General features: G+C 41.1%; 1 protein-coding gene across 5 annotated transcripts; it reads right to left on the bottom strand.

The window, feature by feature from the left end:
• Positions 1–33,990: 33,990 nt before the first annotated feature.
• On the bottom strand, positions 33,991–120,564 carry zmat4a (zinc finger, matrin-type 4a). Of its 5 annotated transcripts, XM_018744043.2 has the most exons (8): positions 119,958–119,997; positions 119,753–119,807; positions 99,297–99,398; positions 83,418–83,507; positions 66,434–66,590; positions 51,740–51,961; positions 45,293–45,389; positions 33,991–34,672 (listed from the first exon to the last, which is right to left on the bottom strand). In XM_018744043.2, exons 3-8 carry the CDS (start codon positions 99,396–99,398, stop codon positions 34,645–34,647), a joined length of 696 nt encoding a protein of 231 aa, XP_018599559.1. In that variant the 5' UTR covers positions 119,753–119,807; positions 119,958–119,997; the 3' UTR covers positions 33,991–34,644. The 5 variants fall into 5 exon arrangements, with proteins under 5 accessions (XP_018599559.1, XP_018599558.1, XP_029112784.1 ...); XM_018744042.2 differs by lacking the exons at positions 119,753–119,807; positions 119,958–119,997 and adding an exon at positions 120,455–120,564; XM_029256951.1 differs by lacking the exons at positions 33,991–34,672; positions 119,753–119,807; positions 119,958–119,997 and adding an exon at positions 120,455–120,564 and having other exon boundaries at positions 45,289–45,389.
• Between the last annotated feature and the right edge of the window lie 23,615 nt (positions 120,565–144,179).

Below are 144,179 nucleotides of genomic sequence, written 5' to 3'. Positions count from 1 at the left end.
CCCAAACCCAGTAATTTGTATGTGCTCATGTCAATAATGTGTCTCATTGATACATCTATCTTGCTGCCCCTGTGGTGACAATCTCCCCTGTTTACTTGTCATTACAGCTCTGCTGCTACATTTGACACGAGTTCCACTGCACTCCGGAGCCTTTCTCCTGTTTTCTAATTGAGGGCATCGATCTTTCTGGGTCAGGCCTGCCTCTCGAATCCTCTCTGGGGGGTTTAAGAGCCCTGCTTCACAGTGGACAATGAGGTCAGTGGGAATGGAGGTCAGCGGAGCCCTGCTGTCAACTCCCGTTCCCTCCAAGGGCTGCTGGGGGCACCTGGAAGCAGGTAGGTTCACGGTGGATAACCATGTGGGCAGCACACAGCCATCCATGTGGGGATGAACTGCTGAGATGTAAAAAAAATGTACTGATCTCAAACAACGGTGACCTTATTTCCCTTCGACATGCAGCTGTTAGCAAGGGTATGAGGAAGCCGGAGGAGTTTACATGACCTGCCTTTCTTCGAACGCCCGAGAGCACTTCGCAGTCATCTGCAGCTCCAGATGTCAGGATTAAAATGGCTTAGCTGCCAAGAAAACGTTTTCAGAAAAATCTGGATTTTTTTTTTTTTTTTTTTACTTGGGAAGTTCTGTAGCATTATAAATGTTTTAGTTACCACATTTAACTTCAATTTAATAAACTCACAACCATTCTAAGTCAGCAAAGGCCAGGCTGCCAGAATAGGTATGCTGATCCACTGCCGGTTTGTTTCCCACCTTGAGCTTCAAGTTCTACACACTCCACCCGGACATGCACGTTCCAAGATGTGGTGCCTTGTAACACGGGCATTTTGGGTGATGTACGAGTGATCAAAACCCCCTCTGAGTCTCACCTCATCACAAGCCCCATGCTGTAGACTGACTTGGAGCCACAGCTCAGCCACTTGCTTTTCAATGCCTGTGTCACCAAACGCAGAGGAATAAATATACAGTATATGTAAATGGTAAAAATAATTGTAGGGTTTTTTGGAGCAATGATGGGACAGCATACTGCAAGCTTCCACGAAGACGTTTGATGTTTCGAGCACCCAAGTCCTTTACTCTTTATTTTACTGAAAGTTGAGCTCATCTTTTGTTGTTTTCAAAAATAAATGTAAAAATAAAGAAATGAAATGAGGAATGTTTTCCTGGAGCACTTCCTTTGAGAGGGAGTGACAATAGAGTGGTCACGGTGACCGGTTTGGTAGCTGTTAAAAAGAGAAAGCTTACTGTTAGCCCCACAGATTAGTCCCACCATCTGCTTAGGAAATTTTGTGTGTGTGTGTGTGTGTGTGTGTGTGTGTGTGTGTGTGTGTGTGTGTGTGTGTGTGTGTGTGTGGCCAACCTCAGATCCACACCAATCCTCATCCACGCAGATTTATAAGCAGAACACACGTGAGGCTGTGTGACTCAGTCTTGCTGGAAGGAGACACAAACGTCAGTTACGCACTCATGAGCCAGTTGCCCTGTGCCTCTCGGACCCTCAGGCAAGTGGCAGCGTAGTGTTTAGCACTACTGCCTTCGCCTCCAAGTGTTGTAGGTTTGAAACCCACCTCCTACTGCAGTACCCTTGAGCAAAGTATTTGCCTGAACTGCTCCGGTAAAAATTACTCAGATGCATCAATAAGTGGAGGTAGCTTAACATTATAAGTTGCTTTGCAGAAAAGCATCAGCTATATGAATAAATGAAAATGAACTTGGGGCTCGTCAGTTACAATAGTGTTTAAAAATGTACACCAATGAGCAAAGAGTTATAGGCCCGAGGTGGGATAAACTATTCCTATCTAACAGCAATTGCTTCAGAAAAATACTCCTAAAAGAGTGTCATAAATAATAATGTCTTGAATGTGACTCACAGGGTTCCTATCTGCATAAGGCGTTGTGGCCCTTGCAAAGGATCATAGTGAGATGTAGTTCGAGAGATCAGTGGCAGCTGGAGAGCGAGCGGTGCTGTGGCCAGAGCAGTATTCAGAGCACCGCTGAACCATTGTCTTCCAAGCACAGTCGAGCCGGACAGCACGGGCACCTGAGCCTCACCTCCCAGGAGTTTTACACCCACCTGGGTTTGGAAGTCTGCACCGGAACCTGGAGCCTTCCCAGTGACTGCCCCTGTGACACGCGCTCTTCCGTACCCGAGGCTGGAGGCGCCACGTTGGATGGAAGAGTCAGGCGAGATCAGGCTGGAATCGGTATGTCCTGAACTGGTGTGTGGGAACACACTGCTCTGTGCAGTGGGGGTTGTGACTGAAACACAAAGATCTCATTTAATTTTCCTCATACCGATATTTCCTCTACCTCGGCTCAGTAAACATTTTTCTTTGTATGGAGAATTCCCCAGGCAGCATTCTTGGGGTAATTTAATAATTATGTTTTATTTCACTTTACTTGACGGGCTTTGGCTCTTGGCCCTGAAATAAGTCAGAAGAGGAAAGGAAATTCATTTATCATTTAAAAAGGTTTCCTCTATTCACTGGCACAGTGTATATTTACCTACCCTTTTCTTCCAAAGATGTCCCTGCACCACACTGCACAGCCACAGTCTGAGAGAGCTGAAATAATAACTACCCCCACCTTTAACTTTAGCCAAAAATCAGTGCTTTTCTGTTATACAAAATTTAAAGTTAAACAGATAATTCTTTGGTTTAAAGATTTAAGACTTATATTTTTAGACGTAAGCTTTATTTTGGACTGGCCTCCCACCCAGGGTGTATCCCAGAGGTCCCTTGCCCATTGTTTCTGGGATGGGCTCTGGACTGCTGAGTCTTTAACTAGGACAAGAAGTTAACAAAAGTGAGTCAGTGATTTTATATGTAAATATACGCACAAAGGTCCTAAAGCAAAGCACGAAGGTTCTTGGTTCTAGCTCCGATGTGGTGGACCCCGATCCCCTCCAACTCAGAACTGCTGAATCTCTCTCCACATTTAAAAAGGGTCTTAAAACTCACCTCTTCTGGAGTCACTTCACCCATGATCTTTTAAGTTCACGTAATGTGTAAATGTTCATGAGCTATAACTTTGAGATCATATATGTTAAACAATGCATAAACCTTAAAAAATTATTAGTAATTTGATTAAAAATTGTCAATATTGAGACAAACTTCTTTGCAGCTACTCGTGATGAACATTGGTTCATATGGTGGAAAGTAACTAACTGTACTTTATAATCACGCATCTGAATCTAAGTGTCTCTTCCTGCTAATGTAATGAACACATTGTATTTTCTATGAGACGTATGATGTATATGATGTCGCTTTGGAGATGATAAGCATCTATTAAATGAATAAATGTTAATGTAAATGTAAATATGTGTGCCATAAAATTTGTATGTTAAAAGTAAACATAAGACACGTTTTGCACTATGTGTAGTGTTCTGATTGAAGCATCTGGGAAAAAAAAAAGGAAATTTTGCTTTACACATTTACTTAAAAATAAAGTGTTTATATTTTTAAACTGTTCATTACTTTCTTCTATGATTTTTAATTTCATGCGATGTTCCAGTACACATAGCTTGCCTCGTGGGAATACTGAGAACATGTAGGAAGCATGAAGGATTTTGGTTTATCAGATGAGATGTTTTCTTAAGATTCTTACCTGATATCATCTGACGTCCAGCAGCGGTTTTTGTGTACAACGGCACGCAGACCTACAGAAAAATGAAAGAAAATCTAACGACTGGCAGACTGAATGGAATTTAGAGCCACAAGTAAAATATACGGTATACAGGACCACTAAAAATTACTTTCTCTTTTTCTAATTCTCTATTTTTGCAGCTTTCTAACATTAAATCTGATCATGTCTTTTTGTTAGTTCTGGTAGTATGTGAAGGTTTCCTGGAAGAGAAAAAATGACACCAACATCAAATAACAGAGGGCTTACCAGAAAGAAATTGAAAAGTCATCTCCAGGCTGCAAAAAATGCACCTGAATGACTCTTAAGACACCTGGAGGAAAGTTCTGCGGACTGAGCAATCAAAAGTGAACTTTATGGACAAAATCAGGGAATTTAGCAGTTAGAGATGCCAACTTAGACTCAAAGTACGTGAGAATGAATCTTACCTCCTGCTGTAGTGCCATTAATCAAGGTACTTACTTACCCTGAATTGCACCAGCTGTGTGAATGGGGAAAACTGGAAGTAGCATAACACTGTAAGTTTCTTTGGAGAGAAGTGTTTACCGAATAAATTAGTACAAACATAGGCCCTGTTATATCTAGCAAAAATGATACCATACAGTATGAAATTCCTACCAGAGGTCAAATCTGCTTGTGGTACTGTGATGGTCTGTGACGCCTCGGTGTCTCCGAACATGGATGCATCCCTGAACGCTGACATTCAGAACACTGATATCATAGTACAAACAATAAATTTTGCTCCAGAAAAAAAAATTTATGAAGGGCAATGTTAGGCCATGTGTCTCTCTGTGAGCTGATGCTCAAGTGCAGCAAGAACATCATCTCAAACATACAAGAAAGGTGAGATCGTATCTTTTTGATATAAGCCGGGTGGCACAGCGGGTAGCACTGCTGTCTCACAGCGCCTGGGTGGTGCAAGAGGATGTGGGCTTGATCCCTACTCAGTCTGTGTGAAGTTTGCATGTTCTCCCCGTGTCTGTGTGACTCTCTTCTGGGTGCTCTGGTTTCCTCCCACAGTCCCAAGACATGCTGTTCAGGTTCACCCATAGTGTGTGAGTGACAGAGAGAGTGTGTATGTTCCACTGATGTATGGATGAGTGACCCAGTGTAAGTAGTGTATCTAGCAGTGTAAGTCACCACGGTGAATAAGGTGTGTGGGCTGATAACACTACATAGAGTTCATTGGAAGTCACTTTGGAGGATAGCATGTGCTAAATAAACAAATGTAAACCCAGAGAAGATATTGTGGCAAGGCTTGAAAAGAGCCAATAATTCTCGAAAATGTTGTCTGAGTGGGTGAAAATTCCTCCGCAGCAATGTGAGACCCGGGTCAACAGCTACAGGAAGGGTTTCGTTGCTGTAAAGGTGGCGCAACCACATACTGGGGGCAATTACTTATTCACACAATCAGTATCTGATACTGCATTGCTCTCACCCTTACTCATGCATTCTTTGAGAGACTGACTATAATTTAATAATTTCATTTGTTGAATCTGATTTTGATCTTTTCATCCCTGTAAATCTCCTTGGATAAATGTGTTAAATAGACAATAACAATACAATCTTCCCTCGTGTAACAAAGGCTTCCTTTACAAGAGTGCCAAGCTGTGAGCAAATGTAATTTGTACAAAGAAAATCGAAAACAAAAAATTATTTTGTATTATCAGTGCTTGGTGGTGGGGGACATGCACAATGCATGGTATACCAAAGAGGAGAAGTAATTTCAACTGTCCGCAGCAGCTACATAATGAATTTGTTCCAGCAAGGAAATGTAGATAGCAGGGGGCTGCCGTACTGCAGAATGCAAAGCAGTCATGTGGTGTTTCGATTTTATGTGGCAACCATTTCTCTTGACCCCCAGCTTCTTGTTCTGTCGCTCTCTGTTTGCTGGAATCTTCCGTCATATTTCAAAGTTGTCTCAAATATGAGTATTGGTGGCATCAGGCACCACACAGGTGAGCAGGTTACCCCAGGCCTACACAGGGTGTGCCTTCTTCTGTGCATGTCAGCTGTCAGATAGCTGTATTGGCTGGCAAACATCTCTCAGAGATCCGGTGATGGTGCATCATCTAAAATACTAATGAATCCTAGGGCTAGGAGTTTTAAATTTTAAATTGAAAATGCAAAGGAAATCCTTTGACAACTTAGAAATAAAATGCGTACAATTCTCTTGAAATGCATTATTATTACGATCCACTTGTGATTTAATTTACTTCTTTTTACAGCTATTGATGTTTTGCAAATACCTTGTCAGAGCGATTACAGTAATTGCATTAAGAGAATTGTCCAGAGCAGTCTAATCCAATACAATCTAATATTCAGTCTAATAGATTGAACATGGTGGGTCTGGGGTTCAAGTCCTGCTTGGGGCACCCCATCTGGGATGTGTCCCCTCCCCCTCCAGCCTTGCATCCTGTGTTGCCGGGTGAGAGTCCAGTTCACTGTGACCCTGCTTGGGACATGCAGTTGTAGACATTTTGTGTGTGTGTAGATTGAACATTCTCCAGTGCAGGTTCCTCATGGTCCCAAATCTAATCTTCAAATGCAGAGTGTGAGATGGGCTACACTCTGGATGGAACACCAGTCCATGGCAGATACGCGCACGCACACTTTCTGAACTGCTCGTCCCAGACGGGGTCGTGGGGAGCCGGAGCCTAACCCGGCAACACAGGACGTAAGGCTGGAGGGGGAGGGGACACACCCAGGACGGGACACCAGTCTGTCGCAAGGTACCCTAAGCGGGACTCAAACCCCAGACCCACCGGAGAGCAGGATCCAGTTCAACCCACTGCGCCACTGCGCCACCACACCCCCCCTCACCTGAAACTCACCTGAAACTCACCTGGTGGAAACCCACGCAAATACAATGAGAACTCCTTGCACCATGCCATACCCGGAGTAGTTCTGATATTTTGCATTTGGTTTTGAATTAGACTTTTTGTGTGTTTAACAGATAAGGCAGGAATTATGTGTGTTTTATGAAAAAATGGGTGAACCTTTTTTTGGTTCAGGGACACATCATTTTCCCATTAAATTAATGGAAGTGAAATGAGGGAAGCCTGTAATGATAATACAGTTAAATGCAAATGTCTGTTCCTGGGATGTTTGTTCCTTTTTTAAGTTGATGGACAAGTATACATTTTTATAAAATATACCCTTATAAATATACGTTGAACAAAACAGATATACAAGTGTACTGTCCTTCATTGGTCTCAGCTTCTGCAACAATTTACCTCCTTTCACAGCTTCTGATTAATTCAATGTGAAATATGTTGTCCAGTCAGGACTTGTTGTAAATTATATCATTTTATACAAGTTTCCTGTCATATGAAACAACTGTCCTGTCGCTATCCATAAAAAGAATGAAAGATTTTGCATTGCAGATTCCTGCAGCTTTTGACACAAATGCTGCTCAAATATTTCTAAGGCAGAAATGCCCTATAGCACTTACTGTAGTGTTCTTAACTTTTCACTTATTCGCATTAACCGGGGCTTCCTGGGAATACCTCTGAAGTATTGTCAGCCTGGATCATTGTCAAGTTTGACGCCTTAACAGCTGCATCGGAAGAAAGCCAAGGGAAGTGTTCAGTTTCTACGAACACATCATCCTACAACCACTGTCACTGTCACTCAAAAAAAAAATAATAAAAAAATATATATGTATAGCAGCAGAAGTACATTTATATTTATTAATTTATTTAAATGCAGGTAAAGTGCACCTTGCAGACATTAAAATATTCACACAGTGGTACCCACCCAAGTGGTCCCCACAAATTCAGTTTTCTATGACAATTTGCCATGGCATTGAATAATTGTGAAAAATATGTCCATTTCAAATAGGCAACAGAAGACCCGCGTTAATGTTTAAATGCATTTCAAGTTGACATTTTCAGAAATTGATGTTGTAACTGCGAGAAATTCCTGGCGCAGAAAACACAAGCCTTTTATCAAAGCAGAGAGGAAAAGAAAATATTAGAGTGTAATGGAGAGCAAATGTCAACAGTGCCATTCACTGCTGGGTTTCCATCTCATTTCCCAGGACGCCACGTTGTGCTGAGTCTTCAGAAGCCTGATTAATCCCACACACTGAGCCTTTTCTCCAGATCCCGGCTCTCACCATCTCGCCGCGTTTCCTCCCTCCTCATTCCGAATAATTAAATTTGGTGCCCTCCGTCAAACTCTTCATGATCCCTCTTTCCCCCCACAAGCCCGCAATGAACGTTCGCCTTGAATCCACAAGGCCGGAGTGTGTTAGGAGTGTGTTTTTTCTCTCTAAGCAATTTCTACATTTCCGTCCTCTTCATGCTTTACAACACTTCACGTTACGCTTAGGTACGCCTCTTTTGTGTTGCGCACAATGCATCGAAAGATTCACAGAACACGGAATTTTAATAATTCTACAGAATAATTGTAATAATTTTTAATAATTTGAATTTGCTTGCCTAGAGAAAGCAGTCATATTTTCCCAGTAATATCATTGAACCAGCCATGTCTATGCAGCATTTTACACTGACAGCATTTCCTTTATCATATCTGTCTGGAGGCTATTGATCTTTGCCGACACATCAAGCGACCCTACTTTGCCGATCTTGTAAATGTGAGTGGAAGACAGAAATCTACTCTTTTTCCATGACTTATCTCTACCAATTTGCTTGCCTTTTGTTACTGTAAGCTCACAAAAACCAAAGGGATGTTTTTAATACATGTTTTCTCAGCAATTTCTTTATGTAGTTTTGACAATATTGTTGTAGTTGTGTGCCGGTGGCACAGTGGGTAGTGCTGGTGCCTCAGTACCCAGACTATGGGTTTGGACATAGTTGCCTGTGTGGGGTCTGCATGTTCTTTATATTTTTGTGTTATTTTGTTTCAGTTTCAGTTTCAGTTTCAGTTGTTTCAGTTTCCTCCCACATTTCACAGTTTCAGGAAAACTGTGAACTGCTCCATGCTTCTACAATAGATTCTGGACTGCTATGGCCCAGAATTAGAGAAGCAGTTGATTAAAATGAAAAAAAAAAAAAAAATGGAATGGACAGATTACTGTTATTGCTGTGTTTGAACTGAAAATAGACTAAATCCGTATGAAGACCAGTAAACCAAAGAGTCTGAAGAGAGAGTGTAGACATATGCCTTAGTGCTCACTTTTGTTATAATAAACTTTTGTCTTCACTCAGCATATCACATTTTAAAGTGTCTATTATAAAGGAAGATTAAATTTATTACTTTGGACACAGAATTTAAATTAAGAAGGGCTGTCATCTCCTTTTCTCATGGGCTGCTTTAATCAAAATGTAAGTACAATAGAATAACACAGCAGGGCAGTTTTAGTTCAGCAGTCAATTTAAAATTTCCCAAGAGGTTCTGTGGGTAACATGTTGGCATCACAGATGTATTTCAGAAAAAAATGCCTTTACTTTTCTTCCTGATATTATACAAATTGATCTGCTGATCAGCAAACACCATTCTTCCTTTTCTACCTTCTCAACAAAAGCCTTTTTTGTGGATTTGAAAGAAGTGTTTTGTGTTGAATCCACAGTTTATGTTCAGTATCTTGTAAAGGCTTTTAAAGGCTTCCTTTTCATTTTCTTTGCGCTGTGTGCTGGCGAAGACCTCTGATTCCAAAGCACAATGTGCATTTAATACACCTAGTTGATTTACCAAGTGTGTTGTGTTTGGGGTAGGCTCGAACCTTACTGACACCACAGCCTAAATTGATAATCTCTGGGGCAGCTGTATTAACTGGAGAACAGCTACAGGCACATCAACATGTAGGGAGCGATGAAATGTGCACGTTGGACCAAAGTGTAACCATAAGAGCTTCCATAACACTAGTGAGATTGAATAATTACCCAGTATTATCCCGAAAGTAAAAAAAAAATACTTCTTTGCAGTAAGTACAGTACTGTTATGATTATTATTATTATTATTATAATAAGATAGATTTTAAGTATTACTCTATTCTTAACAGTATTACCACATTGGGCTTCTTAAAGATAGAGGAAGAAACTATGAAAATTAAAGGCTATTGCAAATAATGCTGCAAAGGTGACTTGTGTCTATAATGTAAGAAAGTATGTTTTACACCTATACATAATCTGGAAGGTTGATATTAAGCACAAGTACTAAACGACGACATTAGAACTCATTAAATGAACATGGACTAGAAGCACTGCTTTGAATACACATGAATACAAACTGCAGTTTGACCCAACTGGCCCGTGTTTCTGTTACAAGGGAGAAGGTGGCTAGAAAACTAAACTTATGCTGAATCCTCAGGATAACCCAAACCCGAACCCTAAGCATAGATACCAACTTTTAATTACCTTGTCATAGGACTGGAGGTCTGTCTGTGTTGTGGTTAATCACTGGCCTGCATTAGTTTACTTACTAACTAGTTATTTGTACCATTTAATCCTCAGCGCATTCCCATATATTTAAATACAATATATTCTGAACAAAAAAAAGCAATTAGCTTTTGATCTTACTTAAGGTTTATAGGTTCCTGGAAGGTCTCTAAAACACAGTTCAGGGGGCATTAAAATAGACACACACAGACACACACTGAAACCGCTTATCCCAAGTGGGGGCGCGGCAAGCTGGAGCTTAATCCGGCAACGCAGGGCGCAAGACCGGAGAGGGAGGGGACACACCCAGGATGGGATGCCAGTCCATCACAAGGCACCCCAAGTGGGACTTGAACCCCAGACCCACCAAAGAGCGGGACCCGGCATTAAAATAATTTATTCGTAATTGATTGCTTATACAACCCATAATTTTTTACAAGTTATCCTTCAGATTTGAATTTTTCACAAGGTAAATAGCCGAAAGCCAGATCAAATGTTTCTTCTGTTATGGGTGTCACACTGTGTATCTGTCACACTGGCACAAGCTGGATGTTTACAAGCCATTTTTTCAAAGACTGCAGTCACACCATGTAATGAGATGGTGGAGGCACTCTTTTTTTTTTCCTGGCGACTGTGAAAATGAAAAAGAAAAAAAAAAACTAATTTCCAGGCAAATGTTCAATGCCTATAGAAGAGATGGCTGCTCCATCATACCTGAGCGCAAGCTCTTGTGCTCAAGTGCATATGTTATCACAGAAAAGAAACAGCACAGAGTATATAGCTTATGGCTACAATACATAAAATAAAACGTATATTTGGTGCATTCTTGATATTTTGCACTATTTGTGGGGAAGGATGCAAAAGACCGCTGATTCGTTGAATGATTTGAATTATTTCTATTTTATATTAAGTCCAATCTAAATTCCTGTGTAAACCTGAACTTTAAGACTATTAAACAGTATATTAGTTAAAAAGAAAAGTATATTAAGTCTTCTTATATCATTGTTTCAGGCATTTGAACAAAATACATCATAAAGAGTATACACTTGGACACCTTCAATGCAGAAATATAAAATCTGTGTCATGCAAAGAAACTTCTATCAACAATATATGCAGTAATTAACAATCTTCATTTGTATTTTTAAAGAACGCTATATACTGTATGATTTCCTCCTTAAACTGAAGGTGTTAGTGGATGAACAACTTCAAAACCCTATGAAATTGAAGGCTTCACAAGGTCTGTGCTGGATAACCATATTATTAGGGCATATTGAACAGTTCCTTTAATTTCATCTTTCTTTTCATGAGATATTGCAGATGAAGTTTTAGTGTAGAAATTGGATTTTACTTAACATGATGTGTTGACTTTTAGACACAAATTGTGTTGAAGCAAGTTTTTGAAATAACACAGTTGCCAGTTATTTGGATAAAGACAATATCTTATAATTTTTTATCAGAAATATTGTTTATAATTTGATAATTTATTCCAGTAAAGTATTATCTTCATTCATTCATTCATTCATTCATTCATTCATCTTCCTCCGCTATCCGGGTCCGGGTCGCAGGGGCAGCAGTCCGAGCAGAGTCCTCCAGACTTCCCTCTCCCTGCACACCTCCTCCAGTTCCTCTGGGGAAACCCCAAGGCGTTCCCAGGCCAGCCGGGAGACATAGTCTCTCCAACGTGTCCTGGGTCTGCCCTGAGGCCTCCTCTCAGTGGGACAAGCCCGGAACACCTCCCCAGGGAGGCGTCCAGGAGGCATCTGGAACAGATGCCCAAGCCACCTCAACTGGCTCCTCTCGATGCGGAGGAGCAGCGGCTCTACTCCGAGCTCCTCCCAGGTGACTGAGCTCCTCACCCTATCCCTAAGGGTGTGCCCTGCCACTCTGCGGAGGAAATTCATTTCTGCCGCTTGTATCCACGATCTCATTCTTTCGGTCATGATCCAGAGTTCATGACCATAGGTGAGGGTAGGAACGTAGATCGACCGGTAAATTGAGAGCTTCGCCTTACGACTCAGCTCCCTCTTCACTACAACAGACCGGTACAATGACCGCATTACTGCGGACGCCACACCGATCCGTCTGTCAACCTGCCGCTCCATTTTTCCCTCACTTGTGAACAAGACCCCGAGATACTTAAACTCCTCCACTTGAGGGAGCAACTCCCCCCTAACCCGGAGGGGGCAATCCACCTTTTTCCGACTGAGAACCATGGCCTCGGATTTGGAGGTGCTGATTCTCATCCCCGCCGCTTCACACTCGGCTGCAAACCTCCCCAGTGCACGCTGCAAGTCTTGACTTGATGAAGCCAGCAGGACCACATCGTCTGCAAAAAGCAGAGACGAGATCTCGCGGCCACCAAAACAGACACCCTCCGTTCCCTGGCTGCGCCTAGAAATTCTATCCATGAAGATAATGAACAGAATCGGTGACAAAGGGCAGCCCTGGCGGAGTCCAACATGCACCGGGAACAGGTCTGACTTACTGCCGGCAATGCGAACCAAGCTCCTGCTCCGATCATACAGGGAATGAACAACCCGTAACAGCGAGCCCTGAACCCCATAATCCTGAAGCACCTCCCACAGGATGCCACGACGGACACGGTCGAATGCCTTCTCCAGGTCCACAAAACACATTTGGACTGGTTGGGCAAACTCCCACGAACCCTCCAGCACCCTAGTGAGGGTATAGAGCTGGTCCAGTGTTCCACGGCCAGGGCGAAAACCGCATTGCTCCTCCTGAATCCGAGGTTCGACTATCGGTCGGATTCTGCTTTCCAGTACCCTGGCATAGACTTTCCCAGGGAGGCTAAGGAGTGTGATCCCCCTGTAGTTGGAACACAATCTCCGGTCCCCCTTCTTAAAAAGAGGGACCACCACCCCGGTCTGCCAGTCCAGAGGCACCATTCCCGAACTCCACGCGATGCTGCAGAGCCGTGTCAGCCAAGACAGCCCCACAACATCCAGAGACTTGAGAAACTCGGGGCGGATCTCATCCACCCCCGGAGCCTTGCCACCGAGGAGTTTTTTGACTACCTCAGCAACTTCAGCCAGGGTAATGGACGAGTCCCCCTCCAAGTCCCCAGCCTCAGCTTCCTCTACGGAAGGCGTGTCGGAGGGATTAAGGAGATCCTCAAAGTATTCCTTCCACCGCCCGAGGACATCCTCAGCTGAGGTCAGCAGCGCACCACTTCCACTGTAAACAGTGTTTGTGGAACACCGCTTCCCCCCTCTGAGTCGCCGGACGGTTTGCCAGAATCTCTTTGAGGCCGACCGAAAGTCTTCCTCCATGGCCTCACGGAACTCCTCCCAAACCCGAGTTTTTGCCGCGGTGACTCCCAGAGCCGCGCTCCGTTTGGCCCGTCGGTACCCGTCAGCTGCTTCAGGAGTCCCATGAGTCAGCCAGGCCCGATAGAACTCCTTCTTCAGCTTGACGGCATCCTTTACCTCCGGTGTCCACCACCGTGTTCGGGGATTGCCGCCGCGACAGGCGCCGGAGACCTTATGGCCGTAGCTCTGAACTGCCGCCCCGACAATGGAGGCGCAGAACATAGTCCATTCAGACTCGATGTCCCCCACCTCCCTCGGGACTGGTTGAAGCTCTGTCGGAAGTGGGAGTTGAAGACCTCTCTGACAGGGGCCTCCGCCACACGTTCCCAACAGACCCTCACTATGCGTTTGGGCCTGCCAGGTCTGTCCAGCTTTCCCCCCGCCATCGAATCCAACTCACCACCAGGTGGTGATCAGTTGACAGCTCAGCCCCTCTCTTCACCCGAGTGTCCAAGACATATGGCCGAAGGTCAGAAGAAACGACTACAAAGTCGATCATCGACCTACGACCTCGGGTGTCCTGGTGCCGAGTGCACTGATGGACACCCTTATGCATGAACATGGTGTTCGTTATGGATAAACCATGACTAGCACAGAAATCCAATAACAACTCACCGCTCGGGTTCAGATCAGGGAGGCCGTTCCTCCCAATCACGCCCCTCCAGGTGTCACTGTTGCTACCCACGTGGGCGTTAAAGTCCCCCAGTAGAACGACAGAGTCCCCAGTAGGAGCGCTTTCCAGCACGCCCTCCAGGGACTACAAGAAGGCTGGGTACTCTACACTGCCGCTAGGCGCATAAGCACAAACGACAGTGAGAGACCGTTCCCTGACCCGAAGGCACAGGGAGATGACCCTCTCATTCACCGGGGTAGACTCCAACACATGGCGGCTAAACTGGGGGGCTATTAATAAGCCCACACCCGCCGCCGCCTCTCACCCTGGGCAACGCCAGAATAGTGGAGAGTCCACCCTTGGTCGAGAAGAGTGGTTCCAGAACCCAAGCTGTGAGTGGAAGTGAGCCCGACTATATCTAGACGGTATCTCTCAACTTCCTGCACCAGCTCAGGCTCCTTCCCCGCCAGTGAGGTGACATTCCAAGTCCCAAAAACCAGAGTTGGCGCCTGAGGTTTGGGTCAGCCGGGCACTCGGCCCCGACCACCGCCCAAATCACAATTCACCGGCCCCTTACGGTCTCTCCGGCAGGTGGTGAGCCCACCGAAGAGCGGCTCCACGTCATGGCTTTGGGCTGAGTCCGGCCAGGCCCCGTGGGCATAGACCTGGCCACCAGGCGCTCGCATGCGAGCCCCCCCCAGGCCTGGCTCCAGGGTGGGGCCCCGGTGACCCCATACCGGACAGGGTAAACGAAAGCCTCGATTTTATTTTCTTCATAAGGGGTTTTTCAACCGCACTTTGTCTCGTCTGTCATCCAGGACCTGTTTGCCATGGGAGACCCTACCAGGGGCATATAGCCCCAGGCAACATAGCTCCTGGACTCATTCAGGCACTCAAACCCCTCCACCACGGTAAGGTGGCGGTTCACGGAGGGGATTATCTTCATATGAATAGCATATTTAAAACCCAGAAGTAAGGACATAAGTCACAATTCTTTACACCTTGTTTTTTACCCTTTTACTTAATGATTGACAGAAGCTGATTTTTCAATACCCTTCGAAACAGAGGACACTCTTACTTTTTCAAAGATGTCTGATAACTGACACAATAGCATTAACATGAGAAAACATAAGAAAAAAAATTCTCCCTCAACTCTGAAATGATTAGCAGGATGTTTGCAGCGTAGATCTCACATCTGATTTTGTCTTTTACACGAGTGACAGTGAGGTACAGTGTCATTCTTTTCTGGACAAAGTCAGAATGACAGTCAATGTTCCACAAGCAGCAATCTATCCATGCAGGATTTATTATTCTGAAGGTGTTACAAGAGCTTTACGATTCAAAACAGCGCCTTCAGTCTATTACTTCTGTCTTCTCTTGGTGGCCTTTCACCGCGCAGGTATTCAGTGCTTTGGTTCCGACAAACCCGGTTTGGCCCAGTGTGCATGCACAAGTGGGACATGACAGGAGTCAACGATTTCCATCAGATGCCATGGTTCCATGAGCCGGTCAGGCCACAGATATGGCGATTTGAGATGCTTGAATAATACTCTCTGACCCAGGGACCGCCAGCTGCTTCTCTCCTTGTGTCTGTACATGCAAGCCTAAGCAAGAGAAATCAATTATGACATTTGCTAAATTACCTCATATGCATGTTAACCAGGCCGCAAATCAATGCTGGCAGCTGAAACCCGTCAGCATGTGCTCTTGCATGAATGGGAATTGACCTACAGAAAACACGGTGCGACAATGCTGTGCAACTCGTCAAGTTTAAATTAAGAGGTAAGCGGTAGCTCTACTACTGATATCTCATACTCTGCTATGAGGTGCCTGAGTTGCAACCAAATATAAACCAAAGGAGATGGTTTGCAGTTCATTTTTTTTCAGATTTTGTTTGCTTATTGTCTTTCTGCCATCCTTTGTCTCATTTCCCTGTAGTAGATCCTTGTATAAAGTGTACTTGTCAGCTCGCAAAGTCCTTATCTTAACCTTTTTTTTTTTTAAAAAAAGACTATATGTATTTTTACTGAGGCTGTGAGAGGTTCCTGCACCTTTAAAGCTTTAATCTAAAATCCTACTTTATTAACTGACACAAACCAAAGCATAAAGAGTGGAATTTGTCTTTAGAAGACAAGAGTAGTGAGTTGTGAGCAGGGCACCTTCTGATGAGCTTGAGCTAGGCGACAAATTCCTGTTATTAGTATGTAGAGAAATTTTCTCAAGAGTCCAAGCATCTCTTTTTGCTGCTATCTAATATTTTCCGAAGCAAAATAAGGAATATAAGGAGCTGTGCACGTTAAGATCTCAGTGGAGGGTCCTTGTGCAACATACGTCACCTGGTTTGCTTCAGCAAATTATCAGTGTGCATTGCATAAATTTACCCAAGTGTTAAATTCCAAGGTAGGGAAGTTACTTTTTGTAAAAACTGTCTACTAAACAAAGAAAATGTGTTTTCTGAATTTGTTTTAGATGTAAAATGCCTAACAAGAGCAAGACCAAAAAGCAAACAAAAAAATCACAATATTCTGAAAAGAAAAAAAGAAATGGAATAATTGTAGTCACATACAAAAAGTACTGTTTGCGATGGACTGGCGTCCCGTCCAGGGTGTACCCCTCCGGCCAGTGTTTCCAGGATAGGCTCCGGCTCCTCATGACCCCGCTCGGGACAAGAGGTTGTTGACATTGGGCTGGATTGGATGGAAAAATACTGTATGCCTTGGGCTCATTGGATGTAACACATGCCATGTGCTAAGTATGAAATGCCATAAATGCAATACCAAAGGAAGAATCTCACTTCATTGAAGGTTCCACTATCTAATGGAAACCTACCAAAATACCCTAATTGAATGGCTCACAGCTGGAAATACAGTATTAAGAACACTGCCCTTCATGAATGTTTCACAATAGTCTCTCACCATGAGGACACGCCTATTGTTCAGGTTGAAAAAGCCAAATGATACGTGTGAGAAATCGATATGATACGATAATCGATACATGTGCCAGACCTATCCACCACATCAGGAGAAAAAGGTAAAGAGTGGAATATCTCCACCAAAGCCAGTCTGCACAGTCTACTCAAAGGCATAAACATTTTTAGTATAAAATCAATTTGCCGTTTCTCACAGCTGAAATAATTGAGAATTGTTTTTTTTTGCAAGACATTAAAAACTTTATTGATAGGGGCTCTCACCAATTCATTAATACCACCAAAGACCTCCTGATAATGAGGAGATCATCAAAATGTAACCCTCGTAAAAAATACAGAGAAGAAATCAACGATGTCTGCTATAAACAATAAATGATGCAGCTTCTGGTTGACGTGTGCTTTGCATAGCACACCAATTGATCACAGATACGAATAATGCAGCCATATGACAAACCAATAAAGTGTAAACACAGCCAGGGACATCCATTACTCCAGAAGGTGAACCGGCAATGCAACACATCAGAAGGTCATTAAGGGTAATATATCAACTACTGTTTACTCTGACTAGTAAAGCCATCACAAATAACTGGATGTTCACATGAGCATCAATTTATATTACATCCCCTTGGTCTCAAGATGAGTTGAGCACATTCTAGTTTTAGTAAATTTATACATTTAGCTGATGCTTTTCTCCAAAGCAACTTACAGTGTTAAGTTACTTACAATGTTTTACCCATTTATAAAGCTGGGTAATTTTTACTGGAGCAGTTTAGGGTAAGTACCTTAGTCAAGGATGCTATGGAGGTGGGAATTGAACCTGCAACCTTTGGGTCCCAACCACTGCTCTACCAGCTGTCTCTTATGCATTTCATGTCATCAGCATATTGATGGACATCAACACATTTATGGACTGCACTAAACAAGCTTTTTATACAAGTAAAAAGCTTGTTTAGTGCAGTCCATAAAAGTGTTGATGACATGAAATGCATAAAATATGTGATGTAAACCCACTGGACAAACATATTCTGTCTCACACTCTGACTTCCCACAGTTCCAGCTCAACTACATGATATCTGAAGGCTGCACGGTGAAAATTTTCTTGCATTTGGTCTTAAGGCACTAACAGTTATAACTGTATTTGATCATTACAATGCAAAATTTACACACAAATGTGAAACTGAGAGATGAATGCATTTCAGCCACATGCCTTCATCAGCGTTTGCAGGCTTTTGAAGATGTAAATATATAGCAAACGAAGTACAGTAATGCGATACACAATAACATGTAAGTGACGAAAACCACCGTACGTTAAAAAACTGATCGGACAAAGGGTGACCATTACATTTATAATAACCAAAGACAGTTACATCTGTTACTACTGTCCTAGACATACCATGTTTCAGTTTTTTTCAGAAGGTTCTAACCCAGTACAGCAATTTTTCCTTGACATTTGTCTTATGCTCATATTGTTTCGTAAATGGTCTAGAGTGAAGTTATGGTAATGTGTCCTTCTGCTCTCCCACACTTTGTTTTTATCTTTCCTTGTCATCATTCCCATTTGTTACTCTAGGCAGGAATATCAGATGAAGATGGTTTATTGCAGACTAGGCTTGAGTTGTATTGTGAGCTTTCTGCATTCAGGTTAAACCTATACCTCACACTCCTGCTCCCTTCACATCAGGTATACGGAATATAAGCAGAACTGTGACACAGTGAGTAGCCAGTGAGAGGATGTTGGTTTGATCCAAGCTCAGTCTGTGTGGAGTTTGTATGTTCTCCCTTGTCTGTGTGGGTTTCCTCTGGGTGCTCTGGTTTCCTCCCACAGTCCAAAGACATGCTGTTCAGGTTCACCCACAGTGTGTGAGTGACAGAGAGAGTGTGTTCTACTGATGTATGGATGAGTGACCCATTGTAAGTAGTGTATCTAGCAGTGTAAGTCACTGCGGTGAATAAGGTGTGTGGGCTCATAACACTACATAGAGTTCATTGGGAGTCGCTTTGGAGAAAAGCATCTGCAAAATAAATAAATGTACTGTATAGGCAAGGTATACAGACAGCACAGATTTTAACTTGTTTTTGCAGCTCATATTTTCTGTTCATCTAACAGACTTGGAGTATTGTGTGAAACTCATCACCTCGAAATATTTCTGCGGAAGTGATCAATTTGTGTCATGAAGACATCTGTTTGGAAGACAAAGTGTTGCTGACTAGAGGAGCTAAAAAAACATATGATATACTATCATTCTGCACATTGCATATCCCGTTCTCACAACTTCATGATCTGCTGAACGCTTCCCATCTTTCCATTAGTCATTCTCACACATTCCACAATATGAGGTGCTCTATCTTGGCTCGGCAACGGAGAGAAAATGCAGGTCTTTTTCATGGAAAGGAGAAAATAGGTGCACACTCCTTGCCCAAGGATGTGCAAGCTGGCCAGCAAGTTGCTGTTTTGAAAAGATGCCATCTGTAGAAAAGAGCGTTTATATCTTTGCAGAATTTTCCCTTCATCCATGGTGATGTGACTGCTGTCTGATCTGTTGGTGGCAGAGCTTTCTGGGGTAACAGTCTTGCCAGTAATGAGGGAAGAGGTGTTCCTGTTCTTGCCTTGCCTTGCCAGCGATGCCTGCGCTTGAGTCAACAGATGCTCCGTTTAATAAAGTTTATGACTGACAGGTAGTTCTCCTGTCTGTCTGCAAGACAGACACTGCATTTAACAACATGTTATACCTGTGTGAGATCAATGGTTTTTACAGCACATAAGGCAGAGGATGACGAAAACAACAACAATAATAATAATAATAATAATAATAATAATAATAATAATAATTCAGTAATACAAAGACTGTGCTACCTGTTCCCAGTCTGCAGTAGATTAAACAGATGATGAAGTCCAAGGCAAAACACGGCAAACGAAGTGTTACACATAACAGTAACCGCCGAGCAGAAGGTCACTCTTTTGTGATAAGACATTTAAACATAAATCAGTTCAATAAAAAAAGGTAAAACAATCTCAAAACTGTATGTTTATGAACTCTTTCCCCCCATATGTTTCATTGATTTTTCTGTACGGCTGAATACCATCAACTCCTTATCAGGTTTGCTCACCTTGTGACCTCGGGTGATACTGACACTCATTCCCACAGTCTCCTTTGTCCATTACTTTAATGAAGTGCAAAAAAGGCAACTTTCAGACACTTCTCAGACTGACACTTTCCTTGAGCGCTGGGAAAAAGAAAAACCCAGCTCGCTCAGGGTATGAGACCATGTGTCACTCTGCACAATTTTAATTCACTGCCTCGCTCTCTGCCACAGAACACTGCTTATTCGCACACTGCAAATGTCACAGTCAGACACGTGCCATGTGACACACACACACACACACACACACACACACACACACACACACACACACACACACACACACACACAAATCTACCTGTCAAGATTCCTGGAGAGGAGTGGGCTGCAGGTCAGCATTGGAGACAAGTGAGTGTCTGAAAATCCAAACTCGTGATTATCGCTTTATTTTTGCAGCAGGTACTATCTTTGTTCAGTACTGGGAGATGGACCGGAACACTTTCTGGAGAAAATGCAGTGCTTTTTAATTTCTTGGTATTTGGCAGGAGAGTCAAAAATTGCATGGAAAATCACCATAATACTGTCATGACTGCAATTTTGCAAAGTGGATGCAATTATAAACCATAATTCAGATAAACACAGCCTTGGAGTGGGAGTATATAATATAAAAAATATTATATGTAATAAATTATATATAACTCATCCTACATATAAACATTCATATACCATAGCAAATGAATGAATAACTTTACTCTCTCTCTACTGTAGATGAAAAAACTTCAGTAAATAAATTATGGCAAACAAGAAATGTTGAAGGAGCTCGTATTATTTAAATGCCAGGGGCGCACCTTGGGCTCCTTATGAATTACACTTTCATATCAAAGGCTTTCAAATGGACACAGTCAGACTGGTATCCAGTTCGAATTCCTGCAAAGGTGGCCTGTTTGAGCCTGGATTTAATCCAGACATGAGACGTGGGCTAAAGCAGACCAGAAAACTCTCTTGCATTGTCTCATTTCAGCTGACTGGAAGAACTGATAGCAGAACCTGCAGGACCTGAGGGCTGAAACCAGATGACCAAACTCTGGCAGCGCTAGGGAGCCAGTGGAGTACATGGTAATATCGGTAACAGGCGTCTCTCGCAACACTGAAGACTCTTTGACTGCAGCCATCACGGAATCCAAAGTTCTGCACTTGTTCTTCACTACATTTTGCAGAAATATCCCCCTTTACCTAGAACCACATAATTTCAGGAAGCATGTATGATCAGTGGTTGACAAGAAGATTTGGTGCAACACTTATCTTTTGTCCCTGCAAAGCCCTTCATTCAACATCAACTTGGTCAATGGTATTATAAATACACTTTGGACTATGTATGCTTCCTTAAAGCAAAACATGGTTGATATGATGGCAAACATGTCAAACCAGCTCCAAATGTATAATTCATTAATGGAGGAGTGCAATTAAAAGCTTGAAAACTTTTAAAAGAATTGCATTCTGTGTTCAGTGCTTTTGATGAGGTCGTACAAGTTTGATCCATTTTGTGCCATGCCGTATTGTCCCTGACCTGTATCCTTCTGGGCGGATAGAAAACTGTCCCTCAAGCTTGCATTTGAGTAAATGAGCCTTCCAGGATGAGCGAAGAAACCCAGGACAGCACTGTTCAGGTTTCTGGGTGAGCTGCCACCATACAAGGGATCGTGGGGAAGATCTCACTTCTCTGCTGAAGGCATCCTAGGAGGCAAACAATTAATATGCTGTTCTTCAGTAATGCCAAGAAGGCTGAAGATCTTGCATTCTTTGGGTAATTTGACAGCAAATAACACAGCAAGCCAGAAAAAAAAAGAAAAAACAAAAGCCACTTCAGTTACCCAAAGGCACACATATTAATCTTCCACATAAGAGAAGTCATGAAGGTCTGAGTCCTCCAGACAGACAGCTCTCCGACTGCACCACATCATTCTAGTCATTCTTCAGTCACCCCCCCTGCATTTTACACCACTGATCTTTAAACAATAGCAGCCTGACAGTTTATCTGGAAAATAATCATTTTTTGACATTCTGTGAGGATATTAATGCTTGTGTACAGAGCACACTTCCTTTAACACAATCCAGAGCGATTCTGTTTCACAGACACTTTCAGTCACAAAATCCGACACCACATTTCACACAAATTAAAAAAAAAAAGAATTGGTAGGAGGGTATCAGGATCTGTCTATCCTCTGTTTTATGCACCTACTTGAACGATGAACCTCGGTGCAGCAAGTGGTGGGGAACAAACTAGGTTTGCTTGAGACTTTCATATCTGCAGCTATGTCTCCTTCTCTTAATGTAATGCATAAATTGTACTTTTGCTGAGATGTACGTCGCTTTGGACAAAAGCATCTGCTAAATGAATGAATGTAAATGTAAATGTAAATGTAAATACCAGGGTTAGTATGTATATTGTTCTAAAATATTCCATACGGGTCAGCATCTTATGAATTCTTCCAAGGAAATTCTATAGAAAGACCTGCTTTATGTGGACAAGTGAGGTGGTGTGTGAGGTCTGGAACCGCACTGGTACACGCTAATAACAACACTGCACAGTGATCGTCTGTGCTCCGCAATACACAACAATAGAAGTATTACAGCTCTAACAATGGGTCTCCTGGGAGAGATCCAGTCCTCTTCAGCGGCACGGCAGAAGCAATGAATTAAAACTTCCACACCGCCAATTCACTCGCTCCTGCAAAGTATATTTATTGCAGTACTCGGTCTGTTAGTAGAATTATGGCCGGAAGGCCATGAAGAAACATTGAAGCTGTTCCACTGGCCTTCTGGATGTGATCAGTGAAAAGGCTCAAACAGTTTTGTTCCGTTTAGAATTCTTTTTTAAAGATTATGAACGGCCACTTTCCGTTATCTCGGCAAGTTAAGACCAAGAAAAAGACATGAGCACAATATAAACTGTGTCCAAGTTCAAGCTCCATTTAGAGACCAATTAGCTTGTAAGTGTAATAAATACTTTTTAGGCAAACAGAAAGAGACATAGTGGCACAGCACGTAGCGCTGTCACCTCACAGCACCTGGGTGGTGTGAGAGAACCCGCTCAGTCTTTGTGGAGTTTGCGTGCTCTCCCAGCATCTGCATAGGTTTCCTGTGGGTGCTCTGGTTTCCTCCCACCGTCCAAAGACATGCAGTTCAGGTGAATTGGTGACTCTATCTTGCCCATACTGTGTGTGTTTGTGGGTACCCTACATCCTGTCCAGGGTGCACCCCCCAGCTTTGCGCCCAATGCTTCTGGGATAGGTTCCGGATCACCATGACCCTGCTTGGGACAATGCGGTTGTTGGGATTGGATGGATGGAAAAGGATACAAAAAAACCTTAGTATTTTACCATCCATATATCGCTCTTCATGACAATGAAAAAAATGTATAAAACTCTTTTGAACCGCGCTGTTTTTAAATGCATTTTTAAAAACTCATTTAGTTTCTGACTTCAGATTGCCTGATTGAAATGATATCAAGCACATTCTCAGATTACAGTCATGTTCATTGTATTTTACACGAATACATGATACAGTAACTCTCCTTTCAGCCGCATTCTTAATAGCAGAGCTAGACAGCATTACTGTAGCCTTGAATGTGAACTACTTGTGCGGTCTACTTTGATAATGAAATATTACTAATAAAATGCCTGTAAAACAATTCAATACTTTAATAGGTCTTGCCCTGCTGTTAAATGTTTTCATGAAGCGATATTTTTAAAATGCTGAGTCGAAGTTTACCGCTAAGGTGTGATTTAAGATATTGCAAATAGCCCTTGATAATTATACCGACACCCACACAATGTCAATATAGCAAAAATAACAGAACCTAAAAAATACAGTTCATGTTTTGTAGAATTTTTTTTTTGCAAATCAACACAAAATGTAAATGGTTACCAAAACTATCCAAATGGTCAGTTAATATTACCTGAAAACACTTGTGTCCACAATAGTTTTTAAGGACTTCACACATTAATTACACAAAGAAAATGTGTAATACTGAATGACAGAGAAGCTATTAATTTCTTTACTTAATTCTGACTTGGTGAATGTAATTTATTATTAACGCAAGGTCTTTAAAAGGTATTCTCTATTTTATTACAGCCTACATGCATGCTATTCAGAATTTAAAAATAAATAAATAGATAAATGCCTGAAGTTTAACGGGAGCCTATCCTGGAAGCACTGGGCGTAACAAACACTGCAAAGGGGCACACCCTGGGTGGGACGCCAGTCCAATGCAGGGTTAAACATGTTACATATACATGTATATTAGTATTTTATATTAATTTTTAATTTTATATTTATATTTAAATATGTTTTTTTCTTTTTTTCTTTAGTCCATGCTGAGTAATTTTCTGAAGGCCAGTATTTATTTTCATGTCAACAATCAGATGAACACTTGCAATTCAAGTTCCACTTACATTTTGAACGAGTCTCCACAAATAAACCCCTGCTTTCTCCGACTCACTTCATGTCTGTAGTGGTATATGTCTTGTCATTACTTTATGAACTTCATTACCACATTTTTAAGTGCTTAAGGAAGCCTCTGTGAGTAGGCTATCATTCTTCAGTGCCTCATTATCGGGGCTTTCACGCAACCAAAATGAGTCTGCTAATTAGCGTGTCTTTCAGGCTGTCACTGATAGGGTTTCTCATTATGTGCCCGAGTCCCCAAAGTGTGTGCCACCAGTGGAAATATAATTGCCTTTTCCCCTCCCTTGCAGAGAACGGGGACGATGTGGCGGTCAGAGCTTTGTGTAGATCTGTTCTCTAACACATTCACAGACGTGTAAGAGCGTGCAAACCTGTAAAGTGTGTGATCACACATGTTGATACAGCAGCCCTGGCATTTGTCAGTGCATACAACAGCATGCCAGCCTACACACTAACTTTACACGCTAAATCAAGGGACAGGCAAATCAAACTCACTCGCTCACTAACTCGTGTAATTGGACAAATATATATCAGTTTTACCTGCGAGCACATTAATTATGGTTTGTTTTAAAGAAGGGTGTGGCACGGTGGCACAGCAAGTAGCGCTGCTGTCCTACAACGCCTGCGAGAGGACGTGGGTTGGATCCCTGCTCAGTTTGTGTGGAGTTTGTATGCAAGCACTAATAAATAAATGTATCCGGAATTTCACTCTCCCATGTGCAGATCATTTTAAAGGGTAACTTTAATTCTTCAAATTCATTTCTCCTGGTCAGGGTCACAGCATCCAGAGCCTGGAATCAGTGGACACAAGGCTGGGGGTACACCATAAACAGGATGCCAGGCCATTACAGGGTAGCACACACTCACTACGTACAGGCACAGTGAGTAGCACAGCGTCTCACAGCGCCTGGGTGGTGCGGCAGAGGATGTGGGTTTGATCCCCGCTAAGTCTGTGTGGAGTTTGTATGTTCTCCCCATGTGTGTGTGGGTTTCCTCCGGGTGCTCTGGTTTCCTCCCACAGTCCAAAGAGATGCGGTTCAGGTTCCCCCCATAGTATGTGAGTGACACAGAGAGAGAGTGTGTGTTCCACTGATGTATGGATGAGTGAGCCAGTGTAAGTAGTGTATCTAGCTGTGTAAGTTACCTTGGTGAATAAGGTTTGTGGGCTGATACTACATAGAGTTCATTGGAAGTCACTTTGGAGAAAAGTGTCTGCTAAATAAATAGATATAAATGCTTTACAAAACACAATGCCAGCTGTTTCAGTTACCTGTATTTGTGTCTCATTACATTTTCCTTTGATGTAAAATTTTGAATAACATTGACTTTGATAAAAACTGAATATTAAGAGGTGTGCAGTTCATGAAATCACTTGTTCTAAGTTGGCAAATATCATCTCCCTTATTTTTTGTCTGATTTACCCATAAAACAAACAATGTTCTGCCCTCTGTGTTTTAATTACAAGGGTGTAGCTAAAATGCATTATCCACAAAGTGGAATTTTCAGATGCACTATTTGCATATTAAAAAATTTACCACTGCTACAATTCAGTTTCAGAGTGATAATTTAAAGCAGAGCCACATTTAATTCCCTTCAGTGAATAAACACTCAAGATGCTGCCAGGAAACATGCAATTATATGTTTAAAAAAAAAAAAAAAAAAGTTTAATTGCCCTATTGGAGGGTTATCAGCTGTAATGCATTCATTTACAAATTATTACATTAAAATGAACATTAACTTATTTTGCCCCTCAATCTCCTAAGCGCAAAGGGTTTCTGCAGGAGCCTTACACTGCAAATGTGTTTATAACAGTGTTTCACCAATAGCTTGAGTGTTAAGAAGGGATTACAGCAAAAAGGAACATGGGACAAAGACTGAAGCATCAATTTTGACTGTATTAATGGAAAAAATCTTTTAATGAAGAAAGCATCCTCTTTTATTTCCGTTGTAGATTTTAGGGTGGATACAGAATCCTGTTCTCTCTATCATGTTGTATCACGTTCCCTAACCTGCCCATCAAGTGCTAGGAAAATTATGTATTTTTTGGAATTGTTTTAACCAGACTTACGGAAGCACGTGCATTTATCACCTCTCAGGCCTAAAACACTATACCAATGTTTACGTTATTAGTATTTTTTTTTGTGGTTTTATCATGACTAAAATTTCAAATTATAGGCTCCCCTTGCAGAATGAAGGCCCCCTTCATGAGAATTACCACTTTCAAGAAATGCAATTCGTACTGTAAAATTTGCACGACAAACTAATTACTACAGATATCTGGCAAGAATCTTGGAAATCTTTTCTATCATATACAACAATAATGAGCTTTCATGCAAAAAAAAAAAAAAAAAAAAGCAGGAAATTTACAGTGACCTGTTCATGTCTCCTCTCAATCGCACATATGTCTGGAGTGCAAGAAGATTGTAGAAGACCCTCATAGTGTGTGAGTGACAGAGAGTGTGTTCCACTGGTATGGATGAGTGACCCATCGTAAGTAGTGTATCTAGCAGTGTAAGTCACCGCGGTGAATAAGGTGTGTGGGCTCATAACACTACATAGAGTTCATTGGGAGTCGCTTTGGAGAAGAGCATCTGCTAAATAAATAAATGTAAATGTGCCTGTATTGTGTCTATCAGAGTGTGTTACATTGCTCTGCTGTGTAGATGAGTGATTGACTGCAGGTAGAGTACTGTAGTGTGTCTAGCACTGTAAGTCACCTTGGGTGAACACACAGACACACACACACTCTCTGAAGCCGCTTGTCCCAAGCGAGTAGGTTGCGGCAAGCCAGAGCCTAACCCGGCAACACAGGGTGCAAGGCTGGAGGGGGAGGGGACACACGCAGTTCGGGACACCAGTCCATCACAAGGGACCCCAAGCAGGACTCGAACCCCAGCCCCGTCAGAGAGCAGGACCCAGCCAAATGCGCTGCACCACCGCACCTCCTCCTTGGGTGAACAGTGAGTGTTAAATAATATGCATTGAAAGTCACTTTGGACAAAAGTGTCTCCATAGTGTAACAGAGCTTATCACCCAGTTCATGTCAGAAAGTGTCACCTTCCGGTACTAACACATTAATACCGGACAAGAGCGGTATGGAGATTTGAAAGCTCTGAGAAATCTGCATTTCACAGAAACTCACCCCACCAGTCTCAGTCACTGTGAAGTTAATTAAATGGAAATTTTCCCACCGTTTTTATTCAATATGTGTATTTATAGCTCTATCATCTCACCACGCTGCCAATCTGAACCGCTGTCAGTGGCGCGCTTGTTTTTCCTCGCGAAAGCGATGAGGCAAACACCAAATCCCAGCTTGGCCTTACAGTATCTGACAGAAATCGATCGTGAAGAAGAGAGAACACGCTCGTGAAACTGAACTTTAGGTACATGAATAATGAACGCTCACAAGTTATTGCAGAAACGGGACTAAATGAAAACTACCAGTATGTCACTTTCAGGATCCAGCATTGGAATACCCATTTTAAATGGCACATATAGTATCTTTATGATTAACGGCACACGCTTTTTTAATAGGGCGCCGCACTTTAAATAATATAAAATGCTGTAGGTGAATATAACAACCCACAAAACCATTATGGTGCAAACATGTTAATATCCGCTTAAATGCAAATTTGTATTTTTCGTCACTCAGGAACAATAATGCCTTGGAAGGATGTAACTGCAGTCACACCGGAGTTTGGATCCATGACCTAAAATTAGAACCTTTCCCTTCCCGGGATCCCAAGCCCAAGGCCCCGGGTGAACACGGCAGGTTCTGGCCGTGATGCTATGTACTATGGTGAGTGCACAAACACTGCTCCTGTTCGCCCTCTGACTCACAGACTCGACTGGTGTTCTGCTAATGAACACTGACAAGCAGAACCTCAGGAACCTCACCAGCACAGAAGAGGGGAAACACTCACATGTTAACAAAAATAAAGAGAGAAAAAAACACACACATGCAGGGAGAGGAAACCATTGTTGGACAGATATACCTCGACAGCTCATATGCTCCAGGGGACAAAATTTGAAAATCAAATCTTGCGAAAACAAACTCATTCTGACAGCATATGTCTATTTTTTCTATCCGCTGTTCCCATTCATCAGAAATAAATGAGTCATATACAGAAACATAAATACCCACTATGTTTAACCTGTTTTGAGGCTGTTTACAAAGCTGCACTGACAACACAAGGCACAAATACAGAAGAAGATTAATATGCTGTTGAAGTATTAAAGCAAATGACAGGAGTGTACAGTATGTGTATATGTGTGGTACACATCTCCTGAAGCATCGAAAAGTTATGAAGTTAAACCCTGGACTACAGCAAGTTGGCACCACATCTAAAGCAATTTAACTGAGCAATCCAATGGGCTAAAAGCCATCTATATATCTGGGAACAATTCCCAATAACTGACGTGATATAATATGCAATACAACTGTTTTGAAAGCAATTTGGTTCGCAGTTATCCTTGCAGGGTTCATTCTGTCAAATACACCATTTACATATATACTATTGGCCTCTATTCAGATGACATGGTGTTTTCTGAATAGAGGCCAATAGTATATATGCAAATGGCATATTCACCCAATGGGTAAAAAAAACGGCTTGTCAAAATGCTAAAGCCTGTGGCAGAAAATAAATTTGGAAAACTTTAAAAATCAGGATTTTACTATGATATGTGTAGTTTAATTGTTTAAATAACCTCTAACATGCCATTTGTTAAATAATATGAGAACATGTAGCCAGCTATGGGTACATTTATGGAGTTAAATTTTTACTTTAGGGAATTATCACGCGAAAATATCACATTAAGGCACCATTGGAAATGGATTCGTGTTCATTTCTTTTATGACGCACTTCCATTTTGAATTTCACTTCTGTAAAGGGGATAAATTACAACAGTGATGAACACTTGTGCTGTCTTCGTGCAGAGATAATCAGGGTGAGCACTGAACTAATAACAAGGGAATCAAATAGCTTTGTTCCAACATGTTTAGCAATCATTACAATGTCTGTATACTCAAGACTGATGAGGCAGGATAATTTAATTCTATCTTGTAGTTGACAAGAGAGTTGACCATACAGGGAACAACCGTAGAATCCATAATACTAGGATCACAGTAATTGATTGAAACATTTCCCACAAAAATTATTTTCTACTGAATAAGAATACAGGGAAATTGCCTGCAATCACTGAGCCTGCTCCTGTGTCAAGGAGATGGGTTCCTTATGTCAGCATTAGCTGTGTTCCCATAAACAGCTACAGACACGTTCTCAGAAAATTGTTCTTCTCACTACAGCATTTGAATGGCGCTTTAATCTGCTTTACCTTGCAATAAATATAATTGCAATCCTTGTTTCGAGCTCCTGGATGGAGGGTTCTTTACGGATTTCTGGTAGAATAACTCTTTGCCCCTTTTAAGTGTTCACAAACTTGATCCAAAGGCATCAGACACATTAAATGATCATTTTCACCCTTTACTGAAATGCCCTTTTCCTCTGCTTTAGCGATAAATGCTATTGATAAAGGAGCCTTGAGTCCTTTGCCATTTCTTATCAGAAAATATTTCTTCTAATCAATCCTCATAATTCATAATTTGATCATGACCTAAAACAAAAATTTCGAAAACTGTGCTTGTGCCAACATTTCCGTACTGAGGTGTCACATCTTTTCTTTTTTTTTTATGTTCATATGAGGTCAGTAAAAACTATTTGCTGTTTCCACATTCTTTCATGTGCACATGCTGAATTTTGATTGGTTCTTTTCCCATTTACTTCATATTATTTAAATTTAGAAAGGGGCAAATTAATGGCCCAGTTCATTAAAAGAATTCATCTCTATTAGTTTGGCTACATAATGCTTGGAAGCAATAGATATATTTCATGTCTCATTCTCGTTCCATATCAAAAAATGACTTTAGATTCCAGCCAAATGGAGAAGAAGTGGTCTCCTGTTCTGGTCCTGAGTTAATGGTTCATCCGCACAAGGCACAGGACTGGATGTGCTAACATTCGGCACTTATCTAGGAATAAAATGAAATTCCATCATTTCACAAATGCCTTTGCCTTAAATGAATTTTTATGGTGAAAAAATGTTTGCGGCTGAATAGACAGAAACAGGCGGATGTTCCATAACGTCTGCTAACTTGGAAATAAAATTTGGCGTTGAATGTGAGAATTATAGGAAAAACAGGGTAAATGAAATGAGAGGGATAAACATTATAGTGAAGTCAAGCTGGGGGGGGGCACAGTGGCACGGTGGGTCTGGGGTTCGAGTCCTGCTTGAGGTGCCTTGCGACAGACCAGCGTCCAATCCGGGGTGTACCCCTTCTGGCCTCATGCCCTGCATTGTCAGGTTGGGCTCCAGCTTGCCGTGACAAGCGGTTTCAGGTACTGTGTGTGTGTGTGAAGTCAAACTGTACAACGTACAAAAGCATGGCTAATGTTAGATTTCTTTTCCTTTTAAAGAGAAACATCCATGGTTTTTGCTATTATGTCACTGTTAACCATATTTCGACTTATTTTACCTGATTATGTACTCACAGTTTTCTCTTTCATATAAAGACACACTCATTTCACCTGCAGAAATATTTCACATACATTCATGTTCATATTTTCACTCACTGAATGCAAGTCTAACTCACCTGGAACGCATGTCTGTAGATAATCAGATCAATCTCACATAAAGCTGTACAAAAAAATAGAGCCTTCTTGTGTTATGAACTATGAACTTTCAAAGACACTTTTTTTTTTTGAGAATATTTTTAATTTTGTTTCTTCTTTTCTTCTGTTTTCTGTCATTTCTGTCTTCTGTGGAATGAAATTACCCTGCATTTCCATGCCTAACCCAAATAGAATAGGAGAACGGACCACCTTGATTCAACTCCTTCTCATGGTGTTCAGAGCTTTTGATGAAGATCAAGTGTTGCTGTTCAATAACAAAACGACAAACGTTGCACATATTTATGGTATGAATGTGACACCAGTCAGAGTTACATAGGAGTTTTTGAGAACAAGATGTTTTGCTTTTCAGTTGTATTAGTTATAATGTCACATTTTTTATATACTATAGCTTCATTCAACACTTTTATAGAACCTAGCCTATAAATAAATCAAGGGATGGCTGTACCGTATTATTAACCATTTTGATGATGACATAAAATTTTTGTTTTAGAAACAAGGGTAATAGTTTTATACTATAAATTCTAATCATTACATTCACTTTGCTGATGTTTTTCTCCAAAGCAGCTTACAATATTAAGCTGTCTGCAATTATTTCCACATTTATACAGCATATAAATGTGTATAAAAATGTGTATAAACCTGTGACCTCTAATGCTCTAACCACTTGGCCACATCATTATGTGTATAGTTCATTTTAGTTTTTGGGATTGTATACCAGTTGTGTTCATTTGCGCTGTAACTGTGCTCTCTTTATTGTCATCCAAAGTTTAGATATTTTATCGAGTTGATACATCTGAGAAACAACCGTAACAATGGTATTTTATTGTTGTGGTTTGTGTCTAAAATCCCTTTGTTATGGGCAGTTATTTTAAATTACTGTCTGTTGAAGTGTTTTTAAGCAGTAGTGATAAAAGACTGCTACTCTCTTCCAAAGTGCTTCTCAGCTTTAGCCTTGACATGAAGGGAATTTCAGAAATTCTTCCTTTGTAATTTCATTTACACTCCTTAACAAGCCAAAACCTGACCTGTTAGGGAATTCCTTCTGAAGTGAACCCCCATACGTAACCGTACCAATTAGCAACGTCTGCTGGAAAGCCATGTCCACGGGTCAAGTAAAGTGAGGTGCTGCACTCTCTTTAAATTCCCACCTTTCTACAGCTTTTTTTGATTCTTTTTTTTTTCATTTAATTATCATTTTTAGATTTATTTTTTGCATATCTCAAGTGCAGAACAGCTAAAAATTTCATTCAGAATACATCCATTCAAGAAAGTTCACTTAAGAGACTTCAGAGTTTGCACATCATTTTTAAAGCAGGAGAGATGCATTAAAAATGATGGCATTTTACGGAATAAACAGACAGAACAGGAGAAACAGAGCAACAAACAAATGCACAGAAGTTAGCGATTAAACCCACATGGCCTGTAAAATTAATTGTTTAAAACTCCCATTTAGTAGAGTGACTCAGATGGAAGATTTGCTCTTTAGGTCAAGCTGAATGCGGCTCTCTTTAATTGTCTGAAAAATTAGAGGAATCACATCAAAAATACCAGAGTAATTTCACAAGTCGTTAGTAATAGCCACTTTTTTTATTTATTGTGTTTGACACAGTACAGTTCATAATCCAGAACACAAAGGGTGACAGTAGGGAATATTAACTTTCCCTGGGAAAGACAGTGGAACACACTTCTTCATGGAGTACATGAGAGCTCAGAACACACACTTTAAGCCTACAGTAGCATTTCATGGTATGGACAGAGCTTGTAAATATATCTGTGAGCAGAACACAGAATCCTTGATTTTTCAGGAATTTTACAAAAACATATTTACACTAGGTTTTGACCTACAGCAAGAAGCAAGGCCAACATCAATGCATTTTTTTCTCCCTTTTTTAAAGATATGATTTTCTACTTGCAGACATGAGCCAGATTCACTACAGTGCATTTTCTTATATTTTCTCTACCTTTCTCTCTAAGTACAACTTTGACAAGGATTGCTGGGCGAAAAAAAAAAAAAAAAAAAAACTTTAAAAAGTCGAGTGACTTCTGTAGGCAATTTTGAAAGAAGCAGCAGTAATGGAAAAAAAAAAACTGAAAGACAAAACTGCAGCAGATACACTAAGTTTCAGGTATAGAGCCTCGCCAATGGACCTGGAATGCTCCAGTGAAACATTTCATTTTGAACAAGTTGCATTAAAAATAGGAGCTCTGCAATCCACCTTCTGAGAGTAAAAACACAAATGCAAAACGGTGGCATCAACACACACTTCGCAGAATGTTTGTCCACGACTTCATCCACTGTTATTGACAACCAACTTAGAAATATGCACTCTTCCTCCTGTTTAACATCTGTGGAATGCCAGAGAAACATACAAGATAAGAACTAGTACAGATGAGTAAAAATTATAGTAATTCATAGCGTTGTCCTAATACTACATATCGGTTTTGCAGTGCTACTGGAGAGCAGCTCAAAACGCTCTCACATTTGAACCACATTCCATCAGTCCGTTAGTTCACACCAAAACTGGTGTACCAGCGGGTGAAGAAAGGCTTGGTCGAAATGATGAAGTCTGTAAATTGAGGAAAAGACAAGCGCAAAAGCCTGAAATTGTTAACACTGTAATCAGCAAGAACCTCCCTGAGATGAGGAGTGAATTGCCACTGTCACCTCCAAACACACTGATAAAGTGAGGACACAGAAATTACATCCGTGAAAGTGACATCACACACCTCTGGAAATTTAACGCTTACCACTCTTTGCGTGTATTTCGTTTTACCCCATACTCTCAGCAAAAATTAAGACCGCAGCTTAAGCGATTCACAACAGATCTTGCGTGAACATTGCATGAAACACACAGGAGTCACTGAGTCATTTGCTCAAAGGCCTTCCTTGACATCGTAGTTTTGTTCAATAAGTAAACCAAGTTTACTTTTTGAAACCTGATGAAACAACTCATTTGAAGAGTCAATGAAACCCATTTTTAACCCATTTTTAGCAGCCCTTTTCTCAACAATATATGTACGCTGAACAATTATTGCCTTTCTCAGCATTTCCTCAGATACTGTTAGTGTCTATCAAGAGCTAGAAGACTAGGACCTATACCGCAATAATGGATAAACTGAAATTGTTTATCCGTAAAATATACAAAATTATTCTGCTTTCATGCTCAAGTCTGGTTCAGTAGTGAAACAGAAATAGTATGTTAAAAAATAAAATGAAATAAAATAAAGTCAATTCTGCTACTGGGATTTCAGCACCTGGAGAAAGCTGCACTGCTCTTCTCCTGGAGCAGAACTTAGTGTCCGAGAGAGTCGAGAACATACTGAGGACTGGAGGCTAAAGGACTGGCAGCCTTGGCATTAGTGGCTACTCTGGAACGTCAACAGGTGAAACGTCATAAAATGAAGGACCCCCCAAAAAAATGCTGCATATGACAGAGACATTGAGAAATGATTAGAGAAAGAGAGAGAGAAGCAGTGAAAGCACAGCAAGCTAACCACAGCTTTTCTGACATCAATCCAATGGTGTGTTCCTTGTTAGGATTCACTGGATGCACAACTGATTCTTTAGGCTGAAAAAGAGTGAGACAGAAATTGTGATTTAGCTCAATTGCATTCAACAGCAACATTAATACACATTGATATTACGAAGATGTTGGTTACTTGGTGCATTTATGCAAAGGGACTTACAACGTACAGAACATGAATATATAACTGAAGACTGGAAGCTAAAGTACTGGCATAGTAAGTATACACACACTTATATTAAAAATCTGGCTGAAAGGTTGTAGAGCTTCAGCTGGAAATTAACCTGTGTTCCCATATCTAGCCATCAGTCAACAATAAAATATGCCCAAAGAAAATAGGAGGGATCACCTTGTACATTAAACATGAGTTTTTGGAGAGAAGGTATTTTGATTTCAGTTTTGATGTGGTGGTAGAGGGCCCAGTGAGTAGTGCTGATGCCTCACAGGGCCTGGGTGGTGCAAGAGGATGTGGGTTCAATCCCTGCTCAGTCTGTGTGGAGTCTGTGTGGGTTTCCTCTCACAGTCGAAGGTCATTCTGTTCAGGTTCACCCATTGTGTGTGAGTGACTGAGAGAGAGAGAGAGAGAGTGTGTTCCACTGATGCATGGATGAATGACCCATTGTAAGTAATGTATCTAGCAGTGTAAGTCACCTTGGTGAATGAGGTGTGTGGGTGGATAACACTGCACAGAGTTTGTTAGAAGTTGCTTTGGAGAAAAACATCTCCTAGATATGTAAATGTAGCTTGAAGTTAATAAAAATGGTAAAAGGAAAAATTTGCCCCAACTGGGATGCAAAGTACACAATTTACATATAAGTGTTTCTTCACCTGAACCTACTACTAAGCTTCCAGCTTAACAATTGCACCCAGAGCCTGCAGCAGCTTATACCGTATAGGTGCTGGAATCAGGACCAGTCTGGAGGTTAACAAAGCCAGTGGCTTTCACAAGGCTGGCACAAGCTATTGTTGGCCGAAAGGCTTGCAGCTCCCGCTCTTCATTAGACGGGTGGAGGGTGCTTTTACTCAGCCCCGAGGAAAGGCACCTGCATGTGCTCTTATTTCTTTAGTGAAGTGCAGCATGCTCATCTGGCCCTCCTTCTACACGAATGGGTTACCCACTGTGGCTGTAGGGATCTTGGCTAAGGAAGACTACTAAAACCAAACAGTCTTTGCGGTGTAAGCCAAACCTCTCTTTCTGCAGTTTGCTTGCAGGGAGTGATGCTGGAGGGTGGATTCATACACACAATAACTGGGAGAAGGGCAACAGACACTCGCAAAAGTATCGTGTCATGCCATGAGCACTTCATCGAGACAGGGTAATCGTTGCATAAGGGACTTATGCAACATTCCTGAAACTTTACAAAATTCACATATATTGACATATGGATATGCTAAAAATAGACATTACAGACTATATATTTGCTAGATTATGACACATACAGAGGATTTTTGAGTGCATCATAAAGCAGCAAAACGATAGGAGTGGATAGAGCGCTGTTCCGGTCCTAAGACTGCATCTGTCTCTACCTTAGTAAGGTAGTAGGCAGCCTAGGCACGAAAAAAAAATGGAGGGATAGGCTTCCTCTGACCAACCACAGCATGGCAGGAATACAGAATCAAACACTCAACAATCAGATTTTGGTGCTAGACAAGCTGGGGCTGCAGTGTCAGAGCTACACGGTGGCATCCAGTGACAACATGAGAGCAGAGAATCGAGGGGCTGACACTGGGTGCTGAGAGGAATGTCTACATCACAGCTTCCTTTTTAATTTTTTTCATTTTTCTTTTTCAGACATCTAGCTTGACGCTGCCACTTGGCACATACGGGGCAGACCCTCATCCAGATGTCGACAAGCGATTGACGGTATTATGACCCACTGAAATGCCTCCTCTGCTTTCAGATCTCGACCAGAAACATCAAACTACCCTTTTTCCTCAAGGCAAACAGCCTCATTACTTTTTTACTGCAAAAGTGAGTGCATGTTACAGATTTACTGGGAGCAACTGCTATACAAGCCACATGGCCTGAATACACATACTTTCGCAATACATTATTAATAAATGTGAAAGAGCATATTTACAGAACTACCTTTATTAGCACTACTACCTATAGCACTGTTTCAGATGTTTTTCACCTATAGAGCTCATTTATTTTAGTGTGATGAGTAATTTATCATAATTCAATTTTTAACCCTATCCCTGAAATTAATGACCTCTTAATGACCTCTTACTGCACTGTTTCAGAGCTATACATACTGTATACAGTATACTGCTTAAATATATTTTGTAGTTAATAGATTCCTCTATCCTTCTCAATCTCATATTCTGTTTGTTCATTACTTGGATGATTTGCTGTTATGTCCCAGCTGTTACAACACTGCAGGCTCCAAAATCAATGCAGGCTTTGAAATGCACAACTGGCAGGGATTAGTTTACATTCGAGACTAAGCAGACTATAAAAGGAATCAACACAGAAATCCAATAAATTTGAGACACCCATCTCATTGTATCTTTACTTTTGGAAACACATCAATTCATTAATGTTCTGTACACACTGCATCTATGGCCTCTGCAGTACAGTGCACTATAACACTGTCTTTTTAAAGCTTTTCAGGTCATATGACACGTCTGATATTGTGAAACAAAGTACAATTAGGCTCAGCAAATACATGAAGCCATGGAGCAATGGGGAAACGTGAGAAACCTTGATGGCAAACACCATGTCCTGTCGCAGCAAGGTTCAGAGACATGCTCCTGGTTGCTCGAGCCCATCTGACATATGGATGAAACAGCTCAAAGGAAGCCCTTCAACACTTCGGCGCACTTTCAAACGAATCTGGAATCACTTATGAGGAGGCACTAGCAGATCAAGGCGATGTAGAGCACAGCAGAGTAGTGTCATGTGGGGTTAGAATGGCTGCCACAGGTAAGCATGTGAGTCATTATGGAGTCCTTCCAACCAGGATCACCAAAAGAACAAAGGAACTCTGAGATAACAGGACATGGAATCTTAATTAAAAAACAATTTCTGTATGTAAGTTTACAGATAAAATTGTCAATCTTAGATTAAATTTATATTAAACATAAGCATCTGTAAATTCCACTCAAATTTCAAAGTTAAAATATTTTTATTTACAAATTACAATCTTCAGACTCCTGTAAGGCTGTTGAGAATCCCAGTTTTATGGGCATTTTCCCTTCCTCTATTACCCAAGCGTTCAGTTGCCTTATACTGAACAGATTTCCTTTAGATTAGAATCTGAACAGCTTTTAAGAACACAAGAAAGAAAGAAAAAACATCTTATCACTGCAGTAAGTGTTACAGAAAAAGGTTTAGATTGCTTTTGCAGTACAACTTCAGAATCAATTGCAGTAGTAACCCTAAGGCTTTTATGCCGACTTCCAGATGGCTGCTCAATACAGCATTTGTGCCTCTAAAATGCACTCTTCAATGCAGACACACACTGAAGAAGACCCATGGCCGAAATGTGCTCATGTTATAGCATCAATTTTGTGTTTACACTGAACAAAAAGCATTTAGTTACAACGGTGAATGCTGGCCTCATAACACTTTATTTCAGTTTTGTTCAATTTTGTTTGAACAAAACCATGATGTCAAACAGAACTAGCCATTAGCTTGATTTGCACAATTATATATTGAACCTGAAATACAAACACTAAGTACTCAGGGGAAAGTCCTTTAAAATGTCCATTCATAAGACTTGCATGAGGTGGAAAACTTTGATTTCAACAGCAAGACATGAGCTTGAGCAGAATGTGGAGCATATCATGAACTACTGGTTTCTGCAAGCGCAGAATCAAAGTGAAAAGAAGCTGTAAGGCAATTCAACTTCCAAAATGCTATCTGCAAAACACTGACAGTTCCAAGAAGCCTCTGAGCAATTGTCCTGAAATACAGAACTTTAGAGGGAAATAATAAAAAAAAGACAATCACTGAAGGAACTGAAAATGGATTGTTGAGTTTTAAAAAGCAGAAATCTAAATGGATGTCAGACCACATAGCAGAGGAAAACACCAGCAAAAATCCAGAAGCATGAGGACCTTGTGAAGGAAATGAACAGAGAATTTCAAAGAGGTGCCAGAACATGCAAAGCACAATTTTATAATACAATATACAAAGAAGCTGAAGATGCAAACAGATGCAAAAGAGCAAAGAAGAAATCGGTGAAAATGATAAACAATTCATGCCAACAAATCTGAACAACCACAGACTAGGAAAGGTCAGTTTACATCACAATAGCAAAACCTATGACTGAGTGGGTCAAATGCAAACTATCGCACAAATTCTGTAATTTTAAATGTCAGTGAGGACATGACCAAGGTAATTTAAAGTAGACTGCAGCAAATATGTAAAGGGAGTTGCCTGATGTGTATGTTGATTCATTGACTGCAGCAAAGAATTTAATTGCGGTGAGAATGTGAAAATGTGAAATGTACTCAGCAAAGTGGGTATTGCAGAACATCTGATTATCCTGATGAAGAACTTGTAAACTGGACAGGAGGCCACAGTTACTGCACAAAATAGGGCAAAGGAGTAAGACAAGGCTGTATTCTTTCTCCTTACATTTTTAACTTGTATGCTGTACATTGTGAGAGAAGCGGAATTGGAAGAACAGGGGTGGGATGTGGATTCCGTTTTGATGGCACAAACGTCAGTCTTCTTCAACATGCTGATGATACCACATCAATAGCAAAAGATGAAGATCTTAAAATCCTACGAAAAAGTCAAAGCTGAGACTGGAAAAACTGGCCTATAGACTAATCTAAAGAGAACTAAGTTATGGCAACTGTTAGAGCAGCAAACTTTAGTGTTGGAGGCAAGGATATAGAAGTATTTGACAGTTTTTGCCTCCTGGGATCAATAATCACCACTAAAGGGTCTGAACGACCACAGTTGCACCTGATCAAGCTGTACCAATACATGCACAGGTAAGAAGAGTGGAAATGTTCAAGCAATAGTATTTTCAACAAGACTATTTAGATAAGAAAACTGGGCAATGGAGAGACAAGTTAGGAAAAACAACTCTAATGCTGGCAGATACCATGAAAGGCCAAGAAAACGAAATGTGGATCTCCAGGTATATTAAGCTAGAACTCCCACTAGAAGGACAAAGGATGGACTGAAAATTTAGGAGGGATTCTATATATGTTGTTACCAGGAGTCGAAAGCGACTGATTGGTACTTAACAGCAACAAATAAGAGTATTGTTCTGTGCCACCAATTAAAGATGGATGAATCTTTCAGTAACATGAAATTAATCCAAGTTCCTGCTTTTACAAATGTCTTGCTTTACTTATATCTTTAACTGTACATTCTAGTCTTAGGTCTTCTGTTTTTCAGTTTTAGAAAAACAAAAAAAAAAATAGTAGTCATACATAGAACAAGGCAAGGCAATAGGTATGTAGGGAGCACTGGTGCTGGAAAGGGGTGGATTAATGAAGCAATCCCTCCATATAACTACACAATGTACAGACACTCATTATACCGTTTTTTTTTTTTTTTGGTCCCGACATGAAAGGAAAAAAAAACAGAAACAGAATTAATCAGCTAATTTTGACTAACACTCAGCTGGAAATGAGCTATGTCCAGTTGTCCCTATATTTTACATATGAGACAAAAATGGGATACATGTAGGCTGCATATAGGTGTGAAATACAAATGTACAAATTATAAGTTGATGCTCATAGCTGACAGGCAAGTACATGATAGTACCGAATCCTTAACTCATAAATTAAAGAGATGCATGTTTTCCATAAGCCTAAAAGCCTGGAATAGAATCTATTGACCCTAAAGAAATGGGGCACAGCACAGGAAGTTCCCTTTGAGTAGTAGTGAAAACAACAACTAATGTAGGTCGTTGTGAGTCATTCCATGTTAAAATCATCCTAAGGCTGCAGATAAAATATTCCTCCCTGAATGTTCATCAGTTCCCAGTGCAGAAGATGCAGTATAAGGATAAAGACATAGAACGTGATGAATCTGGGAGACATGCCCGAGACAAAGAATTGTGTACTGAAAGAGGGCTAATGAATTACATTAGTATCTTGGACGTGATCTTGGAGCAAGATGGTGGTCTGCTTGGATGGTAATGGATGTGGTTGAAGGAATTGCTGCTGAAGGCATGACAATGAATCAGTCAACACAGCTTGACCTATCGATTGTGGCAGAGATGTCTCCCGTAAGTCCTCCCAGCTCTCCATCCTCTTCAACCCACCTCCCCATCCAATCCCATTCAATTATTGTAATTCATACAAGAAATAGCATCTTTTCTACCTGATCAGAAAATATGAGAAATTCCATTGGAGAAGCAGACAGTCCTCCTCTTTATCTCTGCTTTGAAAAGCAATGAAAAAACACTGACTGATTCTTGGAGGTACAACTTCTTTCAACTTAAGATGTATCGGATTTACTAATACTTCTCATTGTGTCAGTCTGTTACCATGGACAATTATTATGCAAGACAGCTAAAAACAACTGAAATCAGAAACTTGTGGACCCCGAAGATGGACAGATGGTACAGAACTTTAAAGATGTGCTAGCACTCATTTCAGCTGTTGTGGGATTGAGGGATCAAGGGCTTCTCCCTGAGTGCTCTTAGCTTTCTGGAGTTCAAGCGCTGCGGATTCCCTCTATGCTTTCTCCATAAAAATCATAAGTGAGCACACTTCTAGGGCTATATGCGTGGTGGCATACTGAAGACTATGACAAGGAATTTTAACCACTATTCCACTGAGGCCATATTGGAAATCAGCTCAAATGACAACATCATCCAAAGAACCTATACCCAAATAATTAAAGCAAGCTTACAGAAAGAGATAATGAAATGAGAACGAAACGTATTAATCACATCAATCACTTTTTAAAAGATATGTCTAGGTGCAGCTTGTTGTGAGATGCTTACCGTAATTTTAAAATACAGCATTTAGAGTTGGTGTCCTCCACTGGCTTTTTTATATTGATCAGATAGCTCATCAGCATCCTTGTCCCGTCTGCATAATTTGTCTTACACTGCTGTGGAAGAACAATAGGGATTCCTTATTGATGAGCTGAGACTCAGCACATTAGTGTGTATATGATGAGCTCATGGACAATTCCAGCGTCCGAGGCTCCTACATTGACTCAGTTAAACTGGACACAGTTTGTCTCGGTCAGCCTTGTGCCCTTTTCAAAAGCCAGACCTTTCTCCTATGAAACCAGTGCTACATATCCTTGTCGGGCAAAGTAACCCTTTTACTTGCTACAGGGAAGAATTAATTAAAATTTTAAGAAATTAATTAATTAGTTGCAAAAATGGAACTCACGTGGCACTATACAACATTAATGCTACTTCTCTCTTAGCTACACTTTAGTTGCATATTATTCATATATAATTTTAGATGTAGCATATTTTATGAAAGGATGAGTCTTGCTGGCCAACTCTTTTCAGTCTAACTAAAAAAGACAGCAGCTAAAAAAGTGGCCCCTTCCACTGAGCCTCTGCTTGGGGAAATGTGCCTTTATTATGTCAGGCTCAGCAGGCAGGGAATGACCTAAATACACCCATCAGAGTACATGAGGACCGCACACGTGCACACATATCGGGGATCTCAAAATCAAACCTGATGTGCAAGCTCTTTTGAGTGTGTGTTTGTGTGGGTACATGTGTGAAGCGCCATTCCTGGGGGGATTCCAGATTACTTTTCCAGAACTGTGCCCAGGTAAAGTTGCTTCAGCTGAGGAAAAGCAGAGTTCTGAACTGACTGCTGGAAAGAACGTGTCTGTCCTAGTGCCCAGCCTAAGGGAAGGCGACACACGCAGGCTTGGGACAGTACAGCCAGTTCGGGACAGCCTGGCCTACGGCATGAACGTCTCTCAGTGTGCTGGATTAGCTGGTGTGTCCCTATGTAGTCCCCCAACTCCCTAGCCTTTCAAAGTAGCATGCAATGATAAACTATCACTGTCCTTACACTCACACTGGAGCCTCTGTGTAGCAAAGGGACACACTGGACCAATTACACTACAGCGAGTGACTGGTTGGGGACTGCAGGACACAGATCTGTTGATTATAGTCAGATTAACTGTCCTCCCCTCCCTATGTCCAGACAACAGGACACTAGCTCAGCGCACCACATCCTCCAGCACTTCACTATGTCCTCATATCCCTCTCGAACCACGGCTTTGTTACACCACACACTGCTGAACATCAGACAGCCATAGTAACATATCTATTTAACACAAGAAAGAATATTATTGCGGGAGGAATAGTGGTGCAGCGGCTTTGGCCGGGGCCTGCTCTCCAGTGGGTCTGAGGTTCAAATCCCGCTTGGAGTGCCTTGTGACAGACTGTTTTGAGTGTGCCCCCTCCCCTTGCAGCCTTGTGCCCTGTGTTGCCGGGTTAGGCTCCGGCTCGCCGCAATCCTGCTTGAGACAAGCGGTTTCAGACAGTGTGTGTGTGTGTGTGTGTGTGTGTGTGTGTGTGAGAGAAAGAATATTGTTGCTGCCCTGCAATGGAGTAGTGTCCCATCCAGGGTGTATTCTGCATCATGGTGCCACTGCTTCCAGGAATGATACTAGATCATCAGAATCCTGCACTGGAGAAGTAGATGACAGTGGACACTGGATGCACTAGATGATAACAGATGCACCCTGAACTGGATGATGATAGATGAAAGCTACTGTTCCACCAACTCAATTTATAGCTGTCTTAAAGAAAATGGGATGTAATAAAGGCCATATAGAAGTATGTAAAAGAAGGCAGTAATATCAGTGCAGTGATATAACACTGATATCTGAATGTTGATAATCCTTGTTTGGTTAGAGATTCTGAAGCCAAATTACTGTGTGCACTTGGCTTTATCCTACTGATATAAAATGTTCAATTCCAATGGTGAGGAAGAGATGGCAAACCATGTACTAGAGGAAGCTAAAAGTAAGTCTCAGAAATTCTTCAGTGCAGTTCTATATCTGTTAAACCCAGTTTAATACATTCAGTTAGTGAGATCAATAAGGCTGAGTGAAATTACCTGGCTCTATTTCAGCTTCCTCTTTGACAGCCCTAATTGAACAAAACTAAATATTCATGTTTCTTTCACCCGCTTAGGTGGAAGGTTAATACAACCTGTCAGAGACTGAAGGAAATGCAGCTTATACAGTTATACTTATTTCCAAATCTACACTGGGGCACATCCAGAAGGGAATAATGTAACGTGTTGCCTCCTTGATTGTTCTTTACATCTAATGAGGGGATATTAAAATTCCGCTCCAAATGTCTGCAGCACTGAGGTGTTGTGAGGTCAACCCCTCGAAAATATGTACATTTTTCTACTTCAGCTGACACACAGAAACAAGAGGCCACAACGTTGGTGAAGTGCAACTGTACAAACTGTACAATGACATGTCCTCTTACCCTAAAACCTTAGAACAGTTGGCATAAGCCCTTTAAAAATAATGATATCACTGTGTGGATTTTGTATCTTATTAGAGCTTTTAAAAATAAGAGTACTTAACCAATATCGCTAACAAATACGTCTCATTTAAACTTAAAGATCACTAAGAACTGGAGGCAGAAATAATGGTTGAAATAACTATAATTACTGTTTCATGCACAGATACACAGTTAGTCAAGAAAGAATGACAATTCAATCTTAATCGGGGAAGAAGTGCCATATGGAAGCATTCGAAAAATCATGAAGAGGATCACTTCTGCTTCCTATGTAATGTTATTACAAGAAAAAGAGTAAGATTGGCTTTTAAGGAATTATAGAATATAGGCAGATTAGAGAAGCGCCTGGCTTCAGCAGGAAAACTCTGAAGTAGTCAGAATCTCATTTGTGTGAATTCAGCTTTCTGTAAAGATGCAAGGACTTACCTACTAATTTTTTTTTTTAAAAGGGCACGCTTGGACTGACCATTGTCCATGATTCCGTAGGATGACATGGGATTTTATATGCCCTCTGATGATGTGATGATGAACTCGCTTCGTGGTTCCAAGCACAAAAGGTAAAGCACGGAGGTTCTCAGTTCTGGCTCCATTGTGGTAGAATGACCTCCCCCTCTCACTCAGAACTGCTGAAACTCTGTCTACATTCAAGAATGGTCTTGGAATCCACTTTTTCCAGACTCACTTCGCCTGTGATCTGTCAAGCTCATGTATGGTGTAAATGTTCATGCACCGTGACTTTATGATCATGCCCAGACAAGCCTTTATACAGCAGCTTCTCCTGTAGTGTATGTAAATGTTTGTGTACCTTTTTATGAAAATAGAAATAAAAAAAAAAAATTGTAGGAAGGTGATCAGGATCCATCTATCCTGAGTTTTATACACCTACTCGAGCGATGAACATTGGTGCATAGAGTGGAAACAAACAAACTTGGTTTACTTAAGAATCACATGTTTGTAACTATGTCTCTGTTTCTCCAAATGTAAAGCAGAAATTGTATTTCTCTGAGATGTATGTGGCTTTGGAGAAAAGCATCTGCTAAATGAACAAATGTAAATGTAAACTTTCAGTTTGGGTCAACTAGTTTATCTTGAGAGATGCAGTTTGGCTGAGGCCGGATGACAGCCTTTGACTCATAGCGTGAATTTTATGGCTGGACCGGGAGTCCCTTGTTGGGGGACAGTGGAACACACATGTCTAATGTCCTAGTGCCTGGACACTCACTTGTTTTGGTGCTTGGAGCCCTGCAGGTGTGCGTGGTACTGTGCCACCGAGTTGAGTGTGACGTTGCAGGTGTCACAGGTGTAGCTACGCCGAAGACCTGAAGAGAAAATGTAAAAACACACAAGCAAACACACTTTCTGAAGTAGGGAATATAATGCCTTTAAACACTCATGTGTATCACAGAACGAAAATGGAACAAACTGACATTAATTTTAAATTATTTCCCACACATACACTGATCTTACGACGTTTATAACCTTTAAAATCTCGAGAATTTCCCAAGAGTAGCTGTGTGATCAAGGAGGCAGCAGACTGAAACATTGCACCCACAACTCCAGTCTCTAATCACCAAGACTTTTGTCTTAATGAGCAGTGTTTCTGCTGTATTGCAATTTAAGCTCATGGAAGAGAGGTAAACAAGCAATATGAGGAAAGATGAGGTTAAATTAATTCATTATAGTCAAAGCAGAGTTGTCTTCTTTGAGGAACAGCTGAAGTTTGAAGTTTCACATTCTTCTGAAGATACAAGGATTTACTTCAAATGAAGCCGCTTACAGCTTCAGCAGCACACCACAGGTGACAGCCGGGATGGGAAGACAGGAGACAACTGACAGCCCGCCCCTTTTTTTACCGAAAGATGTCTAAACTGATCACGCTGAGTACCCTGCTGAAGTTTGACTGATCTGATTTCACAGATGAATAGCTATACACATACTGTCATTTTCTTTCTTTTTTCCCCTGACCACTTCTTACCCTTCACTATAGCTTCGGATGAAAAGCTGGGTGGAAGGGCACCTTTTCCATAGTGTGACATTTCTTTTCAGGTGGACTCTGCCAACCACATGTTTCAGTGGACATAAAGAAGATGCGATGAAGGCTTCTTTGGGCCAGCGAGACGGGACTGTTTTTGAAAAGTTGAAATGATGTGCAGCAGACACTACATCCGTCAATGGCAGACACCTGAAGAACTTCCAGTATATGGAGCTGCGCTGCTCTGCATGAACTATGAGGCACAGCCGCTGGTAGCGATGACACAGGGAGGCGATGCATTAATCATGTTTGTGCACCCCCCTCCCAACCCAGTCGATCCCATTTCACCTTCATCTTTTTGTTTGATTCCTTTTATTCCTTATGAAAATCTTGTAAACCACAGCACACCAAAAAGGCAGAAAAAAATGAACAACCTTCATAATTAATTTCAAGTAGTTTTAAACAAGGTAATTTCCTGTATCTAAACCTATAATCATACAGGACTTAACTGTTAGAGCTTTGAGGGTATTACAGACTGAGGCAGCATATGTTTTATGCTCCTTTAAAGCTCTATTGGAATTAAATAATTAGCTTTGGATGGCTGCACATTAATCACCTCGATTGCATCTGTCACTGTCAGCATACATTCCCCTTTATTATTGCAGATAATCTAAGTATGAATTTGGTGTGATGTTTTACCAACCTTGTTGGATTAGTCTTTCCATAGCGGTGTCTTCAGAGAAACAGCATACACCATGCCAGGGATTATTATTATTATTATTATTATTATTATTATTATTATTATTATTATCCTTTCCTCTACTAAAACAATTTGTTTATGATGGATATTAAGTACAATCACAATGCAAAGGTTAATTACAGGAAACATTCTGCTTCAAAATGTTGTTGCTGAAATTATTTGTTTATTACTTTCCAAACACTGTAGAAAGTCTGTACACAGCAAACGCGTTTTAGTGAACTGAGGCACTGAGCCGAAATAAAAACCCTTGTGAGTTACACTGGAGAGAAGGAGGTGAAGTTAGCCTTAAAACGTGGATGGTCAAAGTGCTGGCTCTTTGATGTGATAGTAGGCAGAAAATATTGTTTTGGAGGCATGCGTCAAAGTGCTTCTGCAAGCTGAACAGTGGGGTTGTGACAATTACGTAGTTTGTTTGCTGCAGACTTTCTTTTTCTCCCTCATACTAACCAGCTTCTGAAATGCTCAAATGCCTTGGACAGCATGTTTTTTTTTTTTCGGCGTTATGGAGAAAGACAGAAATACCAGTGACATTTCCCGAAGCTGAAACAAATCTGGAAACTACAATTTTGGGATAAGGAATTGGGCAGCAGAAAAGGCACGTAATGCCAATAGACCCCGTTAATATGCTGGTTGAGATGTTGTATGAATGCACTGTGCAGTTAATATAATGTTAAAAGATAAATATTGCTAAGGAATAAACTTGTTATTTACGGAATATATGTAATAGCGAAAAATATAATACATTTTTGTTCAATTTTCAATGACAAACTTAAACATTAGCCCTTCGGAAATTATGACACTGATCAATCCAGTGATGGTTTTGTGCTAATTACTTAGTTTTGCTTGTTAATTTTTAAAGTGACAGAATAACTGACATATTTTACAGACACAACTAAAAATGCCCGCTGGCTCGTTCGCTAACATTTTTGTTTCAAACTCTTTGAACTCATTCATTCTATCAACAGCTAAACCATGGCAATTAATTAAGAGTTCAGCTGCACCAGTGTTGAAAACCTATTCCATCAGGAATGAATGAGTGATCCAAAACATGAACTCCAAACAAGGGGAAACACACACACACATTTTCAGAACCGCTCATCCCATACGGGGTCACGGGGAACCGGAGCCTACCCGGCAACACAGGGCGTAAGGCCGGAGGGGGAAGGGGACACACCCAGGACAGGACGCCAGTCCGCCGCAAGGCACCCCCAGCGGGACTCGAACCCCAGACCCACCGGAGAGGAGGACTGTGGTCCAACCCACTGCGCCACCGCACCACAAGGGGAAACAATTCAGTAAAACAAAAAAGAAAATCACAATATGAATGTTATAATATTTGTCAATACCTCTAGCAGTATAATTTATTCAGATGTCATATAGAGCAATACTGGGTGTGTTCCCACTTTATCAGAGCACCAGAATTGAGCTCATTCACATTCTATCAGATTCCATGACGACTTGCTGTGCTCTGCTATGTGCTTAGCACTATGTCTTTCCTCAGTTTTGCAGGCTGGAATTAAAGCAGTAATGGATCAGTTTCGAGGTCACAGGGAGTGGCTGAGCTGCCAACTAATGGGGGAAAATTACTTCTGAAACATTACTGCCCAGAATCCTTTCAGAGGAAAGGATGTGCTAAATCTCTCCCACATACACAAACCTCCAATTATCGCTGGGGAGAGACAGAAAAGGATGTTCATTTGGCCATTTTGGTGAAGGACAAGGAGTTGTATCTTCCAATGTAATCATATCAGTTTTCATTCCCACATCATGTACCAAATTGCTGTTGCACATGAAGCGATGGATGAAGATGCCCAGATCAGTGAATGTAAAGTGAAGCATTGAAGCAGATAGCTGTCACCCTCAAAATCTAAAGTGCATCTCTCCGCTGTTCTGGATCTGCTCTGAACTCTGGGAGATCTTCAGACGTGACCACAGTATTGAACATTACAACACAAACAATGTCTTTGATTAACAAACGCTGTGTACAAGTCTCAAGCTTCCAAAGCTGTACTGAATATCTGCAGAGTGCTTAATTTAAATGTCCTATAAAATTGGGATAAAGGCTGACCTCAACAAACAAGAGTAATTTTAGCAACATCTGAGACAGTACCCTAGCATGTGGAGACAACAGACTTTTCCTACTTTGGAAACTGCTGAGATACTGAGATTCCAGGCACGTGTGTGTCAGTACCTGAGTATGTGGAGATAACCGACAGTTCCAACTTTGGATATTGCTCTACAGCAGGACTCCAAGTGATGGCAAAGCCAGGGAGAGTCCCCGTGGAATGTCCAAAATGGCACTGCTGATCCTCTCTTGTCCACAAATAACTGAAGACAGAACTTCACAGAGCCACATGGGATTTCCATTACCAAAGCTGCTAGTGGTCTCATTTCTGATTTCAGACACCCCTGGGGACAAATTCCCTGCTGGTGACCTGACATCTACCCCTCTAACTGTGAACAGCTGGCATTACACCATCAAGCAAGTTTACTCTACGTTTATATAACTGACCTATAAAAAGATTAACAACCGACCTATAACAACAATAAGTCCAAAAGTGCTGCAGCAGCCTTTTTTTCAGGAGGCAAAAAATACCTTTCTGAGTGGGCGAATAAATTTCATGACACAAAAGTGCTGAAGAAACCTAGCTCAACTCAGCGGAAAACGCTGTATTTGTGACTTGCCTTCCATTCTGGCGATCATTATATGCTACAAATACCTTAGGGGAAAAAAAAATTTTAGATTTGTGACAGGTTCTACCAATGACTGGATTAGTTGAACCTAAGGTGGCAGGCATTTTTGAGTGGAGCTTCTGAAGCAACCATGGACACCACATCCCTGCCTGCTCTGTGTGACGGAGAGAGCCAGGTTGAGGCAAGGGAATATACAAAAGTTGGAGCTAAACACTTATAATGGAGCCTCATGGCTCCTGGACTGTGGTTCAGATATGGGTTCGAATATAGCTCTCTCTGTGTGGAGTTTGTATGTTTTTCCCAAGTGCTCCAATTCCTCTGTACTGTCCAAAGATATGTGTTTGTACGTGAATAAATATGTGTTAGAGTACTGTATAATGGGGGTGTGGCGGGTTCAGCCGATGCTTGCTGAGTTAGTGGATGGCGGGTGCGGTGGCACAGCAGGTTTTGCTGCATCCCGCTCTCTGGTGGGTCTGGGGTTCGAGTCCTGCTTGGGGTGCCTTGCGACAGATGGGCGTCCCATCCTCGGTGTGTCCCCTCTCCTTTCAGCCTTGCACCCTGTGTTGCTGGGTGAAACTCCAGCTCACCGTGACCCCACTTGGGACAAGTGGTTGTTGACGATGGATGGATTACTGTATAAATTAGTAAACAAGTATATATCATTTATTCTAGCAGTATATACATCACTGTTAAGCTGCCCTGGACAAAGGCATCCACTACATACCATTAGAAATGTTATTGACCATTACACAAGACCTTCTCATGACTGGAGCACTTTTCTAGACTATGAGGTGGTGGGGCTTGGGTAACTTCAAAAAACTCCTTTAGCCTACATCCAGGCATGCCCAGATCCTGAAAAACATATATTATCACTTAACCCAACTGCCCTCTGCACAACCGTGTGGTTCACTTACAGCAAGAGAGCAGAAAAATAATTGTAATTTCTGTAGACGTGGTGTGAGGTCAGGAGGCCGTTGTACAGCATACTGCGCTGTGCCAGAAAACGAGCTATTCTGAAAAACCTATCTACGGCTTGTACTTACAATTGGTGCTAAAGAAAAAAAAAAACACAGAGTGCAAATCTCAAGGTGATTTGATAACCCAAAACAACAGCTCATTCTAAACAGGTAACCTCATCAAAGATGAGACATTTTAACAGTACAGTAACAACACAAAAACAGATTTGGGGGTTATGCTCTGACTGATTTCATGTGTAATAAAGGTGATTAGCACTGAGGTCTCCATAGTTTAGAGCTGCTGTCCTGTTCCAGTGGTTGTTGCAGCTGGAAGGGTGTGATGAACATAAGAGTGATAACAGTGCTGCTGGAAAGCATTCGGAGAGCTGCAGCTTGCACTTGATATAGAATGGGCTTTTACAAGTTTCTCATTTTGTTTACCTGTGCTCGGTTAGCTATTTGCTTTTCTGAACAATCACAATTTATTTTCGATTTTGGTGTTTGTCAGTTGATCTGTTTCGGACCGTCGTTTTGATTCCTCTGAAAATTTCTGTCAGAGCTGCCTACTTTTTCAAGGTGAAACAACCAATTTATACCTGTTTAGTTATACGACAAACTTTGCTTTAATATAAAAAAGCTAACGGTCCTCGGTCATCCAATTTAGCTAGCTGAAATGTGCATGAATACAAACGGGCATTTCTACAGGAAACACAGCTCTGTGGCAGAATCAGAAAAGCAGTGTAATGCACTGGGTGAGTCATGTACTTTTTTAGTGTAGAAACCAATAATAAGGGCGATAAGGCTAGTAAACAAACATTTGCAGTTCAAAAGCCTAAAAGAGCTTAAAGATAAGGAAGGCGGGAAGCTAATCCTGTTGGCAGAGGTGCGGGGCAGATGCTAATTTTAGCTAACATTTAGGTTTGAAGAGATGATGCAGCATTCTTTACTCTGCAGTACGGGAGACGTTTCCTTTATTTTTAGAGGGATTTGAACATGATCACAGACTCTGCTCTTGACTGAATTGGCTTAACACCGTTTGGTTTACGGGAGTGCTTCTCATTTTAAAATAACAATAATGCTATTTGCTTCCATTGACTTCTACATGCTGGCCAAAGTGAATGGGTGAATGTTATATTTGAGAGTAACACCAACAAACACGTTACACAATTCTATACATTAAGGATGCATTATTGTCTTACGGACCAAACACTGACTATGAAATGCTTATTCCAAGGATCCAGGAGCCCAACAACTGCACAGCTGCCACATCCTCTCTGTCTTGCATACCTTTCATCTCACCCATGTCCAGTGTCTTGCCCAGCTGTTCCAGCAGATCAGCACGAGCAGCATTCTTCTTGTGCTTCTTGCCATCGTAGTGCTGTTGTGCCATACCCGGATTGTTGAACCAAGCATTGCACAGCTGGCAGTAACGGTCCGAGTCCCTCCGTTGCCTTGGTGAGGTCGCAGGTGATGCCTCCGGCGGCGTCTTCACAGGACTGGGCAGCACCTCTGCGAGGACACACACGGTGGAGAGCCGGACATATGTCCAGTTAAAGCCAACCAACGCAGCTTTGAGCACCACAAGTGAGCACATTTCAAAGCAAGACTAAGGCACTGCAGACCTCTGTCCGCAGTAAACAAGCAACTCTCTCCCAGTGATGCTGTTAAAAAAAAAAAAAAAAAAAAAAAGGCTGGTATAAGCTCATTCACAGAGCATATCTATGACCATCATGATCAAAGCTGCATTACTGCATTGGCTGCACACTTACAACCCATGAAAAATTGGCTGTTATCTCCATTCAAGGCCTGGAGAAGAACGCCTACATTTCAGTTGACAACCAGGGGTCCTCAGAGGGAAAAATGGCCCTACTTTACTTATCAATGCCCATATGAGCCTTCATGCATGGCTGCTGTCATTAGTCCAGAGCATGCCTCACACTGCAGGGAACTGAGTAGTATACACCACTATCAACTTAATCACTTTTAATACTTGGATGCTCAACCCACCCTGCCAGAGACAGTGTTTACTGAGACCTGGTTAAAAGGCACCATCTCACATTACGCACTGGGAGGGATGACAGAACTCTGGGGATGACAGAAATGTTTCTGCCGAGCTAAGGCTTTATGTACAGAGAGAGCAGGTGTCCTGGCAGAGTTGAACGCACATACTGGACAGGGCCACCGCATGAGTGCTTCTACTTCCCCACCTATTGCTACAGTACCGTAACTGGCAGTGGTCACAGTTTTACAGTAATGTAAACTCTCCTCTCCTTTTCTTACCAGATAACAGAAGAGCTGACAGGTTTAAAAAAAAAAGAAAAAAAAGAAAAAAAACTGAGGCGCTGGAAAAATCGAAAGGCCACTTTTAATAGAGCACAGCAACTTGCTGTTGTTCATTTAAAAACCGTGCTGCAGATGAAGCGTGGAGAATCCCAGGAAATAGTGACTTGTATGAACGAAGGCAAGAGAAATGATTCTTTCAGTAATGTCCTCGCAAAGATGCACCACAATAAAATGAAACTGGTTGAAAATTAAACGGACACACCGCCTGCTGTGATTCTGTCAGAAAAAGGACATGCACCAACATAATTTTTACACTTTTCTGTTGCGGCTCTTTCATTTACGCTTACTTAGACAAATAAATATTGCATGTTTCCAGAAAAATACACCATTTAAAATGACAGAAAAATATAGCAAAACCTTTGTTTCACAAAATAGTGATGTAAGCAGCTTGATTTGTGTTTTGAATAGAGCAACAGAGTACTAGATGGGCATGCTCATTTATACAGTTTAACTGAGTAAATCACTTGCTGGAGGGAAAGAAAAAATAATAACAAAACAAGAGGCACAGATCTGAAATTAGGATTTAAATGATGGTAACAGACTGAAACCCCATTTTTATTTTCTCATCCAAAATGACTTCCACAGTATGTAAAATGTCCACAGTATGTACACAACACGTGATGGCTTCATATTACCCATGTATTTTAAAGTCCTTAATTTTAGTAGACCACAAACTAGTGTATTTCAGAAACTGGCAAAATAACGGACATGACATCTCTTTCTTAATACATCTTTCCATCTACATTTCCTGCTTAAAACAAGATGGTTTGAAAAAGCTTGATTTATTGATTTTGGAGTTGTTTTGATTTTGTTTAACCATGAGACCCATGTTTTGTACTGATTTGCAGACAAAATAGAAGGACCATCTCCTGAACATTTTTTCATGTTTTCAGAGAAATGATACTATAACTCGCATTTACATAATATCACATTAAAATCTGCCTTTATAGAACAGTGTATTCAAGTTTGAATCACGTAAAATGGTTAGCCCTGCATGAAACATTGAGAATTCTGGAAGTTGCAGAGAAGTTACTGCATTAATTTGACTGACTTTGGTAAAGTGACTCTGAAAGAGAGCCATTTGGCTGTGAGAGGAGTTTATGTTGCATCTGACCTTTTCAACATAAAAGACCCTGGCTGGCGCATTGACTCCAGTGATGGATGAGAAGCAAGCTGTCAAGAGAAACACAATGACTTGACAATGAGTGAGAAAAACTCTTCTGTTTGGTGAGAAGCCCAGAAACTAATAGAGTCATCTCAGCAAAATCTAAACTGAAGGGTGGTGGGGTGGGGGTAGGGTGTAATTATGTTTCCCCTGGAATTCAGAAACACACACACACACACACATACACACACACACACACACACACACACACACACACACACACACATACACACACACACACACTGAAACCACTTGTCCCGAGAGAGGTTGTGGCGAACCGGAGCTTACCCGGCAACAGGGCGCAAGGCTGGAGGGGGAGGGGGAGGGGGCACACCCAGGAAAGGACGCCAATCCATTGCAAGGCACCCAAACAGGGCTTGAGCCTCAGACCCACCAAAGAGCGGGACCTGGCCAAGCCCGCTGCACCACTGCGCCCCCCTCCCCTGGAATTTACCTTATCAATTCATTTTTGTTGGAAAACATTCGCTCCTAACTAAACACTAAGCAGATATCTGTGTATTTTTACAATAAAACAATATACACCACAAAAAAATCTACTTGGTATCTCTTTCCTAATATTACAGAAGGAAAGTGGGGGAAAAAGTGTCTGAAAATATTAGCATATAGCATACAAATTATTCCTTCCCAGTTATGAGTACTTTATATGATGTACTGGAAGGGATTCATTAACAGCATAAAAGACACTGCCAAATTTGGCAAATTAGTATGCAGATCACGCAAAAAGACTACCATTTACAATAACTAGACAGTAGTGCCTCAATTAAAACGCTCACATTTTAGAAATAGCCGCACCCTCTGTCTCCTTTGTTCCCTAAATAGCTTCAGACACTTTGGTGAGCGATAACCTGTATTCGAGCAATTAAATGCACCAAAGTAAGCTTGATGTGGGTTTGTTTGTTTGCTTCTTTACGTCTTGTTCGTAGTTCACAGGAAAAGGAAACCATCAATCCAGTAACATGGATGAGAACAGCGATGATTTTGATGACTATTTTGCATGTTATGTTTAGTCAGACATCACCGGTATATTAGTTCTGAAGAAACATTCTGAGAATCAAATAAATTTTACTCTGAAGCCAACATGCTCATATGTATTTAAATAAGGATCTAACAAATGAGGCACATCAGTGAGTACTGTGGCAGAAACCGATGCTGTGAGTCTCTGCAGTGTCACTCCAGCATCCATGGTGGGGAAGGCCATGAAAACAAATTGGCCCATGTTCCCTCATGCGGCTGAGATGACTGGGCTCTCTCACCCTCATTTCTCGCCGAAACGCCTACAGTCAGCTGGGTTCCTAGAGCGCTGCGCGTGGAATCGGACGAATCTTGCTCTCCTCCAAGTGTGTTACAATGCTGATGAAACCTGCAGCCCATAAAATGAAAAAAAGCAGGCGGCTCACAGCATATACATATAGGATGAGATGTGTTTGTATTCATGGAAAAAAAGGGCAAAATTTAAAAAATTCGAAATGAATAAATGTAATAAAAATAGTGACAAGAATTACGTGTTTACATCATTGGTCTTTCTGGGCTATAAAAATCGGGAATCTTTGTACTAAAAGCACAATTGTGTCTTCCAAATTATGAAACCTGAGTGTGGACTGATATGGGCCACCTCTCTCTGGTGCCTTCCACCGAAAAACAAAGGTCTACTGATTCTCCTCAGATGGTGGAAAGAGAAAATGAAATCAGTCATGGGTCTGCTTCCATCTTTTGACAGCTGCAGTAGCCTTAAAGACATAAAGAGCACCCAAAGTTCGCTTTTCCTTAAGTGTTTTGTTTTTGCCAACAGTAAATAAGTGTTTTTTTGCTTCCAAAGCATACCCACTCATTTGTAGAAAATTTAGAATGCATTGATATGAGTGACATTCCTACTTTACAGAATGCTACACAAACACTGTTTTGTACACTGTTTTCCTCAGCTTGGTAAATGTGAGGCTCACTATGGGTATTATCACAAGCTATCAGCGCTCCCTGTCAGAGCCTTCTTCAGTTGAACCCTTGTATTATGGGTATCAGGCAATTACACTCCTGACAATTGACAGGACTGTAAGAGCTGTGGAATGAAGGAGCTGATTATTTTACCGGATGTTTAAGAGCTTTGGGGTGAAAAGCTCCATTACTGTGCATTTCTGTGCATATTTAAAATGAGGGAAAAAAAATCGAAAATAAAAATAAAAAACCAATATAAAAATATATATAATAGGAATAATGAGGTCATGATGCACAGGTGCCTACAGTATGGGTTTCTACATATAGTGCCAGTATGTGTTGTAATGTGGTGTAAAGTATCTGTTATAATGTGGAATTGGGATTTGGTAAAAATTTTCCCCTTCACTGTGGCACCTTCAGCATTAATTTGCAAAAGAATGTATGACTGTGAAGAGCTGAATGTTAATAGAACCCACAGAAACAATGAAGAAAATACCATGTCTCAGTTTAAAGACAACATTCATACACAGTTGGCCATACGATCAAACCGCGTAATTGTAACAGGCTTGGAACATCAATATACAGGTGGTCCCTGATTTATTACACGGTTATGTTCCGCGAATCCCATCATAAGTCAAAAATATCATGAGTCGAAAATGCTTTTAATACGCCTAACCCACCGAACATCATAGCCTAGCATACATGCGATGGCCATTACAGGCTTGCTGCCTTCGTACTGGACAATTTTCTTCAGTTTCTCCTCAACAGTAATTGCCTTCCTCTTCTTCTTCCCACCAGTAGCAGGAGACACAGATGGGCGTCTCTGTGACATTATGGATGCACGAATCACAACATAGATACGGGGGGTATCTGTATAGCGACCCTGTCACAGACTAGGAGATGCAGATCGTTTCTGCTGATTGTACCATATATCACTTGCCCGGGAAAAAATCTAAATTCAAAATTAGAAGTACGGTTTCTATTAAATGTCTATTGCCAGCTCACCATTGTAAAGTCAAAAAAATTGTAAGTCGAACCATTGTAAATCGGGGACTACCTGTATAGCATCAACACCAAAAACAATCTTGCATTGTCATACTTTATTAAATTTGCAATTCTGAATTCAAGTTCCAATCCTTAGAAGGACCAAGATTAATAAAGGTAATGACCGTGTTTTTTTTTTTGTATCACACCTTTGTGGATGTAGCCCTGGGCTGTGGTCTTCAGTACTGTTCAAACAAACCATGTCCTGTAGTAGCTGTGGAAACTGACGTAGATCCACTTGCATACAGAAAACAATACACAGTGATATAAACCTATATAGAAAGGGCTTCACTGGATCCTCATTCAGTGTAGGAGCATAGCAAATATTAGCACCAGTCAAGGGTATAATATGTAGCTGTATTGACCTGGGTGCACAGATGTTCAAAATAAGTATCCATCAAGATGCTCCTTGGGAGACTATGTGGCTTCTAGGATAGAAAAGCAAAACATTTTCTATTCAAATCTAGGACAGCCATTCTTAATATAGCCTCTACTTACTTCTTCTGTGGAGTTCAAATCCTTCATACCAACTGAGAAAGCAATATGCTCTATATGCTCTATGAGCATCGTATAAGATATTTTATGAGATAAGATGCCTACTTTACTTAGGATTCTTAGTGAAGGAAAAATGACATAATATTTGGTCCATACACAGATGTTTGGATGCTGAGGCTCGCTCTAACAAAGTCTTTATACAATGAGGAACCCCAGTTACCTATAATGTCAAAAAAACACAACTGTACACTCCAGGGTACAGAATTCCATTACCAGATTGGATAGAGAAGTTTATTTCTGCGTCTGTTGACCTATTTTGGATTGCAAGTCATCTAGAGTGTAGGAACACTCCAAAGTATGTCTACTGAGCTTTCCTTTAAGACCCAGTATTCCACAATGAGCCATCACACAAAGCCGTAGTCCAGGGTGAAGTTAGGAAGGGATGCTGAAAAGCATCAATATAAATTTCAAATCTGATCAATTCACAAAACAATAAGAGAAAAAAATGAAGTGATTTTGCACCCTGGAGCAAGCTCCCGCCACAGTGGAAATAAATTACGCAGCAAATTTCATGGATCGTGAACGCAGAGGCAGATGAAAGAAGAAGATGAAACAAGGCTGGTACAAATGAAAGTTTACTCTGTGAAAGAGGCCTTCCAGGGACCATTACTCATAATCAATATAATTTCGCTGTAGGCTGGCCAAAATGTCCCAGTGTGAGTATAAATACAAGCCCTCTACCTCAGCAGGTCATCTGCTATTGCCTGAATTTAATCACAAGTCATTCTGCAGGAGTATTTCCCTTTAAGTTTCCCATATTTGTGTAATATATTCTTGGAAACACTAGCTGTGGACATGTGTTTATGTTGTATTTTAAGCTCTTCTCTATTTGTGATTCCAACAAGTCACAGACAATATCTCACACTGGTGCATTACTACTGTACTTTGCGTGTGTTGGACCACCAGGACCCCTGTCTGGGTAGAACTGCCACATTACATGCAATCTTCCAGCCATTTTTTTAGGACTACAGGAGAGAGGGGTCAATTTCCCCAGCAAACCTTTTTAATAGATGGTATCTGTTACTGTGTGTCTTACCCAGTAAATCCCAAAGTAACTGCATACACCAGGCAAAGGCATTTTATAACCACTTACTCAAGATGGAACAGTAACCCTTCACAGAAATACAATTTTTGACATTTCAAGAGAAAACAAAACAGTAAAGAAACATTTTGGAAGATACCAACTAACTACACACACAGTCAGAACCTCTTGTCCCATACGGGGGTCACGGGGAACCGGAGCCTAGCCCAGCAACACAGGGCGTAAGGCTGGAGGGGGAGGGGACACACCCAGGACGGGACGCCAGTCCGTCGCAAGGCACCCCAAGTGGGATTTGAACCCCAGACCCACCGGAGAGCAGGGCTCGGTCCAACCCACTGCGCCACAGCGTCCCCCCCGAAATAACTATAACTGCATTATTAATAAAAATATTTTGTATGATATAAGCTGAGGAAGGTTGAATTATGAGTTGAGAGTATTTTATTTGTGAGTCGAGATTATTTCAGCTCTATGACGTGAGTTGACATGAAGCTGAAAAAGTCAATATTTTTCATAAAGACCAGGGTGGGTCAGTTGGCAAAGCTTCTAGCACTGTAATAAAGTGAGCAACTGGAATGATCTTGTCAGGGAAGTATGACAAGGACAGAACAATGGCAAGATGTTATTCTCGTGTGTCCATAAATTATAGTGTCAGCAACAACAGCGACGTATGCTGTCCACCTGGCAAAGTGTAGATCAAAACGTGTGGCATGACTAAACCTTTCGTCGTTTTAACTTTTAACAAGTTTCATTGAAGAAAAAAAAAAAAACTTATACAGGATATACATAAATCTTAAAAGTTAACAAAACAGTTAAATTATTTTAAAAAGCTGATGCCAGTTTCATAACTGCTTAAATTTATTCCAAATGCAAACCAATTACAGCTGTAAAAGCATCTTATCTAAATCCTTTCAGCACCAGCCGTTTCTTGATAAAACTGCAATGCACTTTACACTTATTTACCCTTAATTTTTAAGATAAGGAATATTGCCTTTCATCTTGGCAGATCTTCATGCGAATCGAATAAACCATTGAACGAGTGACTTCGGTTCCACTCCGTCCCCTCACGTATTCATTCCGCTAAATGTTATTTTTAATGTGTGCAAGGTTGCCAGTGTAGCAGTGTTTGAAGGGAACATCACTGTCAGTCATATTTTATGCTTTCTGGCTCACTCCATGATTTTTTAAAAAAAAAAAAAACGTAATGAGACATTCTGGAGAAGCTGCGTTCATGGCACTATGTTGCTTTGGAGTATGCCGTAAATAGTACTGCACCGTGGTATCTTTTGTTGATTTATTGCATTGCGTTGCGAAGCACCACTAAGTGAACATTCTGTTGCACGATTGCTCCTCTCTTCTATTGTTATTGTTCCTTGAACTGGGAGAGTTGCTCCTGTAAGAATCCTAATGTACTTTTTACAGATGACCAATTAAAATATAACATTGAATTTAATTGCAAGGACAGGCCATTTTTATGCACTGCAATAATCCCTGACTTGACCTCAGTCTCCCAAGAATTCCTTTCAACAGGGTACACAGCAAAAAACACCTTATTAAAAAATGCCCAGCGAATAAGGAATGCAGTTATCAACAACAAATCTCCACCGAGAGAAACATCTTGATCTTTTTTTAAAGGCTGTACTTCAAGTACGAAACGGCAGGGGCGGACAGACAGGAAGGAGCGGAAACAATGAGCCAAACAAGCACGAGAAAAGGGCGTCACGCAGCTGCTCCCACAGCGCAGGCCATCACCTTATTTCAGAAAGCGGTAAAATGCAGTAAATTGACGCATTCCACATCCGAGCGGTGATCCAAAAGAAAAAAGCCTCTCCTTTACGACTGTACTTTCTTTTCTGCTATCCTCAGTGTTTCCCCAGTGCTGAATCGTGTCCTCTTCTGAACCAGCTACCTCAGTCCAAGCGGGGAGGGGTAGGGCTACACTTATCGCTCAACTACCCCTGCATGCGCTTAGAGTCCCAGGCGCAGATAACACTGTGCCATTACAGCGGTTGGCACGAGGAGCGTAAAGCAATTTAAAGATGCAATCACTCGGCGTACGTGAAGGAAAGACCCCGGCAAAGTAGTACCAGGGGTGAGATAATAGGTTGCGAAGGGCATTATTCTTGTTCTTGTAGGTGTCAGCCCAGATTTGAGTGGTGTGAGTCTCACCTACCATCGGAAGTAAGTAAATGTCCAACTGACAAGTGACCGCTACCGCGAGGCCTCAACACAACGAGTTCTTTCAGCATTTCGTAAGTGCTGTCGCTTGTAATCTATTACGGTAAGGAAAGCTGCGCTGAGGAGAGGGTCGTCTAAATTGTCATACTGAAAAATGAGTAATTGTGTTTGCGGATTACCAAAAGACGACGTTTCGTCCAAACGCCATAGTTATTATGGAGCACGGCTTTCTCGGTCTTTGCACTGAAACTGCAATTTGGAACTGAGCCAGAATTAATCCTAACGGTAACTGGCAAGAGAATTTAAAATAGCACGTCCATTTTTGGAGCACTATTCAGTAAGTCGCATATTGCAAATGAGTACAAGGCAAATGTACAGTTACTCTTAGGGCATTTAATGTACAACAGGAGAGGTGTGAGTGTGTTGAATAAATGACAAAATTCTTATTTTTAAGAATGTCAAGAGTTCAACTGTTGTACGCAGACAAGCAATCAGAAGGTTTTTTGGAAGGTGGTACACACTGATGAATGTTACGGTAATACTCAACTACAAGAGCAGTTTGGTGAAAGGACATATTCCGGGAAGGAAGTCTGCAAAGGGTAGATTTCTGGGGTTGTGAGCAGAGAGTTTAAAGAGGGAACCCTGCACTTTGTCTTAGTGACCCACTTGGCTGAACACGCGCAGGTCTCCGTGGAGACGGCCAGGATTAACGGGCACACTTGGCCACTCCATTAGACCTCCTTATGCAGAAATCAATGGCAATGCTCCACACTTGGCCCAAGCATCTACCAGATACATCTCCCTGGCATTCTGCTTTCATTTTGGAAAAACTGCCCTCATACGCACTGGACTGACCTTCTAATTGTGTTGGAAACAAAACAAGTCCACACCAACATGTAGAAACATAATAATTCACCTTAGTATACACTCATTAACTGCTTGCCCTTGTCAGGATTGCGGCAGCCTGGAGTCTATCCTGGAATCACGGCATGCTAGGCTAGGGGAGGTACATCTGCTACCTGCTGCGCCACTGTGCCTCCCTGCAGCGAAACACCAAATAGTAACATTACAATGTAATAACTAAGTGGTCTCAGACAAAGGTTTCAGCAAAATAAATAATATTTTAAAATTAACCCCATCATTGCCACTGTTTCCAAATATTGGTTCTGGGTGTTTGTAATAAAATATTGTGGCATTTATAACATATGTTGAAATTACTTTCTAGTATGATTACACCACACAAAATGTGTGCTGCTAGGAGAAAGAAATAAATTAATTCTAATTACTAATAGGGGGGCGTGGTGGTGCAGCGGGTTTGGATGGGTCCTGCTCTCCGGTGGGTCTAGGGTTTGAGTCCCGCTTGGGGTTCCTTGCGACGGACTGGCATCCCATCCTGGGTGTGTCCCCTCCCCTCCAGTTTAGGACAAGTTGCTTCAGCCAATGGGTGTGTGTGTGGGTAATTACTAATAATCTGGTATAAATTAATAGTTCTGGGTATTAGTGGTTTAAAAATAAAAGGAGTGATGTTCGAGTTTTCAACTGGACTTTTAAAATACTGTTTTATAGAACTAGTAACATTCACTAAGAATATAAGCCATCAAAAACTGCAATGCGATGCAACTATTCATAATAAAATACTGTTAAAACTGCTTTTTTCCCCCCTTCACACTTCTTCCTCACATTTGCTCTGTCCAGACCCTTCACCATTATTTCTTACCCTGCATCTCTGCTCTGAGCCCACCTGAGAGGCGTGTCATCACCTAACCAGATCACACTGTGCTGGTGAAAATGATATTCCTTAACACTTTTATCACAGAATATCGAGTTAGCATAAAGCAGATGCATTACAGCTGAACTCAATATCAGAGTGGGTGTGGGAGTGAGGGGGCACCTTAATCTTAACCGTCACATAACAAGGCTGAACTGGACTTGAACTTTCCCTAAACCGAAAAAGCATTTGTTTATGGCAATGCTTTGTACCATTATGGGGAAACTGAATTTTAAGGTTGCTTTCATCTGTTGGAAAGGAGCTGTCTGGACTAATGTTGAGTGTCAGTGTGAGTGATGACTCCTCTTCACTTTCTTGGTGGGGTTCCGTTCTGAGCCATCACACACAGATGGCCAAGCTAATGACCTAATCTGTCAGCAGCCGTGTATGAGGTGGACACCTGCGGAAGGCTCTTTGTTAAACACCTCTGAGGAATCCAGGAGGAGCACTTCCCGATTCGGAGCAACTGAAAAGGCGAAACATATTGAAAGAGGAAACATTTTGAGATTGCACAAAAGACCCAGAGAGTAAAAACAGGGCACACTATACCAAGTGGTATCAGAACTATGACCACATTGATCAAGATTCAGGAATGATCTTCATATACAGGTTATACAGCCAGCCAGTGGAGTCATCTTCACAGAACCTTTCCATAATTTGCGAAGGGGTTGGACTCATTGCAGCATGAGGCTTTAATTTATTATTGTATTATTCATTGTAGTGCATCAGGTAACCATAACCACTAGTGGGTCCCTAGGAGGGAACAACAACAGGGGGATTGGCTCCTGTGGCAGGAATGCAGAAGCACACCAGCAGAGCTGGAGGGAGCGTGGAAATGTTCAAGACCATAATGGAAAATAATGGCAGCACAAGGGTATGTCCTGTCACTTTGAGCCAGCTGTTACACTCACCATAACCATTCTATTAGATGACGGCACATAAACTTGCATCGTCACAATTCCCAATCCCCCCCACCCATAGCCGCAGGCATAAGGCCATTTCCACCAGGACATTTGAAAGGGGTCTCGTTTGCATTCACCTCTGGTCCCATAGCTGGAAGAGAATGTGTTTGTGCCTCCCTCTTCCCAACCCTCCCCCAGGCTGTGGACGGCCTGGTTCTTAGTGAAAGAGACACTAATGCTCTGCTCTCGGGCATGTTCCGAATGTTGGGCCACACTAAAGAACTTGCTCCTCAACAACGAAAGCTTTGAGATAGTCCTGGAAATTAGAACACAACCTAGGTCATAAGGTCCACAAATACACCTGCATATGGATACACGGACACTGTTTTTAAATGTAAAGCCCCTTCACATTTATTCAATAATAACACATCTTTTAAAGATAAAAATTAAACACACTTTTACCAGCACACACACATTCACACATAGGCTAACCCCAACGCCACCGTTGTGAGACCTTCAAGACAGTGTGCTTTCACTTTCTCTAATTTGAATGTGCCCTCTGCAGCCCAGGCTTCCTACGGAGCTCCCTTTACGTCTTTTTTGGGTCAATTAGCACCCGAAGCAGGCCAGCCGTAGACACTGATGTGGAGCGAAGGAGTGACGCAGCAGGCCTTTTGCTTGCTTCCCCCATCCCCCAGTACAGCAGTCCTGTCATGACTAATAGTGTTTACAATGAAAAGAAATAATGAGAATAAAATACAGCGTTCCTGAAACACCAACCCTGGAGGAACTTGGTGGCCTGGCCCCCAGGGTATATCAGGTTACTAGCAGACATCTCCGGGGTCATAGAGAAACCGGGATGTTTTGTATTTACACAACTCATTACACTTAAACACATGCAAGTGTGTGCACACAAACACACAGCTGATTTTTTAACCAACAATATAATACTTTAGAACGTAAAATGTCAAAAGAAAATTTAGGAGCTGCTTTGAAACAGCAAACTGAGAATGGCTCTAAATTATGAATAGTTTTCAGCGGTACATTAACAAGCCTATGCAGCATAAGAGGATGTCTTGTCAGGCCAGGCTATTAATACAAGGCACAATTATAAAATTAAGCAGAATACACCATTTAATGTTCCTGGACGTCAAATAGCACCAGACAAACATGGAAACATCTTAACTGGTTCAATATTATCATAGAAATTTAGAATTTAATATTATCTTAGAATGTTTTTCTTTTTTCTTTTGAGGGGGTGCGGTGGCGCAGTGGGTTGGACCGCAGTCCTGCTCTCCGGTGGGTCTGGGGTTCAAGTCCCGCTTGGGGTGCCTTGCGGCGGACTGGCGTCCCGTCCTGGGTGTGTCCCCTTCCCCCTCCGGCCTTACGCCCTGTGTTGCCGGGTAGGCTCCGGTTCCCCGTGACCCCGTAAGGGACAAGCGGTTCTGAAAATGTGTGTGTGTGTGTGTGTGTTTTTCTTTTTTTTTTTGTGATCACAAGCGTACAAAATAATGGATTAAGTATTTGACATAACAGTCTTTCCACTTTTTGGATTCCTTGGATTCTGGTACATCATCAAATTTGGCATTAGCAAAGTTATTTTTTCCCTACAATGGTAGCAAAGTGGTTTGAAACCCATTGGACCCCAAGGTTGCACGTTCCAATCCTACCTCCAGCTTGACTTCCCTTGAGCAAGGTACTTGTCCTAAATTGCTTTAGTAAAATTATCCAGTTCTAAAAATGAGTAAATAATTGTAAACAGCTTAACATTGTAAGTTTCTTTGGAGAAAAGCATCAGCTAAACAAATAAATCTAAATGTCAAGTGCTTACAGGATGTTACTCATTTATACAACAGGGTACGCTTACTGTATCAATCCACAGTAAGCAGCTTTCTCAAGAATACAGGAGGAGTGGAACTCAGTTTGGGAACTTTCATATTGCCAGGCAACAGCCCTAACCACTATGCAATACTAATGTGTTACTATGCACTCATCTCAGGAAGAAGAATTGGCAATGTTGAAATGTGGTAAAGCTCACTGGACTCCATCTAAGCCTGCTATGTCAATGACATCACTGCAAGGGTCCAAGATTGATTCGTTGGCGCCTTGGGCTTTTAGCTCAGCCAGCTGTACCTCTTGCCAGGAGTTTCAGAGTCTGTGCCAGTTGACAACAGGAGTTTGCTCCCCCATCAGGGCATTCCTGTTATGCAAAAAACTTTTCAGGTCCTTCCCGCTTTCATCCAAAGTCTCTCTTACGATTGTGTCCCATGTGTACACCCGGAGAAAAGATTGTTTATGAAGCTGGTGTTTATTCAGCCCTGCATCATGAGCCTTCATCTTCCTTGGGGTCTTCCAGGTGTTCGTGGATTCAGAAGTAACAGCTGTTCCAGTTCACAATGTTGGCCAGCTTTCCATTGCCCCAAGGTATTCTGAGCAGTAATTGAATCTAAACCCAGGCATCCACAGATCAGATGAAATTCAGTTTTACCAGAAGGCACAAGCTGTGCCCAGCCACCTGCCTTGTACCCAACCTGAGCTGGCTGCTTTGCCATCCATATATATGCAGACATCTGCTGTACTCACCCTACCGCTCAGGTGATTCACACACCCCTTTCTCGATAGAGCAGCCCTGCCCTGGGCCGGCTGTGACCTGCACCTTATAACCATGCTGTTCTGACCACCTTAAGGAGATGTCCTCCAAAGGCCTTGCACATAACATCCAGTCTCTACTAGCAGTGCACAGACAGAGCTTCCCTGAAGAGTGTGGTGGGGAGAGTATGCCAGGAGACACCATACAATATTAATTTTCAGCACTAATTACATAGAAAATGTGAATGGGAAGTTACAATTCAAGACTGAATACTTAACCACATATAGAAAGGACACTATGTCAGGAAAAAACGCATTGGAGTTGGTGTGTTTCAGCCTTGACTAACACACTTGGTTGATTTATTATAAACAGAACCTGCTGCATTTGTGGCAGTAGATTAAGCAATATGTTACACTGAGCCAAAGCATACTGATGAGAAGTCAATACCTTTGGTCGTAATGGCAGACTGCTCCCCCAGCAGCAGCTTTAGCCTCTTGGCGTGGATCTTTCCCTGGTAATGAGACTGTGCCACCACTGCAGAGGTGAAGGACATGTTGCACAGCGTGCAACACTTGTTCTTGTCCACATCACCCTCCTCGCTGCCCTGGAAGAAGACACATGGGGACTGGAGTCAAGGTTCTTGAATGTATATGGTCAAAGTACCTGCACTCACATGGCTCTGCACAGCAGGGGTCTGAAAGCCTTCAAGCTGAGGAAGAACTATTCAGCGCATGGAGTTTACAAAACAAAAATTGAGAATGGAGCAGCTATTCTATATGGAACGTCTACCATGCTTTTTTTTTCCCCCCAGAACCATTACTCCACAAATAGGACATAAAAGACATAGAACTACATGCCAGTCATGATTTTATCAAGGCTTGTAAGACGGACATGTGCATCAAGCTCAGGTGCTGCAGTCAAAACAGTCCCAGCAAACTCAGTTAAAAGACAGAAACTGAGAATCTTTACAGCAGTTAAAGTTATGCAGAGGCTGCAGATTATGGAGGCGTAGCTCTAGGGCCCTGTGCAAGCTGTACAAGAACACACACTCCCCCAGACAAAGCAATCTGAGGGGGAACTAGTGCAAACAGTCAAGTAGAGACCAAAACGGAAACAATCATATTGAAAACAACTAAGCTATTATCTCACCAAAATTTTTCTTCACAAGGGACTATTCTCTGATGATCAAATTTCTGACTAGCTGCTAGACATATACATTACTAAAAATAATGTTCAGGTTTCCAGGATAGGGTCAGGACCACTATGACTCGGTACTGGACAAGGCATTACTGATAATGAATGGATGGATAGAATCTTAATTAGTTTTATCATGCTTAGATGACGTTTGTATACCAAATGACAAAAACGTACCTGTTTATATAGTTTTTATATGGTATATTTTACTGGAACAATTCAGACAAGTATCTTACTCATGGGCACAACAGAAACAATGCTCCTCAGAAATGAAGCAGCAACCCTCAAGTTTCAAGCTGATATCTTTCACTTCTGCTTTTAACTGCTACCAGATTAACTACCTTCTGATTTAAGAATGGCATGTAGGGGTATAGGGTACTTATAACTTGCTGACTTCATGAAACAAGCCTAAATTTACTTAAGCGATATACACTGCTTTCTGATTATCTGATGTAACATTTGACCAACTGACAAGATCCAGTTTTTGTTTGTTGCTCATAGCTGACATGACATCTACAGTACCGGTCAAACATGTGAGTACAGGTGGGCAACTTATGCGACAATTGTAAAGGATGCACTGGACAGAAGACTAAAAGCAAATTAACCCACAAATACCCTTACATCTCCAGGAACTCCTGCAGAAGAGCAAGGAAGACACTTCAGCTCATTTCCTGCTCAGTTTTTTTTAACCAAACACCTAATAGGAAAAACAAGGTCCCAGCATGCATACTCAAACTTTTGACTGGAATATACAACATATTTTCATTTTATGAATTAAAAAAATGCAACTTGCTTGCATCATTTCCTTGATGTAATATGCCCACACAACCCAAGTACTGCTTGAGGCCCTTCGCTCTCTGTAACAAAACAAAAACTCCCGCTCCACATAGTTTTGCAACACAATCCGACCCTGCGAGGAGATAAATAGATGGGTTTGTTAACAGCATGTTCAGACTACAGGCAACAAACATGCACAGAGCCTTGCTGTCTGGACTGTGATGGATGTAGAAGTTTCTAGTTGGCTGTGCAAGCCAAGCAATGTCTGGTGGGCACGTCCCAGGAGGTCATCGCAAATCAGGCCCAACAATGTGTCACTGACACTTTTCCTCTCTCTTGTCTTCCACCATTGCGGATTCCTTCAGAGCTTTGGGGTATGGGCTCTTCCTGCATCTGCTTGTGTGTTAAAGCTCCCAGGGATGTTTAATCCCAGTGGTTTCAATACGCAAAGGTTCCACAGGGACCCAAAAGGCTGTGCACACATTACAGAAACAGAACACGTTCCTGAGAACTAATCACAAGTAACAGAAAGACGGAACGATGAGATCCTCCACATCACAATACCCCACAGGGGTATTTACCCCTCATAAAATGGAGAAGGTGATCATTCAAAAAGACTATTAGAGGTTTTTTGGTCCAAAGGCCCAGCACTGATTAGGTTTATCGCAGTTGAAGAGGCCACATGTTCTTTTTAGTTCTTTGTGAAGTATAATAACAATTAAACACACAGAAGTTTTACCAGACTTATATTTGAGTCGAAGGTATAGATGGTGAACAGGAAAGGGGAAAGCCTGTGCTGCTCACCACCGTGTCAGAGAAACAGTCCCGAAGCCTTACAAACATGCAACACACAAAACGGACGATCAAAGTCTATACACTGATTTACACGGAGGTAACGTGTGCTGGGTTAAGAATAACCTGAGACTTACCCGATGACAATGAAGTGCAGCGATAACTCTGTCCTAATGAGTAGGAAACTTCGGAGAACCTGATATGTCTCTTGCACAGTGCCTCCTGTGCTCGTGTTTCCTTGCTCTTTTCAAAACTCCAAATTAGATCCAGACGGTCAGCTTTAAAAGCTCAGATTGAGTACAGGTTTCATGTGTATTGGAGGGACACCTGGGTGGTTTGTCATCAGTAAAGAGCACACGGTGCAGCAGAATGCATCTCAGCAGTTGACATTTATATCGTCTACACAGGAAAAACTTCCTGACTCATCCGTACACAACAAATCTAATCTTCGCCATATTTCGACAGACATGTATAGTGTGGCCTTTTCATCTCGAAACCCTGGTGACAACGATTACTGTCCCATACTGGCAAAACGTATTGCTATGTTGCATTTTACAAATCTGTGACTGGGAGATGTATGGTGTTTTAGCAGAAAGTCACCCTTGCGCCCATTCATCTCAGGTAAATGAAATAATCGTTGTGATCTGCAAGCAGCAAATTCACTTTGCTGTCAGTCTGGCGCAGCATTCTCTCACTGTCCCCCAAATACAGTCACTTGACGGCCCAACCTTGCAAGCCTGTATTTGCTCCATTACGATGAGGGATGTATGAGACACCGCCGCATGGGCCACACACAGGCTTTCGTTGCCAAGTGATTCTTGAGGCCAGTTCCTGCTGACACTGACACGGTGTAAGACTAATCCTTGAGCCAGTGATTTTATGCTTTTTTTTGCCTAACTCCCGCAAGGCAGAGAAGCGAAGTAGGACAGTTGAGCAGAAGGGTGGATATGAGAGAGCGAAAGAAAAGTTGAGCCTAATATAGAACCAGACAACAAAGTCTGTTGCTCTTACGGCGTCTGTTGAGGATGACTCGGCTGAGCAGGCCATGCGCAGTACTCAGGACCATTTTTAACACTTGCCTATGACATTTATTAATTTAGCAGACACTTTTCTCCAAAGCGACTTCCAAAGAACACTGTAGTGTTATCGGCCCACACACCTTATTCACCAAGGTGACTTACACTGCTGGATACACTACTTACACTGGGTCACTCATCCATACATCAGTGGAACACACTCTCTCTGTCACTCACACACTATGGATGAACCTGAAAAGCATGTCTTTGGACTATGGGAAAAAACCAGAGCACCCAGAGGAAGCCCACACAGACAACATCAAACTCCAAACAGACTGAGCGAGAATCAAACCCACGTCTTCTCGCATCACCCAGGTGCTGTGAGACAGGTCTCTGGCACCAATAAAGGTCTCTATAAATAGGTAATGAGAAAACCACATTGCTGCATTCAAAGAAAAGATTTTAAAATGAGAACACAGTTTATTAGGCAAAGATTATTGGATGACAGCTGTAATGTCTTTCAAGTAGTACTCTCTCAAGTCAAATTTATTTACAAAAAAGTGGCACAAGCGACCACCACCAACCTACTTCGGAAATGCAGACGCAGAGCCAAAGCTTGCTAAAGCATTCTAAAAAAAAGAATTACAACACTCCAAATGACTCCAAGTTATTGTCACATAGTCCCTGCTCAAAATGCAGAGATCAATGACCAACATTTAACTATTGTACTCCTGAAATATTAATTTGCAAGAGAGTTTCTTTTAAAATCTTAATCTTGTAACAAAAACACAAAACACTGCAAGCTTGCTACCAATACTTGTTACACATTTTCAAAGAAACCAAGGATTTTCGACCATGTAATTATAGATTTTATAGATTTATAGATATGTATTCCATGTATTTATAGATTTTTGAATTGCATTTTCTTTTCCGGTCTGTAATCAAAAGTTTTTGTTTCTTGGGGAGTGAATGAAACCTGTTTCCACATTTCGCTGTCAGGTGGTAGTAAAATTGGACCCAAACAGAAAACATTGTAGGACTGGATTAATTCAACAAGATGATGAGTACTTAAGAAGCTTACAGTGAATAGCAGTTTGGGGACACAACATATTTTTATTTTCAGTCAATTTAAGTTAGCTTTATGTTTAATGCAGCTCCAATACACACACACACACATTCTCAGAACCACTTGTCCCATACAGGGTCACAGGGAACCAGAGCCTACCCGGTAACACAGGGCGTAAGGCCGGAGGGGGAGGGGACACACCCAGGACGGGATGCCAGTCCATCACAAGGCACCCCAAGCAGGACTCGAACCCCAGACCCACTGGAGAGCAAGACTGTGGTCCAACCCACTGCGCCCCCAAGTGCGGCTTCAATGTGTGTGTTAAAATAAGTCAACATTAAAAAAAAAATTATTTCAGATATAAATAAGACTTTTATGGTGGATTTGACCGGTGCCCACTGTGTGGCGGGTCTGGGGTTCAAACCCTGCTTAGGGTGCCTTGCAACAGCCTGGTGTTCCATCCTGGGTGTGTTCCTTCCCCCTTTGGACTTGTGCCCTGCGTTACTGGGTAATGCTTTGGCTCCCTGGGACAAGCAGTTGTTGACATTGACTTTTACAGAACTACTGCAACAAATAAATCAAGGTATGCCTCTATTACTATGCTTTTATTGATTGTATAGGAGATTTTTTCATTACAGCAGACTTCATTTTAATGTTGTTTCTGATTAATAAAACAAAATAAAAGTTGAATAAAAGTTGTCCCAGCCATTGCATACCCTGCCTTGCACATCATGTTTTTGGGAAAGACCCTGGAACATTGTGAACCTGGATAGGATGAGCGGTTGGTCAATGTTGAGGAGCTTTTGATGCTTTTACTGAAAAACTGTGAATAAATCAAGGGAGATCTGCATTATTATGCTTTCATTGTTTGTAACATAGTGGTTAAAGAGACTTATGAACATACTTCCAGTTATGAACATACTTCAGGTCCCAACTAGACCCAGCGTATTTTAGCATCAAAGAAGGCAATCATTTACTAATACAGTGGGACTGTTGTAGAATCCACTGCCTTTTACCTTGAAAAAAGAACAAAAGATCAAGCATATGGAAAAATAAATAAATAAACAGATAAACTGTGACAAATATCTGAGTGAACAATTCCAGGTTTGCGTTAGGCGCCGTATGCTGCATGGAAGGTATCATGGGAAAGAGGTGGTCTGACAAGCAGCACTGCTGGAGGGTTCATGGCTTGTAATCAGGTTGCACACCTCCACTGGAAGGAAAAGGGACTGAGGACTTTTGATATCTGTGGCTCCTGCAACACTCGAACAAGCACACTGGAGAGAGCCAAGTCAGCTAAAAACCACTTGGAATTTGCAGCGGAAATTTCGCACATCGCTACTTCAAAGAAAAAATTTGTAGTACTACTTTAGTTCAATAATTTAAAGTGGCAAACAGATTTTGGCATTAAAGTCATTAAGATGCAACTCACGTTTCGTAGTGGCTTGTCGTGCACAGCTACACACTGCGTGCTTGACGTAGCGTTTTGCTGGCATGTTAAAAATGCAACATCAAGAAAATTTTGATGTGATGAAATGTGCCTGTTTCTGAATAGGATATCTACAAAATTCATAATCTGTTTAATTTCTGTTGAAAAAAAATGTGCGAAACTCTGTTGCAGAAACCTTATGCTGGATAAGTGATAAAGAACAACAAAGCAGCAAATCATCTTTTTCACAGCTGTTAAATGGATGTGTGAAAGCAAGAATCTCTGGGAAACAACTTGGAATTGCTTGGTATCTTACAGATTATCATGCATATCACCTTTACACTCAAGGGATATTGTCATGGAAAAATAAGAAATTAATGCATAATTTAAAAGTAAAGAGTAGCAACAAATTCTTATGGTCAGAACAAAAAAATCAACATGTAAACATTAAAAATAACACTTGGGTCTTCATGGTCCTCAACCACACGATCTTAATGGTACAAGTGGGTTAAACTGAGGCCATCGGCCCAGACTAACAGGCAGAGATTCAGTGAACAGACTTCAAGCCTCCCACCTGTGAGACCTGTTGGCAGTGGAAGTACTCAGAGGAAACATCAATGATGGGAGAAAAGTACAGGTGGTCCCCGACTTACGATGGTTCGACATATGATTTTTTCGACTTTATGATAGTGAGCTGGCGATATACATTCAGTAGGAACCGTACTTCGAATTTTGAATTTAGATTTTTTTCCCTGGGCAAGTGATACGTGGAGCAATAATCTCTCGTGATGCTGGGCAGCGATCCACATCTCCCAGGCTGTCACGCAGAGGTGTGTATTAGGGGTATTAAATGCATTTTCAACATGATATTTTTGACTTCAGATGGGTTTTACAGAACATAACCCCATTGTAAATCAGGGACCATCACTATGGCCTAAACATCACTGGTACTACTTGCTTTCTGCATTGCATAGACATCTCAAAGATTACATTTACATTTATTTATTTAGCAGACACTTTTCGCCAAAGCAACTTCCAATGAACTCCATGTATTGTTATCAGCCCACACACCTTATTCACCGCAGTGACTTACACTGCTAGACACACTACTTACAACACATCACTCACCCATACAACACACTCTCTCTGTCACTCACACACTCTGTGGGGAACCTGAACAGCGTATCTTTAGACTTTGGGAGGAAACCCATGCAGACATGGGGAGAAAACACAAACTCCACACAGACTGAGCAGGGATTGAACCCACATCCTCTCACACCACCCAGGCACTGTGAGACAGCAGTGCCACCTCAAAGACAAACAACAGAAATTGGATGCATCTCAGCTCAAACTGCAGCGTCACAGTAAATGGCACAAATACTTTTGTAAGAGAGTGGTCAGTTTTTTTTTTTTTGTTCTCCATTAACTTGAGAAAAAATTCTAATAATTTTTTTTTTCTTTTTTTTGCTTTGTCATTAAGGGTCATTATGTGTTGATTAATGGTAAAAACAAATCAGTGCAATCCATTTTGAAATAAGTCTACAAGACAACAAAGTGTGCTAGCGGAGGGGTCCGAATACTTTTTGAAAGCACTTTAACTAGTTGTTATTCACTGCTCAGCATACAGAAACCTGCATTACTTACTACATACACACACACATTTTCAGAACCGCTTGTCCCATACAGGGTCGCGGGGAACCGGAGCCTACCCGGCAACTCAGGGCGTAAGGCCGGAGGGGGAGGGGACACACCCAGGACGGGACGCCAGTCCGTCGCAAGGCACCCCAAGCGGGACTCGAACCCCAGACCCACCAGAGAGCAGGACTGCGCCACCGCACCCCCTACTTACTACATACATGAATTCAAATTTTATATTACGTTTCAAGCAGGTCTTTGGTTTCCATCTACAACATTCTGCTAAGTGCTGATGAGACACCTCCAAGTGTGTAGAGTTATGCTCCAAACCATCCTTCCATTACAACAAGACAAGCCGTCAGATACAAGAAACTGGGAGGATTAAGAAATCAGAGCAACAAAGAAGCACAGGCGTACACTAAATGTAAATATGCCGCGTGACATTACACGGCTCCTGCCTTTCTAATGAAGTTGTGTACCACCACACTGCTCTGTGACCCAGGGGAAATAAGCTCCTGGTAGGATTATTTAGCATGAAACAAACACAGCTGAGTCCAGGCAGAATTGAGTGGAAATCTGATTTCACTTGTAGATGTAGATGCTGGACAGCAAAAGCAGACTCTGGTGTTTTTTTTTTTTTTTTTATCATTAGAAACCAGCTGTGCTGTGAAGGTTCATCTGCCTTTCATTGTTTAGCAGATGGCGCGACAAGACAGATGGATACAGTATATAATACACACTCTGAAGTAAACTTGCTGTTGCAGCTCCTCTCTCGCTGGCGACAGCACTTGCTAAAATGGCACTGTGAAACTGAGAGGCCTTCACTGGACATGTCATCCCCTGGTCTGTATTGTGAATCCACACTCAGTCAGCTCGAGGTCTTGCCCAGTAGCTCGCCCCGACGTGACCGTGGGGACGCAGGTGCAGCAAGTCATACATCGCTGATGGCTGTGAAGCATGAGATGGCTGCTTCCCCTCCACCTGCACCGGCACACTATGCCTGTGCCACATCGAATTAACGTTATGCATCTCCACACCATGTCCCTCGCTGAGCTCAACAATGAAGAGTGTTTTAAGGGTGTGCGTGTGCATACACTCACCAAAAACACACACGGACATGGATTTACACACAAAATACAAAAGCCTCAGCCTGATAAGCAAGGCGAGCGCTGCTTTACACACACATTGTCTGAACCGCTTGTCCCATACGGGGTCATGGGGAGCCGGCGCTTAACCCAGCGACACAGGGCATAAGGCTGGAGGGGGAGGGGACACATGCAGGATGGGACGCCAGTCTGTCGCAAGGCACTCCAAGCGGGACTCGAACCCCAGACCCACGGGAGAGCAGGACCCAGTCCAACCCATTGCACCCTCCTGCGCTGCTTTATTTCTGATTTAAACTTTCTTCAGACTTTTTCTGCACAGTGCAAATCACAACGTGTACTGACCCACTGTGTGATGATTACAAATGATTTTCGCTCCGCGTTGAAGTGCTCTTGGCAAACACCCTAACCAGGCATACTCTTAGATGAAGTTCTGAGGCTGTCCAAAATGTGGTGATTTACAGATAGGATGACACAGGATGTCATATGGCACAGAATGATAAAGGATGACAGATAGGGTTACTATTCAGTTTTACTATTTACTGTACTTGTATTTATTGTTCTGCCTTATTTATTAGCACATTCTTAATATCCAATTTGCCCACCACTGTTTTCATTTTCATTTACCTACTACAGTGTAGCAGCATCTCAACCATTCTTGTCTAAAAAATGTGTTTGTTCATGTCTAATACATGCTTGTACTGTAACTGTCTGAATCTGAGCCTCCTCACAAGCATTTCAGTGTCCAGTGTAACTATACAAATGACAAATATCTGACTCTGACAAGCTGGGCTAAGCCTCATTCATTGCAATAAACCTATCTATATCAGTATAATGAATAACACCTTCCTTAGCACCTTCTGTAGGGAGCACGCAGCAGTGTTTAGCGGTGCTTAGTTTAGTTATTCCAGGGTCTGTTATCAAAGGCGAGGCACTGCCCCGCAAAGGTACATTTAATGGGGGAAAAACTGAACGCATCGAAGTGCAGTGGCACAGTTAGTTCTGCTGATGCACATGTTGTATTATTGTACGTGAAAGGACAATCTCAGAAAATCACATTCTACAGACATTGTCTTGAAAATTAAAATTGCAGCAGTAATGAGGAGTCAAAATATTTTAAACAAACACATGTAAAGTGCACCAGTTATGGACACAGTCTAGGAAGAGGTCAAATATGACTCCTCATTACCGCTCTAGGATCCTTGAGCAATGGACTTTCTCTGAACATCTTCAAGTAAAATACTCAGCTGGTCAAATGGGTAAAATACTCTGCCTTTTTGAATAAAAAAGTGTCTGACAGTCAACTATTCAACAACAAAATTATGGAATATCATCATTTAAGAAAAAGCATATACTATATATATATATATATATATATATATATATATATACACACACACATAGTGAACAAACTACCATCCCTAATATCTTATGGATGAATGGATGGATGGATGGATACATATGCTTTCACAGATGAAGTTAGACATGACAAAAAAAGGTGCTGCTATAACGCTGGAAGACAGCCTTACTAGCATTTCTCACCATGGCTGGGAGCAGCGAAAAGCGAAAGTCTCTGGTATGCCAGTGTGAAACATTTGAGTAATATGAAATAGAAGTGCTAAAGAGACACTATGTGATTGCACTTTTTACTATTTTTAATCATTTCAGTGGAATTAAAAGATCTATTACACATACATATAGACATTATTTAGTCTAAAATGACAAAGCTGGATATTCAGGAACGTTGTTTAGGTAGTGGTGATTGTGGTATGTTTATTTCATAAATGTAAACTGCTCTGCTGCCATTAAGATGGGACATACCTGTGCTTTCACCTGTTATGATAGTTTCAAGATACCTAATATGCAAACAAAATTTTCTAGAATAACAGCATTCAGAATGATTTGTGTGCAGCAGCTTCCTATAACAACAACAAAAAAAAAAACGATTAGTCTGTTCTCATTTTGAGAAGGAAAAACCACTTTGATTATGAAAATGTGACACTGAAATAGCTTTATTGGTCTGAAATCCTTTCATCTCCTTGGATGGAAGGCTTTAAGTCAGTTCAAGTAAATGTTGGACTGCATGTGTATTATTCATTTCAAACAACCATCACATTTCAAAGCGAACGGCCACTCGTTTTAGTGACGTATAGAAAACTGTCAGGACCTTAGTACCATTTTCTTTCCATAAAGAGGATTTACTGTACAATGGGCATCTGCAGCAATGCCTATAGTGTTTTATTTACAATTCACTGTTGACAGCTCTACGAGATTGTGTTGACAAAGTGATGTGGAAGTAATTGGGCTGCTCTGTAGTCTGCCACACCATGGAAACAGGCTTTTACGACAGAATTTCATGTAGATGGATTACCTGGCTAACACCAACTCAGCCAGTGCCAGCTACAGAGAGTGCTTGGCACCAAACTACGTGTGAACCATAAGGTTCCACACCATACCTTTTCACTTCACCACACCCTACATGCTGTCTGTACACTGATCCTGTCCAATCTTGCCAGATCTGTGAACTGCAGCATTACTTGGCTGACACCTTTCTTCAAAGCAACTTACAATATTAGGTTTGTACACTAAGCTACTTACAAGGATTTACCTCTTCATTCAATAGGGTATTCGTCATGAAATAATTCATGTTAAATACCCTTGAGTAAGGGTATCAAGATAATCAAAAAAAATACGAGGGACAACACACTGATGAGTGGGGTTGCGGCGAGCCGGAGCCTAACCTAGCAACATAGGGTGCAGGACCGATGGGGGAGGGTACACGCCCAGGACGGGACGGCAGTCTGTCGCAAGGCACCCCAAGTGCAGCTCGAACCCCAGATCCACCACATGCCACCACATGCCCCTCAAGAGGGTATCAGTGAGACAGAAAGGAACTCAAACAGTGTAAAACAGTGATCTACAGATGGTTCAGTTACAATCAAGCATGAATTCCATTTTCCCTTATCATTCATTATTTTCCTAAAATACAAGGATTAATGAGAACCGGTTCATAAAACACAAACACACACACAGAAGCTGCTTGTCCTGAGCGCGGCGGCAGCGAGCCGGAGCCTAACCCAGCAACACGGCGCAAGGCTGGAGGGGGAAGGGACACCCCCAGGAAGGGACGCCAGTCCGTCGCAAGGCACCCCAAGCAGGACTCAAACCCCAGACCCACCAGAGAGCAGGACCCGAATAAGCCCACCGCACCACCACGCTCCCATTCATAAAAAAAAAACTTCCCCAGTAATTTGTTTTCCCATTTCTATCCCACGGAGTATGAGCCAGGCTAAGAAAAAGCATCAAGTAAAGCTACATCAAACCTTACTTGGATCTTTAGCCAGATCTAAAAACAGTACTCTTGGGTAAGTGGTGTATTAGTAAAAGACAAACATAACACATGTATAACAAACATACCACGCAGAACTCAGTCCATGTGTTGAATGTTTGTGTCTAAAATAAAAACTATAGCCAAGTCAGTGTGTGCACCTCTAAGTTATCTTAACTGCAGAATGAAGTGATGAATAATTTTCCTCGTGACCCCAAACTGCGACAATTCTGACAATTCCAAACTGCATATTAATAAATGACTATATAGAGGGGTGCGGTGGCGCAGGGAGCTCGGCTGGGTCCTGCTCTCTGGTGGGTCTGTTGTTCGAGTCCTGCTTGGGGTGGCTTGTGGTGGACTGGCATCCCGTCCTGGGTGTGCCCCCTGCCCCTCCAGCCTTCTGCCCTGTGTTGCCGGGTTAGACACCGGTTCTCCGCGACCCTGCTCGGGACAGGCAGTTTCAGACTGTGTGTGTGAATTAATATATTATAATTAATGAATTAATATATAAATTGCCAATGTTCCTTACAAAGAATACAGGACCACCTTCTTGGACGTGTCTCAAGTTTTTTTTCATGCTTTCCAGTTCTGATTTTTCTACAACGAACCTGTGTGAATTTCAAGCCTGTTTCACAACACCTGTCAACCACAGCAATTCACATCTGAAAAGGCAAAAACAAACTGTGCTGCTTTACACTTTCCAGGGTGAGGGACTCTTGAGTTTGCCTGATACCAAAAAAAACACATTTCTCATCTGTATACACAGGCAAGGTAGGTTGATTTAAACACTGCTAATTAAATAGGAGCGGGGCTCACCGGGGCTATTCAATCAACCCAGAACTCTTCCCTAGCTGCTAATTGGATCCACTCTGATGGCTCTTGCATCGAATTACAGGGCTAAGAGGCTGTAGGAGTTTTAAGTGTCCTTGGGGGGCCATGTACCTATTAGTAACTGATGCCATCAGCTGATCTGTAGAGAACAAATGGATATGGTTTTGTTTTCTTGCCGTTTCCTCCCACAGTCCAAAGACATGCTTTCAAGTGAATTGGTGACTCTAAATTACCCATATTGTGTGTGTGTGTGTGTCTGTGTGTGTGTGTGTAAGAGAGAGAGAGTGTGTGTGTGTATTTCACTGGTTTAGATAAGAGACTTGCATTCTAAGTATATCTAACATTTTAAGTGACCTTGGGTGAAAAGGTGTTGCCTAAATATCGTACTATGTCATAATGTTCATTGGAAGGCACCCCCCCAACAACATTAATTATGGGGTCTTCTTGACTATCAAGAATTATATCTTTTTAATATTAGTAGTTCCATTGACACTGGGTTCACAGCAACACGTAATGAGTACAACCAAATACATAAGACGAGGGAACGAAGTGCAAGAAATCAAATGCGAGACGTTCACTGTCCTGAGGTGTTCAGCATCCCTCTGAATTATTGCAGACTAAATGTCACTACTTCTAGCAGGACAAATTAATCCCTTTGGTCATCGACAGATTGTTCTTACAGAGGGAACATTCTGGTACAGACCACATCAAAAAGATTACGACCGCATCAACAGCTCAGTTTAATAAAGATGAGAAAGACTGTACCTCTATTTAGGTGAGCCTTTGTACGTTCCCCTGAATTTTAAGTCTTGTAATATTTCTGAAGGCAATTTTAAATGAAACTGAAAATAATTTCACCTTAAAATGGTAAAAGAAGGATGTAAGCAAGAAGTAAAGTAGAGAGAGACAGAGAAAGATCAGAAAGAGGTGGACACACAGATCCAAAGATATCAGAGAACTACTTCCTCACATTTTCTGACCATGATTTTCCAGAACCTTGGGGACAGTGACCTGCTACCCTACTTACTGAGAGAAAGAGGAGACTGTGTGAAACTGGAAGCAAAGTACGCACACACCTGTCGTAAGCGTAGGAGGAGTGACTGCAGTCACTCACACAAAACATACACATGTTATTAACACCAGTTTCAGTGTCAAATCTATTAGACTTACTGTTTACTTAGATCTGCACTGCATTTTTATTTTAAGGTAGATGTTTTTATCCATTATTTTTAGGTTTCCTGTGCATCCCATCCAGGGTACACACCACAACCTGACCTGGACAACCGATTAATAAAAATGGATGGATGGATGGATGGATGGATGGATGGACTATTTATATTTTCACAGAGGCTGTGAGAGGTTCCTGCACCTTTAAAATATCTGAACTCCTATTTCATTATCTGACGTGGTAGGAACAGAAATCAAACTAGAAGGAGCAGACTACGTCTGGATGGATAGATGAATGTTTGTTACAAAGTATTGCTCATAAAACTGTTCAAGTACTGCTATGGCAATACAAATATAAATCTGTCATGCAACAGAGCACGCTAAATTTGAAACTGAGAATTGAGAAAGTAGAGAGAGAAAGAAGAAAGTGTGAGACAGATACCAAAACCCCGAGAACTATGCTTCACTGTAACCACTCTTGACACATTTTCAGTCACAGGATTATTTTCAACTCTTATCGAAAAAATGTTTTTGAACAACGTTTGTCATTTTTCCTGTAGCAGATAACCGCAGATGCACCTGGAGGTGAGATATTGATATTACACAATTAAGCAAGGATTCTTGAGCATGGCAGCCATAAATCAATGCGATGCACTGTTCTCGAGCTGTAAAAACAGCAGTCCTCGACAAAGCAAGGAAGAGAGCGAAGCAACGCTCCTCCTACAAGCATTTATTCTCCCAGTGTCACCCAATTCTGCAAATCAGCAAGTAGTGTCATGAACTCAATTGGAGACAGGTCAGTGCGAAAATAAGGCGTCCAAGGCCAGCAATATATGTGTCAATTGATCGGTGTGGTATGGGGTCCCGTCTAGGGCCTTGGGACATTAGTCATCCTGCTGATGAAAAGTGATAAACACAACACAATGCCTATAAACACACAGCTCCAACTTCAAAGTGTTTATTTTTTAAACTTACTTGAGAAAAAGGGAAAAAAAGGGAAGAAATCAGAAAGAAAAGCAGCTTGCCTTTGGGAAAATTGGTGAGCATTCAGAAAAGTTTGGCCGGTGTTTCTGAACTTCACTGCAGTCCAGCTCCTCTGTCTGCTGAAGTTAACCATGGGTATGAATGCAAATGGCTTTCCGCAATGACACGGTACATTTACTACTTCCCAGTACATGGTGGAGGGGGTGGGGGGGGGTGTAACATCAAGGTTGCTGCTGTTTTTTTGCACATTTAATGGACCAATGCATTTGCTTTGAGCCTCTTTTGTGAACTGACACACTGTGCACATGTTGCAGTGACTGACACACATCACCTCAAACTGTAAACAAGGATTACTGACACCCTTACCTACCTACGCCTTTAATATGTCAAAATATTAAAATTATGCTGATGTTTACTCTGAACGGGCAATCAAATATTTATCACATTCTTGACATGCAGTGACAAAAAAAAAAAAAATAAATAAAAAATTAAGCCCCGTTTTAATTAAGTAATGAAAAAACTCAGTTGGATATTTATTTGTATACACAAGGATGTCTTTTATCCTGCCTATCAGGTCTCTGATTTTGGATGCTAACAGAGCAAGAAGTGCCTCGTTGAACATCCGAAATCACTTCTCCCCACATAAGTGTGAGAGCTAAAGTTCAGAGTTTCAGAGCAGACAGTCAGCTGGCAGTGTGTGGGACCTTGTCACGTGAGGTGATGGAGGGGCCCAGATTAATAACAGCAGCCTCCTTACTTTCTTCACTGCCCTCAGCCACCTAACCAGCCCTAGAGACGAGATCCCCCCCGCATTATGACCACTCTCCCACGTCTGTCGGACACACAGATGGGAGTAAATAAACAAGCCCAGATGGGAAAGCTGCCTTTTAGAATGACAATTTTCTGCCGTCTTTCTCCAGATTTGGCAAGGCATTGGTGTGAGATCAATCCAGGGCACTATTCGCCTTGGCTGAGATATCCTTCTAGTAACACACCAGAGAAAACAATGGGAGTAAGTAGTCTGTCACAGGGTCATGTTTTTCATGCAGCTGAGTCAAGTTAATGTTACATTTTTACTAATTTAGCCATTTGGTTGCTTGGAAGATGCTGTAATAAAAACTGACTTTCACAACATGTAACTATACATTTTACTCATTTAAAGTGCTGGGTATCGCAGAAGCAATGAAGCACTATTCTTAGCAGAGTCCCTCCTGGATGATAAAGTGGTAAATTCTTTACCTAGATTGCTATTCATTGTGTTACCCTTCAGCAGTGGCAAAACAAACTGCTAGGTACTTTTGGGGAACTGAAAATATTAGCAGTAATACTCACTGGAAATATACACAGCTTATCTGAATAGGAGGAAGGACAGTCACACCCTTGTTACACCCGTGCCTGTCAGTATGCAGTTCACAGAAGGATACATACTATGGTAAATGTCTTTTTGGATCTTCACAAAGGTCCAATATATGTAAAGAATCTTTAGTCAGTCAACAACAGGAGTAAATTGCTGGTTTTCAGACTGAAGAGACCAAGTCTAACCCCAAGCTCAACCCCAAGCTCAACCCTAAATTCAACCACAAGCTCAACCCCAAGTTCAACCCCAAGTTCAACCCCAGGCTCAACCTTAAGTTCAAGCCCCAACCAAAGTAAATGCACAGCCTGCATAACGGCTCCCTGAAGGACCTCTTCTCAAGTTCCTGCTCTCATTCTGCAAGTACACACCCACATCTTGGGCTGCAAACCGCTAGTCTGTCTCATCAGTCCCCTTCAAATGAAGAGCTTAGCAGAATGCAACTATCAGTGTCAACTTAGAAAAAATAAACAAGGAGTCCTATATTTTACATGGACAAGGTATACTTTTCTTTTGATGAAAACTCACTTTGACACCACCCAGCTTTAGGTTTTATTGTCCTTCCAAAACTCAGCAGTCTGTGTAGTAATGACACACCCCTCAGAATGCCTTCAGTTTAGTGGCTTATGAGATGAACAAGCCAAAAAGTTGCAGAAATTCACAGTGAACTGCACAGTAACCTGAGGTGACACTATAGCATACTACAGTGAACTAATAATTTATCGTATGTAAAACAATTAACTAAATGTCCTTACGTTGTCTGTTCGAAGTCTCTTGGCAGGGCACCCTCCATCCACCGGATGCAACATGTAATAGAGCCGTACTTTGTTTGCATGTTTCCGACTCTGGAAGGAAAAAGAAGTGGAGAAGATATGACTGACCTTTTACCATCTCAGTGGTATGCAAAATAGCATCTTTTCTAACTTCCGCAGCCATTGATGGAAAATGAAAAACAACCAATTTAACATTTCAAGCAACATCATTTCGCTCACAGAAGGGTTGAAACTGGTGTGCGTGATTTGTGTTTAGACCTGACTAAAAGTACTGAGAGTGGAAAACCTGTTTCTCTTACATAAACCTTTTGCAGGCTAAAATATTATCATACAGTTCAAACATACATTTGCATGCAAATATTCATTAAATATCAAATGAAAAAGAACATTCTGAAAAGTCCAAAATGATGGCACGGTGCCCCCTTAGATTCGTAAACATTTTATCTCTATTTATAACATATTCCACATAAAAAGGTTAGTCCCAGTACAGTGCCTTTATGGTAGTCTAGTTCATGTCGGCTCAAATCCAGCTGTAATGAGCTATAAAGTGTACATTTTCAATCCACCTAAGACCTTAATTAAACAAATTATCCTCCTAATTGAACCAGAGCAGCATTTCCTCCAGGGATTAATGTTGTTAGCTTACTGAAAGCTGAAAAAAAAAAAAAAACAGACACACAACACACACACACACACACACACACACACACTACCATATAACCTGCCAGGACCTAATCTAAGAACTCCTTGTCTGGAGTCATACTGTAGGTGGTTAATAGAACAACTGATGCCACTTGAACACATGCATGCTGTATGATTATCCCAGGGGACAGCCAAAAGCCCCAAAAAAAAAAAAAAAAAAAAAAAAAAAAACATTCCTTGTCATTACTGAGAGTGCAAAGTATTTATCACTATCATATTTCATAGCGGAGGAATTAACTTTCTCTACCTACAAGCCACACAGTTCCAAAAGTAAGGATGGGGCTAAGTGTTCGGAGAATGACCGTTTTTGGAAAGCTTTCATTTCCTCTGTGCTCAAGCAGCGAGGTGGTCCTTGGAGAAATACCAGGCAACAAGTCCTGCCAACTCATAAGAGGAACCTGTTCAAAGGAAATCCTTGTCTCTCGCTGGCAGCTCGACTGCCACTAGTTGGAACGGGTACAAAGGTGCGTTTTGATCATGTAAAAGAAAGCAAATAGACTCCACTTTTAAAAGGGCCACACAGTGCTCCGGGACTAAAACAAAAAAAGCAGCATTCATTCCGAATCCGAAGCGTCCTCCAAGTTTGAAGTGAAGAAGAACGTGCTTCTCTGTATTTTCTACTGGCAAGAAACCATGTTAAATAGAAAGGCCCTTGCTTTAAGGACTGTTCCTTGAAATATCAATTCCTGAATTGAGATTATAGAAATACACAGTATAAGAGAAAAATACAAAATTCCATAAAACAGAGGCCTTTCTGTAATGAAGCATGATGTAGGAGCTCTTTTCCCTCTCCTTTATGACACTCTCCTTCACTTGAGTGCACCTGCAAACACCTCAGACTACATGTGTAGGTATCTTTACTATAAATCTAAGGTCTTATGAGGCCTCCTGCAGGAACGTCTTGTCCTTCTGGCAGCGAGAACAATAATATGCTCTTGCTAATGGGTATTCTTAGCTGCATCCTGTCGGAGGTATAGCAGATGCTTGGAAAGCACAGCAATTAAAAAAAAAGCAGTCACATACCTCATTTGCACATTTCAACATTATAAATTAGGACACAAAAGTAGGCTTCTGAACTGCAACTGTACACTTTGCAGCAAGGGGGCTGAGCTTGAAATGTACGTAAAAAGCTATAGAGAGGTCACCGAAACGACAGCATAGTTCTTAATGGAGTCTTCATCGGGCTGGCAGTGACCAAGACAAGTGTATTTTGCCTGAAGTCCTTTGTAAATGACCTTCCCCTCCATTTGTCTTTACATGCTTTGCATGACACTGTGTTCATCATCCTGTACTGACATGAGGAATGAAATGCAGGTCACGTAGTTTTAATTTAATTTTCCAGGTGGTACACCGTTAGTTCCATTTATGTCTGATTTGCGTTTGAATAATTGCGGCAAAAGGGTTGTTTCTGCACCCCTGAAGCTGCATGGTAAAAACAGACAACCTGGACTCTTCATTTCCAATTGTGTTTTTCCCCTCTGATTTAATCAACCCATTTCTCCTGATCTTTTACACTGAGAAGTAATTACACATTGAGTCTGACGAATTCAGCAGTTCATCCATTAAGGGTTTCGAGCAGACGGATAATCGGCCAGAGCATAAATAATTGGTGGGTCAGACAAGGTTACAGTTAGGAAATTTCGACACAGTCGGTAAAGCTGAACCAGTGGAATCAGGGAGGGTTGAGGTGGCAAACTGATGCGCTCCTGCTAGGTATCAAGGCAAACAGATACCAGTTAATCTCAGCACAAGTTAAATAGCGAAAAAGTCTGAGCACATTTTTTTCAATGCATATTTTATAAACTGACAGCCCAAGACCTGTAGTGTTCATTCAAGGGTATGCTCTTCCAAAGCTGTAGAATTACCCAGCTGGGAGCAGATTTTTGCAGGCCTGAAGTTATCCACTGCCCTCACTAAACGATCACTCTTTGGCAGCAAATTGCCCAGTGGGCAGGAAGCAGCGCCAGGTGGTAAAGCACACTTTCCCGAGGAGAGGCCAGCCATGCCTTTTGTGTCGAGCCGCACGCCAGCTCGCTGGGTGGGTGTTCCTGCAGCTTTCGTGGCTGACAGTGCGGCGCTCGGGCACGTTTGCGCCGCAGTTCCCTTTTCGGCACGGAGAACAAACGAAACACCATTTCTGGTGAAAAGCTTTCCCGCTTTTCTCTTTTTGATTTTAATTATTTACAGACTGCCCAGCTGTTGCTGGAATTAATTACTACAGGGTGAGTAATCTGGACAGAAACATTTGGAACAGTGGCGAACTTACTGATGTTACTTAAGGCTACATCTGCATATACACTGAATGGTGTCGTGAAGCACAGCCCCTCTCGCGCTACCTTCAGATCACTCTGTTCTTGCCAAAAGATATCCTGTTATTTGAGTGTTTGTAATTCCTGGCTCTGATCCAGTTCACATTTTTGGTAGTGTGTCATCTTACATTTTAACGGCTGCTCCGCTCTTTATTAAATCACAAGCGTAAACACTGACTTACATTAAGGATGAATCACAGCTTAGTCAGAAAGTGCTTTAATGTTAGGCACCAGCCTAGTTGAACCAATTATTACCACAAGGCAGATAAATGTTTAACTATAATTAAGCTAAAAAGCAGAATTCACGGAGAGATGGGTGGAGAACTCGCGAGTCGCCATTTCATTGAAACACTCATATTTTCCACTGAATTTAAAACGGCCTCCTTCGTCTCAAGACTGTTTCGGTCTGACGGTTATGCTTGCAAAGCGTTGGACCAGCACCCCGTCCCATCGTACCCTGCCTCGCGACCTCTACTCTTGACATAGCTTCTGGACCAGTATGAGTCTGCACTGGACAAACAATTAACAAATTTGTTTATAAACAGATAAGACATATCATTTCATATGCCCTTCTGATAAACGTTTCAATGGTTCACTTGGATGAAGGTTCGAAACCCCAGTTCATTTCATATCTGTATTCAGCTTGGGTCCTGGACCTCCCTGGGGCATTCTGCTGCCTGCACTTCCACTGTTTCAGAGCAACAGTGATCCTTATTTAATGCTCAATACTCAACACCCAGATTTCAAAGTTAAAATGAGAAAGACAGAAAAAAAAAAACACAAGGATATTAATTAAATAAATCCATTAATTAATTTATTTTAATTAACTTGGATTTTTCCAATTTGCCATAAGGAGGGATACATTTGATTGGCAGTCTCATCCAGTATATTGACTGAATAATCATTTGGTAAAATCAATGATTGAAGAAAAAAAAAAAGCAGTATTTAATCCAAGACTGCACACACATAGTAAGTCATATAATTACTTTGGCTGGGTTGTCCGTGGACTATTTTTAAAATACCTAAATTCATTCACACAAACGTACTCAAAGTGGGCAAAAGGCAAACAAAGTATCGCGTATCAGAAAGTACAACTGTGACGGTATTCACCTTGTAAGTGGAAGACCTGTGGTTTGAATCTCTGCTCCTACTGCAGTACAGTTGATCAAGGTACTTACCCTCAAGTGAAACAGTAAAGTTACCCAGCTGTATCAAACAAGTAAACAGTAATTAGTAAATAACTGAAAGTAGCTAAGTATGTAAACTTAACATGGTGAAATTTCTGGGCAAAAGTGTGAAAAAATAATACACTGTAGCAACAAAGCAGTTCAAAATATCAAATATTTCAAATCACAGCTGCACTTTACAATGCAACTTCACATTATTTTTTTCTCCTATGTTCAGGATGTGCGATGTGGTCAGACAACGTAAAGCATTCAAAGGGTGCATAGAATGAAAAAAAAAAACAAGTGCTTCTCTAATAATTCATTTTGAACTTATTTATCTATCTTATTTATCTAGCCAGCTCACTTCCAGATGGGCCAACATTAAATGGATTACCAGTACAAATATTAACTTCAGACGGTCACCCTACTACTGTTTCCTGGTCTGTCTCAAGCATTTCCCTTTGCCTGGCTATGCATGTTTTTTTAATCTATTATCTTCTTTTTATCAATCTCTGAAAATGCAATGTAATGTTCATCATAATATTATCCTGTTCAACTGGCAAACTCTGGTTTTATTATCTTTGAATTTCTGAACTCCTCATCTTAACCATCTTATTTACCACAAATAAGAATGGTTAAAAACAATGTGGTAAGAGAATTTGGTTGGATAGGCCTCCTCCAGAAGTGGCAAAAAATCCCAGATACCTAAAAAGTAGTAGCTGCCTGGAGGTCGGAGTCCATGTGGTTCTGCTACGCGTGCCGTGCCATCTTCTTGCAACCTTTGAGATCATGCCTGTTAAACAATAGATAAACCTTCACACAGCTACTCCTGTAATGTAATGTAAATGTTTATATATACAGTACTGGGCAAAAATTTTAGGCAATTGGCTCGAGAAAAAAGCTGCAAAGTGAGAATGCTTTCAAAAATAATGGTCTTAATTAATAAACTTGCTACAAAGCTTAGCAACCATCCATCGTCAACAACCTCATGTCACGAGCGGGGTCGCGATGAGCTTGGTCGGGTCCTGCTCCCTGGTGGGTCTGGGGGTGGAGCCTGGCTTGGGGTGCCTTGCAATGGACTGGTGTCCTGTCCTGGGTGTGTCCCGTCCCCCTCCAGCCTTGCGCCCTGTGTTGCTGGGTTAGGCTCCAGTTCTCCTCCGCTCAGGACAAGTGCTCTCAGTCAGTGTGTGTGTACTTTCTTTCTTTAATGACACACAAAGCCCTTACTGTAATACTGTAACTTTTTGCAAAAGGAATGCTTGGAAATCTAAAATATGCTCTTTCTCATTGACACTAATGCAGAAGATATTAAATAATCTTCTAAAACAAATATTTTTGTGAAACATCTACGTGTCCAAGACTTTTGCACAGTACTGTATTAAATATATATATATATATATATATATATTACTAGGAAGGTGATTAGAAATCTTTGATATTCGAATAAAGTTTTATGCAGCTGCTCATGTGATGAACATTGGTTCATATGGTGGAAAGAAAATTAACCGTACTTTAGAATTACATGTCTGCATCTATGTTTCTCTTTTTCCTAATGTAATGCACACATTGCATTTAGTATGAAATGCACATCAGAAAGCATTTGCTAAATTAATAAATGTAAATGTAAAATGGAGTAGAATTATTTGAAATATTTTGCCATTTTAACTGTTTTAACTATTGAGTAATTAACAGCATTAGTAGATGCTGTTTTCTGGAGCAGAAAGTTAGATGCCACCAGCCTTTAAAAAGTGAGAAGGCTCACAGAGACAAAAGTTTCTAAATTAGACAGACAGACAACCGTACCCCTTGAGGTGAAGCAGAAGATTGCTTTCTCCAGAAGGTTAAGAACAAATATAATTCAGTCATCAAAATCCCAAGGACCCCCTAGACAATATGTGTTCAACAGGATGTGGAACATATTCTGGCCGTCATATGGCTCATCATAAGCAATAATCTACTCCTCTCAGGTTCTTGAGGTTGTCGGTTCAAATTCAAGATCCGTTCACTGGAGCTAAAAAATGTTCAAGAATATTGAAAACTACTCACCACTACTTCGTCCACCATTCAGAGTAATGCCTGTGCTGTTTTGCCCCCTCCTCTGTGGTTGTGCAGGTTTCAGCCCAATAACTTTCTAAATATTTACTCCTCAGAAGTCGTATTTTTATAGTGTTCCACTCTTTTATAAAAACACAGTAATTAAACATTAATTTACCAATACATTTAAAAGAACTTAAAGTATGCTTAATATTTACATTTATATTTATTCATTTAGCAGACACTTTTCTCCAAACTGACGTACATCTCATAGAAAATGCAATTTGTGCATTACATTAGGAGAAAGAGACATAGCTGCAGATGTGTGACTCTTAAGTACAGTTAGTTTCCTTCACTGTATGAACCGATTCAAGTAAAATCTAATTCAAATAAATAATATTGACAAAGAATAACTAACTTACTGTAAAAGAGCTAAGAGTGATAAAATGAGAGCAAAAGAAATCCAGAGCACAGAGCCGCCACTGAGGATCACTGAGCTGAACAGAGTTTTCAATTAAGACTTCTATTTTGTCTTAAAAGGGATTTCTTTCACATTTCTGAGGGCCTCCTTTGGATGTTACACACTTTATATTCTCAGTATATTTCAATTCTTTGGTAAAAAGAGCTTATCAACCTGCCTATACCAAAATCTTAGAAAATAATCCAATCTCACCACCCTTTCATATGCAGACAGAGAAAAGTGATATCCCGTTCAGAAGATCAGAGAAAAGTCTTTTTTACTGTAAAACTTCACTTATGTGAAAGGCCAATGAAGAGAACAATGAAAATGAAGACATACAAAGCTGAGGGACAACGAAGCCCAAACAGCTGTTGATCCGTCGCAGTGCTGAATACCCTCTGCAGCCACTGGTGCTGAACGCAAAGTGAAAGTCTCAGTTCGCACAACCAAGTTTGCCGCCAGCGAAATGTGACATTTCAAGCTGTATTAATTAATCAATGGCCGCAGCTCGGCGGTGGGCCCATGTTCCATGAGAGATAACACTGCCCGCTAGCTTTTCATGAATTTTCCAAAGTGGAATGAGAGACTCTTCTTGAAGGAAACCAGAGGCGTTTTTCCGCCCTGAAGCCTTTTTTTTTTGCCTTTCTGACTTTTGAGGGGGTAGCAGCATTGTACTGACAGCTCTCTGTGTGCCTTAGCTTTAAAGACAAAGACAGAGACAAGGAACACTTGGGTGGGCAAAGATGTATTTTCTGTTTAAAGATCAGCAGACAGTAGCAGATGTTCTTTTGTCAAGTGCTCTTACTCAAGATGGTGAAGGTAAGAGTCCAAGTAGCTATTCACTGAAAGCCATACTGATTGCCTTATTAAATAGTCCAACCCAAGCAGAAAAACAACTAGCAAAGGAAAAAGTAAAAGGATTAATCAGTTGTTTCTACTCCATACGTTTCTTTACCCTGGATTTAATCTCCCTCCAATTAGTTGATTCAGCTTCTGTTGCAAACTTGTAGGGCTTGCAATTCTTATGATGCAATAAGTCAGTTGCATACTTTTTAATTTGCTTATGATTGCCTTTTTGGGTTTAATGAACTATGTGAAAAACTTACTTGGCTTTCAGATATATAACAGATATTGGCAGCATTTATAATAACTGCCAGAAAGCAATTACGGTAAATGGAATTCTGTGAAAGAAGCATCAAGGCGTTCTCATTTCCTAAACAGACCATTACACTGCATAACTATTGTAGGACACGTTGCTTATGCTATATGAAACGACACACGCTTTGTTTCTAAACATCCCACACTTGCAAACATTTTGTAGCAGATGGAGAAGATTTGTTTAAGGCAGTTAATTTGATTGCACACTCCTAATGTGTGCATCACTAAGTGTGCCCCAACCGTGAAACGTGGGTCATTATGCTGCATAATGGCACCCTAGTAACTGGAGTCATTCTTATTGCTCTAATGTCATTCTGCTGTATTTTTCATTGCCTATGGCTGTTGGCGGTCCTGAATGCTGAAGATGAGTGTTGAGTTCACCCATCCAGGATAGTCTATAGGAGAGAGCAAATCTCTGCAGTGGGTGAAGGAGATGAGCTGAAAGGAATCAAAGTCATGCAACACACAGGTGGTCTATGTCACGGTGAAAATGACATTAAGCGCATCCACAAACCACACACACTCCAGGTCTGTTCCAGCCTGCACCAGAGAGAAGGGAATTCATTAGGCACCTGTCTGGAATCTTTCTGCAAGAGACCATCAGGGTGAAGGAAACAGCAACCGGCTCATTATGGAAGTCCTTTTATGGAGGGATGGGTATGACAGATGGATAACCTTGCAAAAGTCAAGGGATTAAAATTAAAAAAAAGAAAGAAACTGATGCAAAACTCACACTGAAATATTGCAGATTGACTGGGTATTTGGAAACACTAATTCTGAAACAGCACTTCTGATTATGCATACAAACTGCTAAATGCTGTTGTTCCTTGCTGATTGCTCATCAGCGTACACAGTACTTCATTTGAATCTGTTATGGTTTCACAACACTTTCCTACATATTAGCAGCTGTGGGAAACAAGTTGTAAGTGATTGCCCCTGAAGGCTTAATGAAGTTTTAGCAAAATATACAGTATAATTTATTACAAATGGTTTTTTTTTTATATATATTGTGCGTCAAAAGCTTTTGCTGCAAAGCAAAAAAAAAAAAAAAAAAAATATTGAAGTAAAAGTAATTCAGACAGTATTACTGCTTCAAATGATTTGTCTTGTGTTACAGCTGAGACTTACTATATGTAAAATGCATATTTTCATGCTAAGTATAGAAAGGCACACTAGGTGAAACAGCCAGTCTTCTGAGTATTTGGATAAACTCACAAAATATAGCCTTTTCCCCATGGTGGCTGTCGTCAAAGAATTACAGAATATTTAAAAAACACCTTCTCCTATGTCCATTGGCTGTCTGCTTGCATTTGCCCATCACCTACCATTCGGATGCTATTCAAATTAAAAGCTCCTATTGTCTTAAGTTTGCAGCAGACAGCAGGTCTAACCACTATGCTACCAGCTGTCCCTTGTAAGCAGTTCATGCAGGTTACCCTGAAATCGGGACGGGATTTCATTGCACCTGACTTCAGCACACCTTGCTTAATCAGCCAATATTGTTCCTTCCCTTATTTGATCAACAAATAATTAAAACAATCTGTATGACGATAAAGAAGAATATTGGTAACTCGAGAGTATACAGGCAGAAGATGTTCTAGCACGTTAAGGATTACTCTACCATGCATCAGATATGTCTCTGAGAACACGTGTACTCTGCTGCATCAGTGGAACACACACTCTCGCCCGGTTTGGCGGGGGGGGGGGGTCGGGGGGAGACATGGTGACACAGCCAGTGGTGCTGGTGTCTCACAGTGTCTCTGCTGTACATTCAGCCAAGGGTCTGAGTACGTTTCCGTCTAGGCAGAATTTACACGTTCTTCTCATGTCTACTTGTGTTTCTTCAAGGTGCTCTGGTTTCCTGCCGCATTCCAAGGACATGTATTTCAGGTGAGCTGGTAACTCTAAATTGTGTGTATTGTGTGAACGTGTGAGTGAACTGGAATCCTATCCAGGATGGACCTTGCCTAGCCCAGCTCCCTATACTTCTGAAATATACCAAGTAACCTGGACAAGTAGCCTGCGATAATGAATTATTGCGTTTTTGTTAAATGCACTGCAGTTCGTGGCAAATTTCCTGGATATAAAATGTAAGCCTCTGCTCATTTCTAGGCATAATCATAGCTTTTCAAGCTATATTTAAGTAGAGAAGTCCCATAAGCCCCCAATCATAGAGTAAAAGAGGAAAGAAAAGCCAGTTTTCTACACATCGCAGGTCCCAAGAAACTACAAGTGACAGCAAGACATAGTGGAACACTAAAAAAGCACCACTGGTCATCACCAGGGTAATGACACATAAGATGCAAATAAGTGAGTCCTCCCAATCACAAACAGATTTGCCTCCTTATCTGGGTAATGTATTCGGATAAGAGAGTAGAGGAGCAAACAGGGTAGTGATAAGGCTGCAAGTGGAGGGTTGATATTTCCTCCACTAAACTTTTGTCAGTTACCTTTTTCATTTAATTAATTGATTTTTACGACTTCTGAGAGAACAACTAACGTTCAAACACACCAATAAAACAATGGCAACAGAATTATATCAAGGACAGAACCAACATCATGGAAACATTGGGCATTTGTTTGCTCCGTGGCTGAGAGCTATTTGTAGGTGTTTCTATTCTCAGTTAGCCCATATGCAGGAGACGACAGCACTGTATATACTGTACAACAGGGCACATAGGTCTGGTGTCACTGGCAAGATACCAGGGCTGTATGGGAACTGCAGGTAATCCTTCATTTATAACATATGCGATTTACAAGAACAGAGACAGCCATCCCATTAACCTTGTATTATTTCCGAGTTCATAATATCTAACAGCAACCATAAATTAACATCAACAGGCCACACTGCCACAAAGCAGGTGAATTTTACATTGTTTTGGCCTGTGTTTGTGTTTGGGTGTCTAGCAATGACCGAGTGTTATGAAGACAAGAGAGTTATAAATTAAACTATAAATGATGCACACACTGGCTGAAGTCGCCTGTCCCGGCAAGCTGGAGTCTAACTCGGCAACACAGATTGTAAGGCTGGAGGGGGAGGTGACATACCCAGGGCGGGACACCAGTCCATCACAGGGCATCCCAAGCAGGACTCGAACCCCAGACCCACCAGAGAGGAGGACCCAGCTAAGCCCGCTGCGCCACAACACCCCCTGAGTACTTACACTTACTTATGAAACTATACAGCAGCTGCATTATCTGAAAGATATTCATTCATCCATTTCCGGCAACCACTTGTCCTGCACGGTGTCGCAGGGGTCTGGAGCCTATCCTAGAATCACTGAGGAGAAGGATGGGGAAGTATTAGAAAGAGCTACAAATGACAACAAAAGTATAATACTATCCTGTGCTTTTACCATTATTCTACATTAGTATTATTTTAATATGAATAATGCATGATATTAGAGAAAAATATAACAAAGCCCTTGTAGCACGCCGGGGTGGCCTGGGGAGGGGGCGGAGATGGAGGCAAAGCAACCACAGCTGGGGATGCTTTCACTCCCTATTTCTTCCCCGGTGCCCAGCAGTAGGGGGAAGAGACCGAGGAGAAGAACGAGACAGAGATGTACCCGAACCCGATCCTCGAGACGACGCCCGCGTCCCAACCGACCCGACTCTCTCAGCCCCCCTGAGCAGCACGAAGCCTCTCCCTACCTGTTCCCTGGCCCCCCTTTCCCGTCTCCTTCCTTCTCCCCTGTCTCAGGGCAAATAAAAGCCCACTGCAACGGGTAACTGCATCTCCTGTCTCCTCCTCATCTCTTACAGCCCTGTTATGCAATGTAGTATTCATGAGTGTTAACTGTTTATACATCCTTATGATTTGCATATTATTATAAAAAGGGATTTTCAACTGTTGGAGGTTGAAGACTACCTGTATAAACAACTTGAAGATTCCAACTTTTGAAAGGATTAATGTTCTCCATGCAAGTGTGTGCTTAGAAAGCCTAACAGCAATCCATATGACCTGAACAATAATGTGTTGAATGACCCTGTTGAATGAAGTCACTGATCCCTCAGAATGCTATTCTATGCAATTGCTTCCTATGGCGTACATCCAGAAAGATTGTACTCATTGGCCTTAGGAGCCCCCTGTGTCAAACTGCCATTGTAGGTCTTTGTCAACCTTAAGAAGGATCACTGGACTGAAGCACAAGAATCTGCTTTGCAAACAGAAAACAAAATGAAATTCAAAAAAATTTTGTTTAGAGCAGGTGTACTATCTCATTTATTAACCATGCTTCCTTATATAGCAGTTTCATTTTACTATGCAGCAGAACCACGTGACGTTTCCCCCGGAGCAATATTTTTGTAATGTTTCATATTTTAACCCTTTATGAAGTCAGGCATATAATAAAGAGTAGAGCATAAAAACCCAATTGGGATTTATTCCTGTACACACATCAGGTTGTGTAATATTGTACTACCTTGTTACAGTGGTACGTGCTACAGTAATGCAATTCTTAATTTTCAGCTCTCAACCACGGACATAGTTGGCTAAATGGAACACACCACCATCTCTAAGGCGTGCAACCATACACAAGACATACACTTTCTAAGATGTATGTAATGAGAAACGGTTAATGTAGAGAAAAGAGCGAGACAGAATGGGATATCAAGCAATGAGATACTCAGAGTGCTGAACGAGTATCCAAGTAAACTTTCCAAGCTGCTGAATGCAGGAAAACAATGCAAGCTGTCCGGGCATAATTACACCATTGGCTCCATCTCGCCTTATAGTGAAAACAATAAATTGAATGAGGCACTGCGGTCTCTGCCAAAACAGGCATAATAATTCTGGCATATGGAGCAAAGCAGGGGTAGCACAAGCCAGTACCAAAAGGGGAAAAATAAAATTAAATCAGCACTGAAGTGAAGAATGAACTGCACAACTGGCACTTTTTCTGCCCAGCAACAGTCCCCAGTAATGAGGTTAAATTAAGCTATGGTATGCAAAGATGATAGGCGATAAAGTGGTTGCAAACAGAGTAAATGGGAAAAAAAAGATTACTCTGTTTTCATATTCAGTCATTTATTTATTTTGATAGACTTTCCTGGGTCACAGAGGGATGTCAGGTACAATAAAATAGGAGGATTGAGGCCCGGGGTTTCAGTACCTGAACTACACAAGGAACAGCATGAAATCTGAATATGAATTACACCATTTTCAACAGAAAACTTATTTACTCACACCATACTAACGGTAAGTAAAGTGTATAAATAATAGTCATTCTTGCTGAAAAAAGGGCTTCCTTGCACATAATCCACTTAATATGGAACATGTCAATATTCTGTTTTCTCTGGTTATTTAATTTTACTGAACATATCAAGTATGTATTATGCATAGTAAATTACTACAGGAAGCTGTACAAACTTTCATAACTACATCCTTTATGATCTATAAATATCATGTCATGTGGACTCAAGATATGTATGCCACAAAATGTTTCAGAATAATCAGCAGAATTACTTTAGATTTTGCACTCGCTGGCCAGTTTATAATATACATCTGCCCATTTACACATTCAGCTCATCCCCCCAAACATGAGTTTTGTGGTTATGAGTTAGTTATGTAGTTATGACTTAAAGCATGCATACAGGGTTGACATGTTTAGCTTCTCTTTTACTGAATGTTAGAAGACGCAAGACAAAGTGAATTTTAGATTTGACGGAATAAAAATTTTTGCTCTGGTTCCAGCATCTCAGAAATAGCAATCCTCCTGGGATTTTTTTGTGCACTACAGTTATATTTATAGATAAACAAAAGTAAACAGTAAAAAGAGAAAAAGAATCTAGTCAGCAGCAGCCCTATGGGCAAAAACGCCTCACTAATAAGAGAGGGAAATGGCAACAGGGAAGGAGAATGGCAAGACACATGCAAGCAAAGGCAGGCCACAAGTGAGCAAATAATAGCTCAGTATATCAGTGGTGTACAGAAGGACATCTCAGAATACTCAACACACAAAACCTTGAAGCAGTAGCAGACGACCACGCCGGGTTCCACTCCTGTTAGCTAAGAACAAGAAGATAACGCTCCAATGAATCACAAAATTTGTTTCAACATAGTGAATGACAGGGTCATAATTTAGCATAAACAGCATGATTCCGGGATTCACCATGCCCCAATCACCAAAATATAGAAGTGGTGGTGGTGGTGTCATGGAGTGGGAAACGTGCTGAAACACCTAATGTCTGAGGATTACTTAAAAGTCACAGTGCACCTTAATACAAGTACTGATTAAGTACATCCTTTCATGGCCACAATTTAAACCTTTCAAAATGGATATTTCCAGTAGGACAATATTGTTTCACAAACTATATATCATCAGATGGTTCCATTAACATGACATAATGACTTTAAAACCAATACCCATGAATATAAAGGCTTTCAATTTCCTCTAAATACGCAAATATGTGGGCAGCATTTAGTTTCAAGGGGTTACACTTGTGGAAGTCCATGACTGAAAACACTGGCTTCCTTTCTGTTTTAAATCATTTATGTTGAGGTTGATCAGAGTTTAAGATCAACAGATTAATTGCCTCTGCACTTTTTAAGGTATTTGATCTTTGGTGTGTTAGACATCAATGACTATGCTGTGTCAGGAATATTCTCAGAGTTTTTTCTATTAAAGAGTTCACAGCAGAAAATTCTCTAGAAATGTGCATCAAAACTGAGTGTGAATTAGGCATTTTAGGTGCACAAATCAGTGCATCACAACACATGGTAATCAGAAAACATCAAATACATTATATGTTTGAGTTCGAGAGTTTAGCAGTTAGTCTGTATAGTGTTCTGTTTTGGTTTCTTTGATGGAGGATTAAGATATATATTTGTGATTGAGTTGAGTTTGAATCAGGGAGTATGATTTTTCAGTTGTGTTAAAATTTAAATAAACTGAAAGGTTTGCCCTTTTCCGTACTGCTGAATAGCTTTATTCATTTGATCTCCTTATGATTCCTATGAGCTTCTTGGTAGTGTAAATCATAGTAAAAAGGAAAGAAAAATAAACATTCATGCAAATCCATCCATGCCTCGCTCGGTCGCTCCTGAAACCTGGCGTGACAATTGTCTTGCAAGAGAATTCTATGGTTTTTAATTTAATTTAATTTCTTTTCTCAGGAGAGTTCAAATCTCATAATTATAACGGAGTTGAACGCTTGCTATTTTAAGTTACAAATTACATTTGCTGCTAAGTCTAAACTTTTACATTATGAGTGTTTGCTGTGCAAAGCAAGCCTATACAATGATAAAAAGAATTACTGCAAACGTTTTAACCTTACTCTCGAACTGTATGAGGATGCCACTTTCTCTCACCATGACTACAGTCTCTGGGTTACACAGTTGTCTCTGTTTTCTGTTGCTTCCCTGCCTACAAAAGATTCCGTTGGAAATATGAGAGAAGATTCTAGAAAATTCTGTGACAGAACAACCCCCTCTCCAAGAAGCTGAGAGCCAAAAGACACGGTTGCCACATGACACCAAAACACTAAGTAAATGCTTTACATTCTCAGGTATGCCAGGCTCCCGGTATCCACACTTTCTTCTTTGAACAAATGCATGATGGTGCTGCTGTGGACAGTTCATATTACCTTTCTACTGTGGAGTGCACATATTACCCATGTCTAAGTACTTTAAGCATAAACATACTTTTCAAAAAATGTTTCTGATACAGTAGATACATAGTATAAATCAAGTGTCAAATCAAATAAGCAACAAAATATTGTTTTCAGACAGAATAAAACTCTTGAAAACATTTTAACTAGTAAAAGTGTTCACACTTAGTTATATTTATTAGCATAGTATCATAATTACAGTTATTAGTACAAGTCAACACACACCAGGTAAAGCGTTAGAGTGTGGTCTATAATGGGGTAAACGACACCTCACTCGTTAACCTTGTAAAGTTGACCACTATAAATAACACTGCAGAAGTATAATCCACTAGAGACAGATGTGAGAAAGTGTTTGGAGGGATATAAATGTATGGGGGATAAGGAACAGCTCTGCAGACGGGGGATGGGGGGTCATCCTCACCTCGTAATGGGCTACCCTCTGAGACTCCGAGATGAGCTGGGCGCTGCAAACTTTGCAGTAGCTGTCGGTGAAGAGCCCCTGGTCCTCATCCGTTGACTTCATCTGGGAGAAGACAGCATGGAGTGGGGATTTCAAAGATCGCTATTTTAAGTGAAGTCCTGAAACCACTGGCTTCAGGTTTATGCCACAGGTATAAGCTCTTACCGGTCCCTATTATAACATCTGCTGAATAAATAATTTACAGTTACACAAACAACACAAGGAAGACAATGACTCTTTGTGATGACAGCTTGTTTGCTCTTCTTCCTTTTGCTGTGACTCACATCAAGCTAAAAATACCTAACAGAACCAAGCGAAGGAATTTGTGCCATCAAACACAGAGAAAAGCAACAACAGCTGATATGCAAAGATATTTTTTTTACTGCTTACAAGCACCTAACTGATCATTTTATTTAAAAGGTAGATCTGGGTGGAGACTAGTTATAGCTTTTAGTCATTCTTAGCCATAATGAAGAAGAAACAAGCAGAAACTGAGTGTCATCACTTGTGCACGAAATCAATAAACAAAAATGAAAAAGACTGCAGAAGGAAAAATTGTTGTAAAAGCAATATTCCAGCAACAAAGTGTTCAGGGAAAGGATGACGGGGCTTCCATGTTTCCTCTTTTATGGCCATTTTGCTTTTATTATCCTTGGCATTTCAGCAGTCTAATTCCTTTATCACTAATTCAACATTTTCCATTAGATGCATGGACCATGCATTTATGGCCGTTCCTGTCCAGCTAACCTTGACTGCTTTTGTGGTCTGTATTTACAGTGTCTGTGAAAACTGGTTAATTAAGGAAAAGTCTGAATCAGGGACCCTCAGTCGCTGCCCCTTCTAAGTGTTCATTTGCAAAGCAACAATGTGAGGCAGGGGAGCCTGAGATCCATATTTTCTCACTCTTCAGTCATTTAGGAGGTAATTTTATCTAATCAGTGTGGAATGCTGCAAAACGGAACTCTGTGAAAACACCCCAGAAAGCAAGGCCTTGAAGCTCCTATTTAGCTGATTGTTCACCATTTATTCTATCGTCATTACCATGATTACATCCAGTTTCAGATTACACAGGATTTGGTTGAGATCCAGCTAAGCCAATTATCCACCATCAAATTTTCCGGCCATGACGCCAGATTATTCCGAACCACTTCTCATCTGGGAGTGTTGAATTACGTGCTGAGGCTAGACAGCCCTAGGAGGACCATGCTGTGAAATTCACAAGTTATAGTGCAAGTTTTTGAGCCCAGTTGGTAATTATAGCTTAGCAAGTGGTTCGAAGTCTCGATTAAATATGAGCATCCACAGGAAAGCACCAGGAATTTTACCACCTTACTGCTATTCAAGCAGAGTTGGAGCCTTTATACATTACTCTCAGAGCTCACACAATACGATTTCATTCACTTTCAATTTTCTTATCCAAGGACCTATATAGAAACATCAGGACATAACCAAGAAAGCACAAACTGCGTAAAGGAGAAACAGTGAAAAAATCTCTACAAATTCAAATTACATAGTCATTTGATAATGATGCAAATTACTGGTGTAAATTATTTCTATTTTAAACTCCAGATCTAAGCCTCCAATCAAATAATGCATGTTTCATTAATATATAATTAAGGATGATGAATGCAATCCTTGGCTCTGCAAAGAAATAATTGCCAGCAAAAATTCTGAAAAATTAACGATGACAAAGGTCCAGATGAAGCATTAAAATAACATTGTTATTTCCTAAACATTGTTAAATATTTTACTTTGCAATCCACCGATTTGTTCATCTGAAAGTCTGCAGCAGATACAGCATCCACAGAGGCAGCTGGTAGTGTTGTGGTTACCACTGCTGCCTTTAGACCCCAAGGTTGCAGGTTTGAATCCCCCACCCAACTGTAGTGCCCTTCAGCAATGTACTCACACTACATTACTCCCCTAAAATTACCCAGCTGGATAAATAGTTTTAAGTAGCCGAACACTGCAAGTCATATTTGAGAAAAGTAGCAGCTGAATGAATTAATGGAAATGTGTGTATTTATTCAATTTTTCATATGCATTCAATTTTAAAATGTTATAATTATATACCAAAGTTGAATTATAGGGAGAGAAACAAGAGAAAAGGTGTGCTGAAATTCACTGAGCAGAAGGCAGGGAAATGAGCCCTCTGTGAACACAATTTTAAAGTGGAAAGGTGCATTTAAAAGTCGAATATACCTTGCTTATGTTACTAAATCATGAGCCAAGGGTGTGTTTCCAGTTCTCAGGATTATTTGTTCCTGCCAGCTGCTTACATGCTGGCATCTGTCCTATACTTATTTCCAAAACCGCAGCTCCTATCCATGGTTCATAAATATCACACCACTCACCACAGCCCACCAACCCAAATCACCTCAGTGAAAAACAGCAAAGGGAAAATACAAGCAGTCCCCAGATTACAAAGGAGTTCCGTTCCTAAGTCCGTCTTTAAGTCGAATTTGTACGTGAGTCGGATAATTGTGGATTTCATCAGGACAGAACCTTTTATATGCTTCATTATTTTCGCTTTGTCCTTTAAAATTGTCCTGATCGTTGACCGACTGCAGCCTAACGCTTTTCCGATGTTCGTTGGCATTTCACTTTTTTCCAATCGCTTTATTATTTCCACTTTGTTTTCAATCATGATTGTTTTCCTTTTCTTTGATGCATCACCATCACTTGCATCACATTTATGCCATGGTTAGGAGAGTAAAAACAAAAAAATGAAACCCAAATACAGTAACACACGAGACACTGTTAACAGCAACATGGTCAAACTGAAAAGAACCAATTCTGTGTCCTACCTCGGGCCCACGAGCCAACGAACTACTGTAGACGCGTAACGTTTTGATGATTGTCGCAAAGTAGTACCGGTTTCTCATTACAAATCATTGTATGTAACTTGAATTTTTAATATAATAGGCTTTACGGGGGTGGTTCTTAACTATGGGTTGTATGTAAGTCGGACGTTCGTAACCCAAGGACTGCCTGTAGAGCAATCAGAGCGAGATTGAGAGCAGTTTTATTGACGGAGAACTCCAATGGCTGACAGTGAAGGGATTCTTTTGTATTTAAATTATTTGCATGTGTATGGGTTGTATCCAAAGTGGCACATGGTTATTTTGCGGAAAAGCATAAAAAAAAAAACACTGCACTGGACAGAGTTTGTCTGTTGTGTGATGCAGAGCGAGAGGGGACATGTAGCTTCAGCACCATGAACAGCTCTCCACCGTCAGGTGCAGCAACACCGGGAGCTATTCTGTTTACACACACCTGTGACGGATTCCCTTATTTCCCAAGAGCATCTGGAGAGAACACAGCAAGGTAGTGGGATTTTGAATGCCTAAGAGAAGGATACGAATTTCCCTTCCTGCATACATTACGACTGGCACAACCCCAGCAGCAATGGGTTGAGACAAGCAGAGAGCGATGGAGACAACTACCAACCGATATGGTAAACCAAAACAGAAGGGGAATGTACTGGAACTGGTGAAGCTCGGAGCAGGGAAACCGACTGGACCGAGAGTGGACTGGGCAAGGTTTTTTTTTTTGTCTCTAGATTTTTAACCTTGGGGAACACCATGCTGTGTTTGGCATCATCTGAATGAGTAACGATTGCTAAAACTTGTTTAGGAAACTACTGTATACAGCTGCTGCACTGTGAAAGACAATAAAATGGTAAATTCCAAAGTTATATTGTCTAAGTAAAACAGTATAAAACATTCATTCATAACACTAATAATACTAATTTAAGATACATTTTAGCCTGGAAAAAGTCTACATGAAGAATTATGGTTCCCATTTAATCTTAATAGCTTCTATTATATTTCACTTCATATGTAAGAACTCAGATCTTTCATTAAGCGTGTCACATAATAACCTGTATAATGGCATTAGCAAGGAAGCAAGCAAACAATAAGAACAGGTACTGCGCAAGCTTGCTGGATCCCATAAAGTTTAGCAATAAGTTTATTAGCAATACAATGGCTCAAGGCTGCTGGATTAGGAAACATTTGAATTTGGCATAGAAACGCTGCTGAGAATACCGTTAAAGGTGAGAGAAACCTGTCAAGTGTCTAAGTGTCCATCACAGACATGGAGGATGAGAAGAAATAAATAAGAGGAGCTCAGCAAGCAAGCAGCAAAGCTTCTTAATTGGCCGAAAGGAGTGCAATTTTGTGGCAGAAGACAAAATACAGTTCCACAAAAAAGTGTCATACATGAGATATTTTAAAGCAACATCCTCCAGGCTGAACTATTAAGTATCCACTTGGGAGGTCCCTACTTTCAATTGAACTGCTCTTTGGGAGCAACTGTACCTACAATCTCATTCACAGAAATGTTGCTTTTTTTCAGCATGTTACAAACATATTAAACTGCGATGATCTCAAACTAGTGATGGACAGGACCTTAAGATGTAACGCACAAACTTTAAACCATAACATTTCTAGAAGTCCCAGTCCTAGAATTTATGAGATTAATCTACGATATTTGAAATAGGGTGGCCTGCAAGAAGTAAAAAAAACACTACTGCAATGTTGCACAGAATTTTCCTTAAACATTCACAGACATTTAGGATGAATGCAAGTGCCACTGAGTCGAATTCGACTCGCATAGTTTAAGGCGGAAAAGGTTTATCAGTGCCTTCTTCTGTGCATGTGCATGGGAGGTGCAAACCTAGGAGAAACATGCAAACTGCACACCCTGAGCTGGCTTTACGTGTTGTGACACAGTGTTGCAAGTCTTACTTTGGTAAGGGGAAAAAATATTGCTCGATTTATTTGAATTCACTGTGTTTTATGATACTAGGCACTAGCAGGAATTACTACTTACTGTGAGAGAGAGTGAATTATTCAGATACGTATTTGAGACAAGGTAAATATATTTTTTATATTTCCATCTCTCAATCTAAATCAAGTCTCCAAAAGTTTCATACAATTAAACCTCTACTTTTTTGCCCTATTTCCCCCCCACTTTCTTTTGACTATGGGCATTATCAGGGCTGAACAGGAAGCACAGAGCAATGTGGCTCAGATAAATTCACTAAACATCTCTCATTTCCAGGTGATTAAGGAAGACTGGAGGCTGGGATTTAAGGATCACTGGGTGTCTTGCTGAATAAATACATATATTTTTTAATCCAGTGCTGTCACACATTCTTCATTAACCATGACTAAAGCATCCTGTCCTAACTTTTCCTAAACGGGCAATGCATTTTGAATTTTATAACTGACTAATTATATCTGACTGAGCACCTAATCAAAGTCTATGTACATCAGACAGCTCCTTTGTGGGTGTTACGTGTCTTTAGTCTGTATTTCATTTAATAATGTTCTATTACAAATTAAAACTAAGTGTGAATTATGTTCATATTTAGTAAGGAAATTCAACTTAACAGATTAATTGTTTATTATATAGATCTCCTTCTGCTCTTTTGGAGTGGGGCAACTGGAACTTTTTGATTCTATTTCCACCAATGTCTTCATTGATGCCATGGGTCATACATATTTGGAAAGTAAGATGTTCCTGTAATATAGCCCAGGTGTATTTTCTTTCATGATCTTATTGGATTCCCAAGGTGGTTTCATAAGACTGTTTGGAGACTAATGAATATTAATTATTCACCTAGAGCAAAGTAGCAAAGAAAGCACCAAAGAATATAAAACTGACATTATAAAATGTCAGCAATGCATTTATCTGTGGTCAGCAGGCAAATATACCAGTATCATATTTGATTACATGTACTCAAACATAGATTTAAAAGAGGGGGGTTATCATTTATGATTTTTAAAAAGTTTCCTATTACCAACACAGCAGTTTCATTTCTTATTACTCTATTACACCACTGTTGTAATACGGAATTGTCAGTAAATAATTAATAAGCAAATGCCTGAAAGGTATTAAAGTTCCAAGGTTTCTTCTTGAGAATGGCTCTACCTTTCCATCACCCACACACACACTTTCTGAACCACTTGTCCCACACAGGGAACCAGAGCCTAACCTGGCAACTCAGGGTATAAGGCTGGAGAGGGAGGGGACGCACCCAGGACAGGATGCCAGTCCATCGCAAGACACTCCAAGCAGGACTCGAACCCCAGACCCACTGGAGAGCAGGACCCGGTCCAACCCACTGCGCCACCGCACCCCCCTTCCATCACCCACACAATGGCATAACAAAGAGAAAGCAATTTTACTGTTACTCTAGTTGCTGTAGCAATAACCAACACCCTACACCCCCCAAGCCAGGCTTGTCTCCTGAGCGTGGGGGGGGTGCACCTTCAGCATGTGAGAAAACACTTGGCCTGGAGCAGACCAACAAACATCAGTGACTCAGACTGCCAGAAAGAAGCCAGCCAGCAGTCAGAGGCACTTCATCAAACTCAATGACAGAGTTGCTCTGCATGGGTCTGTGTTACAGAGCTTTGCTAAAATTTGCTGATAGAACTGTACTGATTAGCAAAGTTGGACAGGAGCAATGTGGACAGCTTGGTGTCAGAGAGGCCTGCCGTCTTTGGTGGCCCAGGATGGTTCTGAAATGGAAGTTTAGTTCTGTATAGTCATTCAGTGATGCTATACATAAAACCATCCTACACTCTACTACTACTATTACTTTGAAGTAATTTATAGCATTAGATTACTTACAATTACTTTCCTATTTTCTGAGCTCGATACACACACACACACACACACACACACACACACACACACACACACACACAGAGTACTGTGCAAAAGTTTTAGAAACTTGGGGAAAAAAGCTGTAAAGTGAGAATGCTTTCAAAAATAATGCTCTTAATAAATTTCCTACAAGCTGAGTAACCATCCATTGCCAACAACCTCATGTTCTGAGCGGGCTGTCTGGGGTTTGAGTCCTGTTGGGGGTGCCCTGGGACGGACTGGCGTCCCATCTTGGGTGCATGCCCTTCCCCTCCAGCCTTGCACCCTGTGTTCTGTGTTAGGCTCCGGTTCACCTCCGCTCAGGACAAGTGGTCTCAGTCAGTGTGTGTGTACTTTCTTTTACGAAATACAAAACTCTTACTGTAATACTGTAACTTTTTGCAAAGTGACTGCTTGGAAATCTAAAATATGCTCTTTCTCATTGACACTAATGCAGAAGACATTAAATAACCATCTAAAATGGGATTCCAGCAGGAGGTGGGATTCAAACCTGGGTCTGCTGAGTATCAAAGAGAAGGCTCAAATCACTGCGCTACCCCCTGCTTATATATTTACATTTATTTATTTAGCAGACTCTTTTCTCCAAAGCAACTTCCAACAGATATTATGTAGTGTTATGAGCCCACACACCTTATCCACCAAGGTGACTTACACTGCTAGATACACTGCTTACCATGGGTCACTCATACATGTATCTTAATAAATGTTCAAAGGAGCCTGCAGTTTTTAAATTTACCACATTTTACAAGGTTCATTTTCATAGGTCTCATAGTCAATTGTTTTACATAAAAATGGCTGCAAATGTAATAAAACAACCAGCAGAGGTGCAGCTGAGCTCTAACTACCATGGTTTTTGTCCTTTTGTTCCACTTGGAAGAACATGTCAGGCCTCTCTCGAAACAGTGTCGTTGATCTCTTCCTATTATTTATGAAGCGGTGGGATAACTAGGGAAAATTAATGTATTATTTAATCTCTTCATATTTCTCCCTATTTCAAGTGTGTGAAAGGTTGCCACTCCTCACCAAGAATCACCTTTGTGACCTAATCTTGCCAGCTGTGCTGTAACTATTTTGAGGAAGAAAGAGTGAAATCCTCGGGTGCTGGTTTAAGAATTAATTTTGGAAAAAAATTAAATATTCATCACCGAGCATTCTGGCAAGTTCCAAGAGAGCCGGTACTATATACAGAGCAGGGACGGGGAAGCAGACCTTCAATATTCATGTAACTCTGTTGCATGTGAAGCCAAGTTCAATTCCCTTGAAATAAAGTGCTAATTTGCATGAAACTGGGAGATGGTGCTAAAGAGCGGCAGGCTGGCCTGGGCGGACTGAATGCTTCCGCAAAGCCATCGTTTGCTGGGCTCAAAGCTGCGGAGTGTCCCCGCGCTCTAGACTCCTGGGCCGCTCTCAAAGTCCCGGATCCCAGCTGAGCTAATTATCATCAACTGCAGCAAGGAAGCAAACTGGTGCCAAAGTGTCAGAATGCAGAACTGTGGAAAGTAAGCAGAGGGGGACAGAAGAAAAATTCTTTTCAGAGCCCTTCAGTCAGTCGAGTTACCAAAGACCACACGTATTTACCTGAGTAAATCCATTCCAAAAAACTTCAGCAGAGGAAACTAGGTTACTTGAAAAACCAGATATGCTCTCGTTCAAACAGAATGCTGTTAAAGTCTGAATAAGTGAGTTTATGAAGAGTCCAGTAACTCACACACACACAGAATGGCGAAAGCTGCTTGTCCCGAGCGGGCTCTAACCTGGCAACATAGGGCACAAGGCTGGAGAGGACACACTCAGGATGGGACGCCAGTCCATCACAGGGCAACCCCAGCAGGACTCGAACCGCAGGACCGCCAGAAAGCAGGACGCGGCCAAACCCGCCACGCCGCCACACCTGCCACCCAGTAACTCATAAAAGTTATTCATCATTATTACAGAAAGTGATGATCAAAGCCAAAACCAGCAAGGGCAATATCTCCAAAGATGGAAGTGCTTATGCACAGAAGAATGAGAAATTAGCCACCTTCTCTTTAAAATATAAGCCTTTCAGGGGCTTGAAATTAAACCAGGTACCTTAGTTATTTCACAGCTTCCAGCACTTATGTTTGTATATATAAGTTTATTTATTCCCATATACAGTTTCCGTTTTTTTCCCCTTTATACCAAATATCTTATACGCAACTATGATCACTGCCAATTTAAAAGTATCCCGCCTTTCAAAATAGGCATTACTTTAGAATTGAATTCTGAATCAAGTTTTTATACAGAAATGTTTTCAATCTTTTAAAATGTCAGAATTAATTTCTATTTTTTTACAGAACAATGAAACAGCCATGTTAAAGCGTTACCATGTAAACAAACACACATATATTAAATACTACAATACTATAAAATCACAACTGATCATTTATTTATTAAAAAAATAAATAATTGATTTCAAAAACATTGACAGTTTTGACCAAAGAAGCAACAAAGATGCAAAGGAGATGCTGAAACACTTTTCTTAACTAACAGGCATAGTAGCCAGTGCAGTCCCATTCCAGATAAAACATAACTGGAAGTGCTTCATCTCTAAAACTGCCAGAAAGCTTTCCTGATTTGCATCACACCTTAGACTGCACTCCTATACCATTCTCATTTGTCGGGTTCCAGGGGAACCAATTAATTTACATTACATCCTCCCTCTTGCGAGTCCTCTGGCTGCAAGTACTTGGTCCCATCTGCATTAATCAGCAACATATTACTTAAAGCACCATTCTGTGCTGCTTAAGAGTGGCAAGCGCCCTTTTTCACACAAGCCCAGGAACACAGGCAAATTGATGGCCTCATGCACAGCTGTCGTGGAGCAAGGCTCGGGTGAAGTAGCCTTGCTTGGGGAGTGCGTTGTAAAATTGGTTTCTTCATCATCAGCATGTGCCATAGGGATTGCCACTTGAGGAATACAGTAAGTAAGGATTGTCATCTTACCACAACGAGGCATGTTTGAGTCAGATTGTCATTTTGTTTTCCTCTGTTGCCATAGTGATGTGTAATACACGCAAGTATATAGGATGTACACTGAAAAACAAATGTAAAACTATTTGTGTGTGCATTGCTTTCTCAAACTGCCAGATAAAACTGAAAAAGACAAACGAGGCACTATCTCGTTTCAGACCCGGCATCCTCTGCAAACAATGACCGATTATCCCCGACTGCAGCTGTCAGATGGCAGAGGGGGCAGAGAAAAAGCTAGGTTCGGGGATGGAAATCTTAAGAATAACAGGGTATCAGTTTTATGGTCTTTGAAGCAGACGCCGTAATGACTGAGCTGCTCATGAGATCCGCAGGGGCACAGATGACCAACTTGACTGTGAAAGACTGGATGTGACAGGTCATGTACATGTCTGATGAACCACGAGTAAAGAAATGACGTGAATTAAGTCTCACCTTTGAGCGATTAGCTAGTCAGACTACGCAGCTAAAGGATCTTGTTCGGTAAGAGTTGCACCCAAACGAGCTTTATTTAACGTGACCACCACTTCACAGATTTTGCAGGACGAATAAATAATTTGCTAACAGACCTGCCTTTATACAAGAAAAGGCTAAACTTAAACAAACCTGAAGCTCCAACACAATAAAGCAAATAGGAACAAGAGTCATCACAGCCTGACATCGCAACTCCAGCAAGTCCTCATTAAATAATCTGCCTCTAATCTTCTACTCCTTCTCATCACACACTGACAGCATTATTTTCTCATCAAGCGCCTTCATAGAAACAGAATTCTTAAGGGCTCTTTATTTACATATTCATTGGGGGTGGAGGTGGGGAAATAAAGCCATCTTGCCAATCTCGAGTGCAAGTGAGGATGCACAGGAATAAAACTATGCACGGCTGGACTTAGTCATCTATGACTTTCAAACACATCATCCCTTTACTTTGGAAATTGAAAGTTGTCTTCCCTTACTTACTGCTGGGCAACAATGCACCTTTCTGTCAGAACTTCATGAATTTTACATACTGCAGCTCCACCCCAGATATAGCTCAGATGTTTTCCATGAATTCTCTACCTCCATCACACCATTCCCTTGCATGGCCCTAAATTAAAACTTAACTTTTGTTTAGGTACTGGGAAATCATGAGAGTTCCAGGAATCATGCTGCCGGATCAGTTCAGCTTGGAGTCGGCAGCCAAGAGGAAGGCGAGAGTCGAAATGCTGTAGATGTATTATGGTCTGTGACTATAAGAAATTACAAGGTGCAGCTCACCTTGCGTCCAATTCCACGCACTTTCCTGCAGAATGTAAAATCCACTCCAAATATCCTGTCTAATTTAGCCTGGTCCAATCCAGTCCATGTGTTTATTTCCCAAATTAATTATCTGGCTGTGATTAAAATTTTTTTTTAGACCTGAACAAAGCTAGAGGGATTTCTAATTAGAGAAAACCCAATGCTAAATACAACAGACAAGACACTTAGTAATTACTGCACTGCTAATGAGGGAATTTTATTTCATTTTTTTGTTTTTTGACTCCATCATTCAGATATCTAAATCAAGTAAACAGACATATGTTTAATGTTTCTGAAACAAATGCTTTTTCCGAGTCTTGCCAAGGGAAACAACATGCACATTTTTTTGTGAGCTGACAAGGCAAGGAGTATCCAGCTATCTGGATGTTTCGTGCGCTAAGACTAAGTACCAATAAACCTGAACTTATTTTCACACACACACACACACACACACACACACACACACACACACACACACACACACATTTTCAGAACCGCTTGCCCCATACGGGGTCACGGGGAACCGGAGCCTACCTGGTAACACAGGGCGTAAGGCCAGAGGGGGAGGGGACACACCCAGAACAGGACGCCAGTCTGTCACCAGGCACCCCAAGCAGGACTTGAACCCCAGACCCACTGAAGAGCAGGACCCGGTCCAACCCACTGCACCACCGCGCCCCCCCTTAGTTTCACATTTTTTCCTAAAACCTAAATTACTTCATGAGCTCTTGGTAAAATGCAGTGATTTCTCATGCACAAAAAAATGTATTTTATTAATTCAAAATAGGGATTTTAATCAAAGCAGGAGATGACAGCTTGCATTTTTAATAAAAATGTGACACGGGGCTGGTTCAAGGAAAGCAAACATGTCTTACAAACCCACAGCAAATCAACCTTTCACAACAAATCATACTGCCTTATTCACTGTTAATAGAGCATTGGAAATCCTTTCTGCAAAGCAAGCAACTGCTCTGTTTTGACAAAGCAGGTCACCCTGTGTCCCTGTGTAACCCTTGTAGGCGAGCTTTGGGCCAACGTGACCTTTTTTCACCGTATCACCCGAAATCAACTATGCAGCAGGAGCCTGGGGGGTTGTGGCTCAAATTTCCATTTTGGCTTCTACAAGAGAAAGAACATGCCTGGCAAAATAATGAATAACACACTGGCCAACCAATCTGGCAGTTTTACATTGCACTCACTGTCATCAACACTGCACCTTTTAAAGTTCAAGGTTATAAGAATTTAAGTGGTGACATGCTGAGATTAATGCAAGTCGGGATGCGATCAAAGCCTAATGGAAGCCTAATGCACAACCTGTAGCACGATTCTGGGAGGACACGGCTTACACACACATATCCAGAGCACATCTCTCACACACACACACACACACACACCCCAACACTCATTTATCAAGCTGGTTTACCAGGACATCCTAACACATACATAGTTAGTATTAACACACACCTAGTTGCCACCATTCCCCTACGTAAGCCCCTGCTCGACAGCAAGAAGGGATTTACCCTGCAGTGAGAGACAGAGAAGAACCAGTTATGATTTCCTTCTCCTCGATACCTCACTCAGAATAAAGTCCTGAAATTCTCAGTCAGGGTTCTCTTGCCCCAGTGGCTTACAATAGGAGATTCATAGCAACTCTGCATTTGTGTTATGAGGGCTTGATTAGCTACATGGAAAACAGGTGTTAGTGTGTGCGCAAGATGTGCTCTGTGGTATACAAAAACATTGATGGTAAATAGATATAATGACAGTATCTGTATAGCATTAAAGACATTCAACTGTTCGAATGCATGATATCACCTGCGTCAGTATATAATTCCCCCTAAGGATTAGTTCCATTTCTCAAGACCAGGGGCCACATGCTTTGTAGATGTACTGTGCTCTGTATGAAGGCACTTCTGCTATGGTTGAAAAGAAGCCAGGGCTTTATGTTGCTTAGCCCTTGGCTATGTCTCTCACCTTATTTGCATAATATGATTATAATAGCTGTGATCAAACTTTCGGCAAGATTAATCTCTCAGGACATACATTCCTACTTCAACACTAGGCTCCTCCATTCCTTGTTGACGGACCCTTCTGCCATGCCACAAGTTCAAGTAACCATGCAGAAAGCAACTGATTATTCAAACTTCCATCCTTAAACAGTCACTCAAGACTATTCACGGTTTGATTAGTTCACCCTGTCATGTTGAGAGCAGGGCACATTACGAGTATTCATTTTGAAAAATATCAATTAAGGCTTTTGTGTTGAAAATGATGGTGCTGCTTGAACTCGTTTAACTGCTGCAAACTGACTAAGCAGCAATGAAAAGGCAGTGCCAAGTCAAAGGCTAAATATTAATGAATGTCATTGGTAATATGTGTTTCTGAAGAACCCTAGGTAAGCCCCAGGTTAAATCACACTGTCAATCTGTAAATGAGACCTGTCCTAAGATGCCTGTAAATCCCTGACTAAATCCTTCTCAGTGCCTCTGCGGGGACTGTGCCTCATCAAGTCTACTTCGTACAGACTCCTTCTACGTGAAATGTATTTTCGATGTGATCAACTCGATTGGTGCGAGTTTGACATGTTAGACTAAATGGAATTTTACTGAATTGGAACTGATTATTGCAACTTATCATTACATACTGGCTCTTAGCAATTAAATTTCTCCAGTGTTAAAGTATATACAGAAATATAAAAACTCATACTGCAACAGAGTGAGAAAAAAAATCTATTCTCAAAATCCATTAAAAGGAGAAAAGGATGGGTTGCCACTGAAAGTGTAATTTCCATTAATAATTTTTAAACAAACACTCCAGATCATCATCCTGTCACTTCTTGCAACATATTCTTTAGTTAAGCTTATTACACACTCTGTGAATTTCATAAAAACAAAATCTGTATAAAACTTTGTTTCTGACATTTTGCTTCTCATGTGAAATCTTATTTTCTGAAATGTGAACTGCTTTGGTCGGTAGAATACATACAACCCCATGGTTAAAATCGAGAAGCACTGTGCTTTGCAACAGATGGCTATCAGTGAGAGAAGATTTTGCACATTCACATCCAGCGGGACATTCGCACATGAAACATAACACTAATAAATATTTAAATGGCATCTATTACCTCCATTTGCTTGATGCTACAGCACTTCGTGAATAGTACAACAATGACTATTAACTGAAAAAAATTGTCCTAACTTATTATTGTGATACTTTATTCAACTGAAACCAAGGTGACTTAGCGATAGATTTGTACAAAAGACCAATACAAAAGTGCTTACAAGGTCACAAGGTAACTGGGGGAAAAAAAAAAAAAATTACAGGCAATTTACTCAAGATACTACAAAGAAACCAGGGTCAACAACACGGTATGAAAGAACGAATAACTTAGAAGACAAGGTGTTTACAGAGGTCTAAGATGACATAGAAAGGTGCTTTTAAAAGTCCGAGGCTATTAAGGCTCTGAAGGCAAACTCAGAATTGAACATGCTTAAAAAACACACACTTTCAGAACCGCTTGTCCCATACAGGGTTGCGGGGAACCGGAGCCTAACCTGGCAACACAGGGCGTAAGGCCGGAGGGGGAGGGGACACACCCAAGACGGGACGCCAGCCCGTCGCAAGGCACCCCAAGTGGGACTTGAACCCCAGACCCACCGGAGAGCAGGACTGTGGTCCAACCCACTGTGCCACTGCACCACCGTGCCCCCCTTTGCTTAAAAAAACATTAAAACAAAAATTCAAAATGGAAAAATCTCAACGTTATTCTTCTGGAAAGGACTCATATTGCATCGGGGCTATAGAATGCATTGAAGTGCAGTCTCTGGACCATGACAACACAGATTGGACAAGCTGCTGCTGATAATACGTTAATGGCAGAGCTGAAAAGTGATGGTGGTATTAGCATTGCGCTCTCCTCATTTGTATTTCACCCCAACAATATACGAAACACCACCTATGAATATTACTAAAATAATCTATCTAGACAACACGGGACGCATTCTCATAGGGCCACATTAACTGGTCAGTTAATGGGACACTAGTAAAACCTGCCTTGTGTCTTCCTTCCACTTTTCACAACGGCATAGTGCAAGAGAGACTACCATGATGCATCAGTGGCATGAGTTAAAAGGCAGGCAAAGTAGTGTTTGACAGTAAGCTTTGTTCAGTTAGACTACCAAGAGGAGTAGTGCTTAAGTGGACTTCTTCAAAGCATGCACAGAGTCCATCAGTTCAAATTTTGGATGGCGTGTGAGATAATGTATCATTTGCTGTCTGATACTATGAGTTCTGCAGCAGGGTGCTTGACAGCCTGCTGTATTAACACCACCCGCATACCTGCTATATGTGCCTGCAAGTTGTCAACTGTGCTCAATGGGACACAGCACTCTTCCAATCCCTGCTAGTTTTTGTGCATGATGTCATGTCACCCACAGTGAGGGTAGACAGCAACTGACTGGGCAAACTGGGTTGCCAGAAGAGCATAATCCCTATATTTTAGGTATCCATCCAGGTATGAGGAGTACCTGTTACAAACCATCTCGGTAATCATGGCCCTGTCTGCACTATCAAAACAATGTCAACCTTTTTAGTGAATGTGAATTCCTGCTTCTCCACGTGTTTGCATGCTTACATGTTCCTCCCTGTGTCTGCATCCCCAGACGTGCACAGAAGAAGGCTCTGGTAAAGAATTTCTGTTCCTCCATTGTCTTGTAAACCATGCAATTAGTCATTATGAGTCAGGGTTAACTCGACAGCATGTTTCTCATCATCCCATGTATGTAGGGCTGCAGGTAGCATAGTGGTTAGAGGCACCACCCACCCTTCAGCCTTGAAGGACCAAGATTTGAATCCCACCTACTGTAGTACTCTTGAGAGAGGTACTTAACCTAAATTGCTCCAGCAAAAATTACCCTTCTGTATAAAAGGGTAAATCACTGCGAGCAGCTTAAAATTGTAAACCACTATGGAGAAAAGCATCAGCTACATGAATAAGAGTAAATGTAAATTCTGTAGATGCACTTTTGTTAATTGTACAGTATGCAGTAACTATGAAAGGGAGCTAACAAGTGCAGGTAGACATTTGTATGGTATTATTCAGTAATTAATGAAGGGAGACTACCTTGTTATGTTGCCTATTGAAGTAATTAATATAATTAATGAATGGGATTCTGTGATATTTTAGCACAAATGGGTGTTAGTTTAAGGGCTCAGGAATGCATGAAATCTGTTACTGAAAGTAATAGTAACTACATCTTCATGTTATGAGAATTCACCTTACAAGGGGCTTTTCAGGAACATGTTACCTTTGTAAAGTAGGGGAATACTGTAGTCTTATGTCACTATGCATCCTAGCTCTTTTGTTTGGCTCAGGACCAAATGAGTACAAAGATTTATAACTATAGAGAAGCACGGTAGTCCATATAATTTTATATTTTAACTGGCATAGCATTTATCTTGTCTTATCTTATTATTTGTCTATGCATTTATTTTAGTGAACCGCATATGTTTGAAGTATTTGTGAGAAAACTGGAACAAGATTCTAAGCACTCCATGTGAAAAATAAAATATAAAAGAATAAAAAAAATTAATATTTATGAAGGACGGCAGAGACGCAACATATGGACATTGACTTCTTGCCAGGAGAATCCCTAATAACCTTGCATGTTTACAGCAGGAGGCAAACCGAAGACAGACTTGGACAAATGCATCGACTTACAATGCGTCGCCGGCTTGTAATGTGCTCAATTACTGCACTGTCTTATCACAATCTATTTCCAACCATTTTAAGGAGGACTGTTTAAATGTGTGCTTTCCAAAAGGCAAGGTGGGTCTTTCCACGATAATATAAAAGGTGCAGCCAGGCACCAAGCTAAGCAAATCTATTTATTGAACAAGCGTTAAAGGACTCTCACCGCCCAGTAACACCACATCAATAAAGAGGCAAACCTATAGAGTTAATCATTAAAATTCCAAAGATTAACCTTAGGAGGCGATGAGTGTATGATGAGTCGGGTTCCAATGAGGATCTAATTTTACAAAGCACTGCAGCACTTCTCACTCAAGTGGAGAGCAGTGTGTGTGATTTTCAAAAGGCCACTGTTCTGCATAACAAACAAATGTTGCATATTAAGTATATGAAACATGAAAACCCAAATACGTTGCGGACAATAGGGGGGAAAAGCACATTTGACTTAAAAACAAAACTTCTGTATTTCTGTACAAAAGATTTCTTATAAAAATCATAATTTCTCATCCTTGCCCAGTAAAAGATAAATTTATAAAGGAAACAGCATGGTGGTAGAGAAAGTCGTGTTGCTGTATCACAGTGCCTGGGTGGTGCGAGAGGACGTGGGTTTGATCCCCACTCAGTCTGTGTGGAGTCTGCATGTTCTCCCTGTGTCTGCGTGGGTTTCCTCTGGGTGCTCTGGTTTCCTCCCACAGTCCAAAGACATGCTGTTCAGGTTCCCCCATAGTGTGTGAGTGACTGATATATGGATGAGTGACCCAGTGTAAGTAGTGTATCTAGCAGTGTAAGTCACCTTGGTGAATAAGGTGTGTGGGCTGATAACACTACATAGAGTTCATTGGAAATCAATTCGGAGAAAAGTTTCAGCTAAATAAATAAATGTAAATGTAGGAAACAAGCTTTGGACCACAGCACACAGTGAAAGCTGCTGCTGTTATCTCCCAGCATCATGGTGGTAGGGAAGGACATGCGTTCGACCCCTGCTTAGTTTGTGAGAATTAACTCCTAGGTGCAGACTGTACTTTCTTCTTCATGGCTTTAAAATAATAAAATATTTCAAACCGGGAATTCCAATAATTTTTTAGTTTTTTTTTTTTTGCGCAAATGCCGTAACTGCTGTTTTCTGTCTAAATTACCACGAATGACAGAACATACCTTCAATGCAAAAAAAGATCTGTTAGAAAAAGGTAATTAAGCTACACAACAGTGAGTTCTTTCATGTGACAGCTGTCATACTGGTGACTGACTACCAACACCATACAGAGCCATAAATATTCCGAAAAAAGAAAAAAAATAATATATGACATTTTAGAGAACAGGAAATTAACTTTTAAAGATGACTGCTTCAGTTTTCCACGGGGTGAAAAATGTTATTAAAAAACAAACAAATAGTTCACACATGTTGAATCGGGTCCCAGTGACAGATATCACAGAAATTATAGTCTGTGGGCCGAGGGGGAGCTGCTTTTCTCCGACAGATTCCCTGCTGTGACTGTGTGGAACACACAGGCCCTGTGGTAGATACGAATACATCCTGATCGAGTCTGTGGGCAAACAAAAAAAAAAAAAACGGGTGCATTTCACACCCGAAATTAGACGGGAATGCTGCAAACATAAACCCCTGGAAACGCACTGGAATATTTTGCAAACAAAAAAATTAAAACAAAGACTAGTCTGTGTCTTTTTAATCTAGACACTAACACCTCCTTTTACAGGCCGTGGAAATGGTCAAAATGTAACGAGCAACTGTGAGTGTTGAAAAACAATTACAGAGTAAAAAGGAAGAGGCAGCCAGAAGCACAGATTACAGTGTTAAAAATGGAATGAGCCCAAGGTACAGTAGCACTGTCAGTGCAATGACAGAACAATGAGCCACCTTGTGGTCTGAGCTGCAAGACTCTGCACTGCAAGTGGCGATCTAACCTTGACTATGACTTTGGGCTAGGCTGTTTCAGAGAAGGTCAACGAACGAGCGCAAGAGTGACAGCTTCTAAGGGCTGTTCCTAAGGTACTCTGGGAGGCAGAGAAGGCGGCTTAGCCTTACCATTAAAATGAATGACGAGAGCAAAAAGGATCCTGTCATTGCTGAGATTCCTCTTCTCTTGCACAGGTTTACAAAGGGGCTGTATAGACTTGCATTCTCATTTTAAATTAAAGTCCTTGAACTGCCCTTCCAGCACAAAATTAAATTTAAAACAAATAAAGAATTTTCTGAAGAAAGCATTTCCCCAGCAAAAATAACAAAAAGCATGGGCAAGTGGCGGTTATGTGATTTTGCCATCTGGCTTCATTTTTAATTTACTGAAGTACTCGTTCCTACTCCAAGAAGCAAATAAAAAGCTGTCAAACATAATGTATATTTTGAGTATATAGTGCACGAAGAGACTATGAAATATGCATTTGTCAACACAACAAAGTAGATATTTCACAGTACTGTGCCGACTGATCAAAGAGTACACAAATACAAAATTAACTAATTACATTAAATATATTAAAAATTATTGGAAAATATGTTTAGGATAGAGCACAGTTTAAGCAGTAACACAATAACATTACGTTTAGAGGGAAAAGTGTATGGTACTCAATTTTGTAACTACAGCAGAAGGCACAGCGCATTCAATCTCAAAATACTCCATAACAAATCAAATTAATTTTTAACTGCCACATATCTTCAATTTGTGTCACAATAAATGTTCCAGCTTCTGGAAATGCAAATCCACTCGAAATAACTTCATATCAGCAATATATAGATCAAAGCTGAAAAATGAGAAACTACAAACACTGCAAGATAGTAATACTCAAGGTGTTCAACTGTACAATTCAACTGAGCGGTTTACCGAAACAAGTAGCACATGCAGTAAATAACAGTTATTTATGTGCATTTAATAAGAGAACGAGAACAGTACAGAGTGTTTGTTAAGGACAATATTAACACAAGTAGACAGATTGTGAGACGAAAATAAGAGGACAAGGGAAAAAAATGGAATTGTGCGAAAAGTAACTATCTACAAACTCTATTAAGAAATTTCGACTTTAAGTTTCCACCCCAGCACATACCCACAGGTGTATATGGTCCACCAAAACAGGTATTTCTACACTGCAACTAAAAGATAACCCAAAATCAAAATCATTTCTAAACAAGGTCAAACTTTGAAGGATGTCTACCTAATATCCCAAACATGTTCTTCATCATTTAACACTAGATGTCCAGCATGGTAAACCAACGGCTTTAAACCCAACATTGATCACAAGGAACTTGGCCAAAGTTACAATAAAGCCATCTGCTCTGCTCGAATGCAGATTTTCATTTAATTCATGTATTTTTATAAACTGTATGCCTACAACAATTAAGAAGATTCTGTTATTATGGTGAGGTCCCACAGAAAGATGTGATTAATGTGGGTTTCTCTTTCAGAGATATAGGCAGGGTGCTCTGAAAGGAAAACAATAACACATAAACGAGGGCTGTAATTAATAAAAATGTAAACACAGCCAATGATTTTTCAGTAAGCCAGGCTTTTGAATGTGTACTTGTAAAGACTAAAGTAGTGGAAAGCCTTTCTCGCATGTGATGCGCAGGTCATGTTTTGACTGCAACACAGGGGCGCGACCTCAGGTGCGCAGATGCTTGTCGGATCGCTGAGTGTGAAGAAACATGTTGGACGCGTGTAACACACATCACTAAGCCCTGGACCGAACCCCGGGCACCGACAGCATCACCAACCCGCACACTGTAGCTCTTTGTCCTCCCAGGAGGTTTCCATCGCTCCAGAGAACAACTGCAGCACAAGATCAATGCAAAAAAAAAAAAAAAAAAAGAAAAAAAAACTTAATACACCGCAATGTTTTCTGCACAAGTAATCAGTGTTCGCTATCGAAGTGGATCTGATGCAGAAATCCGTTCCCGGCACCGACAGCATGACATTTACCTGGAATATTTCAAGGATGCTTCCTCCACAGCGATGCGCTTTGCTGCTGTCACGCACGATGGATGTCTTTTGTGGATACGCGTCAAAACGCGGCACGACCGAGCGGCTCCGCACACCGTTTCCAAAACAGAGCATACACAGCGAACATGTTTGCGGCGCTCGAACTGCCCAAGCCACGCTCGTTCGCGGTTTTTTAATTAATTCATTAATATATATGTTTTTTTTTTAAATTCCACGGACTGAGAACTATGCTGACATCGAAAGTGAGGGCAGATCCGATCGCGCATACGAACTAACGGATCGATGAGACAGAGAGCGTCACCCGCGCGGTCAATGAGAGCTGTTTCGCAGACCCGTTTCGAGCTCGAGTTCAGAGTTTGGTAATGAGGGGGCGGGGGGGCTACTTTTTTTTTTTTTTTTGGTCCAGCAAAACAAACACATGCTGCGGGACATCAAAGCCACAAAAATAAACGATGCGTACACGAGTTAAAAAATACCTGCAACTCCAAACTGTAACCCTGCAATAAATGGGTTGGGAAGACCGTCAGCTGGTGTTGCACTTGCAGGGAAACTGTATAATCCATTGACTTCCACGTCCCCGCCGAACCGATGCTTCTCTGCTTTTGCAGCCACAGTCAACAGCACCCGCAGTAGAGGAGTAACAGAGCGGACTTCGCCCCGCCCCCCGGACTCCTCATTGGCCCTTCCGCTGTAGTAGTAGTACGAAGCTCCGCCCTCCACTTCCTGATGAACTCGCAGGTGTATTACTACAGCTGCGCACCTGGATGAGTCCGTAAAATAATTCAGCGAATGCTCTGTGAGGGAGAAACAGTGGCACTTTCTGTTGTCATGACATTCTAAAATACATCTAGTGAATTCGACAAAATAAACAAATAAAACATACAACAGTGCTTAACTACTTTACATTTATGTCTTTAGCAGACACTTTTCTCCAAAGCAACTTCCAATGAACTCTATGTCCTGTTATCAGCCCATGCACCTTATTCAGCACAGTGACTTACACTGCTAGATACACTACTTACAATGGGTCACTCATCCATACATCAGTGGAACACACTCTCTCTGTCACTCACACACTATGGGGGAACCTGAACAGCATGTCTTTGGACTGTGGGAGGAAACCAGAGCACCCAGAGGAAACCCACACAGAGACAGGGAAGAACATGCAAACTCCACACAGACTGAGCGGGAATTAAACCCACATTCTCTCGCACCACCCAGGTGCTGTGAGACAGCAGCACTACTCACTGTGCCACTGTACTGCACTTCACTTTCTCTGTTGGGTGAGGAGTAGCAACCACAATAACACAGTCAAATTAGAATAAATATTGAGCAATTGATTTTGAAGTGATAACATTTGCCTTGATTCAGTCTGCTTAATAGTGCTGTTTTTGTGTCTGAAGATGTGGAAATGGGTTCCCAGTATATTATTCTGTGCTGATAAATCATAACACTTGATATAAGGACACCTCATGACATTGACAAGTCTTGCTTTCCAAATGAGCTAAGGGGCCTCATTAAATAATAAATGAAAATTGAAAAAATATCAGAACACGTGTCCTTCAGGCCGCCATTACATGTATTTGTCCTGCTGTAGCTCTGACATCGGAGTCTTTTTTTCCTGATGTAAACCTTTGTTAGGGTCAGTGCTTTAGATCAATGTAAGAGCTTGCAGCTGTCGGAGAGTGAGTGATCTGTTCTAACAATGAAAGTTGCAAATATGCTCCTGGGAAAGGATAACAGTCTCCGTAGATTCATGCCACCCCTCTGACCAATATCATTAGCACTTCAAAGGAGGCTGATATTGTTATCCATTCTGGCTTTCTGGGAATTGAGCTGTGCATATATAAATGAGTAAAAAAAGCTATTTTAGAGACAAGCCTTAGTGCAATGAAATAGTAAATCAATATCAACAGTAAATCAAATAGTTCATCACATGTGTTTTACCTTAACTAGCCATTTTTATTGGATTACAGAAATACACACACATTTTCAGAACCGCTTGTCCCAGTTGGGGTCACGGTGAGCCAGAGCCTAACCTGGCAACACAGGGCGTAAGGCTGGAGGGGGAGGGGACACACCCAGGACAGGACGCCAGTCTGTTGCAAGGCACCCCAAGCAGGACTCAAACCCCAGACCCACCAGAGAGCAGGACCTGGTCCAACCCACTGCGCCACCACGCCCCCTTACAGAAATATATACAGCTAAATCTGCACTTAATTTCTACTGGTTGATGTGTAAATTAGGAAAAGAACAGAATTTTTTTTAAAGCTACTTTTAGGATAGCAGATAGTATAGTTTCTTTGTATAAAATGACCAGTTAAGCAACCAAAGAGTAATATTAGTAAACAAAGGAAAGGAAAGGAAAGGAACCTCAAATGTTAAGGACATTATACATTGCCATCATGTTTTCTGTGACATAGACAAATTTGTTTTAAATGTAGTCAGACACAAAGACAGTACAGATATAAGGCAACAATTAAAAGGTGCATAAATCCCTTCTGCCTTTGGATTCCCTCAGTCATCAGAAACACCCTAAAACCGTGCATGCCACCACGATATGTGGAATCTGTGGAATGCTGTAGCTATTGGAAAGTATAAATGTCATTGGACCACAAGGTCACATTGAATGCTTTTTTTTCTATTGACTAACTTCTGCTCTCTAAAGTCTACACTGCAACAAGGTCCTAAGTGCGTTTCTCAGTTCACCAACAGCACCATAATACTGAAGAATATATCACTGATATTGCTTCATTGTTTGCTTTCTTCTTCATAGTAAAGATCAACAGATGTATGACTGACATCTGCTTTCTTTAAACTTTAGATCACACACAGGTCATGCAGTGTATGGTTTGATTCATTTCATTCAGATAAAAAATATTTCTAAAACAATAACACAAACAAAACCACTAAACACAGTCTGTTAAATGTTGTATTTTTATAGTTCATGATTTTTAAAGTTTGAAAAAGCTTCCCATTATCCATCTCTTCTTTACAGTTTTCTGATATTTTAATAGTCTTCAGGATTTAGTCATGAAGGGAAAACAAATAGCTTCTCCTGAATTCATAAAGCATTTATTCATAGTCATTTCCAATACAATTTTGCTTAGTTGCAGAATGCATTCGCTTGTCTGATATGAACTGAGAAATGTGCAACCCTGGGAGACAATTACAAGCTGTGATCCAAGACAAATGAAGAAAGATAAATGCATACCAAGTGCAATTTAAATTTTAGATACTTACTGTTTTTTAAGTTTAAATTTCCTACTATAATACAGTATCATTTATCAGTGTACAAAACCATTTTGCAGATCCAAGTCAAACAGTTCTGGTCCATTATAATTCTTCAGCCATGATTCTGCTCACATGTACAGTACAGTTTCATGAAATTGCAACCATCTTAAGATTGTATTTGCTGGTTACTGTTCACCCTTAACAGCTTTTCATGTGAGGTTTTCCTAGAAAAGTTGTTTATAATAGCATTAAAATTAGTTTCATTGGTCTTTTAGACCCTCTCTCTCTTTGAACTGCTGATCCTTCAACATTAGAAGCTGGAACTAGAGCTACTAATAGTTTGAGTTTAATGAAATGACAGAATTCATTAAAGATTAATTAAGATTGCAGTCATGGGCCATTTCATTTTAATTTCAAATTTACTAAGTATTACCAATATGGCGTTACAAAACATTCCCTTAGTACAATAATCATCTGAAAGAGGGATGGAAAAAATGCTTAAAATAAAGTAGCACCCAGAGGGAAAACACCCTTATTAGTGATTTGGAAATTACTTGACAGCTAAGACAGAGTTTGAAATAATCATCCATCTCTTGTACCTAACAAGTCTAAGGAGTACAGCAACTTAATCCAGTGTTCCCCCACTTTATGTAAGGAATACATTCCCAAAAAACACTTTGAAATGCAAACTCTTGAAACTTCAAGATTTTAGAATTCCATAATTACACGGGAATAACATAAAATAGCAGTTAGGACAGTTTGAGGTGGAGTTTGGTAATAGCATTACTTCAGCTATTAAAACCTGATATAGCAGTATCGGAAATAGATTACAGATTAACTAGGAAAAATGACGAAACAGAAGGCAGGAGTAAGACAGGGCTTTCCATTGTCTCCACTCTTATCTGCACTGTTTATTGAGCCAGTGGATGAAGATCAGGACTGACACAATTCTTAAAAGTAAGGAGGAAAACTGGGTTGTGGAAGTGTAGGTCATTCTCCTTGTAGGGATGATATGTTTAATGACTTGTAGAGAGAATTGTAAAGGAAAAGCTTTTACAAAGAAGATTTTTGAGATGACAAGGGGGAAGCTGTGTAACTGAAATCTGTCATTACCACTAGTCTTAATAATACAAGTTTTTATGTTTCTGACCCTGAAAGGACACCTATTTATGCTAAAAATCTCAAAAAATCCCATCAAAATGGACAGTTACTTCAGTAGTTACCATTAGTTACCATAACACAACGTAACGAGGGGGTTTCCAATGTATAGAAAACTACTAGATAGAAAAGACAGTTCCCAAAGACTGCCCTGACTTAATAAAAAAAAAAAAAGTCAATGTGAGAAAAGGTATGTATTAAAATGATATTTTATTTCCTTTGAGGGTCCCTTCCTTTCTATTCTGGAAAATGATGGTTCAGCTATATGGTCTTCCTTGTCTCTGTATCCCTAAATTAAAGTGCTTTCTATCGATTCTGACTTATGCACTGTTTAAAATTGTGGTGAATAAAATAGTGAAAATTGATCTTGTTTTGATGACTCTCGATGATTCCAGTTTTGATGATTCTGCAATTCCAGTTTGTGCAGACTTCAGAAAGATTGCTATCCATAGTATCAAGACTGTAGAACCTAACCAAGCAAAAAATACAGACTGATGTAATATGCCAATCACAGAAGACATCTACTTTTTTTCACTGTTGGCCTGCTGCTTTCTATATATAGCTTCTTTGCTATGAAAAGAAAATTGTGTCATGTTGTAAATTGAAGCATTTTGTATCTGTTTCCAGAAACCCCAAATACTGTAAGACGAACACACTTTAATGTAATTAAGCCCTTAGACAATCGATTAACATTAAGACATGGCTTCTGGATAAATTGCTTCTTGTCTGAGTGCCAAGTGTGCTTCATTCCAGTGGGCTCTTTGCCAACACAGATTATGAGTGCATCGACTCCTCACTCTTTTCTTAACAGCAGGCCACATATTCACTGTTTGTCCGCAATTATAGGTGTTACCCCTTCTGCCCATTAAGAAGAAAGAATTTTTCTCCAATTACTGACTACAGTGTGGACATTTTTTCACTGCGGTTTAAATTCAGTAAATTAATCCAGTCATCACTTTGCCATTTAATATTAGAAGGAATGGGTGTTGGCTGGCTTCAATAGCATCTACAGAAGTAGAGAAGAAGACATTAATAATTCCCCTTTCTGTTCTGTCACCTGCATTGACAGTATCAGTTTTTTTTTCCAGGTGCCTTTTATTTATGTGCTATTTCTGCATGAGCAGCCTCATATTGTGAGTAAAAGTATTCATATCACATGGTCCCCTGAGCCCCCAGTTCTGCCCTGCAACACCTCCCTCCCCCCATCTACTGGTATGTGATGGACTTCATCTCCAGCTCTGCATCATGAGAAATCACATCTGTCGACTCTCTGACCTTGACCAGCAGCTGGCTTCTTTCAGTCACGTTGTGTAGGCAGACCTCTCACTGGGAAGATACTATTCCTGCAGAGATGGCCACCTGCAAGTTGCACAAATCTGGAATATGGATGCATGTTTAACCAGTGAAGTAGATATCAAGTTCCCTTGGGCACCAATGATGGATAGCACTGAACTCCAATAATAGACTTACTATACTGTACTGTACAGGCAAAATTGCAAAGGAAAGAAGATATATTAAGTGTATTCCCTCATTACTGTAATCATAAAATTGTACAAAAGTAAATAAAAACATTCAGACACTCCTCTCAGAAAAGTGGAAAAAGGAAAAAGGTGTAGCTAGTGATGTACTTTTTTGTTGGTACTACCTATGGAACTTGCATACCTTAATTGCATCTCTTATTCCTCAACTGTTTCTGTTAGTTGTCTGGAATATAAATTGTAAATAAAACTGCTGACATAGTGTGACAAACACACATACAAACACAGTGACACTTCACACCCACCTCACACACACAAGTTCTACCTAGTGTATGTGCCTGGTAACCTGTATTAGTTACAACTAATAAACACCAAGTTACCATGACTACCCTATTTAAGTCCTTTCTGCCTACAGTGAGTCTATTCCAGACCCCATTGCCTGAATGAGCGATGGAGAAGGACCAGGGATCACAGTTCAAGACTTTGAGTCTATGCCTACAGTTAAGATCGCCTTCTCCCCTAGAGCACACCCACCTTAAAGTAAAGATGCAGTGAAGCAGGAAAACCTGAGTCCATGTCCTCTTGTTCCATGAACCATTCCGGTTGTCGCACATATTCATCCATCCATCCATCCATCCATTGTCAACATGATGTTGACATGTTGAGAATCTATCTGCTGATGATGTCACCTTGACTGGTGATGAAATGTTTGCAACCTAAATGCCAAGCTTGGTGAACAACCGAACAAATCAATTATCAACAACTGCTTGTCCCAAGCAAGGTGGCAGAGAACCCGAGCTTTACCTGGCAAACCAGGGGACAAGGCCCAGGATGGGATTCCAGTGTCAGACGTATTTGGAATGGGATTCCAGTGTCAGACATATTCCAGGGAAGAACCTCCTGCAAAAACTCACCCATTAAAGTAATGTTTATATATGTCAAAAAAAAAAAAAAAATACTAGGAATGTCATCAGGAATCGGGGATAATTGGATAAAGGTTCATGCAGCTACTTGCGTGATGAACACTTGTTCATAAGGTGAAAATAAACGAATTAACTGTACTTAAGAATCGCGCGTTTGCGTGTAAGTTTGTCTTTCTGCCTATATAATGTACACATTGTATTTTCTATGAGATGTGCGTCACTTTGGAGATGTCACGCCCCCGGAAACAAGCGGAGCGGCAACACCTGCAGCTAATTGATGACTCCCAGAATATAAGGAGCTCTGTGTCCACACCACGACGCGAATTCTTGCAATTGCCCTGGTGGTTTTGCAGTATCAGCATTTTCGTCTTGTCCTGCTTTGTTTTCTTGTTCCTGGTTTGCAACCCTAGCCTTTTCCTCTACCATAATGCATCGTCTTGCCTGGATAGTGATGTTTGTACCTCGTAGACCTTCGCCTGTACCTGGCCTTCGAGTCTGTCTTGCCCTACATACCCAGTTGAATTACTAGAACTACCTGCACTTGGGTCCTCTACTTACATGTCTGTCTCCAGTCAGCCTATCGCCATGACAGGAGAAAAGCATCTATTTAATGAAGAAATGTAAATATAAATATTGTTTTATTTATTTTGAAAGTGGAAGTAAAAATAAACAATCTGAAAAAGAAATCATTTTAAAGCAGTTCGGTCAAGGTTAATGAGTTAAGAGCTCATCTTTAAGAAATGAATCCACGGTGGACACTACGACAAGGATTCGGAAACAAGATATTAACTAAAAATAATGATTATAGAAATGTGAAATCATTATTATTGCCACCATTTAGCCTGTTGTATCATGTCAATGCTATAATAGGAATATTAATGTTTTACAAAATTCCAGGGCAGTACCTCCTGCTAAAACTCATCCATGAAAGTAAGAAGGGCAATTAACAACAAAACGGCCCTCATTGGACCCACTTACCACAGTTACTCATGAGAAGAGATAAAATACTGGTTCATAAAGCTTACACAAGCTGTTTTCATCCTTTTCCTGTGGGGTCATGGACACCCAGGGTTCAGTGAACAGCAGAGGCTGCTGAGAATGGATAGATGTGGAGTCGCCCGGCATGACGAGATCTGTCAGAGACATGTCACTTACCTGCAGTCCATGCTGGCAACAAGTTCAGAATGTGGGTGGATGCCGGCGAAAGTTAACGTGATGCAAGGATTTAGTTCCATTCCATACTTCTGTCCCATTAGGCAAGTGTTAGAATCTGATGCAGTGTACGAGACCGGCTTGTCCTTTACACCTCCACAATACCTTCGTAGTACAAACATGCAGGCTTAGAGAAGACGTGAAGAGAGTTCTCGTCACTTTTTGCCAATGAGCATTTAATAGGCCACTATAATTCATTCTAATGGCTTCCTCACTGCAAAGCCAAGAGTAATTTCCTATGAAAAGTAGGCAAGGTACATTAGATGTCAGTCCAGCACTATTACCAAAGGCGCATTTCACTGAGCGCTCAATCAGTTTGGAATCGCACTGAGCAGTGAAGGATAAACTGAAAATCCCAGAGAGGGTTAGATGAGGTGTTTTCAGCATTAACTAAAGATCTATTTTTGCATGATTTAAGGATGTTTTTAAGTAGTACAAAAGAACTGAATGAAAGGCATCAAGTTATATTTTTGCATGTTTGTGAGTGATAATAGATAAAGGACATTCACACTTTCATAATATTGATCAAGGTGATTTCCAGCTGCCAAATATTTAAGAAAAAAGGTTTGCAAATTAGGGGGGCGTAGCGGGCTTGACCGAGTCCTGCTTGGGGTGCTTTGCGATGGACTCTTTTCCCTCTTCCTCCAACTCTGCACCCTGTGCTGTTAGGTTAGGGTCCAGTTTGCTGCTTGGGTGAAGCAGTTTCAGACAGTCTGTGTAGATTTGCAAATTTCATTTGGATCTGGATAAAGCATTCTATACCGTACTCTTAAGATACAGTGTTGCTATATGAATCACAATGAAATTAATGTTGAAGCATTTAGATGTGGAGTGGGTGAGATCATTTTTGAGTGGTGCCCAGCTTTGTTGATTCTTTCCTTGGGCTCTGTCCACTGTTTCTCCAGAGTTTGGTCAGTAGTTATGCTCCAGAAACACTGAGCAGCTGTGCAAACATGGACAAACAGAAAAACACACACAAACATCATGTAAGCCTCGTCTCTCATGCCTGAAGGAAATCTGAAGGTCACTTGTTGAACTGCAGCAGCCTTGTCAGCATCTGTTGACACACCATCACACCTTCATCACAACTGCCCCAAAAATTCTGCCCTTATATCCGACTACCATGTGGGGGGCAAAACACAGACATGAGATGGGAGCTACCAGCTGCCAGTTTTGGCATAAAACAGAAAGACAGCCTTTGCCAGAAAGTTCATTCTGAGAAACGGAAATAACAAGAATGGGGGCAATGGCATAGTACTGAGCATTATAGACTCCTAGCATCATTTAATTAACTTTAAAAGTGATCATTAATAGAGCATAAAGCATAATTTCAAGATAATATGGTGTTCTGCACTAACTAAACTATCATAACAAAAAGCCATGAGATATGTACAGTCTTCTTTTCATATTGTGCTATGGACAAAGCTGCTCCTGCAGCAATGGGCACCCTGCAGCTTGAGTTACCCTCAATGAAAACAGTCAAGTCAGTTTGTTAGAAAACTGAATTTTACACAAACCTGATTTTCTGAACAACCTGCCCAAAACGCAATTCTGGCTTTGCTTTGATTTCTACAGCAGGCCAAATACTACTTGAGTGAACTCAAACAGATTCGAAGGAAAATAACAATCAACAGAAACCAAACAGTAACCAAAGCCTTTCAGAGATTTCCTGGACTCAAGATAAACCACAAAACACTTTCTTTCTAATCATCCATCAAAACAGATATTTCTTTTGGTTACTAAACAAACAAACTAAGAAATACATGGACAAAAACAAAGGAACAATGAAAGAAATAGAAAAGCATCCAAGACAGGTTGACTTAAAACTGAGGCAAGAAGTCATCCCTGAAAGCTCCTGCAGTCAGTCTCTGAAATGAATCTCAACAATTGATACTTGTGATGCTCTGGTCTTTACTGGCAGCATGAAGTGATGTGGTGGTTTGAACATTCAGGTCAAGCAGTCTAGAAGGGATTCTCAAGATAGAGGTTTGCTGTTTTATTGGTAAAAGCAAAGTTACATACATAGATCAAGATGAAGAGACTTTCTCTTCATCATTGTGGAACATAGGACTGAAAGCACCCCAGCAGGCTCATGAAAAAGCTTGTAAAGAAGAAGCACTCTTTAGGTTTGCAAGAACTTGGTCATGCTGGAAGAGAAGTGTACAGCTGCAACTTCTTTCTTATGCACTACAGTTGAGGTCAGGGTCTATGCAGAGTAGGTAGTGCAAAGGGGTACCAGGAAACAACACCTGGAAAGTCTCGAAGATCATAAAGTCAATGCCTCACATCATTCCTGTGCACGAACTAGTCAATACAGCAGAATCAGTTCCAGTCACTGTACATAACAAAAAAAGAGTTTGTGCATTGCATGTAATCTACTGACCCCAAGCCAATGTATAAAAAGCATCCATCCATCCATCGTCAACAATCCCTTGTCCCGAGTAGGGTCACAGCAAGCTGGAGCCTACCCGGCAACACAGGGCGCAAGGCCGAAGGGACACACCCTGGACGGGACGCCAGTCCATCACAAGGCACCCCAAGCAGGGCTTGAACCCCAGACCCGCCACACACCAAGAACTGGCTGAACCCGCCGCGCTCCCCATATAACAAGCACTTAATGTATATTTGGTCATTGACAATCAATGCATATACAGCAACTCGAAGGTTGAGGCAACATGTGATCCTGTCAACAAGACTTCCAGTTTCATATAGCGGACATCGGTTACACTGCACACACTGGTATAATGGATACAGCACATTTGTTTATACAATGACTTTGAGGATTGAGGTTCTTCAACATTTTTTGTATTTTGTTGATTGTTGAGGTAATACTCTTTAACAACATACATTTTCTGAATGAAGATGGTTTCATTAGTTTGTCATTGTTCATTGATTATTTCGCAGACTTATGTGAGATATTGTAAGGCAATTGGGGATAATTGTTAATACCTTAAAAAGCATTCTGCTCACAGTTCCATTTTAATATTCACTTCAAGGCCCGGGTTTGTTCTTTAATGACCCTTCTAGTCCTCTCTTGGGGCATGATCATGTGGAAACCAAAGTTGGAAAGAAGGTGGTCCCAAAGGGCAAGTGCAAAGGGAGTTGAACCATGCTTAGAACCCAAAAAGGAAAGAAGCAGAAAAGGTCATTTGCAATGTCATCCTGGTAAATGTCATAATGTCAAAGCACATTTCACAGTTCTGTACAAACTGACCACGTTACATGAAACATGGCATATCCCAGCTGCACAGTGAACAGGATGCATCATTACCTCTCGCCCATCTGACATGTTATTCCAGATGTTTCCACATCATGGATGACCACTGTCTAAATGATGTGAAAATGGAGCAGTACTGGACCACAGAAGTCAATGGTCCATGACCTTTTCTTAGCCAGAAGAACACTTTCCCCTGAAATGGAACAGAAAAGCATTGAGAAATGAGGAGTGTATCTCCCCTGTAAAAAACGAGCGATAAAAAGAGGGGGAAAGCAGGGAAGAGATTAAAGGGAAAGCTTTTGTCTTGGCATTTTTTTGCTCCCTTTCATCCGACCACCTGGGTTTAATTTTGCAAGCTGCACCTCTTATCTCTGGCTTGCAGAACAGTTTAACAAAAAGCAAGGTGCAATGGGGACCAAAGCTTGCATGTTCTCATGGGAAGGAAATACACCTATCCTCTATGCAGAGGGAAAGAGTCCAAGATACAAAAACCCTCCCCTTTCTTATAAGGAAACATTGGCGTCATTGAGCTTTGCTAAGACAACATGATGGTGTGTGAGGTTATGTTTTTTTGGGGTGCCATAACTACTTCCCAATAAACTCTATGTAGTGCCATCACTACACACACCTTATTCAGCAAGGTGACTTACACTGCTAGATACACTACTTACACTAGGTCACTTATCCATACATCAGTGGAACACACTCTCTCTGTCACTCACATACTATGGGGGAACCTGAACAGCATGTCTTTGGACTGTGGGAGGAAACCAGAGCACCCAGAGAAAACCCACGCAGACACGGGAAGAACATGCAAACTCCATGCAGACTGAGCGAGGATCAAACCCATGTCCTCTCACAGCACAGCAGCGCTACACACTGTGCCACCCATTTCAATCTTGAACATTCTTATTTGGTTTGAGATTATTAATAGCATGTTTGTTAATTGGTCTGTATTGTTGTTTATCCAGTCTGCTGCCTCTGGTTTGGGCTGTGTGATAAACTGAGACCGCATTTGAAAACCTCCTGCCATGGTGCCAACCCCAGCACCTACTGGTGGACACCAGTGGTGAGGGAAGCTGTTAAGCTGAAGCAGGAGGCCTTCTGGGCAATAATTTTGGAGGAATGTTCTGATTTGGCAGAGAGGTCCAGCAGGTGATGAGGACCAAATTAAAAGCAGTTGCCGAAACATAAAGCAAAAGCGGATGGGTGGCCTCAAAATTGTTCTGGCAAACCATTCATTGTCTCAGGAGGGAACGGCAGTGCTTAATACCTGCACTCATACCTCTGGTAAATTAAAACTCCTCACTGTTCCTGAATTACTATGATGATGGAAGGCCTCCGCAGTGGTAAGGCTGCAGGGCCAGATGAGATTTGACCAATGATGTTAAAAGTGCCAGACAGCGTGAGGGTAGCGTAACTCATATACCTTTTCAATGTTGCACAGCAAGCAGGTAAGATACCTCTGGATTAGCTGACTGGGCTGATGGTCCCTGTGTTTCAAAAATCCCTATATGTAAGAAAGGGAAATGGAGAAGGTGTTCCAAGCACATGGGAATCACACTCCTCAGCCTCCCAGGCAAAGCTGTGCCAGACTACTGAAAACCAAACTCCAGAACCCTGTGGGACCCTAAATATCAACTCAGAGCCCAGGAGCTGTGAGGTACCAACGCTACAAACTGCACTACAGTCTTAAGTTTATGTTGGTATGGTTAAACTACATTTGTAAAAGATTCACTGAATTTTTATGGATACAGATTTAGTTATTTACTGTATAATATATTATTATTCATTTCATTTATTCATTTATCTGACAATTTTCTCCAAGGCAAGAGACAATTTTTTCCCATTGATAAGAGAAGGGTAATTTTACAGGAGAAAATTAGTGTAAGGATCTTGCTCAAGGGTATTACAACTGGAAGTAGGATTTGCATCTGAAATCTTTGAAACCAAAGACGACACCCACTTTGCTGGCAGCTGATGCATATGACTGTAAACAATTTTGTAATTTCTCAGAGCAACAATAAAGGTGTATGTGAAAAATTCAGAATGTGATTTTCTGTGACATAACGTGAAAAGCTGGGCTGCAATTCATTCTACGCGGCAAAATTTTGAGCAGAACAGAAGTCCCCCCTGGGGAGAGAAGGTCACCAGTCATTTAATTTTAATCGGATTCACACCACTATGAGTCAGTCCCTCTCAGCACGCCTGGCCCCATGTGTGTTGCACACCTGCATACATCAGTCGACCATTATGCTGCTCCCCTAGTGACTCTCTGGTTCACCCCACTGAAGAAAAACATTGAGGAACCACTTCTCACTCCACATTGCAGATGTTACTCTTAACACCATTTGAGGGAACAACATATTAGCACTTGTCTAAACAACGAAAAAAGGAAAATCACTTGTTCAGTATTTGCAAAGTCCGTACAATCTAACAGTACTGATAATATTGCGTGGAAATTTCCTTTGTTGTTACTTCCCGTGAAGCGATCACGGGCTTTCAGGCAATAGGCTGAAGAGAGTGGGCTCAGCTTCACGGGAGTGCAGAACTGTAAGGTGCTCATAATGTGCAATATTACTGCGGTAACATACTGTATGTTCGACATCTTGCTGAAGTAACATGACTTGTCACCCTTTTGCTCGCAAGATCAGGTCGTTTACCCTGAAATATCTGCCGTCCCATAATTCATATTACATTCCTATACCCTTGATGCTTTTAAGATGCTTTCTAAATCAATGGAAACATACTGTAGCTTTTGAGGTAAAACATGAAGGCAGAATTGTGTCTTTCATTTGATCATCACATTCATAGTGGGTTTGGTACCAGGACTATAAAGCAAAATGAGAAATCAAATGCAGCGGTCCACTGACTAATATCCAAGAGAATAAAATCAACTCGTAACGCCACGAGTGGCAATGTCCTATAGCAGTTAAACCAGCCAAACACACTGGCACCAAAACATAAACTTTTCAAAGTTATGTAGAAGGCAGAGTTCACATAGCCTGTACTTAACACAGATTTACTGTACAGTGTACTTAACCTTAACCACATCAACACAATGCATATGGTGACAATGGAAAATAAAAATGCACACACACTGTTTGGAACCCCTTATTCCGAGCAGGATCGTGGTGAACCGGAGCCTAACCCAGCAACACAAGGTGCGAGGCTGGAGAGGGAGGGGACACATCCAGGATAGGACGTCAGTCTATCAGAAGGCATCCCAATCAGAAGTCAAACCCTAGCCCTGCAGGAGAGCAGGCACACGTTGAACCCACGGTGCCACCAACCCCCTCATAAAAATGCAAATAATACCGTGGAGAGTGGTGTTCTGGGTGTGCATGGGATGAAGCACAGGAAGCATTCATTTTGAATAGTTATTTAGACAGCTGCATACAAGGACCTAATGCTCTCAGGTTAAGTACCCTGTTTCTACAATGACCTCTACTTCAAGTCAGCCTTCCCAGCCCATGTAGAGTCCCCAACCTTTCTTCTTCCTGCTGCCAAACACGGTCACCTCATCATTTTCCCCAGAAGTGCCCCCAGTGGTTGAACACATTATTTACAATTTACCCACAATGCAACTATTTGCAATAAACACATTCCCAGCTCGAACTGACAGTAACGCAGGTCGTTACAATACACAATAGTAGTCTGGGCTCTAGTTTGATGGCAGTGAGAGTTGTCATCTAATTTCCTGGCTTCCAGTGCCACAGCTGGTTGAGGAATATTCACCGTGTTCTGACTGACACACGCAGTTTAGATTGTGGTTTGAATCTAATCCTTATATAAATCTCAGCTGAGTCAGTCACTGATGACCCTGCTGTGCAGGGTGTGAAATGTGATGGGATCTGCCTCTTGGCTGCTCATATTATATGGCCTCAGTCCAGGCAGCAGTGGGCTGATGGCTGCCAGTGTTGATGGATCTGTTGCTCCTGCTATGTGCACATGGTTTTACACACACTGTTGACCTGCAGAGTCATGACTGAGGCCTCTGTATCTGCAGCTGGGAGCGAGAAAAATGTAAACTGATACCACTGCAGAGAAAAAAACATGAAGGGATGGGAATAAGAAAAAGATGTTAGTTGTTCACGAAGAATAAATAGCACCCTTGCTGTTAAGTGCTAAAAAGTTTCACGAATTTTAAATTAATTTAATTTCGTGGTCATGCGTACCACGGTAAAATTTCAGATGGTAAGTCCAGTGGATCATGTTAACATTCACTGGGAGCACTTTGAAAAGAGGTGGCTAATATTCCCTTCAGCACAATGAGGAGACAACGTTTTTAAATGTCTGCTGTCGAAATTTGCTTTGAGCATTGGTACAATTCACTAGTTTGTAAAAGGAAGCACCACTTGATTTTGTCGATCTGTGATTTTTCTAGGCAGCTGTAATTAAATTTCAAGAAGTAGCAGTAATAAAAAATGATTGCTTTAAACTATGCTAAGTAGTGATTTCCCCATCGCCCCATTATCAATAACCCCTTATGCAATGGATGGTCACAGTAGACCAAAGACAGTGTTAGAAACACAGTGCACAGCAGGGTGTACCACACACACACACACACACACACACACACACACACACACACAGACACACACACAATGTGGGGAATTTAGAGTGAGAATTTCACCTGAAACAATTTTTTTTTGGCTTTTGGGAGGCAACCGGAACACCTGGAAAACACTGGCATAGTACGCAGGGTCCACACAGACAGAGCAAAATCTGAACATCTGAAAAAGCACCAGTGGTACCCGCTGCACCACCATGATGCTTAAAAAAAAAAAAAAAAGAAACCCACAGAACACAGTACAACACTGTGTGTGGCTTCCGAAGAGACAGCATTTAAGGTAAAAATGAGTACTTAAATATTGATTCTTTTTCTGTAAACAAAATAAAAATTCTGAAAGCTGGCAATCTAGTGGTTAAAACAGTTACCTTTGGACCCAAAAGTCTGAGGTTTAAGTCACACCTCCAACTCTAGCACCCTTGAGTGAGGTACTTACTCTAAGTATGTAGCTCTGGTAAAATTACCCAGTTGAAAAATGGGTGATTAACTATAGGTTGATTAAATTGCTTTGGGGGGGAGCATAAGTTATATCAATAAATGTAAAACCTGAGAGTAAGTATAAAGACAGAAATTATCATATTTAGTTGACATTCATTTAGATTGTCCAATACCTCCTACTATGTTAGGTTCATATACCAAGGTACTTACAATTTATTTATGCAGCTGGGTCATTTCACTGGAGCAATGGCCACACCTGGTCCCATGTCCTCTCTCAGGCTTTCGCCCAGGTGTGGCTGTCAGATGGACATGCAGTTTGGCTTCTCTCTGCCTCCCATGCTCTGTGAGCAGTAATGCGACGTGACAGTTTCTCATGAAAGCTGCACTTACCAGCAGATTATTCACAGAGCGCCCACTGCTGAAACACCATGCCTGCACTGACAAGTGTGCTTTATGAAGCTTGCTCATCTAGCCGCCCATGAAATATTGCTCTAATGGCTCTAATGCTCTATGCCTGACCCATACTGTACACTCTCTCAGTGTAAAATCGGCTGATTCCCCATCAATGAACTAGAGTACAGGGATAGGAAGGAAATGAGAGCACCCCCCTCTGAAGGCTTACGGACTCCACACAGACCGAGCTGGATTCGAACCTATGTCCAGACAGCGCAGTCACTGCCATACGATGCACCACCATGAACTCGAAAATTAGAGAAGTAAAACAAAGTAATTTTTTCAAATCAGAAATGGCTGTCGTGCAGATATGCCCATGTCCAGATGGTAGACAATTATAACGACAAGGTTACAAGAGTACTGTAGTGATGTGTACCAATATCTGTTTTAACTCTTTTATCTTTGAAAGATATAACATTCAAAATTGAAATGTTCACAAAATTTAGATCTTACAAAAACTGCACAGCTACAAGAATACTCCTGATTTTCATGCATGTATACTGCACAAACCAAACAAGTTGCTTTGGGGAAAAGTGCCACCTAAATGAAGAAAAAAGTATTATAGTATATTGTGGAATGCTCACTTTGTCTGCTGTCTTCTCAGTGGGTCAGTATATGATCAAATATATGAAAACAGTGAGCTCTTCAAGTAACATGATTTCTCTCCTTATTTCCAAGATCAAAGCATTTTTTACTGACTGTTTTGATTGTTTTACCAAACATTTAAAATGTTAATTCAAAAACTGCATTCTTTTACCAATTTGGAGATAATTTATATATTCCTGTTGGTATTTTTAGCATAGTTAGTTCTGCCACAGACATGGAACGCTCACATTTTACAAATTTTAAGTAAAATCGCATCACACAAACATGCTTCTCTATGTGTAGGAAATGGTTGCTTGATGAATTACACACAACTTTGTAATGGCAGTAATCATTTGAAGACTGCGCCCCCTTGTGGAGCGTTTCTGAAAATGCTTCCGTGCAAAATTCACAACTCAGGTTTGACTTGACACTTAAGAAAAGAACATGATTTGAGTCAACATTCTGCAAAATGTATGTCTGTTAAAATTTCAGAGCCATAGCTGAAAGTGAAATGTTAATTTTTGTTTAACTAGCTTTTCATCCACAATAATATACAGTATATTGTGCAGGTGAGACATTTATTCATTTAGCTGATGCTTTTCTCCAAAGCAACTTACAATGTCAATTTACCTACAATTATGTACCCATGTACACAGCTGGGTAATTTTTTTTTTCTTACTGGAGCAATTTAGGATAAGTACCTTGCGCAAGGTTATTACAGACAGAGGTGAGAGTTGAACCTGAAATCTTTAGGTCAAAAGGCAGCAGCTCCAACCACGATGCAACCAGCTGTCCTTATAAAGCTTCTGCTTTGGAGACAGTCAAACACCCATCACATTAATGTCTTTTTTTCTTTTCTCTTCCCCTTCCAAAAGCTGCAGCTCTAACCACTATGCATACAACCATATTAAAGCAGTTACATTATGAACTCAATTGATAGCTTAATCAACATCACTAGAGCGACGGCTATAAACGGCTGATTATCATATACCAGATTTGAAAAAAATATTTTAACTTATTGAATTATGTGAACCCCGTATGGGACAAGCGGTTCTGCAAATGTATGTATGTATGTATTTTAACTTATTGAATTATCTGAAAATAAAAATTAAATATATTGACACTGGATATTTAGCTGGATACTTCATTTGTCACAGGGACCCATTCACTGTTTTTTTATTTTTTTTAAATTTTTTTTTAAATGCAGTGTATAGAATTTACCATTTTGCATGCCTCTAGTTTTATTGTACACAGCACATACTAAAAATATTGTTTCTGAAATTGTCCTTAAAGGTCAATGGTGGATATGATGAGAGCAATGAAAAGCCTGCTCTTCTGTTCACCTTAAAGAGACATTAAATTATTCAGACCATAAATGGTTTATTAAGATGACCGGAGCAGTGGGTCAATAATAATATTTGGTGAACAAATTAAGCAAAATCAATAGAAATAAAGGGTGTGCCACCCTTCTGTGCACCATTCCAATGTATCTCCATTAGGACTGGGTCTTTTCCTTCTCATCTTAATTTTTCCAGACAGGACTTTTAGGGCACAGCATGAAAAGTGACATGGGAATAGTTTTGAGAATAAAGAAGCCCTTGCCTTTTGGATAAGCCAGAGCAGACAGGCGCTGGCACATACACACTAGCAGGGACACAGATTTTCCCACAGGCATGGACAGAGCCCAGAATATGAGCTCTTTGCCTTGGTTTTTTCTTCCACTTGGGTTGGAATCTGCATTTGTTCCTCTCAGAAAGAAGACCAAGTTTTGGCTGAAATGTCTACCAGGGTCTCATCTTTCCCACCTTGGAAAGCACACTCTGTTGTGGTGCTCTCATTGCTCACAACCCAGCACCTTAACCACTCCTCCAGATTTGTTTACCAGACCAGCTTTGGGAAGATTATCACTATAAAGTTGTTCTAATAACTATCAGAAATTTCTGAACATAGTTAATCTAATGAGGATTTATATAGTCAAAACATTTTTCCTTTAATGGACATGTCCATCTTCAAAGTGACTTACAGTTATTTTACTCATTTGTACAGTAAAGTCATTTTTCAGCAGTGATACAGGGTACTATAGAAAGCAAGACGAGAGGATTCAAACCTGGGTTTCCACTATGCTGCATGCTGCCCCCAGATTACCTGAATCAGGAATGATTACTTACACACACACACACACACTGCCTGAAGCTGCATGTCCCAAAGAACCATACACAGGGCGCAAGGCTGGAGGGGGTGGGGACGCATCCAGAACAGGATGCCAGTCCATTGCAAAGCACTGCAAGCAAGACTCGAACCCCAGACCTGCCAAGAGCCCATTGCGCCACTGCGCCACCGTGTCCCCTGACTACTTACACTTATTTATAAAACTATACAGCAGCTGCATTGTCTGAAAGACATTGATTCATCCACTGTCAGTAACCACTTGTCCTGCATGGTGTCGCAGGGGTCTGGAGCCTATCCTAGAATCACTGAGCAGAAGGACGGGGAGGTACATCCTGGGTAGGATGGCAGACCATTGCAGGACAGCCACTCACACACTCACACACTCACACACTCACACACTCACACACACACACACACACACACACACACACAGTCACTCACCCATTTACACAGCATGGGCAATTTGGCATCCTCTGTCTACCTGAACTGTGTGTCTAGACTGTGAGAGGAAACCCGAGCACTTGGAGGAAACACACTCAGACACAGGGAGGACATGCAGACTCTACACGGGCTGTGACTACACCCAATCTGTTTAGGTGCAGTGAGCAGGTAGCGTTACTGCCATGTGTCTGAAAGATAATAAAGCAGTTAATTCCTAGCGTTGCTTTTCTAGAAGATTGGTATGAAGTATTCATTCATAAGATGCAGTTATTTCAATCTACATGAAGAATTCAGTTCTGCGGCCAGCAGAGGGGGACCTAAAGCTGCTCAAAATGAACACAAATTCATACAAACCTTGGTGCAAGACAAGTCCAGGTGTCCAAACACGCTCTTCCAAACGGCCACCTACTCTCAGCCTCCCCACCCCCTCCTCCATTTGCGTTCAACAAGATGTATCACGTTCTTTCCTGCTCTCTTCAGTTCTGAAAAGGGCCTTCGTTGTCTTTATGTTGCATTCACCAAGCCAAAAGCCACGGGCTTTCGGGAAGATAGTATTACCAGATCTCCAGCACAAGTACAAAGGAGGATTGTCTGAGTCCCAGGAGAATGTGCAGACAGGAAGCACAGGGAGGGGTTTTGGTTGGCAGTTATTAGACCAACTTCAAAAACTTAATTTTTACATGGAGCCTGAAACCAACTGGCAGCAGTGGCCAATCCTCACTTTATATTTCAAATAGGAAGGTTGTGCTAATTTGCGAGTTATAAGAAATAGAAAGAAATGCAGATCAGATAAACTGCATCATATGCAAAGTAAAAGGTACCAAATGAATAAAGCTGATTACTGTCCTATAATCAGTTCCCTAAACAAATCTGGGCATTGCCCATTATCGAACATTAGGCTCCATACACATTAATTGCTGAGAGGAAATATTTTTAAATTATTTCGTACTTAATTACTGACAAATGAGAAATTACAGAAAATGCTTTTTTATTCACTATATGTTTGTCATGACACAGATGTGACTTGTGGCAAAAAAAATAATAATACAAGAATGTCAGAAATTCTTCTATTTTCTTGGATCATACCACAAAGATCCAGTGAGTTGTATAATTCATTCCATGTACCAGTTTTATTAATTCTGTCATGTACTGAAGAAAAATAATTGTTGAAGCACCAACAAAGGGTATCATTAATCAAAGTCAAAGTCAACATTATTGTCATTCCCATAATATGTGTAGGACATACATAGGAGTGAAATTGCATTTCTCCTGGACCACAGCGTGAACATAAAGGACAACATATACTATTACTACTACAATAATTTACAGTAAAAAGCCATAGAACTAAAAAGCATTTTGAGATAAAGTGCAGTGATTTGTTCAGTTCAATACATCAAAATGTAAACAGATTTTACAGGGGAAAGTGCAAAAAAGTTAAGTTTTTTTGTGCAATAATTGTTTGTGAAAATGAGCGGTAGTGTGATCTAATGTAGGTCGATATAGAATATATTTAAAAAAATACAGAAGCTGTACTTGGTATGGACACTGATTTAGGTGAGGTTTTAGCAGGAGCTGTCAGTGCCATAAAAAAAGACATGCTGTGCAGTCTGTATTAAAGTGGCTCGAACCATGCTGGATGGTGGGTGTGGGTGTGGGTGCAGAGGTTGGAGTTCAAAGTCAGGGATGTTAAAGGTGGTAGAGAGATCCTGACAGCTTGAGGGAAAAAGCTGTTGCGCAGTGTGGTGGAGCTACCTTGTATGCTCCTTTACCTCTTCCCAGAGGGCAGGAGGAGTTTACATCAATTAAATTCAAAACATTACTTTGATTTAATTTGTATTGCACTGTGAAACTGATTTTAAGCAAGTAAGAGTCCATAGGAACATAGTTCATGAAGGAGAATTTGCAGAACTCTTGAGAAGTGCTGAAAAATACTACATTTTAATCACCTGAGTGAGCCCTGAGTGATGCAGCCGTGTGTGTAGGAGGCATCCCCTTCCGATGCGCCCAGGGGGAGGGCAGCGGCCTCAGCAGTAGGAATGTCTGTGCAAAACACACATTACAAAATGCCGTGTTTAGACCACAGGTCAGAGCTTTCACTTCATTCTTCTCATAACTGAAAAGTTAATGAGGGATTTGGAGCAAAATATTGAAATGAGCTGTTTTGAGCGGGAAATGTGTTTATTGTAATTGGTTGGCGTTTGGTGACGTAGGGGAATATAAGGGGGTGAAAGCATCTGCCAGAGAAGAGAGTCTGGGGGCACTACGCAGGCTGGGAAGGGTGGCTTGAGGTGCAGGTCTTGGGGGAAATGGGGTCCTCGGACCGAGAGCATTATTTCCCTGGTGCCGGTGTTCAAATAAATCGTTCGAGATGAACATTGTCTCTGTGTCCTTCTTCGTCCCATCCAAACCCATGGTGCTGCCCACCACAATATTTATGAGCTACCAAGCCTATAATATCCAATTACTGCCTGATGACTTTTATGGCTGACTCTGATTCCGAGTGTGCCTTTCGAAGTCATCTATGCAGTCTACGGCGACACAGAGAAAAATGAAAATGTGGTCCCTTGAAACAATATGTCACCGCCCAGAGGAACCATTTGAATGATCCTGAAGGACAGCACTCCAGGTTCACCCAGGCCCATCAGTGCTCCTGATACCAAATTACTGACCAGCCCTATAAAAGAGGTGAAGGAGTACCATCAAGTTGTGGATTATTAATCAACATTACATTGTCTTGCCTGCATCTTGCCTGTTTCTGGACCTGTTTTCTCAAATTATCGTTCTCCATGCATTTCTGTCCCTGTCCTGTCCGCAGCAGTCCTTCGTGCCCCCATCCAGGTCCTGTTTTCCAGCCCTGTACCCTCTCTGCTCTCGCCTGCCTCTTCCACTTACTGTCCTCCTAAGAGCGCTGTGTGCATCTCTTTGTTCCATATTCGTTGTCTCACCTGTTCACCTCACTTACCAATCTGCACAGCGCACTTTTATTTAAGCTCTGCGTTTGAATCCTCACTCTTTACAGCAGTGTCCGTGTCACGTCCAGACATTACAAACAAGTATCAGAAACAACTTACATTAAGACATGACAACTATGAAATAGTTCATTTTTTTTAATTTTCCATTTAATACATAAAACAGGGGGGTGCGGTGGCGCAGTGGGTTGGACCAGGGCCTACTCTCTGGTGGGTCTGGGGTTCGAATCCCACTTGGGGTGTCTTGCGATGGATTGGCGTCCCGTCCTGGGTGTGTCCCCTCCCCCTCCAGCCTTACGCCCTGAGTTGCCCGGTTAGGCTCCGGTTCCCCGCGACCCCGTATGGGACAAGCGGTAGAGACAATGTGTGTGCGTGTACATAAAACATATGCTGTGACTCATATCAGTATTGACATCGGTAGGAAACTACTGGTAACGTTTGTACATAATTGTGCATTGAGATACCATTTAGCTAAAACCTTGGTTCAAGGCAATTTACTATGCTAGGTTTGCAACCTACAATGATTTACATTTATTAATTTTGCATCCACTTTCTCTGAGACAATATATACTGGTTGCTGTGCTTTGAGGTTTGAGCTGACACCTTTATCCAAGGTACCTTACAGCGCTAGATACCCTGCATTGAATTCTGTAGAGTCAGTCACACGTACTGCATGTACACTAAAGCAGTGTAACACATGCGTACAGGATGGGCAACTTGGAGTGGCCAGTTCACCTGAAACACATGTCTTTGTACTGTGAGAGGAAACCAGAGCACCAAGAGGAAGCCCATGCAAATCCATACAATCTAAACTGGTATCAAACTCACATCCGGTCACACAAACCAGGTGCTGTGAGACACCAGCGCTATCCACTGCCCCACTCTTCCAAACATCATTTGCCTCTTTATACAGCACGGTATTCCTATTGTTTCTTTTCAGGGTACGTTTCTTGAGTAAGAATTCAAACCAGAGACTTTCAGTCGTGGCTCAAAACACTATGGTAACCCATTGTTTTTTAAAAAGTAAGTTACCAGCTCCTTTTTCTACAAAGCAAGAATTATATAGTATGCATATTATGTATGAATATAGTATTATAACTCAGAGTATAACTCAATATGACTAAAACATAATAAGCATTTTGAAAAAAAAAATGGAAACCAAGAAACTACATAAATAAAGTGTCATGCTTGAAGAAACAAGCCAAAGTATGTCAGTGGTAACTTTTAAGAGCAAGAAATGAATGGTGTAAATAACAAAAAGTTATTGCCGAAATCTGTTAAACTGAGTCAACACGATGGGGGTTCGTGGAAACACAGTGAACAGAGTGAAGGAACCACTATAATTTCCTTC

Source organism: Scleropages formosus, chromosome 12 (assembly GCF_900964775.1).
Source record: "Scleropages formosus chromosome 12, fSclFor1.1, whole genome shotgun sequence".
Lineage (NCBI taxonomy): Eukaryota > Metazoa > Chordata > Actinopteri > Osteoglossiformes > Osteoglossidae > Scleropages > Scleropages formosus.
Note: the sequence above shows the minus strand (reverse complement) of the source record. Positions and strands in the feature narration are given on the sequence as shown.

Coding starts and splice junctions, on each gene's coding strand:
- zmat4a (XM_018744042.2), bottom strand. CDS start 120,541: ATGGATTATACAGTTTCCCTGCAAGTGCAACACCAGCTGACGGTCTTC. Junction 83,508..99,296: donor AGAGGGTAGCCCATTACGAG/GTGAGGATGACC, acceptor TTTTCCTTCCAG/AGTCGGAAACATGCAAACAA. Junction 66,591..83,417: donor AGAGACTTCGAACAGACAAC/GTAAGGACATTT, acceptor GTCTTCTTCCAG/GGCAGCGAGGAGGGTGATGT.